Genomic DNA, 122336 nt, shown 5'->3' with positions numbered 1-122336 from the left:
AACGGAGCTCATTTCTAGTTCAGGCCCATCGTTTTAAAAAACTTTAGGTAGGGTTAACATACATCCATATTTGCCCGGACATGTCAGGCTTTTTGGTTCGTAAATCGCCGTCAGGGAGGAAATGCCAGCCCCGCACACACCCCTTCCCGCACCAGCCCTGCACCCCCTGCCCTGCCTGTAGCCAGCCCCGCACCCCCTGCCCTGTCTCCAGCCAACCCCTGCCGCACCCCCCTGCCTGAAGCCAGCCAGTTCCGCACTCCTCTGTCTCCAGCCAGACTCGCACCCCTTGCCCTGCCTGCAGCCAGACCCTACCTCCAGTCAGCCCTGCCCTGCCTCCAGCCAGCCCCATGTCCAGTGGTGCCCTGCAGTTCCCAGGGCATAACCCTGCACACCTGCTTCAATGAGGGGGGCAGCTAGGACCCACACATGTGCACACCCCCCCAGGGAGTGGTGGGGACCCACACCTGTGAAACGGAGCTCATTTCTAGTTCAGGCCCATCGTTTTAAAAAACTTTAGGTAGGGTTAACATACATCCATATTTGCCCGGACATGTCAGGCTTTTTGGTTCGTAAATCGCCGTCAGGGAGGAAATACGGACGTATGGTAACCCTATTGGTACAAACAATACATACTGTGGCACAGCCCTTAAATCAGAACTTTTTATGGGGAACCGGTTGCTAAGTAATGAAAGGCTTTTTTGACATTTTTTTTATAAAAAAACCCGCTGAAAATGTTCGAATTTGGCCCCACATTTCCTAAAGCCGGCCCTGCTATTACCCCCCCCCCCCCGTCCTGATTGTTCACACTTGCAATCTGGTCACCCTAGGGCGGGAGGGGAGGCTGAGCACTGGGGAGTTGTCATTGTGATTTTCCTGACAGAAAATTAGGGGTTGGGTTGGGGGGGGGGTGGGAGGGGTGTTGGCAAAATTGCAGGTTTCCCATGGAAACCCATGTTACAAAAGGGGCGGTTTCCATCTGAACAACCACTGCCATGGCCTGCTCCCAGCCAGCTGCAGCGATGATCCATCCACCCCTGGTTTGTAACTCTCCCCCTGTTAAAATGTCACCCCCACACGCACCCCAAGTCTCTCACTCCTTTCACACCCCTGTCCAGCTGGTCTCTTATCACAGGGGCCGCAGAGCCGACTGCGCAGGCGCTAAACGCTGCAGCCGCAGGGACTACAGCTCCCAGGCTGCCTCACGGCTGCCCGGCGGCTCTCCTAGCGGGCAGCGCGGCGCAGTGGCTGCTGGGAGTTGTAGTCCCCCCGCGGCAGTGGCGACTGGAGAGTCATGGCTTCGGCGGGCAGCAGCCTCGGCGGGGGGGAGGCCGAGCGACCGCACCCCAGGCCCTTCCTGATCGGGGTGAGCGGCGGCACCGCCAGCGGCAAGGTAGGAGCCGCCCCCGGGGCTGCACCGGGCCGGGGCGGGGGGGGGGCATGGGTGAGACGAGTCTGGCCGGTCTCAGCTCAGCCCCGGTCCATACAGCGCTGCAGGGGGGCTCAGCCTCCAGCCCACAGAGCTCCTTGTGCCCCCGCCGGGGGGCGCCCTCCGGGGTGCTGCCGTCCCCACCCCCCGGCGCACTGTCCAGGTGCTGGGGACACCTGTGGAGGGGGAGGGGCCAGCGCCAGGTGTTTTGGGCTGTGGCTATCGGGAGCCCCACATCCGCTTTGCAGCCCGGTGGGTCCCTGCCTACGGAGCGGGTATCCCGCTGTGATGGTTTTGTGGGGGGAGGGTTTGGGTGCCATTCGTGTGTCTCATTCCGGTTCCCAGACTCCCAAGGGAAAGGAGTTTGTTCGGTCTCGTCTCTGCTTGCGTATAGATCAGCCTCTAGAAGCGGCAGCAGGGAACCAGGCCTCCTGGGGTCTATCCCCAGCACCCTCACGTCCCCAACGTGTGTGACTTTGGGCAAGTCACTTCACCCATCTCTGTTCCCCAGTCTGCCAGGTTAGCAGGATACTGACCTGCCTCGCTGGAAGACTGACCTGATATTTGTAAAGTACATTTGCTCCAAAGTATCATCAGTATTATTATTAGGGACCAGAACATCACCCCTACTTTCCTTCACCCGCTGAGAGATCCTGGCTAGCACAAACCGCTCAAGCTCCTGGGCTCAAACATATGTGGCAAAACGTGGGACAAAGACCCAAAATGAGACATGAGGAAAGGGCAGGTGCTCTAAAGGACACAGGCTTCCATAAGTCAGCAGCAGTTTTCTTCTCTCTTGCTGCAGTTGCATGAGGCAACATTTCTGACATCAGTGATTTACCATGATAAAAGTGAGCACACACCAAACCTGGAGGTAAACAGGGATCTAAAATGAAGTGCCGTTCTCATAGCAAGACCAGCAAACTCCCAAGGGGGTTGGAACCAGAAGCCTTAGAGAATGAGCCTCCCACACACCCACCAATCTCTCACTCTGATTGCTTGTCCATGCGTAATCTTTATTTTGCAATAACCTTGTCCTGGGAGAAGAGATGTTTGTTGGGGAGCCTGTGGGGAGGACGGTTTGTGTAAAAGGTAGAGGTTTGCCTAACAGGAGATGCGGAAGGAACCTGCACTTTGCTCTCAACACAAATATTGACCCAGCCCAACTCCAGAGCTGACCCCACTTTGATCTAGGGAGATGGATGGAGCTGAGGAAAAGCCAGTGGCTTTGTTTGGCCTCTGTGGGTATGTCTACACTGCAGCTGGGAGCAACCTCCCAGCCCGGCTGGACAGACGCATGGTGGCTTAGGCTAGCCGCCCGAGTCCAAGCCCCACCAATCAGCCCCCCCAACGAGGGGGTCTGAGCTCAGGTCACTAGCTTGAGCTGCCATGTCCACACCGCTCTTGTTAGCAACTAGCGTGAGCAGACGTAGCCTGAGTCTGTCGCCCCAGGCTGGGAAGCTTGCTCCCAGCTGCAGTTCAGCCCTACTCGGGGTGGTGCGTCCCACTCTCTGAGAAATGGTGTTTTAGTTAGGGCAAGATCCAGTGATAAATGTTATGTCTGGGAATCCTTTTCTCAGCTCTTTTCAATGTACACAACCTATTCAAGGCTCTTTTTTGATGGGCTGTCAGCAGAGACTAAGTTCTGCAGAGAAATTAAGTTGCCAAGGAGGGAATGTCGACTTTAATGGAGAGGCAGAATGATCTAGTGGTTGGCGTAAGGGCCTTGGAAGCTAGAAACAACCACCTCGCGGCTAGTTCTCTGAAAACATTGGCTCAATGTGCAGCGGCAGTCAAAAAAGCTAACAATGAGGAAAGGAAGATGGAAAATTGCCACTGTATAAATCCATGGTACGCCTACACCTTGAATACTGTATGCAGTTCTGGCTGCCGCATCTCAAAAAAGATATATTAGAATTGGAAAAAGCACCTGAAGGGCAACAAAAATTAAGGGTGTGGCACAGCTTCCATACCAGGATTGATTAAAAAAACTCGGCCTGTTCAGCTTGGAAAAGAGACGGTTAAGAGGGGATATGAGGTCTAATAAATCATGAATGGTGGAGAAAAAGTGAATAGGGAAGTGTTATTTACCACTTCACATAACAGAGGAACCAGGGGTTATCCAATTAAACTAATAGGCAGCAGGTTTAAAACAAATGTAAGGAAGTACTTCTTTACACAGTGCACAGTCAATCTGTGGCACTTGTTGCCAGGGGATGTTGTACAAGCCAAAAGTATAACTGGGTTCAAAAAAGAAAAGTTCATGGCAGGTAGATTCATCAACGGCTATTAGCCCAAATGGTGACGGACACAACCTCATGCTTTGGGTGTCCCTAAACCTCTGACTGCTAGAAGCTGGGATTGGACAATGGGATGGATCACTGCTCTGTCCACACTTCTATATAATTTATATATAGAGATATACCTATCTCATAGAGCTGGAAGGGACCCCGAAAGGTCATTGAGTCCAGCCCCCTGCCTTCACTAGCAGAACCAAGTACTGATTTTTGCCCCAGACCCCCTCAAGGATTGAACTCATAACCCTGGGTTTAGCAGGCCAATGCTCAAACCACTGAGCTATCCCTCCCCCCATCTAGCCCTTCTGAAACACCTGGCACTGACCACTGTCAGAAGACAGGCTACTGAGCTAGATGGACCATCGGTCTGTGGCCATTCTTACGTTTTTAAATTGAACCTTGGTTCTAGTCCATGTTCTGTTGCTGGTTTACTTGGTTGGTTACTTAATCTCTCTGTGCCTCAGGTTTGCCGTTTGTAAAATGGGAATATCTCACAAACCTTCCCCCAGCCCTCAGGTAGGCAGATGTGATGAACAAATGTTTGTACAGCATTTCTGGAGAGAAGGCGCTCTAGCATTAAAAAGTAGCCTTGTGTATCAGATACCTAGGGAACCTGGAATACTAATGATAGGAGACTTAGCCTCTAAGTCTGAACTTCTCTATCGCAAAACCTAAATTGAGCCTTCCCAGCACAGTGAGTGACAGGGTTGGAATTAGATTTGTGAACAGAACCTGCCTTGAGATAGCTGCCATGGCTCCACTCACCTAACACTGTATCTTAGGTCAGTTCCACTCGATAATCTCTGTGCCCCCATGAACCCATTCTTCTGCCCCATGTCCCCGACTGCTTCTTGTAGCCACATCTCCCCTCTTTAAAGCTCCGTACAGCCTCGTGGATGGGTTTTGAATTAGGCAGGAGAGGAGGTATAATGAAGTGCTTAAAGCACAGGAGTGGGTTCTGTCCCTGGCTCTGACATGTGTTGGGGGGCCACTTAACCTCTGCCTTGTTTTGTCCACTATAAAATAAGGATGGTTCTTACCCACCACCTCCCAAGACTGCTGTGAAGTTGAATGTTGGTGAAGCCCTGATGGACGGTGCTGCAGAGGGTGGTGGTTTGTGACTGGCTGCTTGTTGTTCCTCAGTCCACAGTATGTGAGAAAATCATGGAGCTCCTGGGACAAAATGAGGTGGACCATCACCAACGAAAGCTCATCATTCTGAGCCAGGATAGGTTCTACAAGGTCCTCACTGCGGACCAGAAAGCCAAGGCATTGAAGGGACAGTACAACTTTGATCACCCAGGTAAAGGTTTAAAGATCTCCCCGCCCCACTTCATGTTTGCCTTTGGGGAAGGAGGAAATGTGTATGGGGAAGGACATGGAGAGGAGACTGTCATGGAAGGGCAAAATAGCTACTGCTCTTAGCTACAGCTACTCACTGTGAGAACCGGAGGGGGTGTGCATGGTGCTTTCTATGTAAATAAAAAGACCGGTCCCTGCCTCTGCGTGCTTACAGTGCCATTAACCATCGCCTGCTGTTGAGCCACAGCTCTACTACGTGTGCTGATGTCAGAGTGCTGTTTGGTCTTTCCAAACTCTGGTAGTGCCAGGAATCAGAGCTTCCCGCAACCTATTGCGAGACATTTGCTGTGCTGGGAGGGAGCCAATTCTAAAGGACTACAAGGGAAGTGTTTCCTCTGGGCACGTTAGTTATAAGAGCCAGCAGAAACTGATGCTTCAGTTAAGCATAATGAGAAGACCCCTCCCACCTACTCCCGTGGGAAATCTCAGCGTTCCTAGGGGGCGGCCTTCCTGAGAGGGTTCAGTGCATAGAGCACAGCACTAGGACTCAAAAGAGCCTGCTCCTAGCTCTACCACTGCCTTTCTGGGTGACTTTGGGCAAGTTACTACTCTCCTCTTATTACTGTGGCACCTCTCAGCCCGTCATGGACCAGGACCCTATTGTGCTAGGTGCTGTACAAATGTGGAATGGACCGTCCGTGCCCCGAAGAATTTACGTGCTTCAGTCATCTGAAAAGGGGCATAAGCCTGACTTGGTGCATGGTTTAATTATTGTTTGTAAAGGGCTTTGAACAGGCAGAATGGAAAGTATTGAACACTCCCAAATCTGGGTATTTGGGTTCCTGTACCTCAACCCTGCCCAAGTGAAAGGCAGGGAGAACTGCAGTGGCAGTTAATAGGGAAGAAAGAACAAAATTAATTCATTTCTGACTGAGTTCTTAGAAAAACTGTACAGTAGCCTCATGTTGTGATTGGTGCCTGTATTGTTGCTGGAGCTAGATGCCATCGTACTGTTGCTCTGCAGTGGGAGTTAGTCTAATGCTGTAGGGCTGCGGAACATTAACGCTCACATGATGCTCGATCACCTCCTAGTTTCCAGCTGCTAAAATGCATTAAAAGAAACTAAAAACACATCAGATACTTTCCTAATATACTTCTTTTCTGTGTAAGCAACAGCTGTCCTTGCCCCAGGAATGTTACATGATTGCAAACGGGAGCCATTCCCTGCAGTCCATCCTGGACAAAAGTGGAAGAACACCTGCTGTAGGTTAAGCAGCACTGCTCACTCTTTTCAAAGGCAGGACAAATGGATAAGGCTTTCCACACGGTAATTCTGTTTTGGTTTATGTTAACTTAACATTTTTTGCATTTTATTTCTAGCTAATGCAAAAAATGTTAAGATTTGGCTTTTCTTGGTCCTTTCCCTTGCTGAGCTGTGGTTGCCATGTCCATCTGTAAGCTACCAGGCCGTCTAGATGGCAGTTTTCATGTCTGTTTGGATTAGTCTTCATTTCTGGGTCAAAGACACTTTGTACCTGGATGCAGTGATTACATTCTCTTTGGGGTTATGCTACAGTTTTCCTTTAACATGACTTAGGGATTGGATTGCTGTAGCTAGAAAGGAATAAGCCAGGAATACCCCCCCCTTCCTGGGTCTGTTAATGTCAGACAGAGGAATGTTAGTAGACTTAAATCCTGCAGTACCAGGAAAGACTGGCAATATTTTGGTCATAACAGCACCTGGGCCTTGTTTCTTTATTCCTTCATTTTGCAGGTGCTTTTGATAATGATTTGATGCACACAACCCTGAAAAATATTGTGGAGGGAAAAACTGTAGAGGTGCCGACCTATGATTTTGTAACCCATTCTAGGTAAGTCTCAGTTCTTAACAAACGTCTTCCATACACTGCTGGGCAGAGTCAGGGTGAGCTGCCCTGTCTCCCTGGCCCACCCTAGCTGAATGTGTGTGGTCTTGTTGTAGAGGGCTGGAGGGAGCAAGAAGAGCTGGGACTGGGTTAGCCACGTTTAATGGAATGGAACTGCATGTTAGCATTCAGTGTTGAAAGCCACTTAGTTTGAGACTTTGTCCATATACCCTTGGCAGGTTGGCAGAGACAACAGTGGTCTATCCTGCAGACGTGGTTCTTTTTGAGGGGATCCTGGTATTCTATAACCAAGACATTCGGGACATGTTCCATCTCCGACTCTTCGTTGACACAGACTCTGATGTCCGGCTGTCCCGCAGAGGTAATACCCTGGGCTTCTGCTCCATTATCGGCCACCTGCTTGCCTTGTGGCAATCGTCTCTACGAATACGATAAAACTCACTGCCCCTTGTTTTTCCCCCTGCCCCAGTTCTTCGAGATATGAAGCGCGGGAGGGACCTAGAGCAGATCCTGACTCAGTACACAACCTTCGTCAAACCTGCCTTTGAGGAGTTCTGCTTGCCGGTACCAAGCTTTTCACTTGTTTAAAATCAGACATGTTTTAAGGGACTGGAGAGGCAGTGGAGGCTGAGTGATGGTTATTTATACTGTAGCTGAAGAAGTGGGACTAGGGCCCTTTGATTGGTATAAACCACCCAAATCATAGCTGTTTGGAGCAAAAAGTAATGTTTAGTGAAGATCCTATTGTTCAGATTTAATCTTTGCATTGAATAAAATTCCCAGTAGTTTAACCCATGGCAGTTAGCCACTGTTAGTCCTAGATATTAAAGAAACTATTGAGCCATCCAGCCGGTCTCCCTTTCACTGCAACAACACAACAATTTGGTGTAGCTGAGTTTGGCTCAGATGTGAGGTCCTACTCAGCATGCCATGAATTGGAGTGTTGGAACCTTCCCAAAGCGTGGCCACTGTGGTGCTATCTTTGTAAAAAGGGGCTATGCTGAGCGACTCCATGGGAATGGTTTAGGAGATAAAAACATGTCTGTTGCACCTGGGATGTCCTCTTCGGCTGTGTGCCGTCTCTCCTCCCTGCTTCTCACCAGAGCTGCCATGTCATGAGTGTTTTCCAGGTGGCTTTACAAACAGTGGGTATTTATAGTGCTATATGACTGGTTTCTTTTCTCACTGATTGCTGACATGCCCCGCCTATGCCTAGCCTTTCACGTATGTAATAGAGTGTCAGTTGACTTGGAACACTGCAGTATGACCTGGGGACAATGCTCCCCTTCCCTCCTGCATGTAATTCTACAGGAGAGGAAGCGGCTGCCAGTTCGGTGACCATATAAATAAATTAACTTGTGAGTGCTTGAAGAATGCAAAACAACAATTTTTACTTTGCTCCAGCAGGAGGTCGGTGCTGGTTTTTAACTTAAACCCTATAAGTGCAGTAGCAAGATCAGCATCCCTGCTAGGAACTGCCTTTTTATAAAAAGCAGAGACAGGCAGCAATTCAGCACACAAACAGATTTACAAGCAGCATGTGGTGTTCTGCTTGGAACCAATTCTAACGGGATTGACCGGCTCTTGTTGCAGTGAGTCAGGCTATGCTGAACATCAGCTTCAGGTCACTGTAGTAGTAGGAGAGGAGAGGAATATCTTGAGCGCTTTTAGTATAGAGGCAACTGTTCCCCCCCTTTAAGCTGTCCCGTCACAGCTACACAATTCAGTAACATTCAGTTGACCACACAGACTTTTAGATACTGCTACCATCGCAGTGACCCACTTTTTCAGATCTGGGGCTGGTGGTAATCATCCCTGTGAAAAGCCAAACTATTGTTTCTGATTTGCAGACAAAGAAGTATGCTGATGTGATTATTCCTCGTGGAGTCGACAATATGGGTAAGGGATGTTTACTGCTTTAATTGAACTCTGCACATGAAGTCAGAGCCCCAAATTCTCCTACTGAACACTGTTGTAAAGTGAAGGGGGCAGTGCTTAGAAATGGACATGGATTATCCCTGACTTTGTTTGAATCAGGACTATAGGTTTTAGTATTATGGTGTTGGGCTCTGACCCCAAATGCAAGCAGCACCATCAAAATGAAGAGTAGCTGGTTCACACATTGACTCAGACTGGGCTGTTTGTTCCACTATTTTTTTGAGCGGGTGGCTGTGACATAGAGCTCGCCCAACCACATGCATGTGTCAGATACTTACTCTTCTTTTTGCAGTGGCTATAAACCTCATTGTGCAGCATATCCAGGACATTTTGAATGGCGACATCTGCAAGTGGCAGAGAGGGGCAATGAATGGGCATGGTCGGACATATAAGCGATCATTCCCTGAGCAAGCAGAGGGCAGCACCGTGCTGGCAGCTGGCAAACGATCTCATCTGGAGTCCAGCAGCCGTCCCCACTAATCAGGTGGGGGTCTGAAGAAGTTGCTTCTGTTCCAGACCAACTTTTTTAACAAACTGGTTTGTGACATGCCCATAGCAACTTAGGGGTTGTGTGTGTGTCTTCTCACGGAAGGAGCTGGATTACTGACCCAGGACCTGGTGTTAGATGGCATTGTGTGCTGAAATCCCCCTAGGAATTAAACCCAGTGGGATACAAGATTAATAATCTCCCCTCATGGTGCTTTTCCTTAGCAGCAAGGTTGGCTGCCAGGAAAACAGCTCTTTGCTCCAAGTGAGACACAGCAAAGAGCCTTGTTTTTAAACAAGCAGGTACAGGTCCCCAGCTGCCCCCTGAGATCTGGCACTGCCATGGACAGTTCACCCTTCTCTGTGGGGAAAAGGACTGACCTCTGCAGTTGTGCCAATAATGAGAAGTCTATTTTACTCAGGGCTGAGGAAAATTAGGCATCTCTTGGGCAACTGGCAACTTACAGTCAGACAAAGGAGCAGTGGGGCTCCGCCTTCTAGTTGAGGTGTTTTGTCACTAGTTGCTGAGCCTAACTACATGCTATGTAGCAGAGGCTTCAGTTTTTGTGCCCCATGTCAGGAAGACTGACCTTGGAGAACACTTCAGTACTAATTGGGTGCAGAGTCTGCTGGGCCGAATTCATTTGCAGACATGGTTTATAGTTCTCATTCCTTCCCCAAAGCAGTGTTAAAGCTCAGGCATTCAGCTCAGAGGGCTGTGGCACATCCTAAAATGAGCAGAAGAAAAGCCACAAACTTAATGTGAAATCCCAGGCTCTAGCTTAGTGCTCCCTCTCTCAGTCCACTAGTGACATTTTAAAACAAACACCAATTGGTACCTCCTGTCTCTCAGGTATAGTCTGTAAATGCAGGCTTAAGCCTAGCAGGAAGAATTGGTTATTGTTGAAGATAATCTCTTATAAAAGCAAAGCCTGGCTCGAGTGGTTGTGCTGCTTTGACTAATAAACCAAGGAAGAAACAACAGCCACATGGATGTAACCATTTTATATAAAAGTATTTTCACACCCCCAACCCCACCACCACAGACATTCCCAAAGGAACATTCTCACTAGGAGCTTCAAAGAAGAGCCCCAAATGGGTGTCTAAACAGCAAGGGGAGCAGGAATGAACAAACAAATCCCTGTGTAGTGCCTTCTCAACCCTCTGGCCTTGGGCACTAGTGAGCTCTACTGTGTTGAGGTTAAGTTAATTAAAGCTTCAGTGAAGTGTCACTAGGGTCTCCTCTGAATGCATCTAGTCAAATATGAGTCTCGTCTCTCCCAAAGGAGGCAGCCTTGAACAACAGGCTGGTGATTAGACCATGAGGAAGCACTACAGTAAACACTCTAGGCATCTGTTCTACACTAAATATCAAGGGTAGTTTGAGACATAATACTGTAGATTTGCAATGAGACTAACTCAGGCTATAGAGCAGAACAGAAACTGAGTCTTCCCATTACATCATCTGCCCCATGGGGATGCATTTCTTACCAACGTAAATTACAAGGCTTTTTACCCTGAGCCCCTATTAAGAAATGAGAGCAGAGTTACTTGTAAGCATGATCAGTTCTATCTTGACTGGCTCCACTAGTGTTTGCGGATCAAGATGTCCCAGCTGTCCTTCCAGCGCAGGGCCCTGAGTTCAGCTGCTGAGAGGGTAGGCTCCCCATATGTCAGTGGGCTGAAGGTGCGATAGACCAGGTAAATGGAGGAGAACCAGGCTACCATCAAGGCACTGAACGCGTTCTTAGGGAGTTGGGATCTGAGAGAGAGAGAGAGAAATGAAGTTAAAGCAAAGCTACCTCCATAGTCTAATAGCAAGAGTCTAGTGTAGCAATTTGGAACTTTGCACTCTGCTACCTGTTAGACATGGAGACCCCAGGAAACAGGTTGTGTCTTCTCGCCTCCAAAAAAATGAACTGCTAAACAGGGCTGCAATTTACCTTGCCTGGCTCTGTAGAAGCATTAACTGAGTAATTCTCCCCATGCCCCTCTGGGAGGCAGGGCAGCGTTACTACAGATGGGACATAATGCAACGTGCCTGAAGTCAGTGCTGCAGCTGGGACTATGAACCCCATCATTTCACTACCTCCATCCCCACTAATTAGAACTGCAGAACACCCTGTAGGGTGTCCTGGGTACCTGCAGAGGTGATCGGTCAGATGCTGCAGTACAACAGGAATCAGGAGAATTTGAAAAGTGAGAGCAGGCAGGTAGTGGTACAGGAAAAGTGTCTTCTCCATCATGAAAAAGGGGAGGTAATTCACAGCCCAGCCTCCCACACAGAATCCTCCAGCTGATACCCAGAGCCTCCATACATCTACAAGACAGAAAGGGCAACACACTAATCAGGACTCCTGAGAGGGTCTGCTACCAAACACCCTGGAAACTAGCAACTGCAAGAACAGGCAATTTTTCAAAAGTTCTTAATGTTGCACATGTGGGAATGGCTAGATAACATTTCCCTAGCCCCTTTGGCCAAAGGTTATGCTGTGTAAAACTGGGAATAGGATCTTTAGTGGTCATGCAGAGCAAACAGGACCTGTATGTATAAGGGCACCTCTAAAATACCCAGGGCAGGTCAGCGCTGATGGATTCCAAATCTGATCCTTTGAGCATTAAAGCATCCAGGAAATGCATTGATACTATATTCAGTGTAATCTCCCAAAGAAAGGATGGTGCCCTGCAATAAAAATTTCTATCAGGAGAGTGCACAGCTCGTCAAGCTAACCAGGGGAGATCTGTAGTTCTTTGTCCATAGACAAGAGTATCTGAACCCCAGTTAGAATTCTCACAGCTTCTGTGCAGCAAGGTGTCAAACTGCTCTGTACAAGGCTACTTCTGTGGCTAAGGGATCAGACCTTCAGGGATGTCACAAATCTTCCTCCGTCGTCGAAGCAAATACCACAGGAACAGACACACATATACGAGAGTTGCAACATTAGCTGAAGCCCAGGTGAGAACGTTCCCAATGAGGTGGATCTGAGCCTGTAGGATAAGAGGTGGAAAACAGCAGTGATTTTTTACTACAGAGAGAAGCCAAAAATTAAGTATTACATAGCTGTATACACCCCAATCCAAAAACTCAGAATTTACCTAACAAGCTGTAGCAATCCCCTGTCCATCTGGCTATTGACAGTGGGGTGGCCGTATTATTTCATCATTCATTTTTATATATGGCATTTGAAAGACGCTGTCAGTGGTGGACTGATGTTCTACACTGGATCAAGTGAATATTAAGTAAACAACTCTCTTCTGCTAACACTTTAAGGGAAAATTGCAATTTAAAGAACAAATCTGTCAAAAACTGTATCGACTGCCTGCAGAACTCTCCAGTTTACTTTTCTACTGTTGGGCAGTGGGTTATACCAACTGTCCTATCTGGCATTGTAAGGGAAAGGAAAGCTTCTATTAAATTAAAATGTGGAGTGTTTGTTTTACCAGAGGAGAAAATTATTTGCTTTGAAACTCACAACAGGTTCCTACCCACTCCATCTGTAAGAGACATCCTAGAAAGACACCAGGAGAATTGAGCCTGATCTCTTTCAAACATTCTCACCCCTTTCATATCTTCCATTTCAGACTTCACATAATCCAAATGAGCAAAACCAGACTGAATACATGACACAGATACTTACACCAGAGATAGGGTGGAACCAGTAAGCGATGTTTGTATCCATAGTGATCCAGTCTAGGGGGGAAGAGCTGTACTTATGTTCTGTGTCTTCATTTTTCAATGTTAGTATCTTCCACTAGAACAAAGCAATCAGGACTTTCAGATTTGGAACTGCAATGAAGACACCTGGCATGGATGAGCAATCCCACACCTACACTGGCCAGGCAAGTTTCTGAGCCAGAGGAGGTTGTCATTACTGTATTTGATTATAATTTTAAATGAATACTGGTTCCTTATTGAATTTTTGAAGGTTAGTAAGGGATATCAAGTGCAGTGCTAACACCCATTAAAAATCCATGTTAAGGCTGAGTCTTGGAGTGCCCTATTACTGAACAGTTGAGTTATACAGCTGGAGGTACTTTAAGCACATGCCATAGATCAGTGTGCTGGATAAACTAAAAACAACATTTTGCAACGTATGTTTTCAGAACTTCACAATCTTTCACGGCAACACATGTCCTACCTCCAGAAACGGCCCATAGAAAACACTGCAGTGCCCCCTACAGCTGTTTCAACAGGTAGTTTTGTTCACATGTGTCTTTTTTGATGGGGAAGGTGAGAAAACAACTCTCCCCCTAATGACGAAGCAACGGCTGTTATCAGTCCGAGGCACCCTTCACAGAAATGCTGCACAGAACCGCTGCCTAGCATACAGTGAGGAATCACATCCCACCCCCCTCCCTGTTCCCTTGGCCCAGTCACCTGCAGTTCTGTGAATCTGGCCATGAAACTGAGGTTTTTGCTGATGTCAGCCTGTGTGGGTGAGTGCAGCTCCACTTCCCGCTCCTTCTGCTCTTGGCCTGAAAGTGCATCACATGGCTCAGAAACGTCCAACATTCCATAACCCTCCCTCTCCTTTGCTCAGAGGGGCCCTTCTGCAATGAAACCGGTGTGATTCCATGTGCAAGGAAGGAGGGACACAGTCTGCTCAAAGGCTATGTGTTCCTAATGTTCATATAAACAGTCCCAGTCACTTGGGGACAAATCCTTCATCTCCATGTCCAGCCCAAGTAACTCAACCCTCGCGGCTGTGGGAGTGATGGCAGAACTGTCCTACAGCTGTTACTCCAACCTACAGGCTGGCGTAGGTTCTATGGCCCTAGCACCACCAATAAATGCCTTTCTGTACTATATCTAGCCCCTTTCCCCTGAAGAGGAAGCCCACACATTATAATCTATAGAACTCTACTGAGACTTACTTTTCCCGTATCTGTGCTCCTCCACATTCCACAGCATGCTCTGGTGATACCCTTTGGACAACTTCTCCCCAATGATCTCCAGCTGCCGGTAGCCCCACTCAGGTAGAGATGCACCACTGAGCTGAAAAATAAAAATGAAGGCTTAAAGAAAAGGCACAATCCTGCCAAGCTGTTCCTGAATTTCAGACCTATTGCTAGAGCTAAACAGACCCCACCTTAATAGGATAGCAATGGAGTGAGTGCTCAGTAGTGACAGTGATGAACGTGGTAAAAGAGCTTAGATCAACTAGTAAAGTGGATACTGTCTCAGACACCTGCCTTAATGTTACCTGTGAAGAGGAATTCTTAAGCAGGCCTGTCCACCCCCCGCTGTTAATGATGTAGCCTCTACTTCTGACCCAGCAACATCCAATGGAATTATGCAGTGTTCAGTCTAACAGATCATGCCATTACAGTGCTTCATTGCCATCAGAAACACAGTCCTTTCACCAGACTGATGTCAGACCAAGCTGATAAAAATACAGGGCTTTTTCACTGTAAGGAGGATTAGTTTTGGACACAGATTGCATGGACCCTCGGGATGATTTCAAGGGAACAGGAGAAGCCTGATGTACATAAACCCACTTACCTTCAGCACTGCTGAGGTATTCACATGGACAAACCTTACTTCAGATAAAATGGTCTTCCACACGTCTGTGTCCAATTCCCGATTTACAATTTCCTGCAAGAGAGGGATGGTCTTTTGATCTTTACTTTGTCTTAGATGTTTCCCAATAGGAGAAAAACCTCCCTGCCCCTCACCCAAGTTTCCACTCACCACTCTCCAGAGGTTCTGTGCTGGCATGGAGATGTTATAATCAATGTAACAGGAGATTTCCTGGGAGTGTGGGCTCAGAGGTGCAGCAACATCATGCCTGCAAGATCCATAAAGTAAGTGTTCTGGGCTAAATTCTCTGTTCATTTCACAGGGTTATTTAATAATCAAATCCCACAAAGTTACTCAGGGGGGTACAGAAATTCAGCAAGCAAAAAGCCAAACAACATATTGGCACAAATCAAGCGACATATTTGGGGGGGGGGGGGGGGAAAAAGAAAGGGAGGGGGCTCCTTGTTATAAAGGGCCATAAAACAGCATTGAAGAAAGCTGATTTTGCCAGCTACCATCCTTGGTAAAGTACAAACACCTCAATTGGGGCAAACAGAAGGGTAGCTGGAATAGTAACAGTCTTCAGTGGGGTTTCTGAGAATGGACCAACTGGCATTCCTGATCCGCTTGGGCCTGGAATGAGCACAAAGAGAACCAACATTCAGGGTTCAAATGCCCCGCCTCCTAATCTAGATGACTGAAGTCCATATGGACTCTTAAGAGACCATTTTTATAATAATGCAGCCTTACAAAACTGTCATAAACACACAACAGCCAGGCACATGGGGTGCACTTTTCAAGTGCCTACATGATTGGGAGCACCAAGTCAGCTGAAAGCCACATGCCATAAAATTCAATGGGACGTGCTGCTAAGTCAATTAGGCGCTTCTGAAAATCCCACCCAAAGTCTACTCACCCACCCTTACCATAATGGTGTGGGTGGTGCTGATGCAAAAACTAAGTCCTGCCTGTTGGGGGAGAAAAATTACCCAGACGAGTGAGCATGTAGAAATGTGCAATGCTGTCACAATGTATATTGGACTAGCTGGGACCTAAGAGGTCTCTAACACTTCTAAATACCCCATAAATGGTCTGTCATTTGCCTTTTGCAGTTGGTCTGGCAGTAGAAGAGCAATTTGTGATACTAACCAGAAACCGTTTAGTGACTGGACCAGTTGTATCCAGGCCTATGTCTGAGTATACTGTGAGAGCCTAGAAGTGTCTTAGGGAGAGCACCAGCACTCCCCAGTGTCCCCCCCATCCCTACACAGACACTTAGAGAAGCAACAAAACAGAATGAGCCAGCAGGCTGGGAGAGGCACATACGTGTTGAGGTAACGAGTTGTGATGCCGTGGACCAGTTGCACAATATGCCCATGTCGGACGGGACGTGGTGGGTTACTCACCACCAGCTGCTGCCTGCCAGGATGACAAACCAAAAGAAATGTTTCAATTCCCCATCACAGCTAGTGCCAACTAGTGACCATTAGCTTGAAAAGCCTGGAGACCAGGACAAAAGGAAGGAGGAGAAACATTTGGACGGTCAGATGAGAAATCTGAGCCCCTTTTGGATTACAGCTGGATGCAGAGAAAGTTATTGGACACTAAGCAGAGAGAGGGACAGGCTGACTCAGGGAATCAGTAATAGGAAACAGAGCTTTTAGCCTCTTGGTGGCTGATCTGAATCCAGGTCAGCCACTGGTCACCAAAATTTATTTCCATCTAACAGCTGACTGATGGCTTATATGAAATGAGTCAGGTCTGACACGTATCCTTATCACAACGGACGCCGTCACTGGGCAGTCTCCGAAGCCTGTGTGGGTCATGGAGACCCTAGACAGATACAATGCACACTGGCAGGGGTGGGGCACTAAAGCTTCCCCAGCCTTCCCTGTACTTAGCTGCTCTGTGGATAAAGAGAAAACTTCACTCCCCAGGGCTGTCGATCCAGCAGTTTTCTGTACAGGTCTACACTTCAGCGCCATTCCTGCACAGTGATATTGGCAAACCCTCCTAGTTTGGATGCAGTTTATACCAGCAAAACATCCTTTAGTTGGTATAGCTTATATCAGTTCCCCCAACAAAAGCAATCTTTTGCCAGTTTACCTGTCTACACTAGGGCTTTGGCTGGCATAACCCCTAACTGACAAAACTTAAGAGCAGGATACACACACACGGGATTCTCTCTAATTTGGGAGGATCTATCTCTCATTCCTAACTTCAAACACAAACAGTTACTTGCCCTCAAAGTGAATTCTATTATTTCCTGAGGCCTACTCAAGTACAGCCAGGGTCAGCCCTACTCACTGAGACCTGCACACAGACTTTAGAAGCAGTATTTTGTTGTTTTTTTTTCACATGCAAAACGGAATTCGAAGACTTTCCCATCAGTTTCATTTCTCTTTACAATTCCCTTTGTATCCCCAGGTCCCATGCCTCTTGCAGGAGCAACTCTTTTTTTTTTTGGAGCACCTCAGTGCTGCTCCTAAGTCAGCCAGCAGGGTGATCGGGACAGCCAGCATCTCCCTACAGCTGAGTGCCCCCTCCTGCCTGTGCAAAAGATTTAACTGAAGCCCAGTTCTAGTCACTATCTGGTGGTAGGAGATATTTTCTGGAATTAAACTTATGGTGACGTTTCTATTTCTCTCTTGCTGTATACAAATTATTCATCCTTGTATAATACTTTCCATCCCAGAATCTCAAAGCATTTGCAAATATTAATTAAATCCTTCCAGCACCCAGGAGATCCAATAAAACTATCATTTCCATTCGACAGATGGGGGAATGGAGATGAAGAAGTGCAGTGACTTACCCCAGGACATGCAACGAGTCAGCGGCAGTGTGGGGAACACAACTTGAGACTGGGACTCCTGACTCCCAGACCCATGCTCAATCCACTAGACCATAGTTACTTCTCTAAGCCTATGGAACCCAGTATTCCCAGCTGGTGTCCAGTCCCTGTACTAATCAGGCCTAGCCCTGCTTAGCTTTTGGGACCCGTTTTCATCAGCAGAGCTCATGGTATGGCATTTAAGCATGTTTCCTGTATACTCACATCCCAGGATCCTTAACAATCCACCAGTTATTGACATCCTTGAAGGGGTAACAAGTCACCTGCTGTTGGTGGGAGCTGCCTCGGCCATTCTCGTACCTATATGGGTAGGTAAGAGGACAGAACTGTGAGTACAGCTCTGTTCCCTGTGACTGTGTGGAACAGAGATCAGCCTCAGATTAAACCAGCAAGTCTCACTCAGTGACCTGAATCGGCACTACACCACTGGCTTTGTTCTTTTGAAGACAGCTGAAGAGACACAATATACAGAGCACAGCACAGGAGTCACAGCACATCAGGTGTAATGTAATACATGTGCTGAGGCCAAGGCTTCCGAGGAGCAGAGTGCACCCAGCGCTCACCGTGTTTTCTTGTTTTCCATTCCAAGGGGTGCCTGACAAGCCAATGCTCAGACCCTCTCTTCCATGCAGTGAACTGTGTTGTAATATCCATGAAGGGATGGAGTGGGTTGGGCTATCAATGGCTTTGGCCAGTGCTTGGGTAAATGAAGGTGGAAAGATTAAAGCATGAGACTTGAATAGGGAAAAGACCTACTAGCTTCTCTCTTCCAGTCCTCCAGGCTAATGGAGGATACATCCCTGCTGTATATTCCCCAGAGGTTTACCCTGTCTAATCTGAAACGCCAGAAACAACGGCGCTTCCACTGTTCCCCTTGAGACCACTATCCAACAATGCAGGAAATCAATGGAGGTAACTTTTCTTAATTTTCTTTACACATACCCCATCATGCACCATAAACCATTCCCCTCCTTCCTTGGTGTTTCGATGGTTCTCTCATCCCGACAGTCATTGTTTAGGGCAAGTCTACACTACAAACTTGCATTGGCATATCTGCACCACTTCTGATGAAGACGCTCTCCTGTCGGCTTAGTAACTCCAGCTCCGTGAGAGGGAGAAGCTATGTCAGTGGGAGACACAGCGCTGTCTGCACCAGAGGTTAGGTCGACGTAACTACAACACTCAGGGGTCTGTAGTGATGGTTATACCAAAGTAAGTGCGCCTTAGTCAATCTAGACTCATTTCACTCTGATCTTAGAATCCTCTCATGTTTGCCAGCATCAGTTTGGTATTGTGATGCCCAGTATCATATGCAGTATTATAGCTACCATGCCAAAGAAGCTGTATGAAAAGGGACTGTCACCTCCTTACTCTGGGGAAAAGTAACATTCTCTGTATAGGTAGCCAAAACATTGCATTGGTCTACTGGCTGCAGCAGCTGATGGGAAACACTCATTCATTCAGTTTTCTCTCCATTACCAACCAAGATTTCTTTTGTAAATTACAGCTTTCGAGATACCATTCCCCCATCCTGTGAGCTGAATATCTGCATTTCAGATTATTTCCCCCCATATATATTAGCTTCCATTTGACCAAGTCAACGTGATTTTATCTCCCTGCCCAGCTTTTAAACTCTGTTTTTTTTCCTCTGTACTCATTTGGCATTTCCAACATGTCCCAATTGCTAAGGAATATGGTAGTATCACTGATCTCAATTGCATCCCACTGGATGCCTTTTACATCTCAATACAATACCGGTTTTCCTGATCCTTTTAACCAATTTCCAGGCCATGTAACAGTGCTCAAATTCCTACCAATTTATATTTCCAAGGACAATTAGAATCACAGAATCATAGGGTTAGAAGGGACCAAAAGGGTCACCTAGTCGAGTGGTTCTCAACTAGGGGTTATTCAGAGGTCTTCCGGCTCATCTAGATATTTGCCTAGTTTTACAACAGGCTACATAAAAAACACCAGTGACATCAGTACAAACTAAAATTTCATACAATGACTTGTTTATACTGCTCTATACTATATACTGACATATAAATACAATATTTGTATTCCAATTGATTTATTTTATAATTATATGGTAAAAATGAGAAAGTCAGCAATTTTTCAGTAATAGTGTGGCTGTGACACTTTTGTATTTTTATGTCTGATTTTGTAAGCAAGTAGTTTTTAAGTGAGGTGAAACAAGACAAATCAGACTCTTGAAAGGGGTACAGAAGTCTGGAAAGGTTGAGAGCCACTGATCTCGTCAAACCTACCGCCAAGATGCAGGATTTGTTGTCTAAACCATCCAAGACAGATGGCTCCAGCCTCCTTCTGAAAACCTCCAGTGAAGGAGCTTCCCCAACCTCCCTAGGGAGTCTGTTCCATTGTCCTACTGTTCTTACAAAAATGAAGTTTTTCCTGAGATTTAATCTAAAATTTAATTTAGTCACATCAAATAACACTGAATACGCTACTGAAATCTAGAGCCCTTGCATCATTACCACATTCCATTCATCCTCTCATTTTGGAATTGGATTGTGAAAAGCAAGCCCTTTTCTTGCTCTGATCTGTTCTTTTTAAGCCCATGCAGTTTGGTGTTCTGTTACCCTGTAGGTACTTACAAATTCTCTCTTTCATAATCTGGTCTAATATTGTACTAGGGACTGAAGTGAGACTGAATCTAAGGTAAATACTAGGATTTTCCCTTCCCCGCCCTACGTTTTATTTCCCCTGCAAGTCTCTGGTACCTTCCCTCTTCTCAAGGACGTTGAAATTAATTGCCAGTGGTTTGGCAAGCTGATTACAAAATTCTTTTAAGGATGAATCACACATTATCCTAATCAGTATTATAACTACGAACTGCTCAATGGAAGTTTACCCCCCAACGCTTCAATAGGATTATTAATGGGCTCCAAAGCCCTTCGTGGAGTAATAACAAGGTTTTGTATGACATGCAGTAGTTAACATAGCCTCTCTTTCCATCAAGCTTTCAGGGTATGATGCTGCACAGACACAGACAGTGAGATCTGAACTGTCAGCTCAAGAACAGGAGCACAGTTAACCCCCGCCCCTTACACTCTGGTGTTACAGAACAAAACAGATTCCTCACCTGATGGGATAAGTGCTCTTGTGAGAATGGAGCCAGCATGGCATGGGTTTGCCTAAAACATTCCGCAGGGTAATCTGGGAGCCATAGGCTACCTCAAGGGGCTGGCCGTGTGTGATCCGAGCTAGCCCGCCCTAAAAAGCATAAGATAATAAACCAGAGGAAAAAAACTCAGAAGCTGTTTGACTCTGAAGAGAGTCAGTCACAGCTTTAACGTGTAATATAACATGTTAGTATAAGGCTTGCTGTCCTCGTTATAGCTATAAAATTCCAATCCTGCAACATTATGTTCAGAGGTAATCTGGTTACAGAATGAAGCCTGCAGAATTTCAGGGTCTCAGGGAACATCCCCACAGCAATCCTGCACCAACAGTAAACTAAGGGACTATTCTATATGGGCCCTGTTCTAGTCTATGTAGGTCCTTACACTGCTCTCAGTACCGCAGTCTGAGGATTAAGCAATGTGACTAACATCTGTCTCTACTGAATCTGTAGGTAGAGCCCCGTAAAATATTTTTTTATAATTTTGGGGTGTTTGGAGGGGAATTTCTTGTTATTTCATTTTATCAATTCTCCCATCCACAGTGGGGCTGGTCCTGCCCCCCACAGGTATTGGAGGATGGTTAAGTCATGCAGGGGGAGTGGGAGGCACAGGGGGAGGGCTGGGTCCTGCCTGAGGAGGGAGAGAAGCCTGGGGGAGACAGGTATTACTGAGCAAGCCTGCCCCACACTCACGCAGCAGCTCCTATCCCTTGGGGGTGGGCCTGGCTCCCCGCTCTGGGCACTGCAAACTGACGCATGGGGTCGCAGTTCCACTCATGTTTGACCCATCCATCCTGCCATCATGATGACAGGGGCCAAATCTGAGTGAGTGGCGGGACAGGAGCTGCCACTAGAGGGCGAGTTTTTCATTTTATTTCATGTTGGTTTGCATTTGCAAATAAAACAGGGCTCTATCTATAGATGACCCGCTGTGTTAGGGACATGTTACTGATCTTCTAGCCCTGACTAGATAGTTTCCCTCCAATTCTGGGTTTTGGTATTTTTAAAACCCCCTTGTGATTTCATTATATCATTTACTTGTGAGACTAATTCCATTGACTTCAGTAGTGTTCCACCGGCATAACCCAACCCGAGAATTTAGCTCTATCTGTGCTCTTATGTAGAAGAGTGGGCATATTGTGTGTGTGACACCAAACATTGCTTTGGTACAAAGGAAAGCCCCAGGATAGAGATGGGGACAGAGCTTTCACTTACTATTAGGATTCAGCACTTCCTCACTATTTCAGCTTAAAGCCATTTTATAGCACAATAGCAGCAAGATGAGGACAAAGGAGCAAGTATTTCATAGTGCTAATTTAGTTCATTTCCACAACCGAGGGTATGTGCACGACCCATTTCCAACATCTCCTTTCCTTCACTCCTGTTTTCCTTACCTCCAAGCTGGCCTGGAAAGCACTGGTCATAATCTGGTCATGAGGTCCTGAGCGGTAGAGCAAAGTCAAGTGAACGTAGAAGAAAAACAGGTACATTGCTACTGGGACGACTACTAGAGCTAGTCCCCTCGCCAGCAAATGGCACAACACAGAAACCTGGCAGAATACAAAGAACTCACTGTTACATCCTTTCTGGTAAGTCTCAGCTTTGTGCAGCTCTCCCTCACTGATAGGTAATAAGGCTAATACAGCTCAGGATCTCAAAGCACTTTACAGTGTTATTTAATCATGCTTCACAACATTTATGTGAAATATGGAAGGGTATTCCCATTTAACAGATGGGGAAACTGAGGCACAGACAGATGAAGCAACTTGCCCAAGGTCATGCAGCAGAGCTGGGAAAAAGTAAGCAGATCTGTTTATTTCCCTGCTCCCCCACCCCTTTCCCAGCTATTGATGATAACCAGGTACCTGGTTATTTTTAAAAAGGAAAAGGGAAAAAAAAAATCCCCAACTTCCCTGTGGACTTACCACTGCGGACACTTTAATCACTTCTCGTGCAAGGTCAGACTGGGGTGCACAGGATACACTGAAATTGGATAGGTTTTAACCTGCAGACCCTGTCAAACCATATTAAAGATGGGTAGCAGCAGGGGCAGGAGGGCAAGCCACTTCCCGTTCAGAAATACAGTTCGGCACCAGAAAAGCTACACACGTACACTTTCTCTCAAACTTAACCCTGCTTTTTTCCTATAACATAGCTGGGCCATAGCTCTGCAAGCAGAGGGCTTCCAGACCATAACAGTAGGCTTAATTGCAACACATGCCTAGGATTTCTTCAAGTGTTGAATTATTAGCTGATGGTTTAGAAGGCTTTTAGCTTGCGCCTCCTTCTCTGGGTGCATGCTGTGAATGTAATTACATGCTATTTATCGAGTACATTAGGCTACCTACATTTGACAAGGTCTGGTCTCCTATCAAGTGCCAGGAGTGGACTCCAGCGATGGCCAAGAGCAGCATGTAGGTGAAAAGCCCCATGTATTTTACCCTGAGAAGACAGCACACAAAGATCAAACGGAGTTAAACATACCCAGACTATAGACAATATTTAATGCAAGGTGTACGTATTCAAACTCTCTTGAGCAAGAAGTTCCCAAGCCCAGCAACATTGGTGCTCCAGTTCTGTATGCTTACTGAATGAGATGCTTTGTGGCTTGGTCTCTGAAGTGGCTATTTGCTTGCTAATGATAAAGGCAGAGAGGCTGTTGATAACAAGGTAGAGTATGGAGGGTCCCTGAACTCAGACAAACACAAAGTTGGGAGTAGGAGTTGAAATCCAGGTCTCAGTTTTTAGAAGGCCCATCTCTGATGGAGGCTTGTACCAATATATGTACACCTCTACCCCGATATAACGCTGTCCTCCGGAGCCAAAAAATCTTACCGCATTATAGGTGAAACCGCGTTATATCGAACTTGCTTTGATCCCTGAAGTGTGCAGCCCCCCCCCCCCCCCCCGGAGCACTGCTTTACCATGTTATATCCGAATTCGTGTTATATAGGGTCGCGTTATATCGGGGTAGAGGTGTATTTCATTCTTTTCAGTACAACCCCCATCAGTCTGTGTTTCACTGCTTTATGTGGATTGATGTCATCGGCTCATTGATTATTTCAGGGGTATTCAATGAAGAATAAAACCTGGAGAAGCGCTACAGACAGATGTGCCACAACTAGCTGCAGCATCAAGAGCGAGTCTGGAAAGCTGAGCTCTTGATAACACAGCAAAGCAAAGGCTGAGATAGTGAACACTAAAGCAATCCGGGAGTTTAGTAAAACAGCATGACAGGAGAAGTCAGTACTTACCCAACTGCACAGGAACAAGCAACTCCAGTCAATAAAAGCCAAAACCACCAGCCTGCAGTGAAGGGGCTTAGATAAAAGGACAAAAGGAGAGAAAACACAGTAAGATACAGGCACCCAACTAGAATTCTATTATGCTAATAGTAGTTTATATCAGGCCTCCCAGGACAGCGATTGTTATCCTTGGTCTAGGTGTGGATGTTAAACACTTCTCCTGACCCTGAAAAGTCATTCTGAGCACTGAGAGTCTGCACAGCTTCCAATATCGCAATAAAGCAACGGGCTAGGCCACAGGCTAGGGTAAGTTTAAAGGGTATTATTTTAAATGGGGCTCTGCAAGAATCAGAGAACACACAAAGCCACGCGAGAAGAGACAAAGATTTCTAAGTTGACTCTGCGCCCATAAGCAATAATAAATGACTAATAGGGATATTTGTCACCCTCTTTATTTCTATGCACAGGGAAATTTTCCAGACCAGGAATTGGCAATGAGGGAGAAACAGCCAAGGGATTTTTTTTTAAATTATAAGGAAGCCAAGACAACCCCACTATCATTTAAACAACTCTTTAGAACAGTGGTCCCCAACCTTTTCCATGGGGCGGGCACCGGACGACTAGCCGCCAAGGACCGTAGCCACCGGACGAGCAGCCACCAAAATGCCGCCGTGAAGCGGCAACATCAAGAGGCATCGCTGCCAAAATTCGTGAAGCAGCATCATCAAGAGGCGTCGCCGCCGAAATGCCGCAGTGCTTCTTGACATTGCCGCTTCTCGGCGGCATTTCAGTGGCTGCTTTTCCAACGGCCAGTAGGCGGGTGTACATGGATGCCCCGGTGGGTGCCAGGGCGCCCGCAGGCACCACATTGGGGACCCCTGCTTTAGAACATAAGAACGGCCATACTGGGTCAGACCAAAGGTCCATCTAACCCAGTATCCTGTCTTCCGACAGTGGACAATGACAAGGTGCCCCAGAGGGAATGAACAGAACAGGTAATCATCCAGTGATCCATCCCCTGTCGCTCATTCCCAGCTTCTGGCAAACAGAGGCTAGGGACACCATCCCTGCCCATCCCGGCTAATACCCATTGATGGACCTATCCTCCATTAATTTATCTAGTTCTTTTTTGAACCCTGTTATAGTCTTGGCCTTCACAATATCATTCTCTGGCAAAGAGTTCCACAGATTGACTGTGCGTTGTGTGAAGAAATATTTGCTTTTGTTTGTTTTAAACTTGCTGCCTATTAATTTCATTTGGTGACCCCCTAGTTCTTGTGTTATGAGGCGTTAATAACACTTCCGTATTTACTTTCTCCTTACCAGTCATGATTTTATAAACCTCAATCATATCCCCCTGTTAGTCGTCTCTTTTCCAAGCTGAAAAGTCCCAGTCTTATTAATCTCTCCTCATACGGAAGCCGTTCCATAGCCCTAATAATTTTTGTTGCCCTTTTCTGAACCTTTTCCAATTCCAATATAAATTTAAACTTTCAAATTGCTTGGAAGATAAAATCCTTCCAACATCACTATGAGTGGTCAAGTATCATTATCCCCATTTTACAGAGGGGATTCTGAGGCTCAGAGAAATGAAGTGACTTGCCCAAGGCACAACTACAATTAGATAAGGATTCTTGCCTCCCCAGCCTGAATTTGGACCATTAGCCCACACCCCAAATAAGGTTTGCAGTATACCACACACACGATTATTATAATTGGTGCCAGACAGCCTTTGATGTATTTATTTATATGGCAATTAAAAAAAAAAACCAAGAGGCACAAATGTTTTATACTTAAATGATGAATGGCTTATTACAACTAACTGGAAGGTTATCCAACGCCCAGGAATGAAAACCAGTTGTACCTGCACTTCTGTAAATTGTAGAACTTCAGGTAGGACAAAATTGCCAGCAGGATAAAAAAGATTAGTACTGATTCCAAGAGCATCAGCCTGGATTGAGTGATCAGAGAGTTCTCTGTTAGAAACAGAAGGAGAAGATATATACACACCAAATTAGGCACAAATTATTGGTAGGAAAACTATCAAGCAATACTCATGGCAGCAACAATACCATCAACCATAAGGACTTCTAAAGACCTGATCAACTGAGAATCAAAGAAATATTTCTAAAGAAAGCAAAACAAAAGTCTTTTCACAGTATTATAATAAGCCGGAGATGAGAGACAGAGCCATGCTCTGTGTTTGAGAAAACTTTCAAGCATGGGAAATGGCAGACGGGTGAGGGGAAGAAGAAAAGATTTGCTGAAATCTAAAGCTGAGGTATGGCCCTTCTGTCATGCACACCCATCCCCAGTATATTACAGAAATCTGAGGAAGAGCCTAAAGAGGCTCCTCAAAGGCAAAGAAATAAAGCTGCCCACATGGCTGTGAGGTTCCGTGTTGAACCTTCCTCTTTGTTCAATAATAGAGAGACCTAGTCACATCTAGGTAGGAGCAGGGCTGGAACCGCAGGCTGTGCTGCAGGTCAGAATTGAAGTGCATGGAAAGAGCTGTGTGTGGGCCTCAGGACTGAATAGCCGGATATGCTGATCAGAACTGGTGCACCGCAGCACTCACCTCCCTAACTCTCAGCACTGCTCTTACTAACTGCCACATGCACTAAAAATTCAACGTGGAAGAATTCAAAGGGGAAAGCGGATCATTCCCCCTCTGTATGGAGAGTAAGGCTGAAGACACAATCCTTACCGAAGAGAATCAGGAGGGCAGCTCCAAACGCAGCACAATGGGAGAAGTGCAGCTCTACCAAAATCTGGTACGCTAAAGGCACACACAGGGCACCAGTTAGTGCTGGCAGCAGTCGCAAGGACCAAATGGGCACGTTCATATTGTACTCTAGAACAGAAAACAGCGTGAGGACAAGAGCATTAGAAGCCGTTGCTTATTCTATCGGTGTTTGCAAGAAGAATAGGATTTGGTTTCATACAGCTCTTCTCAGACTCAAGGTATTTCCCCATGTTGTTTATAAACAAAGAGCTAAGATATCAGCAATGCGGGGCTGTAGCCCGATCCTGCAATTCCTTTTACTCACAGTTAGGGGACATTAGAATATAATTATCTGAAGTAACATAGGCTAATAATAATAATCCTTCACATTTATACAGTGCTTTCATCTTCAAAGGGCTTCAGAAAATGGGCAAGTATCATTGTTCCCCTTTTTCAAGATGGGTAAAGTGAAGTATGACGTTCAGAAAAACGGAGTATCCACAACTTGAAATGAAATCACTGGGAGCTGTGGATACTCGGCACCTCTGAAAACCAAGCAAATGGGTCTTGCACAAGGTGTCACAGCAAGTCCATCTGAGAGCTGGGAGGTGTCTTGATTCTCAGTCCCATTAACCTATCTTCTGGACTATGCTGCCTTTTATAATTACTCCCTACTCTCTTCTGTGCTATGGGATCTTTAGCATCTTCTGAAACATCCACTGCAGTCATACAGAAGACTTTGATTTAACATCTCTTCTGAAGAAACATCACCAAGATCAAGTAAACAAACTAAACAAAAACAAAAACCCCTCTGCTTCTATTAGTGACTAAAAAATCATGAATCAGCTCTGAAATGCAGCTCTATTCTGTTGGAAGAATGAGACACTGTTAAAATCAGCTCTTACCAGCCCCAATTCTGTTCCACAAGAAGTTTCCATCAAAGCCTCCTAAGTAACCTGAAAAAGAACAGCAGCAGATGTGGCTGGAGTGAGTGGCACATGGAAATGGGTGATAACATTTTGAAGGTTAATTACTCTCCATAGAGATTTGGTTTTTAATCAGAGTTAGCCTCCCACTACATCCCCATGAGTATCTCCTCAGTATTTTATACTCAGACCACTTTTTGAAGAGAGAGTCTTATGGACCATCTCTCCCGGACGCACATCTCCCTTGTAGCAATGCTTTATTACATGAAAAAGTTACCTTAGGATAGTATGCAGGAGACAATATGAAAATAAACCACACACTGACATGAAAAGGGCAACTGCTTAATTAATCCCCCCCATTTTATATTGTCCCTTTCCTCTCCCTTGACTTCACACTTTTGGGGCCTGAATTTTCTTTTGTTGCCTTCTATTCCCAATGCTCTAACCTCTCCAGGTCATTGTAGAGTTTGGTTCGGTCCTCCTGTTTGTCTGGGAGAAAAATAAAAGTGTGGGGGAAACCTCCATTGTAATAGGGAAATGGGTAGGGGTTATGGCAAATGGTAAACTTGCAGAGTTACACCCTTTCCCCCCTCCTGCACTCCAAGCCACTAGCCCAGGGGTGGGCAAACTTTTTGGCCTGAGGGCCACATTAGGGTTCTAAAACTGTATGGAGGGCTGGTGTAGTGTATTAAATTGCTCCCCATAGGAATCTGCTACTTAAGGCTGCCAGTCCTGGTGCTCTGAGTGGCATGGTAAGGGGGTGGGGAGGGGCAAAGAGTTTCAGGGGGCAGTCAGGGAGCAGTTGGATAGGTGTGGGAGTCCCAGGGAGCCTGTCAGGGCAGGGGTGTGGATGGGGTCAGGGCAGTCAGGGGACAGGGAGTGGTGGGGATTGGATAGGGGGTGGGTCCGGGGGGGGGGGGGGGGGGGGGGGGGGGGGGGCGCGGGGGGGGGGGCAGTGGGGGGGCAGGCTGTTTGGGGAGGAACAGCCTCCCCTACCCGGGTGTAGTGTATTAAATTGCTCCCCGTAGGAATATGCTACTTACAGAGCACCAGCACTGGCAGCAGTAAGTAGCACACCATAAGTAGCACATTCCTACGGGGAGCAATTTAATACACTACACCCCGGCCGCTCTCGCCGCCTCACTGCCTGGCAGGAGCTCGCAGCCCTGACACCCAGAGCGCTGGCAGCACAGCGAGCTGAGGCTGCGGGAGAAGGGCTGGGGGCTAGTCCGCACGGCCGGGAGCTCAAGGGCTAGGCAGGACAGTCCCACCACGGGCCAGTTTACCCACCTCTGCACTAGCCCAAAGCCCATGTGGTCATTCTAAAGCAAATGAAATCAGCAAAGTCTCCATGGAAGAAATTCTGCCCTATCCCTTCTCCACAAGGATAGAATTTGAGAACTGAAAGCATATCTGCAACCTGTTCCTCCTTCCCCAAAGCAAAGAGCAATAAATGCTTCCTAAATTAAAGTTCAATGGAGCCCCTACCTCCAAAAGCTAGCAGCATGTGGCCAAATGGCGGGCCACTGTCATCCACAAAAAAGATCCGCTTCATGTACAAAGACACAAACTGGCCATAGTAAACTTCATCAAAACTGAAACACCACAGAGAAAGAAAAGTGTCAAGTCTAACTGGAAACATCTCACAACGCGCCCATATCTTAGCGATGGGGACATTAACTGACTCTTCCTTTGGCAATCTCAGCAGAGGGACTGAATGGAGCACAGAGATTTAGCATCCCTTTCAGTCCTCTAGGTCAGGGTTGAGGCATGCTGGTGAGGATGCTTGCATTGCCACTGTGTGCGCTGAATCCACACTAGGATGTAAGTATCCTGAGCCAGCAATCCAGAACCTTTCATCACCATTACATTCTCACTCGCAAACTTTAAAAAAAAAATAAAAAATCCCAGGTATTTTAAATGGGAAGTGAAGCGCTCTGCTTACACCACAGCCCGTGGGTAGGAGAGTGCCCAGAGCCGGTTTACTAATCCCATCATAGTCAGAGCCACCAGATTCACATTGATCTCTGCAGTGACCACAACAGGCTGCTTCAGGAATCCCAACATCCTGCAGAATGGTTTGGTCCAGCCTCTGAAAGCAAAGCGGGATAAGAAAACAGCTGCAGTTACCATTCAGATCAGAAATGAGTCATGTATCTAAGGCACTACCAGCAGTTTAGGACAACAGCATTTCTAGTGTTCTCTTTTCCAGTCTGCAAGTGAAATATTTTCTATATGCAACCTGTGCAACAATAACCCTAAAATGCTGCTCTACTCTAATAAGTGTCTACCTAAAAATGGCAGATACAGTTTCAATCAGCTTCCACACATACCGTCCTTATGAGTGTCATACATTTTCCCCAGTTTTAAATTGTTAGCCCTGCAGAGCCAACACAACTCAGCTCAAGGAGAGACTTCTGGATACTTATCCTGTTCCATGCCTCATCAGCAGTTTAATTGTAAAATTAAATTTCATAGTCAGATGCTTTCTTGCTGATGAAGTGTGTGCCAGCCTCTCAGACCCCAGGTTGAGTTGGCAATTAGAATCACAGATTATCAGGGTTGGAAGGGACCTCGGGAGGTCATCTAGTCCAACCCCTTGCTCAAAGCAGGACCAATCCCCAGACAGATTGTTGCCCCAGATCCCTAAATGGCCCCCCCAAAGGATTGACCTCACAACCCTGGGTTGAGCCGACCAATGCTCAAACCACTGAGCTATCCCTCCCCCTAATAGTGTGGACACTTGCAAGTGTAGATTTGCTCTGGAGCTAGAGACCCAACGAACTATGAACCTTATGGTGCCATTCTTGGCGAGTCGGAGACACTGATGAAGGGACTTTATTGCAGGCGAGAGAGGAAAAACCCTAGTGCTTGTGCAGAACCCCCACGCCCCGATGCCGCAGCCCTGGCGGCCCGGGAATTGCTACGCGCTGGGGCCGTGCCTGGGACAAGAGAGACGGGGGGGGGGGGGGGGTAGAGTCTCACCTCAGCACTCTGAGAGCCTTGCGCGTCCCTTCAGTCTGGGGCAATGAACTAGGCCCGAGAACAACCGTGAGCCCCCCAGGCCGCGCCGCGCCGCCGGTCCTGTGTCCCCAGCCTGTGTCTGGGAGAGCCGAGGCCCATGCTAACGCCGGGCCGGGCCGGGCCGCTCCGAGACTCGCGGTGACACCCCACAGGCGGGAATCTAGGTCACGGGGCTGCCCCCCACCCCCACCGGTCCCGGCCGCGCGCGCTACGCTGAGGAGAGTTCCCCCCCCCCCGCTAAGACCCCGGCTCGGCTCGGAGCGCGCACCCACGTCACCCGCCACAGCGCAGCGCCCCGCCCCCCGGGCTCGGGTCCGCCTCATCCCACGCGGGGAGCGCGGCCGGGACTCCGGCTGCCGACCAATCACAGCCCCAGGCTGCCCGAACGGCTGGCGCCGGGCGGGGCTCCAGGCCAAGAGGGAGGGCGGGGCCGCCCGCCGTCAGTGGGCCACGTGATCCGGAAACTGCCGTGCGTAACTCCCGGCCGAACATCAGACGCACAGCGGAAACGCTCTGTTGCCATAGCAGCAACCTCCTGGCTGCTTGGGCCTGAGGAGGGGCGTGGCCTCACGGGGATAGGGAAGCAGCAGTCGCACATGCAAATTTGACCAGCTAAGCCATGGCTGGGAGGTTCCTTCGGACACGTATTAAAGCCGCACCGCGGGAAGCAGGAATGGAGTCTGTTTTACACAGGGAGAAACTGAGGCACAGAGGTGAAGCTACTTCCTGGAGTGAGATGGTTAGTTAGTGATAGGAAATTTTATCAGCATTTCCCCTCCCCCAGCATGGCTCATACTGCTGGAGGGATGTGGTGTTTACCTTACATCTTCCACTGATGGAGCTGTACTCTGCAGAAAAACAGTTGTCTGCCCCGTACAGGCCGAAGTAGTTCTGCAACAGGGCTTACAACTGACTGGCAGAACTCCCAATCTTCTAGTTAGTCTATAAACGCTAACAAGCGCTCTCTTCCTTGGTACTACTCTATACAACACCGAGCCCAAAGCGGCCCTAGGTATCACAATGATATAAATAAGCTATTATAAATAATAGGAATTGTGTGTATTGTAAGCCATTAGGAAAGGCAAAAACATCTGTTTAGTTATGGTAGAGAATGCTAAGTGTAGCATTAAGTGTTCAGAGAGCATGGTAATAGGCACAATATAAAAACCTAACTACATAAATCTCTTCCTAAAAATATAAACCAAACAAAATCACGCAGGGAATTTGAGAAAAGCATAATCTGCTTTATTTATTTTTTAACTTTTTTATTTAAATAAGGAGAATTCTTTCATATGGAAAGAGCTAATACAATCACATATTTGAAAGGAGAAACAATAGGTATGGAAAATAAGGAAAAAGGGCAATAAAGAGTGTGCCACCACTGGCCTGGTGATTTCGTGATTTGAGTTCTGGTCCAAGTTAAAGTTTCCAAAAAATATAAACAGGTTGCACATTACACATTTATCCATCGTCTGCCCTTTCAAATATCTGGTCTACGTGAAAAGACAAAGAGGAAAGGCCAAAAAAAACTTTACTGTACAGGTCATGAGGTTGTAAGCTTTATGGAGTACAATATCCCCTTTAGAAACAATGAATGCAATTTATACAGAACCAGAGAAAGGATTCCAACTAAGGACAATGCCTTGACATGCTAAAGAGTGAGTGCCTCCATTGCTGCTGCTGTGATTCCCAGGGCTACCGGTTAGCTATAGACTGCAGACATCTTGAGATGCTAGGGTCAAATCATTAAATCCAAGAGGTTGTCTATGCCACTTGGTGGCCTTTGGATTTAAAAACCAAAAAAGCCAAAAATACATAGTTGGACTGGTTCTGCCTCTTCACACAGCCAGTAGTTCCATTGCTTTAGTAATTGTTCATCTCTTATTGATGGGCCACAACTACATTACAAGGATTCTGCTTGTTATTGTAAATGTAATTCTTACTCTTAAGAGAAATCTTTCATACAAGGAAACTGGGGGCTGTCTGCCAAAAATAGTTGACATTCCAAGAAATTAATCTGTGTTTCACCAGTCAGGAGCAAAACAGAAGAAGGATAACATAATGCAACAGAACAGATCTTAGCATGGAGTGGTGCTCGTTTAAAAGTGAATATAGTAGCCTGCCAAAAAGTGAGACATAGCAGAAATGCTAAGCTCCATTTTTATATACCTATATAAATATACATGAACCACAAGGTAGCTTGTAGCTTTGCAGCATTCTCGCAAGGAACTCTGTTAAATGGCGCGCCTCTCTGCATGTACACAAACACATATGAGATTCAATGGGCTGAGAACACATTCAGAGTTACTGAATGCTGTACAGCTGTCAAATGGGAAAGCCAACAGTGAGTTATGAAAGATCAACACCACCACCTGCTTCACTGGTGACTGTGCTGATTTAACCTTTTATTTAAAATATACAGGGCATCTTTTTCAAAACTCACGTTAATTTTTTTTTAATTGAGAGCTAAAAGCAGACTGAACACAGAGGAAAGTAGGCAGCACTGAATGCAGCTGACAGGCCAGCAGTCACTGTGCATAATAGAATAGTATTTACACACATACATGCTTCAGGCCTTCCACTAAACAGTCTGGTTAAAATGCAGAACACAGTTAGCCTCTGAATACTTATGGATCCCACCTCTCCCTCCCACTGCATACTGTATCTGTTTGGCAGCCAGTTTGCAGATAAAGCAAATTTCAGTAGCAAAGAAGTCATTACGGAGCCCAACCTTTCAGCAGTGGAGTGGAGATGGCAAGTAGAAGTAACCACCTATAAATCCATCAACATTCCATGCATCTTCAACCTCTCCCTCCCAAAAATGAATTGGTATAGGGCCCAGAGACCTTTACATTTCTGCACCTTGAGGACTGGAGACAGTTCCATTTATTTGACTCAAGAGCATCACAGGCTGCACTAACCTTGTACTAGCGCTAACAAACAACATGGCAGAGAAGTTAAAACTTTGGGCTCTAAAACTGCTTTCCATCAGACAAAAATCCGTTAAGTGAAAGAGTCTTGTAAACCACAGCTGACAGTCACGCAAAGGTGATGAATGGAATGAAGCTCTCATGCATTTCTTGGCCTTTCCTGCACAGAATAATTCAGACATAATATATAAATAGAGCAGTGAAACATTTACTTTTTCACCTAGACCTACAACATCAAATACATATAAATAAATTTTAGTGTTTTATTCTGTTTGGGGATGAAGGGGGTAAAGGAGAAAGAGTGATGACCTTTTTCAACAGGAAGAACTATAGTTCTGATGGCATTTACACCAGAGGGACTGAAACATCTCATATCTAGCAATAACCTGATTTCTCCAACACACAGGACCATTCAAGAGTCGTATATGATGAAGGAAAAAGATCTTTGTCTTTGAAAAGACTAAATAGTGTGTCTAGGGGTGGAAGGAAAGAGAAGAGAGGCTTGGATAAGTCTTTAGCCATTAGACTCCGGTCTGATATTATCTTGGGCCAGCTGGGCAAAGAATGGAGGAGTGGGGGGGCATCAAGAGGGCGCACAATGTAATAAAGAAATTTTAGCCAATTCAATTGATCACAATATTTCAAGGTGAAGATGGAGGGAGACAGGGATAGAAGGGGGCTGGGTGACTCACTGGTGGAGTCGTCTTCGGAAAATGTTGGGAGCAGGAATGACGACTAGCAGATGAGAAAACAAGTTTGGGAGATTTCTGAAGGCTGTGTGTGTCATTAACTCTCAAGGTCCGTACTTTGTAGAGTGCTAGAGACATGCTGACACACTGCTGTAAAATTAAAAATCCACAAAATTAAAAAGAAAGTTCTGTTTTTGTTTTTTTTAAAAGTACCAACCTATCCCAATCCCTTCAGGATTCTTTACCATGATCTGAGGGGACATTACTATGTCTAAGTTAGTTCAGGTGTCTAAGATCTTTCTAATGTTATTGTATAAACCTGATTTATACCTAGCTTAAAACTTCAAATGCATCTCTAGAAAATCCTGGAGAACCTGCTCTTCTAAAAAAACACTTTCAGACCACTTCCCAATTACATTCTTTGTTCAAAATGTCTTCTTTGGAACCACCAGCAATTTACCTGCTGCCATCTAGCATAGGTAGATGGTACAGTCAGTAGGCTATCATCTACCAGAGAAGTGACATTCTCCTTCCCTAATTTCAGAGTAACAGAGTCCATTCTTTGTTTTTTAAGAGCTAAATAGTACAAACAAGTTAGCTGGAGGTGGTTCAGTTCACTTAAGACCAATATCAGCTTTAGGACCCAAGCACCTTCAGGAACTGGCAAGTCATTCCTGCAAGATAGATATATGTATGTATATACATACATACATACATACATACATACATACACACACACACACACACACACACACACAAAATCAAAGACACCCTTCCCATTGGAACCTTTTTTAATATGCCCCCAAATTCTTTTGAGGAAGTGCATACCCACTGTATGCAACTGCACCAAAAGGAGAGAACCACTTGTTAGTCTGGGGAAGGAGGAAACACAGGGATGAATCCAAACTGCCGCTATGTAGCCATATGCTTGTGATGCCAAAAAACAAAACAAAACTGAATTTGTGTACTATGACTGGTATGCAGAGGGGGGGAGGGGGAGTTCTCACTGGTTTGTGTCCATGGGAGTTGTGCAAAAAGCTATGAAGACGAGAAAGAAGCAGAGAGCAAGACCTGAAAAGAAGGGAGAGTGAAGCTCAGAGAGCAGCCCCATGGGAAACAGAGCAGCCCATGAGGCAAGGAGGCATAAAGAATTAGAGTGGCCAAGGGTGGAGCATAGCGAGAGCATCACAACTACAAAAAGTAGTCCAAATAGACCTGTTGGCTCTAGCCAACTCTTCTGACCTATGCAAGGTGTGGAGATTCATTAACAGATTTTACATGTTGTAAATCCATGATTTACCTTTCGCTGTGCATTTGGCAGTCTCCAAAACAAAACCCAACCGACAAAAACAACTAGATCCAGATGAGCTTGCAACATAAATTCAGTGCCTTTCCTTAAAACAAAAACGCCACATTTTGTTGTGCACAGGGCACCCCAAAGCTACAGTTAAGTGGTGCGAGTTTCAAGATTAATGCATTGATTTACTATATACCTTTGTTACACGTTTACTTCTAAAGCAAGCACTGCTTCTAGCTTAAAACCAAAATACTGAAAAATTATTGAATGCCTTAACTGTCCTGTATTTCTCTTAATCAAATAATGTGAAAGGTTAAACCTCCTCGGGGGAGAACACCCAAGCAATTCAATTTAAGAGAGTCACAACTGTCAATGTAGCACAGAACTGTATATAAAATTAAGCAGGTTCTATCTCAGAACATGATATTGGTTTGAGGAGTTATCTTCTGGGAGGAATGAGGGGGCAGAGAGAAGGGGGAATGAGAGAACATATAAAAGTTTTGCAATAAACAAAGATATAGCTTTTTTTTTTTTTTTTTTTTTTTTGTAAAAACCTCAGCTGCCTTTAAAATGAAAAACCTCCAACTAACCCTCTTCCCCCTGTTGCCATTCTGCTGACAGAAGTAGGGAAGGAGAAGGATGGGCTTTGCCAAATGAGCTATCCTGGCTACCTGTGGGTGGGGGTATGAAAATAAAAATGGCTAGAGCCACTCAACAGTCACATGGGAGCAGGTGGTTGGTTTGGTTTTTGAGCAAGCAGGTCAATGTCATATCCATTGTTTCAAACTGCTTTGTTGGAGAGGGGCTTGGATTATGTTGCTTTAGTCAGTGTTGGGTTGGGGATGGATCTGGCCAGATTTTCAGAACTTCCAGTGGGGTACAAGCTGAGCTGCAATGCCTCCCTCAGCCAGTAGAGACAGCGGGTGATCACGGGCTCTCCTAGGCCTTGCTTTCCTCCACTTTTACTGCTTGAGGTTTGATCGCTCCCGTGCGCACCGGCTTCATCTGGTTTGCAGAGGATGGTTCTTGCAATTTCACAGCTCCCAGGTTGGTTTTATTTTCATCCACTCGCTGCTTTGCCTTTTGACATAGAGAAACAAAGAATTAGCTATCAAGGGGACCTAGGAATGAACAAAGACAAAAGGTGTATAGCATAACTGTCCGTGCAGCTCCAATGTAAAGGCTTCTTACTGGTAAGTATTTGGCACACTGCTAGTCAGTTCCCTCCCAAACTATACCCAAAGCAATAAAAGCAGGCAGCAACTTTAACACCAGCTTCCCTAAAGTGAGGTCTAGCAACCTGCAGAAGGTTACTTGGGCTACTGCTTTGCCAGAGATTGCTCAATTACTTTTCCCTCTCGTTTCGGATTACCCCTTCATGGATATACAGTGATACTTGTGTGGCCCATCACCATAGGTTCCGAGCACCTCACACCCAGCAATATAGCTAAAATCCGTCAAGCATGTGAATTTGTTGGCTGTGCACTGAAGCTGGTATCTCCCCCTACTAAGATAGTCACTCAAATTTGCTCCAAAATTCTAGTACTCCCCATTTTTGAGGCACTTTGCTCTTCTAAAGCACTTCACATGTAAGTATCCCAAAATGCTTTGCAATCATGAGCTATTTTAGCTTCAACATCATCTCCCCACCCCAATCTTTACAGACAGGGAAAACAAAAAGACACTGACTTCCCCAAGGTCACACAGCAAGTCTGTGGCAGGCCTGGGAACAGTATCCACATCTCCCCGTTATTTGCCATCCTCAACTTTTAGTGAGAAACCTCCCGGCTAAACCAAGGTAACTTCTCATCTGCTTTCCCGGAGGAGTTTTCAGTCATTTGGTCTCATGTGTGGGTAGATAAAGACCAAGAAATAGATGGGGAGATATATTTGGTTTCTGATATGTCCTTATCTTCCACTAGAATGCTCAATAATAATACAATAAATGTATAATAAATAAAACCAAGTCAGGAGGACGGTAACAATTAAGGAGCCAACATTACCATAACGGTACACACTTATGAGAAACCTGAAACATAGAGAAGAAGTGGGGACAGGCTGGCGTGGGGCAGATTACTTAGAACTGCAAGGTCACCTAGCAAATGGGGTCCTGGTCAATAACTTAGGGTTCTTAGGTGCTATGGTTATTCAAATCAAAATACCAAACAGCATAAACACAGGGAAAGCCCTTTAAGAGACTCAAGTTAAGGAAAAAGGTCAGTGTTGCTAATGGGCTCACCACAGATCGAACACACACACACACACACACACACACCCACACACACGTCAAGGGGAAGCGAAGTCCACATCCTAGCACTGCCAACAGCACAGGCATGGTTGCCTGTCAGCTCAAAACACAATGATAGGATCTCTATGAATCTGGCAGCATGCAAGAGCAGATACCCTCAGGACAAGACTCAAAAGATATTAACATACTCTACCTGTTGTACATAGTGTCCCTGCACGGAACCCATATTGACTGCTGGTCCAGATGGCTTCCCACTGGGGCTGGCAGAGCTAGGCCTAGAAATCAAAGGGATGAGAGCATACATGGACCATTACCAATGGAACAGGAACATGGTCAGTGTGAAAGCAAGGTCCCTTTAGAGTACGCAAGTAGCAGGGCCAGTTGTGCATTAGAACATCCTTATATGGCCAGTTGAGCTCTTAAAAATGCCAACCCAAGTGAAAGCACATTCACTAGACGGGGGAGAAAATGCAACTAAGAATCAAGGAGGCTCAGAGTCTGAGGTTTTAGAGTTTCTGGACATTAGTCCCTCAGCTACTTGGGCTTGTGAGGACAAAACTAGAATTCTGACATTTATTCCACATCCCAGCATTTCCACTTCGGCAAAGAACACCAATTTAATTCCCTTAGAATCGCAAGGCTCTGATGCAACCCAGTAACTTTCTGCATTTCGCCAAAGTGCCACGGAGCTAATTAGGGTGGTTTGTGGGGATTTTTTCCCCCAAACAACAAAGCTGTCCCAATGACACTTTTACATCAGTATCTGGAATAACGTAGATTCTACGTTTGAAGACATCAGTAGATCCTGCAGAAGAAAGCATGATACAAACACCATTTCTCTGCAAGTGCTAAGTACTATACCCTTTCCCATTCAACACTTTTCAACCAAGACCTCATTCGAGAGCTATGGGGCTAAGCTCCGGATCCTTTACCTGTAAGTATGTGGTGATGGTACAGATCCTCCGGAGGACATGTTCTGTTTACCATCTGTGAAGTGAAACCCTTTCATTTCCATTTGGGAGGACTAAGAAGGGAAATGAGTTAGAAAATATCTTCTGTATATCCAAAGATCTCAAAGCACTTCACAAACACTTCAATCAATCTTTAGCCTCGCCCCCACCCCCTATGAAGCAGGTATCATTATTCCCACAGATGGGGAAATTGAGGTACTTGGGCAGGATGACTTGCCCCAATTTGAGGGACAATCAGGAAGAGAACACAAAGGCCTGACTTCTAGCCACCCATGTGCTCTCCACGAGAAAACATTCCTTATAAGAATACATCTAACCAGACACAACATTGACACGTCCACTCAGATGGAGACATTTTACAACTGTGTTGCACTTTATGAGCAGTGCTCCAGGTGTGCCTGTGGTTAATCACCCATCTGATTTTTAAGAAAACTTGGAATTTACATTTAATTTAAATGGAAATTCCAAACTGGATCCAGAGAAGGTTCTGATTCCTGGAAGTGGAATCATGAACAGCAGAAGAACTGGAGAGACTGTGGCTTGGGCTTTGCTTCCACTCCTATCACTGGTTTGGAAGATAAGGCCCCAGTAAGCAAGCATGATTCCCCATTAATGACGAACTGTACCCCACAAGAGGCTTCTCCCTGCCCCTTTTTTTTTTAAATTACAGAGGGACCAAACCCAAATGCAAGACTCCTTAAAGAATGCCAAGGTGTTCATGCAGTACATAGCCCTTACCTCCCTGCTGGTAGTGAGGACAGAAGGCTGAGATCCAGGTGGAAGAATCCTGCGGGGAGCTCCTACAGACAGATTCTGCCCCTGAGGAAGCTGGATGGACTGTGGTAAAATCAGTTGCTGCTGGCCAGAACCATACCGGGGGAGAGGAAGCTGGGACCCAGGCATAGGCATTGTTAGCTGCATGATAATTTACATGTGATTACTTAATGGAAATAACAATGGTCCGTCTCAACATGTTCCCTACTAATACCTTAAAAGCACAGCATTTTATGCTTCAAAGCATACCTAAAAGAAGCATCTTAAACCTGACACACCGCTATAGAACAAATGCAGATGTGAACATTAAAGAGGGACTTTCATACTGAAAAACATTTTAAGATAAGAGTTGCCAGACCCTGTAACCACACCATCTGTTCTTTTAATAAAGTGCTGTTCTAGCATGACTGTGCTCAGACACAGGGCTTTCCTGATCGCCTGGAGCCTTCATTGGTTCTTCTTCAGTCTTCCTCGTGGTCACTGCATGGCAAGCCCTCTGAGTGGTGATGGCAGCCACAATGGCGTCAGACAGCTCACCTTTTGTTTTCAGCTCGATGTCCACATCTAAAAATCTGCTATACTCCTCTGCTGGTGTGATTTCAGGGACTGGAACATCAGGAAGGTTCACACTGGCCTCAGCTTTACGTTCCATGACAGGCTTCAATCCCTTCTTGAAACAATTGATGATGGTGGTGGTTAAAAGTGATTAAAAAAATTAACTCAGGACTCAATGGCTATTAAAAAAGACCAAATTTTCAAAAGGGCTCGTAAAACATGGAGGGAGGACAAGAGGCAAGAAGAGGCTACCATTTACAAACTCGGGCACAGTTCATAGACACTGCCATGATCCTTAGCAAGCCGTGCTGCCCTTCTTTTTTTTTTTTAAATGAAGTGGATGCCCATACTTATCACGCTGTCCAAGAAACCTATTCACTTTGCATGTGGCTTTTCCTTGTGTTCCTTGCCACTTTTGCTAGTTATCAGAGATCTTTAAAACAAGAGTTCTCTCCCTCGCAGCCTCTCATTCCCTCTTACTCGATCTGGCAGTTCGCATAATTGCTGGATTTGGGACTTCCCATGACACCACATTGTAATGACAGAGGATTAAGGCTTCATTACATGATCCAGGAAGGAAAGACCAGGTTACAAGGGATAAAGCACTTCTTCAAATACTTAGTTGGCCAGTAACCTCTTCATTTTCCCCAGCTAAGTTACTTTCTGTAATTAACAATCCTTGTTCTTGAGTCTCCCTCAGCATGAAAGTCCCTCTTTAAGATAAAAAGATTAGGAATATTCTGGTTTTTATTGTATTTTTTAAACATTTACTGTATTGTGCAATATAAGCGAAGTTTACAGCCAACTACAATACTTCTCCACGGAAGCAACTCAATAGTTGTGCTCAATATCCATATAAACACAGCTGCCCTGACAGAAGGATTTATTGTGCCTTTCTGAACTATGTTTAATAAAGAAAAAAGCAAGAGGATGACATGAAAACACAGTGAAACTTCTATTAAGATACCACCCAACAGACTAGCAGAAATTGTTAATTAGGCCAAAACACTCAACGAGTTGAAATAAAAAGAGATGGGTCTTTAATTAAAGGTCAAACAAAATTACCCTGAAAACACTGATGATTTTTAAATGGTTACTACTAAAGATACGGGGAGGTGTGGGCCTATTGAAGCTGGGGCTTTTAGGGCAGCAATCACTGCAATGTCATGGCCTCAGATCCCAAAAGCACAGTAAGAGCTTTAAGAAAATGCAAAGTAGCAGTCACATCAGTAGTGGACACTCAAATCACAGGCCTTTGCCATCAGCCGAAGGAGGATACTTAATTTCACTAAGTTAACCATTGTGTGTTTTAAACAGAGGTACACGTAACAAGTAAAGCACCTCAAAGTCTGGTGTGCTGTACTTCTAACATCACTATTGTCTCGTTATGAAGGCCTTATTGATGAAAGTATATGGTGCACCACAAACAACAACTAAGACCCAGTCTCAGAAACTGCACTTCTGTGAACACATGCAAAAAAACAGGGGGGGGCATGCTAGTTTTGTTCCTAACCTGTGTAAGTTGGGAGTCCATCATCTGTGAGGCTCCCAAACTGGCTGCCTGGTTTATCTGGCCTTCATATACCAGTGTCTGGCTTCCACTCATTGGCTGATAAGGGGACCCAGACTGTGTTTTTACCATCTCCAAGGGCTGCATGCCTGGGAAGGCAGAATATGGGGGCTTCAGAGCAGCACCTCCTGTCAGGACCATGGTACTGGGCTGGGACAGACTGGGGTGCATGTACACTGGAGACCTAAAGAAGAGAAACAGGTTAATGCACAGTGATAAAGCCTATTAGAGACTGCATACAACTTCCTAAACTGCATTTGGCTGGTGGGCTGCAAACAGCATTCTAAACAGTAATCTCTACTACAAAGATCAACTAGGGAATAAAAACCTGTAGTTTCACTTTTTTTTTTTTCTTTTTTTTCAGCACTAGAATTTAATTTTGGACAGCTCCTTTCACACTAATCCTAAAGCTTTTAGGGCTAAGTCCCCATCTCACTGAAGTCAATAGGAGTTTTGTCACTGACTTCAATGGAATCAATATTTCTCTCTTTACGAAGTTCAGTCATATAGTGGCAGTGAAGTGACTGTATTGGTAAGTAGCTCAAACCACCTTGGATGGTAAAAACTGTTTCACTGAATGTTTCCTAGGGCACTTGATTGATCTCCGTCAGCAGGAGAGAACCCAGGCTTCTACCTTTCAGCAGATCAGTTTCTTTTATCTAAAGTCAGGCCAAGGGCACCGCATGAAGACCAGTATGCAGCCACCATCCCTGCATCCCTCTGCCAAATGCACCTTCTTGTAACATGCCTGTTTTCCCAAACCTGGGACTTTTTTAGCATAGGTTGGCAATCAAATGCACTGGGCAAGTGTTCTGTGGGATATGGACAAACATCCATGGGAACTGCAGGAATCCTGCATTGTCTCAGTCACCCACACTGAGAAGTTCCTTCAAAATTATGAGCGAGCACCATGGTGCTTGTCCCTCACCAGGAGCAGTGTGAAATCAACTAGAATTGACCAATTCTAGTTAATTTATCCACAGATGATGGACGTCTTGGAAAGGCCACTGTGCTCTAGTGCGGCAGAAAGTAAAGAGAGAGCTGCACGTGACTAGTAGACAGAAAACCCCCGAAAGTTCTGAAGTCTTCATCCCCACATTTGTATGAGTATTTGGGGGGGGAAGAGGTGTGCGATTTCCCACCCAAACAGTGTAAATCAAAGCACTGTGTTAGGGGCCCAGAACTGTAGAAATGCTTGTGGAAAGGGAGGATCCAGGTCACCAGGGATACATCTACACTGCATTTTAAAACCCATGGCAGTGAGCCTCGGAGACTGCGTCTACAGACTCAGGCTCACGCTCCGGTGCTAAAAACAGCTAAGTAGATATTCAGGCTCAGGCCAGAGCTCAGGATCTGAAACCCAACCCCCTCTTCAGGCTTCAGAGCCTGAGCCCAAATGTCTACACAGCTGTTTATAATACTGTAGTGTGAGCTCCAGTCTGTAAACTCGGGCTCTGAGACTGGCTGCCAGGAGTTTTAAAACACCGTGTGGACATACCGCACAAGTCCACAGTAGTTTGGCAAGAGTGAAAGTTGGCAAGAGTGAAAGTGATTCACACAGGATTTGACTGGCTTTGACATTACCACAGAAAGCCACTTATATCAAGATTAATATATCTTGAGGCTGAAAGGGACCATTACAATCATCTAGTCTCCTGCAAAATACAGCCCACATAATGTCACATAGTAACTCCTGTGAGCCCAATAGCTTGTGGCTGAACTACAGCATATCTTTCAGAAAGACCCAGTCCTGATTTAAAAACACACCAAATGATGGTGACTTTACCACAGCCCTAGGTAACGGGTTCCAGTGGTTAGTTACTTATGCTTTTAAATTTGCATCTTATTTCCAGTTTGAATTTTTCTCACTTCAGCTTCTAACCACCAGGTTTTGTTCTGTCTTCTAGATTAAAGAGCCCTCTTATCAGAGATCAACTCCCTGTGTAGGTACTGATGGGCCGTGATCAAGCTGCCTCAATCTTCTCAGTAAGCCAAATAAATCGAGCTCTTTTAGTCTCTCATGCGAAGGTGTATTTTCCAGCCCATGAATCATTCTTGTATCTCTTTTTTGAACCCTTTCCAGTATTTCAACACCCTTTCTGAAGTGTGGACATCGTAACTTGGACAAAGCATTCCAACAACGGTCTCACCAATGTCATATGTAGAAAGAATATAACTTCCCTGCTTTCCTATTTGGCATTCTCCTATTTACACAAGAACTCTCTCTCCTCTATATCTGTTAGGAGGGGAAGGGAGAGTACTGTGCAAACACTTGTGGGTGTGGGCAGGAAAGGGGATGGAAAGTTGCAAAGGAAGGACATTAGCAGAAATGGAAAAGGAGGGGAAAAGAACACCCCTGCAGATCAAAACATGAAAGCTCTGGCCATGGGGAAACAAACCCAGAAACTGTTACCTGAAGGGCTGTATGGAGCTGTAGATCTCTTGGGACTGGGAGACAGGCAGGCCTCCCCTCAGCCCAAGCTGAGCTTGGGCCTGTAAAGATGTGTGAAGGGAAATCGGAATCTGCTGAGCAGCAGCAGCCTGCAGAGGAAATTAAAGTGATTGAAAGACACCAAGTCAGTCAGAAACTCTCCTGTGGTGTTAAAAGACCATCTGGTACTTCACCTCGTTCCTCCACCCCAAAGTTATCCAAGCTGCAACTCCACCCAAATGCCCCCAGTGTCATTTCTCAGGCCAGCACATGACTGAATAGGAAGTGAATGATGGCTCAGAGAGAATAGGAATTTAATGCTCAAAAAAGGATCCGACTGACTCCCTTAGGGGACTGAAGCTCTCTGTATATAGAATGGGCCCATCACGTCAGTGACTATGCTAGTTCTCATGGGGCGCTGTCACTGTGCCTCAACTCTGATCTGGAGGGATTCTCCACGGCTCAGCCAACACCCTGTTTGCTGAAACTGTCTGAGCTCCCAGTTAGTACTGACTAGTTGGTGTTTTTTGGGCCAGACATTCATCCACAGGGAACTGGTCTGAGGTTCAAACTGGTTTTCATGTTCTGCTAAGAATAGTGCTGGGAAATTTACTAAGAGACACTCTGTCACTCAAAGGCAAGTTTTACAGAGCCCACCCAGTCAAAAAATACTGGTGCAAAAACTGGTATTTCCCCTCTTCAATCAGCCTGTTCCCCTGTAGTATCCACTGGGGAGCAGCTTTCACAGACTCTGAATGGAGCCACAATCTAGCTCCCTTTGGCTGGAAGTAGGTTGGCCCACTACTAGAGGAAAGAATAAATGGGAAATTCCGAGGACCTCCTCATCCAGAAAAGAATTAACTGCCTTGATCTTTTACCTGCTGGTAGCTCTGCTGCTGAGGTATCGTCTGAGGGACCAAGCGTGGCTGACTCGCAAACACATGGCCATCCAGATACAGGGGTGGGATGTGGTTACCTAGAATTTGAAATAAAAGGGAAGGAAGAATGTGACAAGCTAACCTTGTTCACTCCAGCAAAAGCAGATCCCAGGGATACAGAGGGGTACAGGCACAGTACAATAGATAGAAATCTACGGACCTACCAAGCTAATTCATCAGTATCTTAGCAAGCAATTGGCTCAGCAATGCTACACAGATTTATTATGCCGCATTGCAAAATAGGCAAGTTACCAGACTATACACAAAATCTACTTGCCTGTCCTTCACCTTAGTGACGAGCTTTTACTCATCAGCCACTTACCCTAGGTGAGTATTACTTTTCCAAGGTAGGTATTATGGGCTGTTAAATGATCACCCATCCTTTTGCAGTATATGTTAATACCACCTGCAGAAAGGTTGGCAGTTCAGGAATAGGTGAGCTAAGCTACAAACTATTGTTAAGTGCCAAGGCAGTTATCTTAACTTGCCCTGCTGCCATCAGATCTTTGGAGCTAGAACAAGAACATAAGAACGGCCAGACTGGGTCAGACCAAAGGTCCATCTAAGCCAGGGGTTCTCAAACTGGGGGTCGGGACCCCTCAGGGGGTCACAAGGTTATTACATGGGGGGTCATGAGCTGTCAGCCTCCACCCCAAACCCCGCTTTTCCTCCAGCATTTATAATTGTGTTAAATATATAAAAAGGTGTTTTTAATATATATGGGGGGGTCGCCCTCAGAGGCTTGCTTTATGAAAGGGGTCACCAGTACAAAAGTCTGAGAACCCCTGACCTAAGCTCAGTATCCGGTTTCCCAGCACTGGCCCAGAGGGAATGAACAGAACAGGGAATCATCAAGTGATCCATCCCCAGTCGCCCATTCCCAGCTTTGGCAAACAGAGGCAGGTACCTGGAATAGATGCAGAAGGTGCTACGGACGCCACAGGCATAGGAGGCATAGAAACACCGCCAAAAGAGCTGTAGCTGACACCACTGGAAGCGCCGACACTGGAAGGAGGCTGGATGCCTGAGCCAGCACCTCCTGGAGAGTTCTGTTCTGGTAAACTAGGGGAATTCTCCCAAGCCTTGCGTGCAGACTCCATCTAGAGAAGTGAGGAGAGAAAGAAACTACTACAGGCAATTTAAACAGAAGCAAACGATAATGGGATAGGGAGCCACTCACTTGTAGATTATTGGTTCAAATCCAGCCCAGGCTGGTAGTCACTAAAAACTATCATCACCTAATGGCTGTTGGATAAGTGCCCAATCACAAAAAACCCACTGCAGTTGGCACTAGTTGACCCGTTTGCTGGCAGGCACAGCAGACTGCGCAGGATCAAACAGGCCAGGAATACTGAATTGTTCTCTTGCACTGGGTAGGGTTGAGGTGGATAAGCTTGCTCTACTCATTCTATGGCTGGAGAAGATGTCAGTATCAAGGGCCTCAAAATGGCATCCTCTCCCCTCTGCTGAATTCAGGTATATATACACATTGTTTTTAAAGGGGCCAATTACAGACTTTGCAACTGACCAGTGAAACGTCTGGACTGTTGTGAAGATTCTCTCCCCCTTTACTACTGTGGCCAAAGAGGGTTGTACTTCCAAAGCGAACACAGGCAGAGCTAATGCCTTGATTACCTTAAGAGTGAGGTCTGCAGTGGGGAAAGACATTGGGTTCAGACCGATGCATCGCTGGAGATGGTGATCTCTTCGCAGAATGGGAATGGACTGCGTTAACCCTGCCTGAAAGGAGATTTATAAAATGCCGAACACTAAGAATGTCTGTAACAACACAGGAATTTAGGAAGGCAACAAGTCAAATGGAACCTCAGCAAGAAGATCTAAGTAACAGCAGCACAAACTGTTCTGTCGTTTCTCAGCTTGTTAAATGGACTATGGAGTTGCCTCAACATTGTAAAAATGTACAGCTGGCTTAACAGTCAACACAACAGATATGCTGGACCAAATGCAGCCTGGGTGTAAGCAGGCAATAACTCCCCTGATCTCCATGGAGCTGCACTTGTACTTACACCAGAACTGAATTTGGTACACAATAGCTCCAGCTGTCAAGAGTGTTTTCCCTTCCACAGTGGGTGAACCTATGTAAATGGCAGAATAACTCTGTTTATATAAAACACTTGTAAGGAAAAAACAATGACAAAACCTCCAAGAAATACAAGGGGCTACCAAATTAATATGTTTCAGAGGAAGTTTTTGTTTAAATCACTGAACACAACTGAACCACAAGCAGATACTGGGCTCTGAATCCATTTTCTTTTAACAGTCTGTTCTCCAGTCATCTACACATTTTATTATGAGCTCTAAAAGCGCATGGGACCTACTTGGCTGATAGTGAGCCATAGGGAGCAGAAGCCAGTGGCAAAGACAACACCCTGAGCACTCTGGCAGCCAGTGGCTAGAACTCCACTTTCCAGGTCCAGCAACAGGACTCTCTAAGCTCCTTTGCCTGTCTTCCTCTCCGCCGTGGGTGCCCCAAAGAAGGGAATTTGGTGACCTCTGACATATGCAAGCCTTCTTACTTTACACAGGCTGATGAATGGTGTTTGAGTCACTGTTTAAAGGCTTGGGTGTGTCTGAGCTAACCAGGCACTGATTTTATCAAAAATTTTATCAACATTTTTTGAGAAACAACGCCTGTATTTTCATTGCTGTTTTTAAACCATGTAAGTGGGTACTACAGCATTAAACATCAAATCAATTGCAAATACATATTTTTTTTCCATTTCAATAATTAAGATTTACTTACATTACCGGCCAAGGCATCCTGCAGTTTGGTGACAGGGCTAGCTGCAGTACCAGAGGCAGAGCCAGGGGGCAGACTGAAGTCAGAGTCCTGAAAAAAGGCAACAAGCACCATTCAAATCCAGGCCCAACAGCCCCCTGTAAGTTGCTCATGATTAGTGAACATTTACCTGGATCATGATGATAGAAACTAAAGATTTTCTTTCAGCAAAATTTACTGACAGACAAGAACGAAATAGCTCTCCATACTCAGCGACAGGCATCCCTGATGGCATACACAGGACGACAGGCCTTAATTTCTCCCTTACTGTCCCCACCCCATTCAGGATAATAAATATCTACCAAGACAGCTTGAGAACCTGGTTTGTGTCAGTAATGAAATCTATAAGGCAAATCTACAGTGCACGTGCTAGAAGCTTGCCCTAGATAATCCTTCTGGCTAAACCACCTTTTGCATCTCTACAAGCTCACAAGAGGGATTTCAAACCACCAAGAAGATAAAATTAAATTCAATCCTCACTTTAGGATTTACTCCAAATTCAATGGGTGGCACAGGAAGAACTGAGTCCACGTGAATTTCCACCCCATTAACAGGGGGGATATTCCCTTCCAGCCGTTCCGTTCCCTCCGAACCCTTTCTGTTTTTCAGGGAGCGTTCATTGCCGATTGGTCCGGGCTTGTGTTCCTTGTTCTGTCCTGAGCCTTGATCTGAATCCTTGATGGGAAAGCAGAGAGGCTGAGACACAAAGACTGAATAACCCGATCTCTACCTTAAAAATGCTACGAAAAAACAAAAACCCAATTTCACAAGGTCTCTGGTACCAGTCATGATGTGCTCTGGCTTGGCTGCAAATCCAGATTACCTTTTTATCAGATTGCTTCTGAACTTGCTCCTTCTGGCAGTCAGGCTTTGGGTCCACCAGGCCAGCCCCATTCATCTCCTCTGGTTTGAGGGTGCCATATGGAGAACTGCGCTGAGAGGAGGTAGCAGAAGATTCCCGAGACTCCGCACTCAAGTCAATGCCACTATCCCCCTGGCTGCCTTTAAAACCCTGCTATGCAAAGCACGAAATGTGTTAAAGCCCCAGATTCAAACCCAACTCCACAGGGAGAAAAACAACAGCGAGAACATGTTCCCCTTTACCAAGCACAACTATCAAGGAGCAAGTCCTGACCTGCAGTGCCCCTTGCTATTCCAGCTCTAGGCTACACTGAAGCAGAAACCATCCAGGTCACCAATCCCACTGCAGCTTTAGAACAATGAAAAATGCCCCACATGGCTTCTACGCTGAGACTGCCGAACTCATTTCACTTATGACCCAAACCAGATTTGAACTCCGGTCTCTGCAGGTGAAAGGTCACTCCAGCATTCAGTGACATCCACTCTACATTACAGCTACACACTTCTCACAGGTGTGAGGCACACAAAGATGATTCCACATACTGGGCCATGCTCTGCTCCCAGTTAGGAGTGCAATTCTGAGCAAGTTTTACAATGCAGTTACTCTGGATTTACACCGAAGTGTAACAGAGCAGAATTTGTCCCACCATTTTAGAACAGCACCATGCTTAATCAGAATTGTGGATAGTCAATTTAAAACTGCACAAGGAGAGCTGACAGACCTGCTAAACGCAATAGCAGCAATGAGAAGCATGAGCCACCTAACATGAATATTTTTATATATATATAAATACACACACACACACACACACACACACACCACCTGAACAGTAGATTAGGTGCCCCTTACCTCAGTGGAGCTGGATTCGGTGCCATTAAAGGCATTTACAGGCCTACTCCAGGAATCGCTGCCAGGTGACTGAACGGAGAGGGCTGGAAAAGCAGACAAGATTCAGATGCGTGAAATGGAGCATCAAGCACATCATTTATATAGTGCTGTAAATTCACATTCTGCTTACAAAAATAGGGCAAGACATATTCACCTCCCCAAAATGTTTACACTCCAGGACAGACCGGCTGAGCCATGGCACTCCAATGCAGGTAGGACAGAGTATGAAGGGAGAGAGGAGGTGGAAAGATTTTCTGGGAGAAGTGAAAGTTGGAAGGATGAAAGGGGGAGGCTTCGCAGAGACGCACAGTGGGAGAAGGGTACAAAGAAAACAGTTTGGATGAAGGCTCAGGGCCACAGGGAGCAAGAGGATAAGAAGATGGAAGAAATTAGAACCAGGCTGTAGATCAGCTAGAATTGTGCAGAGCCTAGAAGATAAGGTCAAGAAGCTAGAACTTGATATGGTACAAGAAGAAACCAGGGAAGGGATCTGAATCGGAGGGTGACACGGCCAGAGCTGTGGGAGGATGATGATCTTAACAGCAATGTTTTGTACACATGAGCCCAGAAGATCTGCTACCTCCCTTTCCCCTTTGGATTCAGGGTGGAATGTAGATGAAGCCCCTCTTCTTCAGGCACATATGCACACACCCACTCTCCTCCCTCAACATAAAAGGATTCCCAGTTCCATAACTGTCCCAGTGCTGGCAAATAATGGAGACCCTCTCTTACCTGGACTATTGCTTTCCCAAATCTCTGTGCCCAGGCTGCTTCCGGACACAGTTACATCACCTTGCTCCAGGCACATACTGTTCTGCTTCTTAGCAAATCGAGGCGGGATACGAGACTGAAGGACACGTCCTTTGGTTGGTCCCTGAGAGAGAGGTTCAGGCTATAAGACCTGCTATTGATTCGGGTTAACCTGCTGCTGGCAGGCTTCTTTTCCCGGCTTTTAGTTGGCTCTTGAAGCAGATGTGCCCCCGGAGTTATCCAAGCTTGGGACTGCCTTTACCAAGACTATCCCAGCAAGGGCCACCATAAGAGGAGACCGCCACAGTGTTTATTTCCTGTATCCAGCTGCTGCTGGGAGGCTGTAACAGCCCGCAGTGGTGGCACAGCAGGAATGCTGAAGCAGAGCTCTTCAGTATTTATTAAGAACGGCTGGCTCCAGCAGCAGGGAGAGGGACAGGCAAAAAAAGATTAAAACTCCAACTCAGATTTTTCCTTAATCCTTCCCCAGTCCTGTTGACACAGCAGGATCAATTCACTAGTTCACCGTAAAAAAGAGACTAATAATTCACTGACTCAGACACCAGAGAGGGAACCAGCTGTTAGTTTACCTAGCACATCTCCTTGCCACTGCAGGATTGTTCCCTATTGCACAATCACTCAGACTCTTTCTAGCCTAATTTTAAATGCGCCAAGGATCTAGGCTTCTATCACATCTCTTGATAACCCACCACACAATAGATCTGACTGTCACAAAGCATTTCCCAATAACATTTTATTGCTGAATGTAATCCTTCCCCATTTATGCTAAAATAAATTCTCCCCCTCAGCAGAATTTGCAGTCTTCAAATACTTGTAGATTCTAGTCTCCATCACACCTTTAGTCATCACTTAGCCAAGCTATACAACATTTACTCCTAAATCTTTCCTCATAAATCAATTCCTCTAGCCACCTAAAAAAACCAACAAGTTGTTAGAACTCTCTTCAGTTTGTTAATATCTTTCTGGTCAATATGGTGCCCAGAACTGCACACAATATTCCAGGTACAGCTGCACCCCAGGGAAGCCATTACCTCTCCATCCTAGGACATGGTACTTAGGCATACAGAGCCCATAACCGCACTTGTCTTTTCTGCTGCCATATCCCATTGCAGAACTCCAGGATTGGGTTGTTCACTTTTAGCATTATTGCTTCCCAGGATTCTTCCTTCTACTGAATAGTTGTGGTTTGGATTAGTCCCCTCTCCCATCACATGTATTAGCCTGCTGTTTTCCAAGCTGAATTTCATTTTGGTGCTTAATACCCACTTTTCTACTCCTTTTAAGGGACTGGAGAGTAGTATTCAAAGGTGGTAAAATATTGTAATACAAGCAAATCACAGGACACAATGTTGGCCCGAGTTGATAGTCCAGTATAGACCAGAGCAAATTGTGTTCAGCACAGCATCACCCTGGAGTTTAATCACAATTAGCTAACACAATAACGAACCCAATTTATCCTGGCCCACATGGACCATTGAGTTGTGGTTAGCATCATGTCATTATTCTTCACAATCATGGTCACACACAATAACGTTTTAGAACATAGACAAACTCCAGGCCCCTTTGTATTTCTGTCCTCACTAGTGTTTGCAACGCCTCCTAATTTAGAGTCACCAAGGAGTTTCATTGGGTGCTTGTTTCCTGTTCTAGATGTACTAACACTCCACAATGGGAGACTGGAGAGATGGTGATGGGAGCAATCAGAGCCTTTCTTCAGCGTATCAGTTTAGATTTGTCTCCTCATATTCCACTCCTCGAGAACAGAGTAGTAGAAGGGTCAGAAGGATCCATTGGAACATCATTTACACTGACAGAAGACCCTGACTAACAATTCAGCCACAGCAATCCAGTCTCAGAACACTGTTTAAGGGTCAATGAGGAGTTAGGAAAGGGACATTTAAGTCCCTAAAAATGGTCTGGCTACAAATTATTATTTTAATCCTGGAACCACCCTTCTGTATGGGTATTTCTGCTGCCTCCTAGCCAGATAAAATCTTACTGTTCAGGAGAAAAGTACAAAACCTTAATCTGGGAAAGTGAACTTTTGTTAATTGATGCCTGCTGAGAAGCTCTGATCTGGACTTAAGAACTCTACCTTTAATGAAAGGCTGTTCAACTGGCAGCCTAAGATGAAAACTGGCCTACTCCCACAATTCCCTTGTAAGCATTTCCAAAGGGCAGAAGAAATGCTCAATTTACCCACCCAGACGCAAGAACAGCCACACTGAATCAGACCCATGGTCCATCTAGCCCAATATCCTGTCTTCTGACAGTGGCCAATGCCAAGAGCTTTGGAGGGAATGAATGGAACAGGCAATCATTGAATGATCCATCCCTTGTGGTCCACTCCTAGTTTCTGGCAATCAGAGGCTGGGATTGCATACCTGACCATCTTAGCTAACTGCCCATCGATACACCTATCTCCTCCATGAAACTTAACTAATTCTTTTTTAAATGCTGCTATAGTTTTGGCCCTCACAACATCTCCTGGCAATGAGTTCCACCGGTTGACTGTGCATTGTGTGAAGTTTTACAAAATCCCTTCTTTGGGTCTGCTCACTCATTTGCATGCCAAGCTGTGCATCAGTAACAAAAGAAACAGCCAGCAAAAGCTTTGGGAGCCAAAGTAAACATAGCAACAGTCAGAAAGCTACAGGATGTTGCTTACAGACCAACTTCCCCTGCCCAGCTACAAATCACATTTTCTATGCCTAATACTGTGAGGGTTAGTCGAACCACACGTGCTGCCACTTTCTCAAAAATTTTCTGTGTGTGTTTGTGCACCTCTCCTTCTCAGACCACTGCAGGCTTTACGTGGGATCAGGCTGTGCTCCATACTCCCAACTCCCACTCCTCACCTGGGCAGCTTGTTCTTTCTTCCTACGTTCCTCTTCCAGCAAGCGGCGTTGCTTCTTAGTGAGGACCTCAATGAAGCCTTCTCCTGCCATAGAGCCCACTTCATTCTCCTCTGCTGTGCTTGAAACCCGACTGTCAATGATGGCATCTGAACAAGATTTACGGTTTAAAAAGGTTGTTCAAAAATGTATTCCAAAAGGGACCCAAGCTAAGGAGTGAAACCGCTTAGCCAACAGCAACTTAAATTTACTTTGGAAACTAGGCAACAGCAGCCTGTTGATATCTACCAGCAGGGTTACTCTGAAGTGCCTTGCATCACTACTCTCCAACAGAATCTGAGCACACTATCCCTGGCCTTGAGAATCACAGCGTGGGACTGGCAGCCGAAATCTGGGCTTTCCATATGACACCAAGGGCATTAACTCTAGAGAATAACCCAGAAACTCCTCCTAATGCTGAATTACATAGCACTGGGTAACATTTTCAAAAGAACCCAAGAGTTAGGAGCCTAAGTTCCATTTTCAAAAGTGACTTAAGTGCTTTTGAAAATTTAACCCACAGTCTTTAAAGTGCTGTACAAGGATTAACTGATTAACCTTTACAACCCACCCCTGAAGGATTATTAACCCTGAGGTGAAGTGACTTGCCTAAGGCCACAGAGAGCCAGTATCAGAACCAGGGTTGGAACTCAGTTGACTTTCAGTCCTGAGCTCAGATCACACTCCTCTGCTTTAGATGGCTATGGTTTCTCAACTTCTCTCCAACCAACCAGACTATTTTTTACTCTTGACTTGAGATAGACCGTAACGCTGTGTAGAGAGAGACATTTCTATAAGCACTCCCCTAACTCTTCCCACAGAAGAAATGTTAAAGGCACACCAACATCGAGTTTGGCTCAAAACTGGGTCTTAACGAAAAAATTAAAAGCTTTTGCATATATTAAGAGGAATAGAAATGTTTCCATAATATTTTTTGGTCAATTCCACTGGAAATTTGTTGTTATAAATAAATGGAGAGAAAAGAATAAACCTGACATTTAAAATGACTTCAGTTTGAATCATGCTGGGTGTTACCAGTAACAGAAAGGAAGACATTCTAATGTGATGTTTAACTGGATAGCGTCCCTTTAAGGAGACAAACTAAATTAGACACTTACTTCCATAATTCAACTCGAACTGTGACATGGTCTCCCCCTTTTCACTTGGTCTCTGGGCTGTGGATTTAGGCTCTTTTTCCTGCTTTTTACCTGGCCCCTCTGCACTGTCTGAGCTGGTGCGCGATGATCTCTCTAGGCTGTAAACAGAGTGGCTGCTCCCACTTTTGGTATTACCCAGACCCCCACCTTCTTCTGGAGATCTGAGAGAAAAAGAGAGAAGGGGGTTAGGTTCAATAAGGACACGGAGGGTGGGGAGAAACACAAATGGGTTAGCTTCTCCTAGCCACGTTTTTAAACTAAGCTGGGCACAACCTGCACTTTTCCCTTCCCCACGCCCCCCACTCTCAATTGATGTATATGCTGCTTCAGAGCAAAAGCCTGATTATGAGGATATTGTTGTGGGAAATGGGATGGAAACAAAACAACAGCATTTGCAGTGATGAACTGCACATGGTTTGTACTCTTAGCTGGTCTCACAGGGAGATTTACAGGCCTCTCTCTGTGCTGGTGCTACCAATGTAGCTGGTGCTACTACCCTTGTACAAAAGCTTTAAAGTTGCCCTGAATCCTCTTTACAATAAATGCATATTTTCCAGCAGGATCAGCTCGGGGGCTGAGAGGGAAAGGGAGGCAAGAAAGAGACAAACACTTAACCAAAAAATGCCTCTTCCAGATTATTTTTCTTGGCAATTCTTTGCACCTCTGACCATCAGCTACGTGTCATTCCCTACAGCTTAACTGACAAGGGAGCACTGGGAAGCTGAAGAGAAGAGGTGCAGAGGATTAGCAGCACGATAGGAAAAAAAAATCTGGTTTAAAAAGAAGCAATATTGAGCAGCACATCTGTCTCCTCCTCCCCCTTTCCCTCACTTCTCTCTTCACCTGAGTACAGTTCCCACCACACACCCAGTTACTGGTATCTCAGCATACACCATTATTCTGTTATTATGGAGCAACTTGCTAATAATTAGCCGGGGGAGACAACAATCAAGTAGTGTCATCAAAGCAAGAATTATCTACTTCAGGGGTTCTCAAACTGGGTTGCAACCTCATTTTAATGGGGTCGCCAGGGCTAGATTTGGTGGGGCCCAGGGCCGAAGCTGAAGCCCAAGGGTTAAAGCCCTGGGTGGCAGGGCTCAGGTTTCGGCTTTGGCCCTTCCGCCCAGGGTGGCCAGGTGGGCTCAAGCTTCCGTCCCCCCCCTCCTAGGGTCATGTAGTAACTTTAGTTGTCAGAAGGGGGTTGCGGTGCCATGAAGTTTGAGAACGGCTGGTCTACTTCAAAGCTTTAATTCCAATACAAAACATCTGTTCAATCTGCAGGAGGCCTGTGTCTCCAACAGCTATTGCTAAGAATAAGGAATCACATAGGAGTTGCCAGTCTGGAGGTCTACCTTGTCCAGTATCCGATCTCCAACAATGGCCACCACCAGATGTTTCAGAGGAAGGTGCAAGGAACCTCCTAATCCCCAGTAGAGTTTGGTTTAAACTCAAGGAAGTATTCACAGGAGTATTCTTACCAGCAGGTCCGTAACATGCAGCACGTTTCTATGAAAGGAGTGCTGCCTTCCATTCATCGCCAAGCAGCAATGGTTTTGAAAAAGTCTATTCAAGCATGGCTAGACCCGGGACCTCCCCACACTGTGCACAAGCCACAGCTACTGCTGTGGATCTAGAAAAGCTTTGAAGTAGAGAAATCTACTTAAATAAATGACATTTCACCTCTGCATTCCCATCAGGTCATTACCGAGGAAACGAGCCTTCCAAACTTTCCACCACTGCCAGGGCCAAACCCCAGCTGGGATTCACTGGAGGAGGGTTGGAGAGTTTGGAGTCGGTGACCAAGATGTCTCTGTTAACTCTCTAGCACTTGAATTGATAGGATGCACAAGCGTGATCTGCCGTTGCATTATAGGATTTAAAGAGGTTAAAGAAGGGTGGCAGCTCAGGCAGCACCAGCCATTACCAACCACTCTTCTGAAACAAAGACAAGCTGGAACTCCCACCACAAGTAGTGTTCCAGAGAAGGCATCAGAGGTACAGCAGGCTCAAATGAATATACATGTTTGTGAAGCCAGTGAACAACACACAGATGGATAACTGGTGCTAAAAGTCATCTGTGTGTGATAAAAGGAAGTACAGCCAACATCTCTGCATGAGTCAACCCCTCCTCGCCTGCAAGTCCAGTTTGCCACAGGGATATCTGCACATGTGGTGACACGCATACACAGAGCACGTGTTGTACGTCAGACTTTGAGTTTACCTTTTGCTTTTCATTGGCATCCCATTCTGCTGGCTCTCGAACCGGGAAGCAGCTCCTCCACCGGCCCTTATCAATTGCTCCCCAAACCCTGCTGGTTCAGCCTTACGGCTCTGTCTGTCCACTAGGGGCCTCTGGCTTGAGAAACTCCTCTTTGCCAACTCTCTCTTCTCTCCCAAGCTGCTACCGGCAAGGCCGCCATCCAGCTGCGCTTCACTCTCCAAAACACCATCGCGTCTCTCCCGTCTCTCACTGAAGTCGCTGCTTTCAGACGCTGTCTCCCACTCCTCATTGGCATGATCTGACGAGTTCTGATAGGACAGCTCAGGAGACCTCCTGCCAGAGACACCATTCTTCTCCACCATGGTCAGCTTGGGTCTCCCGGGCCATTGGCTGGGCAACAGGCTGGTTCCACCTTCCTCGGGGTTCCACTGGCCGACAGATTCTCTCTCTTGTCTCAGGCGCCTGAATCGGGGGGGCTTGTCTTGACGAGGGGGACGCCGCCTCCTGAATGGCCTGTTTTCTATGTTCTCTTGATCTGCAGTGTAATCCTCCTGGAACATGGGCCTTCTGTTGTCAATGTGATTCTCCTCAAAACCCCTGCCAGTGAAGGAGTCCGCGTGCTTGTAAGAATCTTGGATATAGTCCCTGTCAGACTGTCGCCTAATCCCAAAAGTGTCTGATGGAGGGCAGTGGCTGTACTCCTGCCATGTGGTTCCCCCGCTTCTGCCCTGCCACTGGGAAGGCTCCTTCGCCATGAAGCCTCTTCGCCCGTACCCAGAGTTGCTCAGTCGTGGGGGCAGAGACCTCCCAAAAGCTCTCGGGGCCCTCACCTTGGCATCAAGGCTGCTGTGATCGTCAGAGTAGATTTTATTGGACCTCCAAGAATCTTTGAAGTCTCCCTTCTTCAGGTCGCTCTCCTCCCTCTCTAGGAGGGAGCTTTCATTGCTGTTTTCAGAACCTCTCTGCCGGCGCCGCTTGGGGAGCTCCTCGTACTCAGACCCTTCGCTATGTGTCTCACTAGCAATCCTGCGCCTGGGCTTGCCCCTCGGGAAGTCTTCCGGCTGATTGAACTCCCGTAGACCCCGCCCTCTGCTGCTTCTTTGGTTGTTATAGACACCCCTGCCACTAACAGCAGTGCCACGGCCTCTGAAAGTGAATTCTCTAAAGCCTCTGCCTCTCCCTCGGCCTCTCCCACCAAAGGCTTGTTCCTCATCGATAAAGATCCAGTTGTTTCTTTTTGTGGGAGGGAGGTCATTAGACTCTCTGGAAAGCTTATTCTCCCATGCCCTTTCAGTCTTCTCCTCCTCTTCCTCCTCTTCCTCTTCCTCCTGAGATTTCTCAGCATCTTGGGTGAAACTGGCTTGGGAAGAACCCTTTTCGTCCAGCAGGTAATGAGTGGAGTTTAGCAAGGTTGATGAATCTTCTGAATCATTCTCCACCTTATAGACAGGTGCTTTCTCTTTTGCTGGGTGTGAAACCTCTTCTCCTTCTAGTTTAATCTTCTCCTGTTCTTTCTCCTTCTCCTCAACCTTGAGGGCTTTCAGGACTGGTTTTTTAATTGGGCCAGATCTCCGGGTCCTCCCCATCTGCTCCTGGTGCTGACTGGTGGTGTTTCTGTTCTCAGGAGCCCAATCCGTCTCTTCAGCAGGTTGCTTGCTGACAGCACCTTCTTTCTTCCATGGGTCAGCACTAAATGACTGCTCATCCCTGGGCACTTCTTCATCTGCCTCTGCTGCAGCTTCCGAGGATTTCTGATGGTGGTTGATGTCCCAACCATTATACTCAGGTTTTTTATCAACTTGTATAAAGTCAGACTCCAGGGGAGAACACCGTAAGCTTGCATGGCGGGCACCAGAAACGCATGCATCTTGCACGGTCTCCTGGTGCTGAAACAAAAGATCTTGGCCTATTCTTTGAGAAGATATACTGCTGTCAAAGTCAGCTTGGGCCTTCTTGTCAAAAGTGTTTAAGTACTCATCCCCTCTCTCCTCAAAGAGATCTCGCTGGGCATTTATGCCCTCTGACCTTCCAGATGAGGCAGAGTAAGAGCTGTCACTCCTGAAAAGGAACCAGAACAAAGTCAGTCAGTCAGTCAATCAGTCAATGTGATTGAAGCACAGCTCCAGGTCTCCAGGCTGAACACAGTACAAATAAAGAAATAAATGCCGTTTAGTTATCTACTTTAAATCATGACAGATCAAGCTATAAAATACTTGACTGCTGGATTTATTGATCTGCCATGGCCCCAGTCTGTAATACCAGGTCAGGCAGAGCTGATGAACAAAAGTCAGTGGTTTCTGCACAGAAAATAAGAACAAGGGAGGTATACTCAGGAACTGAATGTGGAGTCAGCCTCCAATCTATGTAGTGATTTCAAAATTAGCAGCTTGATTCAGAGTCATCAGAGTGGTAAGGACCACTGATTAAAAAATGAAATAAAATAGAAGTAAGAGACACCCATGAGTTAGCCAGAATTTTTGACGGCTGTCTACATAAGCAAAAACTGCCTCTCCCCATTGAGGGAGCTCCTGCAAAGCCCCAGGGCAGAAAGGCAAGGTACAATGAGAATCAGTTAGTCTCTCTCTAGTTTTTAAAGTTATAAAGCTTTGATTACACATACTGGATTTAATCTTCTTATATGCAAGAACTCAATGGTGTTTTAGCCTATCACTACACAACACTCAAGGGAACACAGGTGACCAAAAATACCTTCTCCTGCTCTTTGAAGAAGTCTTATGGGTAGACCCCAAACCCAAGGGAAGAGGCGCTCCCAGTACAGTGTGCATGGCAGAATGGTATGGTTTTGCCCTCACCTGGTGTGCAGTCCCTCCATGCTCATGTTCTCCGTCTGTTTTTGATGTGGTAATGGGTATCCTTTGTTCTGCAGGGATGTGTAGCTTTCCTGGCCCCACACTGGGGCAGGGTCCATGGAGGCAGCTTTCCTTTCCTGCTGCAACGATGGCTGACAGTTTTGCTCTTCAGACCTGCAGCCGCTCCCATTGACGGAGTCCTGCTGAATCATGGGCTTCATAATTCCTGAACAGAAGAAAGAATTCAAGCTGTAACATTAGAGGCGCATAGCCAAGCAGCATTTTACAGCCTTAGGGCAGGTCATCTCCCTCTCCCTCCTGGGTGGTAGATGAATGCACCCATGGAAACCTTCTTTTAAAAAGGAAAACTGAGATCAAGAGATATATAAAGAGGAAAGCAACTGCCTCAGAATGAAAGGGAAGCAAGGATCCTTAGGGCCGCTATTTAGAGCGACTTTCATAGCCAAGCCTAAGCATAGCAATACAGAACTTCACTGGCCTGGGAGCAAGGAGCGGAGGGAGGGGGTAAGAAGTACAAAATAACCACAAACATAAGGCACTGGTTTACTCATCCTACTGTTTACATGCCCATCTCTGGCATATTAAATACAGGATTAATAAATGCTAGGAGCATATAACCTGAGGCAGGACTTTTTGGCTTGTCCTACCTTTCCTTAGGGGATCTAATAAGGTTTTGACAGTAAAACCATCTCCAGCCCACTCCTTTCTTTCCTTCTCTACCACACCAGACCCCTTCCCTCCATTCCTGCGGGGGGTCTCTCCCTGCTAGGAAATGACAGCCCCCAGGCAGCACATGACTAGGTGTGGGGGTACTCTTAGGCATTCCCAATGCCACCCCAAACTCCCAAGTACACATCCTAGTGCTGCCTATTCATCAGTCCCCACCTCCCTTTTGACTCTTCCCAATCCCTGGAGAGGGTCGACAACAGAAAGCAAGGATGAGAACTCTGGGCCAAGGTAAGCTTGGTAAGACAGACGACGGGATTTCAGGAAGGCAAATCCGACTGGGATAGCTCCTCCCTCGAAGGGTCCTAACCTGCATCTCAACAGCCAAAAACCCACCCTCTTGTCTGGCACAGCACTCCTCGTGGCCTGAAGCCTTAGGAAAGTGATCAGTCCTCAAGGCATTATACACCTCGGGACTAGTCAGAACCCAAAAGAATGTCGCTTGCTCTTTGCAATTAATTCTTTACAAGTTACTGAATGTAAGGGTCCCATCAACTCTCAGTCTCATGAATCTAAGTTCTAGGGAAAAGGCCACAGATATGATCCAGAAACGGAGTCAGGATAGCATCGGAGAGTAAGAAAGCCCAGGAAAAAAAAAAAAAAAAAATTTTTACCTGAAGGATGAAGGGCCGAAGGGTAAAAATCCACAGGGGTACGGCCCTGAGCCATACGAGGGTCCATGTAAGACGGCATCATCATCCAGCGAGGATCAAAGCCGAGCATCTGCGGGTGTGGTGGGTAGAACGTACGCTGAGGATGGGAATGGGATGGCGGAGGATAGACCTGCTGTTGCTGCCAATGCTGCATCTTATACAGCTGCTCCTGGGTAGGCAGAACAATGAGACAGGTTAGCACAGACCTCAATCATTTGTAGATAGCAGGACCTGAGTCAGGAGCGCATTTTCTTTGGCGTAGGCCAGCTTGCACACAAGCTTGCATTATAAACTCAAAAGAATCAAAGAATGTAGCATCCTTCCGCCTTGGGTAGGAATGACAACCGATGTGGGCAGTTCACTACCAGGTTTGATAGGGAGCAGCCTGTGCTTCTTTAGATGCATACGTCAGCTCACGCTGAATTGCTGTCTTCTTCTCCCAAGTATTCCTGGTGCTGCTAGATCACAGCATTACATTTCACAGCAACACATCAGAGACACAGGAGATATTTAACAGCACTTTCCTGTCAAACACAATTTACTAATCTGGTTCAAATAATGTAGATGCTGCTTCTCACTGGAGGGAATTTGATCACTTGATATTTAGTGCATATAGATACTACTACTAAAACTTATTAACCAGAGAGGTTACATTAAAAAGGAAATAAGTTCAGTTAAGAGAACATTAAAATTTTATAGTATTTCCTATGTATTATTCTGAAAGATGAAGCAACCATGAGGTCATCCCATTCCATTACCCTGAGAGGGCAGGATACAATCCCCTAATAAAGGAACAGAACAGATATTTATCTGATTTGACATATGATCTTAGCCAAAAGTCCAGGTAGAAACTACACACAGAAGGAATTTTATATTCTGTGAAGTATCAGAGGGGTAGCCGTGTTAGTCGGAATCTGTAAAAAGCAACAGAGGGTCCTGTGTCAACTTTGAGACTAACAGAAGTACTGGGAGCATAAGCTTTCGTGGGTAAGAACCTTCAGATGCAAGTAATGTGTGAACACCAAGGGAGGAGAAACTGCTTCTGTAGTTGGATAGCCATTCACAGTCTTTGTTTAATCCTGATCTGATGGTGTCAAATTTGCAAATGAACTGGAGCTCAGCAGTTTCTCTCTGGAGTCTGGTCCTGAAGTTTTTTTTGCTGTAAGATGGCTACCTTTACATCTACAGTACAAGAGCTTCCACTACAGCTCAATATCCCAGAGCAAGATTACAGCTTCCCTCAGGATCCAGCATTAGGAGAGAAGCTGGGAGAGACGATAACAAAAGCAACATGTATTTAAAAAGACAAATCTCTTTAATAATAAGCATCAGGAATACGGATACTAGCTAAGTAAGTTGTTTTTTCTACAATGTGCTCTCAATTCCAGGTATGCTTAGGTGTGAAAGGCCTTTAAAAGATACCAAACACGACAATCTTGGGAATCTTTGCTTCTTGCTACTCAAATCATCAACAAGGATAACATCAAAGGGAGTCTAACATTTCACTTAAACAGACTCCCTGATAACAAAGGCACTGAAGACTTCAGTTCTTTCGTTCTAAACTAAATGAGCAATACCAGGCAACTCTTGAGTCAGGATAATAGATTGAAGTAACCCATCCAACAGCTGCAATAAAATCAGGCTGCATGAAACCGTTACCTTTGAAAAGAGAGAATCTATTACCCCTAAAAGCTAAGCCACTCCACCAACCTTACATGTAGGCCATTTCAGCAGCAGTATTTAGCCATTCTGTGGGATTACTAGCCACAACTAATACCATATGTGCTATGCATATGACTGAATTATCCACTAGAAAGACAAAAGGACTTTGGAAATTTTGCCTATATGACAGAGATGCAACCTTCCAGGCTAGCCAGAGCATTTTACTTCCTCCATGGAGACAACCAGATGAGAAAGGAACAAGTCACAAAGCCCTAAAGTTCTGACCCTGACACAACACCATGGCAATAAGGCAGGGGTCGGCAACCTTTCAGAAGTGGGGTGCCGAGGCTTCATTTATTCACTCTAATTTAAGGTTTCACGTGCCAGTAATACATTTTAACATTTTTAGAAGGCCTCTTTCTATAAGTCTATAATATATAACTAAACTATTGTTGTGTGTAAAGTAAATAAGGTTTTTAAAATATGTAAGAATCTTCATTTAAAATTAAATTAAAATGCAGAGCCCCCCGAACCGGTGGCCAAGACCCGGGCAGTGTGAGTGCCACTGAAAACCAGCTCATGTGCCGCCTCTGGCACGCGGGCCATAGGTTGCCTACCCCTGCAATAGGGAATCCCTTGTCCACCATTCAAATCCGTCACACTGCAAGAGAGAGATAAGGTGGGTGAGGTAATATCTTTCATCGGACCAACCTCTGTTAGTGAAAGAGAGAAGATTTTGAGTTACACAGAGCTCGTCTTCAGATCTGGGAAAGGTACTTAGTGTCACTGCAATGGAGTCAGCTTCTAGTTATGAGGTAAATCACAGTTCCAGCTCACAGCATGAGCTGTGTATTGGGAGACTGCAGAAGGAATGAATCCTCTTCTTCCAGCCCATGAAGCAAAGCAGGACTGCAGTAACCGCTGTGACTTCCATATAGCGAGGGAATGGAATGGTCTGGGAACCTACGTAGTCATGGCCCTGCTTTTAACATGACTGCACCTAAATACCCTTTGAACTCTGGTCTAATTCTTCATATTGTTTTTATAATTCAAAAAGGAGGGCAGACAAATAGTTTACGCCCAGGAGTTAGGCCCCGATTAAGGTTGTACTGAACCAAACAGAAGAGAGGATATTTTAAACATCAACATAAAATAGGTGTTGGCATTTTAACAGTTATATATAAGTAAATTTGAGCAGTTACTGTGCTGATTTTCCATATGAATATTACCCCCCCTAAGGGCTTGATCTTGAAAATATTTCCATCCATCTTTAGTCTTGTCTTCACTAACACGTTAGCTTCAAGTGTTGCTCCTAATCTGACTCCCATCCGCAAACAAGAATCTCTAGCTAGAGTTAAGTGATGCTTTACACTCGAGCGAGCTAGCTTGCCTGTCAGGAGGTACAGGTGGAAGCTTGAGTGCTCGAGCTAGGGACACAGAAGGGATGTGGCAGATCTGATCACTCTGTGTTGCTGTTTTGCAGTGTGGTTATGCTCCCTTGAGTTAGGCTAGCCCAAGTGTAGATAACCTGAGCCAAACCTGCAGTGAAGACAAGCCTGTAGGGCTTTATACTGCTGTCCATCACCACTGTACTGTATCCATCTGTTGTCTCTTGTCTTATATTTAGTCTGTAAGCCCCCGGGGGCAGGGACCGTCTTTGTGTTCTGTGGTTTGTACAGAACCTAGTACAATGGGGTCCAGTAATACAAATAATAAATAGTAGTAGTATTTGAGCACCTTCCATGTAAGATCAATAGCAACAGTGAAGTGCCCAGTGAACTTCAAGGAACCACTGGCACTTCTCCTTTTTCACAGAATAAAAATCCCTTCTTGGGGTAGGAATTTTAAGATTTGTTATTGCTGTTGGTAGGGGTTAGGGGTTGAAAAGTGTGTCACTGCTGTGAATGATTCCTACCAGGAATAATGCCGATATCTGACTTCTATGGGGACCACCTACTGGAGGTAAGTGAAGTACTACACCCAGCATGAAGCGTTTGCAGGAGAAGCCAGGTGAGATTTAAAAGCTGCTTTCTCCCTGCCATAGTGCAGAAGTAACCAAACAGGAAAGATGACTCTATTCTTAGCTTTACTTTTATCTACTGCCCTGGAATCTTGGGGGAGAAAAAATTAACAAAATAAAGTTTATGACAGCAGGTTGTATCATCATTTTTGTCTGCAACATCCCTAATGGAATAGCAAGCAGTACAAGGAGATGAGAACCACAAGTGAAACTAACCTATCTGTACTAGCCACACAAAAGATGAAAAATAAAGCAAGATTTTTTAAAAAATATTCTTCCTGTGGTAATAATTCAAGATGTTATTAGTATGACAGGGAGGCCATTTAGAAATATTGGATTTTGAGCTTGACAGCCTCCATTTTATATAAAGTAACTGTAGCAACCGTTAGTGCTGTATCTTTGAGTCACCAAAATACTTATCAACCACAATAATAATTATGGAGTAACATGACACTGAAGAGTAATTATTAAAACCCCAAGCTAAACATCAGGGCTATATTAATTTAGCGATATAATTAGGCTTGGCAGAATTCAATTTTTATTTTTTAATAATTTTGATGGGAAAACATCCATGTTTATATTAAGCATTTGTTCAATTTTTAATCAAATTAAATTTGCATAGTTGCAGGAAATTATGAGGGCATCAGACAATTATTGAATGACAGCAGACAATGAGATTCAAAAAGTTAAAAAGCTTTATAACGATCAAAACACAAACTGTCAACATCACATGTTAAAATATCCTTAAGCTGGTTCTCAGTCATTTTTCTTACCTTTCCTATCTGTAAATTTCACGTATTGTATATTTTCTTGCCAGTTTTTGTGTGCGCGCGCACGGTGAAATCAATTTTTACCATTTACCAATAAAAAAAATCTAATCCTTCCAAGCCTAGATATAATTACCCTTTTTGTAACCATAGATGCTCCCCGTGAGACTGATGCACAAATGGCTACTCTGTGAAAGATTACAATGAACATCTAATCATTCCAAGCCTGGATGCACTCTTGTAGTGCTGCTCACACAGAAGTGGCCAGTGGCAGCTATAAAGGAGAGGTGGGGAAATCATAGTTATAGAGCAATCCAGGCTGGGCATGGCACTGAAGAACATTCTGTAATGAAATAAAAACTTAAAACCAACTACACACTTAAAATTCAAACAAATAAGCTGAACTGAAGGAGCCAATACAGGACAAAAGAGATGGGGGGCAGAGTAATAGAAGGCAAGTAGCAGGCAAACTGCAAACACCATCTTTACACAGAACAGGGAGGAGGTGGACTGCGACACATTCCAGTTCCACACCCGAGACCCATTTGAGGCAGGACATAATCACCTGCCAACCGAAGATGCAACAGTGGGCTCTTCTAGTAGGCAGACAGCTGACCACATTCCAGAACATGGGTACAGAGCAAGGAACTCTCAGTAGATGTATTTCATATTAGAGTCCAAGGGTACATCTACACTACAGGGGGGAGTCGATTTAAGATACGCAAATTCAGCTACGTGAATAGCGTAGCTGAATTCGACGTATCGCAGCCGACTTACCCCGCTGTGAGGACGGCGGCAAAATCGACTTCTGCGGCTTTCTGTCGGCGGCGCTTACTCCCACCTCCGCTGGTGGAGTAAGAGCGCCGATTCGGGGATCGATTGTCGCGTCCCCACGGGACACGATAAATCGATCCCCGAGAGGTCGATTTCTACCCGCCGATTCAGGCGGGTAGTGTAGACCTAGCCCAAGTCTACTAAGAAAATAGACCTATTGCACAAGGGTTTGACTGCCCCCTGCAGCTTCCTTTATTTCCCCTTCCATGCATGCCTGGGCCTGTTAGCACCCACCCACTCCCTGGGGAGCGGAGAGATTTCTGACATACGTCTTGGTCAGTGGAAGTTAGGGGACATGTTCACAAGGGGCCTGATCCAGCAAAGTGCTAAGCACACTTTGCTCCCACTGAAGGCCATGGGAGCCAAGGGTGCAAAGCACCATGTTGGATCAGGCCCACAGTGGCAGTGCTGCATTGGTAGGAGAAAACCTCACTGCTGCACCTTTAATTTTGGCCACGGGAAGAGGAACCCACCCCTCTGTGTGTACTTGATTCCGATGATCCTGGCAACAACCTTACAACCCAGAGCTCTGTTTTAAAAACTACATAACCCTAAAATGATACTGCCAGGAGGCAACAAGACAAGTTTAGCATAGAAGCCAACACTTCACACATCATTGTCTAATACAGTGGCTCCCAAACTTGGTTCGCGGCTTGTTCAGGGTAAGCCCCTGGTAGGCCGCAACACACTTTGTTTACCTGATCGTCCCCAGGTAAGGCTGCTCGCTGTTCCCGGCCAATGGGAGCTGCGGGAAGCGGTGTGGGCCAGGCAACCGCTTCCTGCAGCTCCCATTGGCTGGGAACGGCGAACCGCAGCCACTGGGAGCTGCGAGCGGCCATACCTGCGGACACTCAGGTAAACAAAGCGTCTCACGGCCCGCCAGGGGCTTACCCTGAACAAGCCGCAAACCATGGTCTAATACTATTCTTTAAAGTGAATGGCAGAGACAAAGGGGCAAATCCTGCTCTCCCACCCATTGCTTCCCCAACCACAGAAGCCTCTAGATGTAGGACTGGAAAACACGTCTTACAACGAAAGGCTCCAGGAGCTCATTTTATTTAATTTAACAAAGAGGTGGTTACGGGGTGATTTGATCACAGACTGTAAGTACCTACACAAGGAGAAGAAATTTGATAATAATGGGCTCTTCAATCTAACAAACAAAGGTCTAAAAAAATCCAATGGCTGGAAGTTGAAGCTAGACTCATTCAACTATCAATAAGGCTCAATTTATTTATTTTTAAACAGTGAGGGTAATTAACAACAGGAACAATTTTCCAAGGGTTGTGATGGACTCTCCATCACTGGAAATTTTACATCAAGACTGATCAGAAAAAGTCCCACGGACTACAGGATGTTAGAGTAGAACTAGATAATCACGATGGTCTCGTCCAGCCTCATAATCTCAGAAGCTATGAACAAGGGCATGTAAGATGTGTGCAGCCTACACAGAAAATCTATATCCCCAAGTACAGCTCCGTAGGGGATTCTTGTGTCCAAGCATGCTGAAAGAGGAGCTAGGAGGAAGATTCCTGTTTCCCACCCCCTGGACCTCCCTAGCACAAAGCCTGGTTACTTGGTGCTGAGCATAAGATTTGGCCCCAAATAAACAACAACATTTGATGAGGGTGTGCAGTGAAGAGAGAGAAGGTGTGAGTGTGTTGGTGGGGGGGAAGGCGGAGCTGTCAGACCTCTTACCTGCTGCTGTTGCTGCTGCTGCTGCCTCTGGAATCTTGGAGGAAGTGATTTCTGGTATTTATTGAACTCTTGTGCTGGGGACGTGGCTTCTCTAATCTCCTCCTCAGTGCTGTTTTGGGCAGCTACTGTTGTGGCTGTGGTTTCCTCTTCTAGATAACCAACAGAGACATCCTGTGCATGAAATTCAGAAGTAGCTGGGGGGGGATGAAAACAAGATTGGATTAAGTTCTGCTGCCCACAAGAATAGCCCACATTATAAAGCTGCTAGCTTAGGCTACCTGTGAGAACACTGCACATACGACCTGTGAGCACATTGTGATTGTATTACACAGGTGAACTCGCCATTCCACTCTATTATACTCTACCATATGTACAGTATTTCAGCTGCTATCTTCCTTCGACCGCCCTAAAGATCATTCCATTTTCCTTGCTCTGCTCACACAACCCTCCAATGCTACACCATCCTTCTGACCAAGGAAAAATGAAAAATAATCCATTTTGAGCCCAATGCCACTCCTCACATTGACCACAAGAGTCATTTTAATGACAAGGCGCTTGCCCCTGCCCTTATGAGTCAAACACACTTTTTAGAATTTTTTAACCCTTGGTGGAGCAAGAGGCAGAGTTCTAGAGCACAGATCTCCTGCAGGACGCACAGAACACGGCCACTAATCAGCCAGTTGGCCTTTCCACATTAACTAAATGAGTAGTCAATGCTGATGCTGGTCGGGGAGCGCCCTCTGTCGGCCTTCTTTCTTTTATGAGGCACTGGGGAGTGAGACCCGTGCCTGACCAATGCCTTGGACCTGTGCGTGGAGCCGTGGGGGTGTCCAGGGTCCTTAGAGGAGTCCTTCCTCGGCACCGGCTCATACGTCGATGGTGCCAGAGCGCTGCACACCGAGGAGGCGGCGCTTGGGGCTGGGTCTGCCGCACCAGGGTCTGACTGAGGCCGAAATGCTGCCTCCATAAGCAAAACTCGGAGGTGCTGTTCTCTGTTCTTGAGGGTCCTGGGGCAAAACCCTCTACAGATTTTACAACGGTCCCTAAGGTGACCCTCCCCAAGACACTTCAAGCACAAGTGTGCGGGTCACTTCTCGGCATAAACCTGCCGCAGTCTGAGCACGGCTTAAAGCCCGAGGCATACCTGGAGCCGGGGAAAATGTATGCGAGGGGGGAACCCCCAAAGGAAACTTATGAGAGAAAACTATCTATACTAACTAAACTACTACTGAATCCAACTATATACATGATACTGCGAAGCACAAGCTTACATTCGTGCTGCCTTGTAGCGTGTAAGGCTACATTAATAACGAGTTAACCCTTGAGGGCTCAGCCAATTGCTAGTCATCATTTAGCAGTAAGGCATTCCCTGGGAAATATCCCACCCTCTGACTTCACTACCTCAACCAAGCTTCACAATCATCACTGCTATGTACCAGTATCAAATTGTTTGTTTAAAACTTACAGTGTGTGCGCGCGGGGGGTGGGGGGGTGGGGGTGTTAGAGTCTTTTGTCTGGTGAAAAAAATTTCCCTGGAACCTAACCCTCCCTCCCCCTTTACATTAATTCTTATGGGGAAATTGGATTCGCTTAAAGTTGTGTTTTTCAGGAACATAACTACAATGTTAAGTGAGGAGTTACTGTACATACACACCATTCTTTTGTTGAGAGCCAACTGCTGCTCTTCATGTGTATTTAAGGACCTACTTAAGTGTCACTGGTTGCATCAAATCTCATCTTAAATTAGTTCGTTTCAAATTAAGCTCTGAAAAAGACTACCATCCAAATTGAAAGTTTTTCTAAACATTTTCTACAGTATTTGCACCCTAAATATTGCAATGTTGTATTAAAGCATGAAAACCTGAAAGCGAAATTGACTATATAAATAACAATGGAATTTGAGGCTTTGTTCTCATCTAAATTGAGAGACAAGTAAAGAGAGGGCATAATAAGTAAATCAGACTGTAAAAATTCTGTCTAATCAGGTAAGGTGTTGTTTGTAACTTGGATAAGGAAATTGGGGTGGTAGGATTTTTTTTTCTTTTTAATACAGTTTTTAATCAATTGTGTTCCTTTAAAGGAGGCCCTACGTTATTGACCCAAAATAAATGTTCTTTAGAAAACTAGAAAAAATGGATCCCTTGTGATGTGACTCAAAGCAGCCTGCGACTGCTTTCTTTGCCCCCGCAGTGCGCGGTTACATCCTTGCTCAGCTAAAAGGCGATAATATAAACGCAAGGTGAGTAACATCTCCCTACCTCTACGGAACGTATGACCATTCTCCTGAGCCACCTTCTTTTCCACACTCGGGGGTTTCAGATCTTCATTCTCCACATGTTTCTGGGTCTCTCCTGTTTTCTGAGCCAGTTTGCATTTCTGATCCAGCTGCTTGAGTTTGGCAGCACAGGCAGCCAGGCGCTCCTCTCTGGCTCGTCGCTCTTCCTCCTCACGTCGCCTCCTGGCTCGCTCAACAGCTTCCGAGATCTCAGAGTGGACAAACTTCTGTCTCAGGGGCACCTTTTCTTCTTTATCCTCCAAGGACTGCTGTCTGAGAATACATCCCAGTGGGGGCTTCTGCCAAAGGAAGGAATACCCCACTGAGCATCATCTGAAAAAACTAGCCTCATGCAACTTAACCTTTTTAATCCTACACAAGGTACAACCCCTCCCCTCCACCTATAGAGAGCTTCTTAGCTGAGAATATGTCCACTACCCCATTTGGTTCAGTCTTAAATTGCTAAACACTTAAAAAGTTTTTGGAAAAAAAAAACAAAAAAAACTGACCCCTGCTTTTTGATGGAAACTGATTGCCACCATGCACAAATTCCAAAGACAGCATTACTACATTGACACACACAAAACAAATCTTGGGGCAACCCAAGCATTCTGGCCCAGCTTAAATTTCCACTCTCCTCTCTCTACTGGGGGTGTTGCACGGGAAAATCTCTACAGCTGGGAGTAAAGGAAGTGCTTTGTATCATTCAGCAGTGCACCCACCCTCCAAATGATTAGGAGCAGAGTTGGTAGGCTCAAAAGAATATCCTCTCCCAGTCTTCCTGCCTGTTATGATTAGCTGTCACGCTTTACTCAGATTTCATTTTGTCACAATGGGTGCTTCGAACTAGACCGCCATTTGTATAATTCAACATGGATTCTGAAGCAGAGTAATTTGTTATATTAAGCATCCCGTCAGCACAAGCCAATCTATGCAACTTCAACATACCTGATATTCTGATGCAGGGGTCCAGCCATTCAGCTTCCTTGAAGGCTGCTGGGGGCCTTGCACCTTGACAACTGACCGAGACAAACCAACTGGGTCACCCCAGTTCTTTCCTTCCTCCAGGGTGTGTTTAATATCTGCACTGTCTGCAGAGCTCAGGGACAGCTGTCGCTGCCTTCTGGGGTCCCAGCTGTTCCTGTTGTACAAATGCCATTGATATTACCATTTCCAAATAATCTCAAAACACATTTTCAACTCATTCATCAAGTCATAAGAAGGCTTGTTATACGAGCTACAATATAATGGAAAGAGGGACTAGAGAATCCAACAAACAAAAATACTTGACACGTATATTGGGCTTTTCATCCGTAGATCTCAAAACTCTTTGTAAAGATGTGTAAGTATTAACGCCACCATTTTTACAGATGGAAGAAATGAGGTACACAAAGATGAAGTAACTTGCCCAAGGTCACAAGGCTCGTCAGTGGCATAACAAGGAACAGAACACAGGTCTCCTGGCGCCCAGTCACGTATCCTATCTATGCCACAAAGCTGTCTCAACATAGATTTTGAAAAGTGGAATCCATGAGGTTATACCATAAAGTTGAGGGGGGGGGGGGGTTACGCCTTTCCTCTTGATGATTAGAACAAATTTTAAATAGCCTATGATAATTTTTACACTTGTTGAAAGAGAAACCAAAGGTATGAACACAGCACCAATGGAATGTCAGACAGACACCTCTTACCATTTCTGTCTTCCGTCTTTAAGAGCTTCTTCCTCTTCCTCATCTTCGCTAAACTTCAGTTTCTCGGAGTAATCCACTTCGTCATGTATGCCTATGGTGGCGGGAGTGAAGAAAGGATACATCAAAGGAAAGAAAGAGGGCCCTATAACAAACTGAAAAGCATCTTGATCTGCACCACTCTATAGGCATAAACCAGACACAACTTAGAAAAACTGAGTGTCCAAGCACAGCACTATTATTAGGACTATCGAAAACAAGCAGCGTAGGTCTTGACCATACATCTCAATCGCAGGCAGATTTCAGAAGACTGGTAGCATGCATTACAGACAGGGAGGACGAAAACGGAGATGAAGCATCCTGTGCCCGAGATCGTACATAGCTAGACTTCAGCTGCATGCACTGAGACGATGGGACGCTCAGGATTTGCAGCTAACTTTGACTCAATCTCTTCCCAGAAGGGAAGATCAGCTCCAGCGGTTCCCTTTCTGCCACATGGTGTTATCAAGCTTGTGAATCCTCAGATCCAGTTCCTTGAGTACAGCATGATGGGAGGACCTGAACGATCTATTGTACCATCATTTACATCACCACCAGCTGCATAGAACACCCTCCTCTTTTGTGTGGAGGGCAGGGGAGCATGGGAATGAATAGGGTCTTTCTTTGGGATGGCGGGGTTAGCAGTTCATTCTCTTCACTCCCTGGGTAGTTACCGCTTGCTTGAAGCAAGAAGATAATGGCACTTTACCTGCCCAACCATCATCTGCATCAATGTCGAGTTCATCCAGCTCCTTCAGGTTTTCTGCGTTGATAATGGTGGGCCGGGGAGCCCGCTCTCCTTGCTGCCGAACTGGACGCGTTGGGCGAGATACCCCAGGTCTATTCTCTTTTCTATATGGTGAGACAAAAAGATATTGCTGCAAACACCAGTTAAGAGAGAAGGATGGAAAGCGCAGGGAATCTATATGCCTGCAATTTATAACAATGCACCAGTTTAAGCTACATTGTGTCTCTCATGCTTACGCAGCAAACCTACAAACAACTGTTACTGCCCTTTAAATCCTCCCTCCTCTCCCCCTCATTGTTTATTATAGAGCCTCCAATAGCCCCTCCTGGATGCCTATAGGTCACAGACACCATCCTTATGACCTAGGACTGGACAGGATTTCTTTTGAGGTTCTTCTGTTCCTTGAACAATGTGCAGGACTCGCTCATCTTCTGGAAGCTCAGCTCCCTGCCTCTGTAACACTCCCTGACCCTGCTGCAGAGGAAGCAAAACACCAAGGCTTTAAATGAAGCCAGGCATACAGCTTTATCCACCAGGCTGGCTCATTTCATAAGATTCTTGCATAAGATAAGGAACTTATCCTATATTAATTTTCCTCTGCAAGTGAGTCAGTTCTGGAGGCCTTACCCATCTTGGTCATTCATCTGGTATTGTCTGAAAGGGACACGGGGCTCAAGCCGAAGCTGAGGAAGGGGGAAAGACCCACGGTCCAGTGATCCAGGGACCTCAGATGACTGCTGGGGACACATCTGAAACAGAACAAGGATAAACATACTGGTTTTTCTTTGCCAAAAAAAATATATTTATTAATATTACAAGGGCATTTTAGTGCTGGGGTTCGGAAGGGAGGGAGAACATTTCAGATGTATCTGATTGGCAGGCATGGTGTCATCTTGGACACCATCCTTTACCGTGCCAGTTGAGAGGTAATGAGGCTTTTCAGCGGGCGCAGGCATTTCTTTCTGAATGGAGGGGATCAGTGTTGCACTTATGTTGGCTATTGAGGACAAATGTCAGAGAAATCTACAAGATGGGAATGGCAAGACAAATAAGGGAAGAGATCTCAGCCGGCCCAGAGCAATACCTGGGAGGGGAGGATCTGGAAATTTGGTGCCTCTGCTAGCAGAATCAGACATAACATTTTTCCCCCTCACACACTATTAATTTCTTTGAGTGGGAACGGTGACACCCTACAATCAGGGAGAAACGGACGCGCGCACCCAGCTCGTGGGAGCAGAGGGACTTACAAAAGCAGGTAGCATGTCATGGTACGTAGGCGGATGGTACGCATTTCCCATGAACTGCGAAGCCCCTTTACGGATAGGCTGAGCCGGGCGGAGAGAGGGCTCCTTAGGATCGCTGGCACTCGCTGAGGAGGGGGCTCCATCTCCTGTGCTAGAGGTCTTGCTGCCCGGCTCAGGAGGGGAGGCGGTCAGAGATGTGGCAGAGGTAATGTTCCTCCCACCGCCCTCCCTCCAACTGGTGACATCTGAAAATGAAATAATACATGTGTGAGTGTGTGTGTGTGGGGGGGGGGGGGGGGGGCGGCACATGTCGAAGGTCATCAAGCAAAGACTTTCCAGGCTCAGAATAACTTGGTGGCTTTGTAATTAAAGTCAAAGGAGAGAAAGACCAAATCAAGGAACAATGGAAAATTTACAGACATTTCACAGAAGAGACTAATAGCATCAACTGTTACTAAGGAATTGCTGCAGCAGTGAGTGTGCAAGCTTACGCATGCAGCTAGCCGTCAGTGAGCCCAAATACTGACCTACACCATCTCTGCTATCCCAAGAGTGGGTATTTCCTATCAAAAGTACTGCTACAGTTAAGTGATAGTTTGCGCTACAGACAAATGTTCATTAGGGAACAGAACTGATACAATATTTCATTTGCGTCCCACTGCCCAACATAACCTTCTTCCCTCACACAAAGGGCAATTTTTAAGTAATTATTAGGCAGATGACAGTAAATATTTAGCTGCCTGTCCTGCAGAACTCAAGTGCCCAATTTCAGCCCCAAGATTCTGTCGTTATTTGCGGAGACAAGCAGACCATGGAGGCCTGTAGGAGTGACAGACAACACGGGAGAGGAAGCATTCGAAACTACTGCAGACTCGCCTGAGGGCCATTTCTCCACTTTTTTTAAAAAATGATCTGAAGGGTTGTGGCTGGCTGGCTGGCAGGAAAGCAATATGCTGCCATTTACTTACTCTGGGGGCGGAGGCTTGGTCCTGGCCCATACGACAGATCTAAGGCGCCCTTTTCTTTGCCAACCTTGTCCTGCTCGCCAGCTGCTTTCAGCGTCGGAAATTCCTCGGGAGAGAAGGATAACAGTCGGCTTGAGGCCCTTGAACCTGTTGAAGAAATAAGAGCACAGCTCAGATAAGACAAGGCTGCTCCGTCCTGCAACAGCCCTGCCTTGTTTGTGATCATCCAGGAACCATAGCACAAAAATTTTTCTCGAGAAAAATCTCAGTTTCTAGCACAAACACAAATTATTGCCTGCCTCAGCATTTGCTAACTAGTTAGTGACATGCCTGGCTGTGGCTAACATGACAACACACGTCCATACTGAAGTACCTAGCCACTACTAATGCATGGGTTTCATTTAAATCCCTGTGTTCAACAAAACTAATTAGAGTTCTGCAGCTCCCTGATTGTTTTTGTACAATATGTTCATTCACACTGAACTGGAAATGAAAATTCAGGAAGCTCACTTCAGAAATGCTACGAAGCACTAAACATTTATATTCAGATTCCTCCAACTTTTATTTGTCCACTGCAGAATTATGTTGTTATGCTCCCTGCAATGTTCTCTGTGAGAAGTTATAAATAAGCATCAAGTGTTACACTGTGGTACATATACTGCCTTCCTTTATAGCATTAAGATACAGATCACTGACCAAATCTGCCCAGGTTCAGTTATTCTTACTGGAGAGTTACCCTGCTGAGTCTCTAGCGATCATAAAATGCAACTCGAAGGTGGCTTTTTGTTAGTTATAAAGATCCAATGATGAGTAGAAAGCAGTGAACCGCAATTCATCCTAAACCCATTCGCAAGATGACACGGAGTAGAAGAAAACTGCCAGCATTACAACCGTACACAATATTAAAGAACACTTCATCAGAAAGTCGTTTTGTAACTAACGCACAGAAATCCTGAGCCTGTTGAGTAGTGTGTGCTTTGTTTCGATAACAGTTTCCTTGCACTAAAGGGGCATTGTCCAAATAAAAAGTCCATTTCAAAATTGTATGTTACACACCCCACCTGTGTTTATTAAACACACCTGAAGATCTTTGCCATTTCTGCTCTGAAAAGTGAAGCAAAATTGGCCTGTTTAGTCAGTTTCACTTTCTGGAACTCATACATTAAGTCAGTGCTGTTGTGTTCAGGTTTCCAATAAGGGAGAGGATTAGTCAATTAAAAAAAAAAACCCAAAATCAAAAACAAAAAAACAACCAATAAAAAAAAGCCAAAACAAAATCTACCCTACCATTTTCTTTACAATTGCTTTAAAAATTAGTTTAAATTAAAATATTTCTATCGCTTTAGGTAAAAGCATAAAAAACATTTACAGACTAGCAAAATTTAGAGCATAACCTATTTTAACAGTGTCCCTTTAAATTCTGGAGAGACGGTTTTAAAAAATGTTACTTTGTAACATGTTCATAGATGCTGTTTCACAGCATAGGATCTTGCATGGTCAAAATCATGGTTCTTCATCCCATAGTTGAAAATTGTTTCCAGTTAAAAAAGTTCGTACTATACGTAGCATTTCCAAACAAACATTTGGCAAAAGTTATCAGTCTTAAAATGTAAGAACTCCTTGCCTGAGGAGGTTGTGAAGGCTAGGACTATAACAGGGTTTAAAAGAGAACTAGATAAATTCATGGAGGTTAAGTCCATTAATGGCTATTAGCCAGGATGGGTAAGGAATGGTGTCCCATGCCTCTGTTTGTCAGAGGTGGAGATGGATGAATGGCAGGAGAGAGATCACTTGATCATTACCTGTTAGGTTCACTCCCTCTGGGGCACCTGGCCTTGGCCACTGTCGGCAGACAGGATACTGGGCTGGATGGACCTTTGGTCTGACCCAGTATGGCCGTTCTTATGTTCTTAAAATGTATGAGATGGGTCACATCTCAAACATTTATAGTACCAAAGTTCCCAACTGTACTGCATTATTGCACTGATCTGTTTGAATAGTGAGAATTCTAATAGCATGAACAGCTAAGGTGAACTAGCATCTTTCAAGACAGATTTACATTATGACTCGGCAAAAGGGGGCGGGGGGGAGAGCAAACTTTTCCCAAACAGATAATGCTGCACAACAGAAGGATTGTGTGTGTGCTGGTATCAAAGGCATGGAGCCTAATTCCCCAGCATGCACTGCACTGGGGTAAGTGCAATGCAGTGTAAACATCCTTCCCTGAAGATTCCTTTGGACAGGAAATACATACAGTTTCAGCATTCACACCCCGATTCATAACTCAAATACTGTATTACGGCACAAAATTCTTCCCTTCCCCCAACGCTTCAACAAAAATGACATCTTTAAGGAAGACACAATAACTAAAATCAATGAGCAAATGGGCAAAGATCTCAATCCTTGCTGTTAATACTGGAAACTGTTGCTTTAACTAGACTGTAAATGCAATTGCTCAAAGCAGTTGCAGAACAGGTGCAGAGGACAAGATGACCTAATAAGTCTTTGCAGCCTGATTTCTGTGACTCTATGATTCAATTATCCTCTAATTAAGCTCTTCTTAGCCCTGCACGTAGCTCTTTCCTCAGGTTTAAGTACCGTATCTTAACAATGGCCTGATCTATACTGAGTTCTCAAAGCACATTAGCACTTTCTTAGAGGGCAATGTTTGACCACAGTTCTCTAGGAGATGCTAATTTGGCCCACAGATTTAAAACCTACCCTAGATGGGGTCCATATGGCAACAATCTCAGAGAAAGCGGCAATTTAATTAAAAAAAAATACAAAGGTTAAATATGTATTTGTGCTGGTAGTCACCTCAGGCAAGTGTAAGCTTCTGCTTTGATGACTGAGCTTTGAGACAGCTTTCATAAGCTTGTTACATCTCGTTTTGCATTCTAAATCTATTTCATTCTTTAGACACTCTGCAATTTTATTTGAAGAGCTAGTGGCTCCTGGTCTGTTAAAAGCTCAGTGCCACAGGCCTACTGATATTCTTTCTGAGCCTTAAATACCAATATTCATGGCAACTAGAACCTACATCTCGTATAAAAACAGCCATATTCCCAATCAGCCAGATCCCAATTTACGGAGTTAATTTTTCTGCTCAAAATGTTACCTTGGTTTCAGGATCCTCAGTCAAGCCGAAGCCATTAACAGCATAGACAGTAATGACCTCATTGTAGTTATACTAGTGCAAGTTTACCTATGTCTAGACAAGCCTTTAGACTGGGTGTGCATCATGGAAAAGAGCTCATCATGTGTGTTTATAAAGCAGTGTGCACGTACGCTGCTCCATTATTCGTAATCATACTCACCACCTTCTTGTCCTGCTGGCTTTCCATTCAGCTGTGCCCATGACTTTGGCCCACCTGGCACTGAATTTGTACTCTGCAAAAAGAAAAAGACCCTCGTGAAAGTTCCTCACCTTCTGGGTGAAAGTAAAACAAGACAATGCCATCGTGGTCACAGATGTTACTAGATCCTGCTAGTGCCCCAATCCTCCAACTGAGATCGCCACCTCCTCGCTCTGCACCTCCCCCATTCCAATCTATCCAAAATGCTGCAGTTAAAATCCTCTTCCTCGCTCGGACCCTGACTTCTCCTGCTTTGGATACTTTCACTGGCTTCCCCGTCTATTTCCTCTGCCTGTTCTCAGTCTGTTCCTCTGCCAAAGTCTCCCTTCTCTGCCACTTTTCCCACACGTTCTTCCACTCAATTTTCAGCCTTCTTCTACGCCACATCTTATGCTTGGAAGACTTTCACTCTCTGTCATACACCCAACAACCTCCCTTCTTCTGCCCTGACTTTCCAAAAATCTTTGGAATTTTCAGCTACAGTAGAAGCTTAAATTCTGCAGCTTATAGAGGGGTTAGGTCTGAACGTTCACTGGTGGGGGAAATGTCTCACTTGTTAGGGGATTTTTCAGGCCCTGACACTCGCTGTTTGTCACGCGCAACCAAATCACTTCTTATCAAGTGAAACCTTTGGCTAGAAGTAGCAACTGGATCTGATGTCACCTAACTACCTTTAAATGAGAACCAAAATAAAGTGCCTTAACAAAGGCAAATCAAGTTCCTTATATGTCAGCCATTTTCCCTAGGTTTCAGCTGAACTCTTCCTATAGATTTGATAATTTAACAGCATCAGAACATTCCAGAGGTCAACGATCGGTCAATCTTTAGGCTGCATGGGCCCGGGGAAAACTGAGTAGCAGTCGTCAGTGCCACTTGCACCTACCTCTTGACTGATTGGCTGTGTCGGCTTCTGTAAATTGGAGACAGATTTCTGCAAACCCTGCTGCGGCAGCGACTCCTGCGGCTGTGCAGCCGTCGCACTGGAACTGGGAAAGGACAACAGGGCAACTGAGATTAGGTGGGATAAAGGAGACAATCAACTCTAGCAATACAGTGACCCCTCATATGAAGCTTGTGCACTGGCTCAGTACTGATTCAGAGTGCTTCCTGCTGAGAGGAATGAAAAGAGAGGTTGGATCTTTAGAGCCATCGATATCTGCTTTCTATCCGCAGACTATGTTTGCAGATCGCAGATCGGACTCAGATACAAATTTTGTTTACACGCAGGGTTCTATGGATCTAGTAATCCAACAGTATTCTTAAATCTACATGGTAACCAATCCCACCTGGGGAGAAGTCACTAGTAAAGCCCAAAGAGAATGCTCAGCATGACTGAGTATAATTTCTGTTTCTTGTTTGAGAGGGTTTACATAAGAATTGCTCCACTTGCCTCTTTTGGTCTGGCTGATCCTGCTTGTTTGCCCATCCTGTACCGTCCTTGGGTACTATAATGATGTTGGGGTCGTTTCCTTTGTTCTCAGACTTCAAGCTTGGCAAGTTTGCAGGAGGTGGCATGCGCCGGGCAGCAGCAACTTTCCCAAGACTCTGTAAGCCATGTCTAGGAATAACTGGTGACAGGGACAGCAGGTCACTAATGGCTAGATTCTCCCACCCTCATTTACCTCAATTATATGCCTTACCCCTCAAATAGTCCCATTTGTTTCAATGGGACAAATAGGAGTAAGGTACTACTTAATGAAAGTAAGGGTGGCAAAATCTGACCCTAACCTGCAGAATCACACTGCAACAGCAATGCTAATATGCACTTCTATAACATTAGTACTTCATATTTATACAGACTCTCTCCTCCAAAAGAACCACTGCAATGCTGTCACCTCTGTGGTGGACTGACAATCAGCTGGCACATAACCCAAACGCAACAGTGACAAGACAGGAGATATTGGCCAAGGACAGAGGCAAAAACCTTCCTCTTATGGAAAGTGTCCTGGGATTGTTAGTAACTATGCAGATCAGACAAGGCCGTGGGTTTTTATTTAAAGCTCTAGCCCAAAGCCTCATCTAGAAAACCACATAAAACATCAAGTTTATCTTCTCCAGCAGGAAGAAGGGCTCAGTTAACTTTGCTGGGACTGAACCTGTCTCTCTGTTGGATCTCACAGTGCTTTCCAAACAGTGCATTACGACTCATCACCTATAATCGCGTAGGTAAATAGAATTATCATCTCCATTTCAGAGCTAAGTAAAGGCACAGAGGAGTTGAGTGGCTTGTCCAAGGCCACACATCTGTAGCCCTAGAAATAGAAGCCCGCAGTCCTGGATCCAAGTCCCCTCTGCTCTAACCACTAGACCTAGTTTACTAAATTGAGATAAAATCTTCCTTCTGTCCACTCTTCCATCCCACACTGAGTTCAGAATAAACCCAGCCTATTAGTTTCAGTTTTCTGACCTCAGTATCCCCACTTCTGGTATATTTTCACTGCAGAGTTCACCTGGGCTCCTAACCCAGCTCCAATCCACACACAAAAACCTCTGGCCAGAGTTTAGTTTGCTTTACATCCTGGCTAGCTGCCCTGGGGCGTAGACTAAAACCTGAGTGAGGCTTTTAATCGAACCGGTAACCAGTTCACTTTGCTGTGAGGACACAGGTTAAACCGCTTGAGTGCCGATAGTCCTCCAATGCCTTCCCACAATTCCCCCATGTGCCCAAAGAACCGACAAGTTCTCCCACAACTAATTGGGAAAGAACCATAAAAATATAGGACTGGATGAGACCCTGAGAGGTCATCTAGTCCAGTCCCCTGTGCTCAGGCAGGATTAAGAATACCCAGACCATCCTTGACAGGTGTTTGTCTAACCTGTTCTTAAAAACCTCCAATGACAGGGATTCCACAACTTCCCTGGGTAAACTATTCCAGTATTTAACCATCCTTAGGAGTTTGAAAGTTTTTCCTAATATCCAATTTAAATCTCCCTTGCTGCATATTAAGCCAATTATTTCTTGTCCTACCTTCAGGGGACATGAAGAGCAATTTATCACCATCCTCTTTATAACAGCCCTTAACACATGTGAAGATCATCATCAGGTCCCCCTTCAGTCTTCTTTACTCAAGACTCAACAGGCCCAGATTTTTTTTAAAGCTTTCCTCATAGGTCAGGTTTTCTATATCTTTTATCATTTTTGTTGCTCTCCTCTGGACTCCTCCTCTTTGTTCACATCTTTTTTAAAGTGTGGACAAAACTGGACAAAATACACCACCTGAGGCCTGACCAGCGCAGAGTAGAGCGGGACAATTGCCTCCTGTATCTTACATGCAACCATCAGAGTGCAGCTTATTGTAGCAAAGCGCCATGGGATATATCCTCAGAAGTCCTAGCGACATACACAGGTAAGTGTAGCGCCAGTGGGGACATATTAACTCAAGTTTGGTTTTGTAGTGTGGCTGCTCACACGCAGGTGTCAATCAACTGAGTTAACACTGCAGTAAAGACATATCCTGCAAGAGAAACCTTAACTAGCTTGTCTCTGGCATTACTTACCTGTAGTTCTGATAGCTTCTATTGACTTTCCTTTATACTTATCAAACAGGCTGAGAGTCGAGTACTTGCTTTTCCCATCCTTTCCCTTGGTTATTTGCCCCAAACGATCGGACATTGCGATGAAATGTCATCTAGTAAGGAAATTTCTGTGCGCCGCTTCTGATCTGCCTTTTAATGAGAGAGAGTCGGGGAAATAGCATCACACCAATTATTTATCCTTTGATAAGTGAAAGTACAAAATATCCTACATGACAGTAGCTAGGACTCAGTGGGGAAACAAGATAAACTCTGACACTTTAACCTCTCACTTTACAGTTACTCCTGGGGGAATTCTGCGCCAGTGCGCAATGCAGAATTTTGAAGAAATGAACGTTGTAAGCGCAGAATTTCCTTTTTCCCACAGAAATGGGCTGCTGGGGGGGAGGGAGGGGGAGCTAGAGGGTTCCTGGCAGCTGCAGTTCCCAGCATGCCCTGGGGGAAGGAGAGGGCGGCGCACAGGAAACTCTGTGCAGGCCTGGGACTGAGCATCAGGCTGTTTCTCCTTCTGGATCCCTGGGCTGGGGGGGGGGGAAGGGTTTGTCTCGGGAAGGGTGGGGCCCCGTGGTTGGGCTCTGGGGAGGAGGGGGTTTGGGTGTATTGGCTGGGGGGGGACCCTGTAGGTGGCTAGAGGGGGGGAGGGGTTGTGGGTGTCTGTCCCCGTTCCCCCCCCCGCAGCTGGGCTCGGGGGGGGAGGAGGGGGATGGTGGCAGAGAAACAGGAACTGGGTTGTCATAGGGGGTTCTTTAACTCCCTGCTCCTGGGGGAATTTGTGTGTGTGTCTGTATTGTTACAGACATACTTGCGGACACATATTTTGAACTAAATTACCAAAATAATTGAAACTGGCATGATTATGTAGTGTTATTTTGACAACTAAAATTTGCAGAATTTTAAAATATTGTGCACAGCATTTTAAACTTTTTGGCGGAGAATGCCCCCAGGAGTATACAGTGCAAGCTTCTGGGATTCAAGAGAATTTATTACAAAAAGATATCAGTTGAACATCACTGAAAGGACATGAGGAATAAGCAACATAACTGGAAGTTCAAATAATTGACAGCCTTTATGGAAGATTTAAAAAACTCTATAAGCAACACTAAGTACATTCAAGTTCATGAAATTTTTTGAAATAGGGGATTTTTACATCAAAATAAACACACTAGTAATTATTAAGATAAAGATACACAACTCCAGGAACACACTTTTCCTACAATGCACATGTGACCAATGACCACTCCTTGACAATGTACCTTCATTTATTTAAACAGTCACATTCTGAAAGAGATTAACTACGATTGGTAGGAGAACATGGGAGGACACAATCAGGAGTGAAGCCCTCCCTTAAAAACGAAATCTACTACTTCAGAAGTGTCCTATGTATCAGAACTAGTAAAGAAAACCAACCAAAAAGTAAGACAAGGTGGGTGAGGTAATATCTTTTATTGGACCAACTTCTATTGGTGAGAGAGAGGAGCTTTCAACAGAAGTTGGTCCAATAAAAGATATTTCTCTCTGCATTTGAAATATCGTTTTAGCTGAGTCAGAATCAAAATGTAAGAGAGGGAAAAGGTTCGTTAAATCAAGTCTATCGTTTGCCAGGGAAAGATGTCGTACCCAGAAAGCCAGCCTAATGGATGTTAGTGATGTTGTCAGACTAATTTTAGGCCGCAAATTGAGGTTTTGCAAAAAGAAACAGATTTTGAAAAGTTAGACTAGACACTTAGGTTTAATAAAATGTAAGATCAATGAAGTAACCTTTAAACCCGACACTAAAACTAAGTCAAATATCTAGTGAAAACAGGCTTGGTTTCTTTTCTGTTGGATTTAAATGTTCCTCTACAGTGTCTGGAACCTTAATGTTGCAGCTTTGTTATAGTGCATGAGAGACAAAAAGTGAAAATTATTAGAGACTGCTGATTTGACAGAAATATATTAGGTTACATTGTCCAGGCTGAGTTCAGAGTGCAAATTAAACCAATAGCATCGATTATGGAAAGTAAATATATATTTTTAATATTTTGTTCTAATAATCTAAAGTGTCAACAGAGAAAATGCAATTTTTATAATGTGCTTTCAGAGCTGACAGAATAATTGATAAGCTGTCATTTTACATGCATTTTAAAGAGTCAAAACCCATTTCTAGTGAGACATTTTTATATCAGTCCCAGGTGTCTGAGTATCTCCTTCCCTGCCAGCAGATGGAGACAGGGGAATTTGAAGAGGTGCCAATCTATGGTCATCTTAAATTGATTCTTCCAAAGTAATAATTGCCACTAAAACTAGTTAATTACAATTTGGAACCAAAACACAAAACATAACAAATCTGGCAAACAACAACTCAGGTGGAAGACTGGGCTAGTATGGAAAAGCTGATGATAAGCACAGCTATTGGATAAAAATGTTAACTTTCTCATTATTGTAGCTGGGTTGGTCCCAGGATATTAAAGAGACAAGGCGGGGGAAATAATCTCTAGTTCTGAAAGAGACTAGCCTCCGACCACAAGCAACAACTTCCACTAGTAATCCCTTATCAAACATGATTTCCAGGTAAGAGGATAAATTCACCACATATTATATACAAAATAAGCATAGGCCACACATGTTGGACACAACCAGTTTGATACTGTGCTGCCATCTGCATCCAGGCTAGCAAAGCATATCTAATAGCAGCAGTCAGGAAGAAAATTTGTGACCAATAAAACGCATTCGGGGCTGAATGACCGCGCTGCCAGGTTTAAATCCTGGACTGGAGCTTTGGATTCAGCATGCTTAGTCTCAAGAAGGCGAGAAGAATTTGGTACCACTCAAAACAACAGCTTCCACTGGCTGATCAAGGAATAATGACATGCTCTGACAGGAGTCCCATGCAGTCCTCACAGACAGACTGATGGGGCTGCAATGTGGGGCCTTGCAGAGACAATGCGGCTTAAAGACAATCTTGGGACACATTCTCCTTTGGCATAACAGGCACATCTTTGGCACCTTCTCCGTCTCAATATTTTCTCAGACGTTCATCTTTTGCCAAAGAAAACAATGGTCCCTCCCTTATTTGCACAGTATTTTATTAGTAGGACGGGCATGAAAGAGGAAAGGAGAATTATGTCCTGATTACTGTGGAGGGCAATATGGTGCTGGACTGAGGACAATTTTTCTGTTTGCTCTGGCAAAGCTGTAGGGAGCCCTATGACTAGAGTAGAATAAGAGGTGATGCTGTAAATCAGGACTGTGATGCACTGGCAATCCTTTGTGGGACCCCGGGACTGTTTTAGCAGGTGTGTTGGAGATCAGGATTGAGGTGTATTAAACCAGAACCCTTTGAGGTGGAAGTCTGCTAAACACCTGTCCACTCTGCTGTTTAGGTATCAATCCTTCACTTCAACAAGAGTAATAACTTTTCTCAAACCCATTTAGAATTTTAAAATAGTGGTGGTGGTGGGGGGGGGAGAATGTTAGCTGGTATGGGAGTTGGCTGCTTAACAGAAAAACCCTGCGTTTCTGAAAGTCAGCAGGCAAACAGATATCAGGGTAGAGCTGCCAAAGAGAAACCCTAGCAACAAGTTATGTAACTGAGTCTTAGCTGCCTCTTGATCACATCTCGTATCATTAAAAAGGATGAAGGAGGAATAAACAACCACTTCAAAGCAGAGAACTTAGGGGCACGTTAGGAAAAGCCTGTTGTCAAGCCTTATGGAGCAACCACAGTCAGAATCTGGACAAGTGACATTTACAGAATACTTTGTACTTACTGTAACGACTTTCAGCTGAGATCTCAAACTAACCTTTGCAAAGTGCTAAGTATCATTAACCCTGTTTTCCAGAAAAGAAAATAGGGGCCCAGAGAGGTGAAGGGTCTTAACCAAGATAACACAGTGCGCTAATAGCAGAACTGGAATCAGAATCCCATTCTCCTGACATCCAGACCTTTGCTGTAACCACTAACCACACTGCCTCCCCTCTTACTGTAATTGACCCTGCTACAGGACAGCTGCTGATCTGAACAAAACTGACGGGCATTCCAGCTAAGACTGAAGATAAAACACCGACCCTCAGACCTCAAAGTCTGTGCAAAGGCCATCAAAAGTCAGTATTTTCCCACCTACCCTGCTAAATTCTTCTCCTGGCTTCTCCAGCCAGCTGGGTCCTCTGCTGTACTTTGGAAAGAGCGCACCTGCCTGGAACTCCAAAAGCTACCTTGAGACAACTGTATTTTCCCGTCAGACAGCCAGACCTGGGATCCAGACGGGCATCTTAAAAGATTTCCCAGCCTGGTGACTCCCATATAAAATCCAAACACATGAAGAAATGAATTACCCTCCTGTATGGTTATTAAAACACATACTGCAGCCAGCTGCAACACCTGAAAGCTGGCGGCCTGACTGTAGCCCTTTTCTTTGGCCTCTGCTTGGGGCCATTAACGCAGGATACAGCAATTACAATGAACTCAAGATCTCAAAACACCCAAATTTCTCTACTCTAATATTTAATCGGGGGGGGGGGGGAGAAGCCATTTTATTGGATGGTCTTGCTCAAAAAGACTATGGAAGCCAATTAAATAACTATATCTGTGTTATATCCCTTTCCTTTATCCTATCCTGTCTGTTCTGTCTATTTAAATCACAAGATCTTTGGGGCAGGGGCTGTCTATTAGTGTATTTGTACAATGGCTAGCACAGTGGGACCCTGTTTTTGCTTGGATCCTATGCACTTCTGTAATACAAATAAGAAGTGATAATAATAGACTACAAAATCCCAGTGTCACAGCAGAAACAGAATACTCTGCTAGATGTCTGTCTAAATCAGGTTTCAGAGAGGTAGCCGTGTTAGTCTGTATCAGCAAAAAAAACGAGTAGTCCTTGTGGCACTTTAGAGACAAACAAATTTATTTGGGCATAAGCTTTCATGGGCTAGAACCCACTTCATCAGATGCATGGAGTGGAAAATAGAGGAGCAGGTATAAATACATGAAAAGATGTGAGTTGCCTTACTAAGTGTGAGGTCAGTCTAACACAGGAATCTCAAACTCAAATGACCACAAGGGCCACATCACTGACACACACACCTCGCTGCCCCCGGCCCCGCCCCCACTCCATCCCTTCCATGAGGCCCCACCCCGTCCTCTCTCTTCCAACCCTTCCCCAAAGTCCCCACCCCAACTCCGCCCCCTCCTTGCCCCTATTCCAACCCCCACCTCAAATCCCCGGCCCTGCCCCGCCTCTTCTCCACCTCCTCCCCTGAGTATGTAGCTCCCTGCTCCTCCCTCCTCGAAAGCACCACCAAACAGCTGTTTGCAGCGGGAAGTGCCTGGAGGTAGGCAGAGGAGCAGGAACGCGGCACACTCGGGGGGGGGGGGGGGAGGGGGGGGGAGGGAAATGGGGGGGTGGCAGGTATGGGGATGTTATGATTCCTGATGTCAGATGTGTGTCCATTTATTCTTTTGCGTAGAGATTGTCCGGTTTGGCCAATGTACATGGCAGAGGGGCATTGCTGGCACAGGATGGCATATATCACATTGGTATGTGCACATTTGGAGCCACAAATGCCAGAGGAGCAGGCTTAAGTTCCCCACCTTCCAAGGGGTGGTGGGGCTCAAGCTTCCGGCATCAGCCCTGGGGTGGTGGGCGTCAGGCTCCGCGCAGGGAATCAGGCTTCAGGCTCCAGTCCCGGGGTCTTCCCACCCACCCCATCACCCCTGACCCCCACTGCCTCCCTACCCACCTCTCCATGCACAGCTTAATTTGTCCCCTGGCTTCCCGGGGCTGCGTAAGTCTGCTGTGAAAAGTGATATTTGTATGTTTGTTAATATCACTTTTCACTGCCTCCCAGCTAACTAGTAAGTCTGCTATGAAAAGTGATACATACAAATATCAGTTTTCAAAGCAGCAGCCTTACTAGCTAGCAAGTCTAAAAAAAAAGGGGGGGGGGGGGTAAAAAAAAAAGCAAAAGAAACAACAAAAAGACAAGAATGTGTAAAGCACCTTATTTTGTTTCTATTGTTTAGGTCCAGTAAAGAATAGAAACAACTGTACATTATTTTTATTATTGTGTCTGCAAAAAACCCTACATAAATAAATTACCATGACTTGGATGTGCATATGTATTTGTTTTTCCTGAAGTTAAATAAATATTTTAGGACAAATTGTCAAAGTGGGCACCAACAAGAGTTGGTGGTCGCACTCTGAGGCCACCAAAAAATTTCTTGTGGGAACCCCTGTTCTAAACTATGTATAATCACACAGGAAAAGGACCTGGACATCAGGACACTTCAACGAAGACTCTGGTTGGTTTACAGCACTGGTCATAAAACCTAACAAAATGTTAGGATGCATAAGGAATGGGATAGAGAATAATACTGCAAACATTACAATGCCATTATATATCTCAACTGTACGACCTGACCTGCAATACTGCCTGCAATACTGGTCACCATAGCTCAAAAAGGATATTGCAGAAATTGAGGCGGTTTAAAAATGACCAGTAAAAATGACTAAGGCCTGGTCTACACTGGGGGGGAGGGAGGGGAGAGAGAGAGAAATCGATCTAAGTTATGCAACTTCAGCTACGTGAATAGCGTAGCTGAAGTCGATGTACTTAGATCGACTTACCGTGGTGTCTTCACCGTGGAGTGCAGTGGTGGAGTACAGGAGTCGACGGGAGAACGCTCAGGGGTCAATTTATCATGTCTAGACTAGACATGATAAATCGATCCCCGCTGGCTCGATCACTGCCCACCAATCCAGCTGGTAGTGTAGATATACCCTTAGAGGCATGGAGGGAATTCTGTATGATGAGTGATTGAAAAGACTGGGACTGTTCAATTCAGAGAGGAGATAGGATAGAGGTATACAAAATAAACAGTACAGAAAAGGTAAATAAGGTGTTCCTAATTACCCTCTCTCATAACATCAGCGCCTTGGGACAACCAACGAAACTCAAAAGCAACTAACTGAAAACCGATAAAAGGAAATACCTTTATACACAATGCATACTTAACTTTGGAATTCATTGCCATGAAATAATAAAGCTAATAGATTAGTGGGATTAAAAAAGGATAAACACTGATATTGTTAATGAGGACATTCATAACAACATCTGTTTTGTTTGGGGGGGTTTTGTTTGTACAAAAGCAGCATGTAAATCCTCATGTTTGATGACAACTGAGGGCATCAGGAACAAAACTCCCTTATGATCAAATGACTCCATAGTTGGTCACCATGGGATTTCTTGCATCTTCCTCTGAAGCATCCATTACTGGCCACTGTCTCAAACCTGTGACTGAGAAGAGAAGTCTGGGTGCATGGCTTCACAGCCCACCTTCCACCTGAGTAATAAAGGGTCACTTGTGCAGACTGAAGAGTCTGGCAGTGGAGCATGCCTGTATCTATGCAAAAAAGCACAGCAGGTCCATTAGTAACCTCTGTGGCTCCTGCTTCTCCACAAGGAGTAGATAAACAGTGTTATACACGGGAAGGCCCTGGCCTCCAGGAATTGAGGGCTAAGATGAAGAGGAAAAGCTAGATAAATCCAGCCTGTGAATTGGTGTGCAGCTCATGCAGAGAAAGAGATCCATACGAGAGATATTTCAAGGTCCATCCTTCCTTCCCTGAGAGCAATCCATCAGTCAGGAACTCAGGTTATGGTACACTATTGAGCATATGCCAGCATAATGTTGTAGTGTAGATGGAGCGTACACCAAGAGAAGGAGTTCTCCAAGTATAAGAACATCGCTTCCCCATACAATGTTAACTACACCAACAGAAGCCCTCTTAGGCACTGGGAGCTTTGTCTACATAGCTAGGTTTCTAAGGGGTGTGTTTTTTCCCCCACACACCCTGACCAACAAAGCTATGCCGGTACAAAAGTGCAGACCTTCAGTTTTGTGGGGGAAAAAAACTAGTCTCCTGCACTAAGAATTTCATGCTTTAAGGAATGAACTAGTTATCCGAGTGTCAGGAAAGGGGGACGCCTGCCCTCTAATTTCAGTTAGGCAGATGCATTACAGGGGTTTCACATTACTCTGAAGCATCAGGAATTGGCTACTGCTGGAGGCGGGATGTCTGATAAGATGGACCAATTTAGCAGCATCTGCAAATGTCAGTAGCTTCTGACAAATCTTATTCACATAACAAACATTACTAGGCTAGAAGCTGTGACTTCCTGAAACCACTTGATCAGTGCAAGTTACCCAGGCCCAGAAACAAATGCAACAAGCACACATTTCACATTTCATACTTCAGAAGCCAAACCTCAAAAGGTCAGAGCAGCTCAGTCAAGTGAGAACCACCTGTGACTTCCACAAGTCTCTCTCTTTCTTTTGTACCTGGGGAAGTGACCTAGGGTTTTGCAAGCTGTCTTTAAAGCACAAAGAAGAGGAGTGTTATTTAAGTGCAAATGTTTACACTTAAAATTGTATATTGCTCTCCCAAAGCGAACACCTGGAGGATTCAGCACATGTACTACTATATTTTCTAAAAGTCATTTGCCTTCCACCTTGCCCTGCTGAAATTCCTGTGAGAGCTGAACACCCAGGGAAGAGCTCATGGAGATGCAACATCCTCACTCCCTCAGCACCAAAAGAACAGGACTTCTCATGATTAAACAAATTAAAACCAAACTGAGCACCTCCTGTATTTATATGCTTCTCCCACACAACCTATTAGGATGGACTCACCATACTTTAACCCCAGACTTCACATGGGCTATAGAATATTTTTAATTAAGTATTTAGGTATTTGAACATTTCAATAACAAACAATATTTAGCTCTTATTGGGATCTCAAGTGATGTACAGAGGAGGGTTAGTATCATTATCCCTATTTTACAGTTAGGGAAACTCAGGCACAGAGGGAAGCGTTGTGTGATCTTGAGCAAGTCACTTCAGAGGCCGAAGGAAGAGTTCAGGTCTCCTGATTCTCACTCCAGGGCCCCTTTCAAAGACTTATAGTTTTATAAATAATAACACACTAACTGTTCACTACTGAAGCCTCAGAAGCATGGGGACTACTGGGTAGGAAAGAAAAGTAGAAAAATCCATGAAGGAGCAATGGTTGTAAAGAAAAACTGAAGAGGAGAGAAAAACTGACATGAAGTTCTGTTGTGTATCTGACAATAATGTCCTTCAGAAGAGAATTACACTGTATGAAAATCTAAAATAGAGACAATGGGCCAAAGCCTGCTACTCTTCCCCATGCAAGTAGCTCACTGAAGGCAGCAGGAGTGCTCCCATAACTACAAGTGAGCATGAACTGATCTCAAGTTATAACAGGTGCACAACTGCTCAGGTTGTTACACCTATCAGCAACTCAGAGTCAGTGATTTCCACGACTGACCAGTCAACTTTAAAAATTCAATAATTTAAGCTAATAAATTCTTCCAATGTGCCACATGGAGCCCACGTATTTCCTTATACTTGAAAATCATTATAGAGAGAGTCTATCCAGCCAAGTAACCCAGGTGCTTTACGATAAAACTGATCTACTTAAGTAACTAAAAACACAAAACAACATCTCCAGCATCAAAATACAAATAAATACCATGCACTAGCTAAAGCCCTATGGAGGCCTTGAATGTAGCGTCCATGATATTCATTTGTATGTGCACTGTGTCATCTTGGTGATCTTGATACACGCTGAAGACCAGAGGTACGAGGTATAGTCTGTAAGTACTGAAATATATTGAGGTGGATGAGAAAAGAGGAAGCATTCATTTAACCTAGGGAAGGGCATGTTTTGAAGACAGACAAGCCACACTCCGATAATTGCACTTACAGCATAAAGAGAGAAATAAAACCGATATAATGAGATTCCAGAACTGTCACTCTGAGGCCTAGAATGTCTTAAGTCAATGTGAAGCGATGGAAACAGCTACAAGCAAGGTTGACAGCTCTTTTTGTTCAGAATAGTTTAAGTCCAAATTTTAAGTTCTCAGCTCCCCCCACCCAACTTTATGAATTACTACACCCATGGGACAGTGCAACTTTTAGCTAGTAGTAAGCTAATAAAACACAACTCTTGATGAGTCTTTCAGTAGATGACAAGCCTGGAAATTTATTGCGTATGACACTAGCACACATAGGGATTAGGACAAATGGGAAAGGGATCATTAGAGGCCACACAAAATCAATTTGTTTCCTCTGCACACAACTGAGGTAGGATTTTGGAAGTCCATGTCAAGAATATGACCCACCACACCTATAGACCAAAGAGCTCAGCTTCACAAGATTTGGATATTAGGTAGCCTATACCTCTCCACCCCCTCAGGATGTCTCCTGACTACACTGAATTAGCTTACACTCTGGTTATCTTCACAACCATAATGACTAAAGACAAAAAAATAGTTTCAAATCCACAGAGATTAAAGGCCAAGTCCTCACCACAATATATACAAGGGAAAGTTTCTTACTTGCCATTGCTGAGTGGATTTGTCAAGCCCTGTTGATTTGAATATAAAATCTTCTCCACAGGAAATGGTGAGAGTCCCATTGCCTGCCACCTTTAGAACTAGACAGGACAAAGTACTAGTACGTGTACTGTAAGGAACAATACTGCACTGGCAAGGAGATAAATAAATCATTCTCTATTTCAACTTTTTCTGGTTTCCCACATTCATCAAATCTGTTGAAACAGTTGGGTCAAACTACAAATAAAATTCACAGCAATTCAGGCAAGTCTGTAGTTCAAATACTACAGTGTCTGAGATGTAAGTTCCTAAAAAAGTATTTCCAATCCTTTCCCTTTAAAAAAAAATACCATTATAATACCGTATTTCACCCCACCGTTGGTTTACATGTAGCCAGTTATTCAAAACACTTGGTTGCACTGGATATGCACATTGAGGTCCATGGGAAATTAGAGCAGGGCAGATTGATTTAAATTAGCGAGATTTAAATCGTCAAGTAAGAAACCTCAATTTCAATCACTGGTTTTGTGTTTTGAATTTGTACTTTTCAGTTATTTTCCTGAAAAAAGGTGGATTCTCATTGGCTGGTAACCATTAAAACATATTGATTTGCAATTATAGCCTTCATGCTAAATTTGGTGCTGCTTTTTGCTAACCAACAGGACATGTTATATTTATATACATTTATGTAAGCAACCATATAGCTTAACTTACATTTATTCAGATTCTTAATTTTTATATATTTTATATAGTTAGAAAATGGTGAATGATGCATTTCTTATTTACTAAATGATTATTAACAACATATATTTTAAAAGCATTTATTTATTTGTTTTTATTAACTAAAAGTACATTAAATGGGATGGATATAACAAAAAATAGTTCATCAAAAGTTTACCAAAATATGTTTTGTATTTAAAACTAATTTATTAAACAAAGGAAGTATTATTGGTAATTAGCGAACTAAACTGATTATCTCTGGTCACCATGTGACCAGGGGTCACCCAATGAAATTAATAGCAGGTTTAAAACACACAAAAGGAAGTACACAATGCACAGCCAACCTGTGGAACTTTTTGTCAGGGGATGTTGTGAAGGCCAAAACTGTAATGAGGTTCGAAAAGAATTATGTAAGTTCATGGAGGACAGGTCCATCAATGGCTATTGGCCAAGTTGGTCAGGGATGCAACCCCATGCTCTGGGTGTCCCCAATCTTTGACTGTCTGAAGTTTGGAGTGGATGACAAGAGATGGATCACTTAATGATCGCCTGTTATATTCATTCCCTCTGAAGCACCTCGCACTGGCCATTGTTGGAAGACAGGACACTGGGCTACCTGGACCACTGGTCTGACCCAGTATGGCCATTTTTATGTTCACGTCCTTCAAGATTTTAGAACTAGTAGATCTCATCCTTTCATGCCTAGTTTTTATTCGTAGTTGGAAGAGAAAACAAACTTACTTTCTTTTTCAGCTCCCAGTTTCTCAACTTTGAATGAATTAGACATTGAGCTGAACTAGTTACATAAACTGAAATTAATCAATTATTCTCTCTGCACCTCCAGAAGATGCTACTGCTGTCAAAGGCTGGTTTAGCACTTCAACAAACTCTCTGTTCCGGGTACTTAACCAGTGACTTCTTCCACCAGTTCAGTGGTTTGACTTTCTTTAAAATTTGGCAGCAAACATGTACTACTTAATACTTTTGTTTAATTTAAATTATGTTAGTAGATTATAATAAAGTAAAGCCTTAACAAAAGTTGTCCATTTCAAATTTAATTTTAAATTTCAACTTTATTTTTTAAACTTGAAAAATATATTTAAAATAAACTAATTAAAAAAACAAATTAAAAATTAATCACTGATTTTTTTTAATCAACCATGAATTAGAAAAAGTGCTTAATAGGGAAAGGGCAACAGATACAAGGAAGTGAGGTTTTTACCCACGAAAACTGATGCCCAAATAAATCTGTTAGTCTTTAAGGTGCCACCAGACTCCTTGTTGTTTTCATATTATAGTGTGAGTAGCACTTTTAACATGCTTGGAATAATTAAAAGCTCTGCTTAGGTCTTCTGAAAAGCAGCTGTGTTCTGTATGCAGGACATTTGGACTGAGCACTGCGGGATAGGAAGTGAGAAACATCTCACCCATATATTCATACTTCTCATTTACATAGCCTTTTCATGTGTGGATTTACAAAACACTTTACAAAGGCGGGTAAGCATCCTATCAACTTTACAGATAGGAAAACAGAGGATCTAAGTGACTTGCAGACTGTGGATTAGTGGCAAAGCCAGGAACAAAACCCATGTCTCTTGACTCCTGGTGTACCTCTCTCTACTGTCTTACACTGCCTTCCTGAATGTTGTAGGACGGCCTGCACATGATTCAATTATAGTCTACAGCAAGTATCCTGGTCTGCAGAATACTGAAAACATTCTAGATGGCTCACCCTGTACACTGCCTTAAGTATTTGGTATAATCTTGTGGCATGATAAAATGCTATATTCCTCTTGATTGCAGAACAATGACTCAATTAGCACAATATCAAGGGTGCACTCATCAATGACCGGCAAGAAACTGCCCCTGGTTAATTGGGGGCTTGATATTCAGTTTTTCCAAAAATTAAGCTTCTCGCCCTTATGGCTATGAAGAAAACTCTCCAGGATGTGACTTGATGGGGCATTGCTTTTCTGTAAATTCAGAAAAACATAATAAACCAGAGACATATGAACTGCCTAAGCTCAAATGCTGGCACAGCAGGAGAGAAATTCTTTATCCCTGCCCTTCAGCCCACTCCAGGACTGCTACTCCAGCCTCAAGACTAGAGTAGCCTATTGCATATTTGCACCTGCCCTTGCACCACATGTAGGTGGAGATACCTGACAAAGCTACATAGCAGCAGCCCTGACACTAAATCCCCATTGTAGAAAGGCACGCAGGACCCTCATGAACTGTATGTGACACACACATATCCAATGCAGGCTTCCTAAAACCTGTTCCCAACTACTCCTTGCAGTAGATCTATCCCAGCTCCACTGCAAGAAAGTCCTGTGCAGCTACATAGGAGGAGAATTCCCTTAAATCCCTCCACCACTGTTTGTTTCAATGGGGTGTTAATTCTGCAGTCCGTTAGCTTTACTGCTATATATCAGAAACTCCCGGGAAGCTTCAAACATTCCATTCCAGCCAACCACAAGCCCTGTGCTCATGTCAAGCATCGGTATACAATAGAGTAAGTCTTCCTGCTAGTGACAATGGATGATTTGTCAAGAGCTGCCAGCTCATCTCACTATCAGAAAGATTTCCTAGATTCCCCCACCTTAATTTCATCCCATAACTCCAAGTTATTTCCTTATGTACCACCCAAAAGAACTCCTTTTTCTCTTTGATTTTTACATCCTCCTGATAACTCTAATCACCTTTTCTCACACTCAGTCAAGGTGTGGCCCTTTTAATCTTTCCTCCTAAATCAATGCCTGCTGCCTTCTAGGAGTTTTTGTTGCTCCCCTTAATTGGTCAACACTTTCCTGGTAATACAGGTGCTCAAAACTGGACAATATAGTCTAGATGCAGTTGCACCAGAGTCACAGGGGATGATGATCACCTCCACAGGCCTCTGCATTTGCAGCTCCAAAATTGCACTAGTTTCCTTGCTGTCTTGTACCTACAGATCTTTTAGCACAGCAACTCAAGAGATGCCAATCCCCTCCAGTTCCACAGTCAAATACAAAAGCGCTGTTGCTAGTGGAAAAGGCTCAGGCCTACTATAGATGTGGTCTTACGGCTTCCTGACAAATTCAAGTTTTACACATACAAACCTTCTAACAATTTTGCTCCAAAACATACAGCTCCCTCATCTCTGCACCAACATGACCAAAACCTATTTCCTACTTTAAACCTACATGTATACACACCCACACACAGAGCTCTTGAATGCTACATAAGAAGTTTCTGACAATCTCTCATAATGAAACCAAGTCATGTTTCAGTGAGTTATAACATTATATTATAGCCCTCTGCTTTATCCACATTTATTCTTCTCTGGAAAAAGTTTTTATCCAAACAAACTTGTGTTGCAGTCACAAATCTGCACACATCTTCCCCTGGAAGAAACTTTTGGGAGTGGATTATGTTTGTTTTAGTAATGAAAAGTCAGTTTATTTCAATAGCTATCCAAAAAGTTGTGCTTAGGAAGAAGAGATTTACAGTTCACCAGCTTTTACCTGTTCAGAATGTTTCTATGGGGCCATGTGACAAATATCTGAAAGACCCACATTTATGTGTTTTCTGTTCCCAATGACAAGCTAGTCAAACTAGGGAGCTGTGAGATTACTAGCCTATTCATCCTTCCCCTATTTCAAATTAACATTTACTATCCTAGAAATTCTCCCCCCACACACTTCAATTTGGGCAGTCACAAAAGGAAGTCTTGCTACAGTGAGATCTCTTTGTACCGCGAAAAAATAAATAATAAGGTTGTCATGATTTAAGTACTACTGCAACATGAGTCCTAACCCTACTGGTCCTAAAGTACATTAAATTACCTGGATAAGTACAATGGAAATCTTGGGCAACTGATAAATGTGAACCCCAAACAGCTGATTATTTGTGAAAGGAACAATAGAATACACACTGTATTTCAAAGGTTAGGTGCACAAGAGGTCCTACTGCGACACCCAAAACTATGGCCCTGATCTGGCAAGCTGTACTTCATCTGGGACAACTTGCAGGATCAGGACCTAATATGCTGTTGGTGGCTATGCAAAAATACCAGCACTCTATAGAGAGCTTAGAGATTTTTATATTACACGAGCACTCAAAATACTCCAACCAGAGATCAGGCCCCATGGTAGCAGGCACAATGCAAACGTGGATTCTAATACTATCCCAGTCTGACAAGTCATAATGTTTTGATAAGTATTATTTATTTTAGCACACTGTTCAAGTTAGTTCCTAAATTTACGTGCTGGAAAAAGCTTTAATAAAATCGAATACTAAAAGGGTCGTAAAAAGTCTTTTTTTTTTTTTTTTTTTTTTTTTTTAATTCCTTACCTGAATTATTCAGGTTAAAAACTAAGATTTTTTTAAAAAACCTCCATTTACTTTTCCCTGGTTTTGCAGGGTTTTTTTTTTTTTTTTTTTTTACTTTTTGTGCTTCAACTAGCTTGGACAAAATAATTTCACTTTCTGGGTTTCAGGCACTAGCAAAAAGGTACGATGTTTCATTTGCAAATGTTGCAAGGTTGGATTTAACACCAAACAAAATATTCAGTGAATTAAGAAAAATTTAATGTAGCCATTTCTACTCAAAATAGATTCTGTGAAACGGTAAATAAATAAAACCACAAGTTCCAGACTAAACTCCTGACTGGAGTTATAAAATGAACTCTGCATCCAGCTGCATCTCAGGACAATGCTTTAAGTGAAAACAAAATTATGTAATCATATTTTTATATATTTCAACAGTTTTGTTTCCATTTAAAATTTGCCCTGAAACCTGTGCAGCATCCACTGGACTAGGGTAAAGAACCAAACAGTGAAAGTGACTAAAAAGTGAGACAGACCAGCTTATCTTCAATGTCCAAGCCAAATCAAGTCCAAAAAGAAAAATTCAGAAGCAATGGTGAAAGATACATTTGGTTTTAATTCCTCAAGTTTTCCCAATCCTCTATGGATTTTTTAATGTAATTTTTAACCTGACGTCTTCATTTGCCTTAAAGAAAAAGCACATTTCAGACTGGTCATCATGAAAATAGAGAATAACACTGAAGATCGGTTATTAATCCTTCACACCTCAAAAATATAAAAACAAATGGGAAAAAAATCTCAGTCCTGTGAGGAGCAACATGACCGTTCCACCCACCCAGAACACCACTGACTTCAATGGGGCTCTGCATAGGCCCAGGGTTTGATCCACTTGTAGTTCCTTACAGAATCAGGGCCAATTCATCTATAGCAAAACTGCAGTTAAAAGTTTTAGCTACTCAGGAACTTGGCCTAACAGAGAACAATGAGAGCAGCACCACCCACCACTTTCAATCTCTCTGCCCCAGGGCATTTTGACTCTAAATTTATATTTGGCAAATCCACCTGTCAGATCCCAACACTCCAATGCAAGCTCTTTGGGGACAGGGACTGTCATTTTCTATGTTTGTACAGTGCCTAGCACAATGGGGCCTGATCTAGTTGAGGCATCTAGGCACCACTGCAATGAAAGTTTTAAACTAACTTACAAATCCTTAATCAGGACTCAATTCTGCAAGATGAGGGGCATCCTCTGCTAGTACTGAAAAGGGAGTATCGAAGCTTTCAGTATCAATGCCCATCCCACCCCCCAGTCTCTAGAAAGAGACACAGGGCCTTGAATATTTACATAGCCTGTTTATATTATGCCAAACACTCGTACCATTAAAATAAAAATGCTTCATTATATGAAAGTATTAATCCATCAAATACAATCACTGCCTCCAAAATTTCTGCTCCTCTATCACCTTTTCTACATACAGAGCCTTTTCTACACAAAGCTATGAAGAAAACATTTCATAACAAAACCCAAAACTCAGGATCAAAGAATGTTTGCAACCACTCAAACCAAAGCCCACACAGTTCTGCTAATCAAAACATCCACAAACTCTAATAAGACGCATGGAAAAAACATTACATATCGAGCCAAGACCTGTTTCAGGACTTTCATCTCCTCCCAGAAACCAGAAAAAGAAAAGTAAATTCTTTGCTAACAATCAAAAAATATATTTTTAAAAACCACATCTTCCAAGATCCAGCATCAAAACACAAGAAACATCCCCACTACATTTCACAGCCTTAGAAGCTGCATTGTAAACACTCCTCCACAAACTCCATTTCAGCTCTTAGTCTGGTCTTTGCACAGCTACAATAAATACAACAATAAAACAATCGGGGCTGCAAAACTGAGATGTCTTGTTGAAATGTCGTGGTGAAACAGACATTGCAACAAGAATCTCTTCACTGTAAAATCAAGAGTGTTTAATTTAACAGCGTGGGTTTGTTATTACCTAGTCGATTTTTGTTTTCTTTTCTGCAAAGGCGGTTGAAAATAGAAATAACTATTTCATACACCATCGCCTGTGCTGTAGCAGAGCAACGGGGGGGGGGGGGGGGCAGGATACTGTGTAGCGTGTATAGTTTTATAATCCCAGATGGGGGAGGGTTTAGCAGTTTTAATAGCAGCAGCAAAACACACACACACACACACACACACACCAGGCCTCCCATGACCGGAGCGCAGAACCAAAACAATGGGGCTAAACACGGGTTTTTAAACCCCCCCACAAAATCCAAGCGGGCAAAGCCCCCCCCGTTGATGAGAGATCGGACATTTGAACCCGACCCCCACACCTCTACGCCCCTCTCCCCCTGGCTAGGCGTGGGGGTGGCCTAACAGGCCCCACATCTGCTATTAACGGAGGGAGGCTCCATCCCCGACTGGTTTTTGCAGACGCCGAACCACCGTCACAGGGGCTAGTGCCAGAATCCAACAGCCCCCTCGGCCGGGGCAGACGAGAGGCAAATCGCCCGGCCCCCACCCCCCTGACCTGCCCCCCAGCCCCAGGGGGCTCAGCCCCATTCTTTGTTCCGGGGCTGGAGCGGGCTGGGCCAACAGCGGGCACTGACCGCCTCGGCCAAGCGGCATTTGGGGTGCGGGGCTCGGGGCAGGGGGGCCCCGCTCCGGGCTGGGGGGAGACGGAACAGTGTTCAGGAGCCGGGGGGGGGGGGTTGCCTCCGGGCAGCCTCTGGCTCAGGCTCCATTTTAGGGCAGCCTTGTCCCATCCCCCCGCCGCACCAACCCCCCCGAATAAACCCCCCCAGCCCCGCTAGCCGGCCCCAATACCCACCGGTTGTGGTTGTGGGGAGCCGGGTCTGCCTGGGGAGCCGAGTCAGGAGGGGAGATGGGGGCTCGGGGAGCCGGATGGCTGCGGATTGAAAAGGCAGAGGCGGCGCTGGCCGGATTGCGGGTTCTCTCGCGCTGGCTGCCTCTCTGTGTCTGGCGGCCCCTCCTCCTCCAGTCCTGCCCGCCCGGCCTGTCAATCCCCGGCCTGGAGTGAGCAACTCAGCCCGCAGCCAGCGGCCTACAAACCGGACAGCGACACCTGCAGGGACCCCGGGGGAAAGCCAGGCGCTCCGCTGCACAGAGGGGTTCATGGCAGAGGGAGTCAAGTGTCAGGGGGTAGCCGTGTTAGTCTGTATCTACAAAAACAACAAGGAGTCTGGTGGCACTTTAAAGACTAACAGATTTATTTGGGCATAAGCTTTCGTGAGTAAAAACCTCACTTCTTCGGATGCATAGAGACACTCACGAAAGCTTATGCCCAAATAAATCTGTTAGTCTTTAAGGTGCCACCAGACTCCTTGTTGTTTATGACAGAGGGAGAAAGCAAAAGGAGAGGAGAGAAAGAGGGAAAGAAAGGAGGGAGCGTGCCAGGGAGGAGAAGAAAGAAGGAGATTGAGAGAGAAAGAGAGAATTAAAGAGTCAAAGACAAGAAAAAAGGGGAAAGAATAATTGAGAAAGAGGAGAGATGGGGAGGGGCCCACTAGGGTGACCAGACAGCAAATGTGAAAAATCAGGATGGGGGTGGGGGGTAATAGGAACCTATATAAGAAAAAGACCCCAAAATCGGGACTGTCCCTGTAAAATCAGGACAGCTGGTCACCCTAGGGCCCACCCAACTGTCTAACCCCAGGATCTGCTCTGGGGAGCTCTCTATAGTTGGATTCCAAAACCTCAGGGATTTGGGGAAGGACAGAACAGTCCGTGCCACCATGGTTACAGGCCATGAAACGGGACATGAAAGTGATTGCAGGAGGAAAGTGTGAGCTTGGTCCTGCCAAGACAGGCTCCAGCAGCGACAGCTGTGGGATCTTTGAGCCTTGGCATTGTCAGGATTACTTTATGGTCAGGCAGCAATTATTCTCCTGCTTTCAATAAAAATAAACCCAAGCTGATTAGATGTACATGCAAACGGGAGAGAGAGAAACCTGAGCTGAACAGGAGGAGGTTTGGTCAAGGAGCAGTCAAGAGGGAAATATCACACTTTCCCATTTCTCAGTTTAGGCAGGTATGGGATGAAAGTTGAGGAGGAGTCTTCCCATTGCCTTCAAGGGCTTTAGATCAGGCCCAGAGTGTGCAAAGGATGAAGCAGTTTCTCAGTAAGGTGAGAAGCCAGGGAATTTCTCTTTCACCCCTCTCTCTAAACATTAAATCAGTTCCCAATCTAGCAATGATACAACCCCCCTAAATGCCTCATCTATGTGTCTGTGGGAGTCATATCCTTGTCTGTAGCTCCCTGACCTTGATGTGGCTTCAGACCCTCCCAAGAATGCCACAAATCGCTGGAGCCACCATCTCTCAACAGCTTTATTTTCTATAGCAACCTGTATCTGCCCAAAAGTGACACCATTTGGGCCGTGCCCTGGGGCTTCCACCGTGTTATTGCGAGTTCTGTATTCAGAGGGCTTGCAGGATCAGGCCCTGGAACAACAACAAAAGGGAGAAGCAAATCAAGAGACAGATATGGCCAGGGAGGAAAGAGAGATTATCAGCGGAGATTTTGTCACACACAAGATATGGCACAAGTAGCATCAATTAAAGTTTCACCTACCTATACAGACTGCCTGACATGTGTTGCAGCCCTGCCAAGGAGTGACCACCTTTAACACTGAGATGGGAGATCATTTTCCATAGCCCATTTAGTTCACCTCTTTATTAAGGTTGCCAAAAAGAGGCCCAGTTAATGACAGATGTGGTAGCACAGGGGTTCTCAAACTGGGGGTTATGACTCCTCAGGGGGTCACAAAGTTATTACATGGGGGGTAATGAGCAGGGCCGGCTCCAGCATTTCTGCTGCCCCAAGAAAAAAAACAAAAAAAAACAAAAGCCGCGATCAGCGGCAGCAGTTCAGTGGCAGGTCCTTCGCTCCTAGAGGGAGTGAAGCACCTGCCGCCCCCGAATTGCCGCAGGTGCCACCCCCTCCGTTGGCCGCCCCAAGCACCTGCTTGTTAAGCTGGTGCCTGGAGCCGGCCCTGGTCATGAGCTGTCAGCCTCCACCCTAAACCTTGCTTTGCCTCCAGCATTTACAACGGTGTTAAATATATAAAAAGTGTTTTTCATTTATAAGGGGGGAGGGTCACACTCAGAGGCTTGCTGTGTGAAGGGGGTCAGTAGTACAAAAGTTTAAGAACCACTGAAGTAGCAGTTTTGTGGCATGGATACCTGTCTGAGACCATTTCACAGTGGCTCTCAGCTACCGGTCAAATGCTAAGCCTTTTTTCTTCATATCTCAATTGTATTTAAAGTCTCACTTATGATTCTTCTTTGATTTTACAATCAGGGAATCCCTACAGCCAGCAGAGAATTCCCTCTGCCTAGCATACTCCTGTTTCCATTGGGATACATGATATGATGGCAATAGAAAATTTATTTAATTCTCCTTTATTATGACATTCATATTTGGTGCCCATCACTGTGCCATGCACTGCTGTTGTAGGAGGTTTCAGTATAGATCTTCATCACCTCCTCCTCCAGCATCAAAACCTTCTCCCTTGAGGAGCACATCTCTTTCAGCTCCTATAAGGACTCTGCTATCGGAAAGTGTCGACTGCTAGCGTGGGCAGAGACCTCCATCTCATCTCATCAGCCATGGAAACTCCTTCCCTTAGATCTCTCCCCTCCAGCCTTAGGGCAGCCTCGTAGAAAGCTTTTGGGGTTGCAGCCTTCCCAGCTATACCGGTCTTTGGGTCCAATCCCTCCTTATATAGCTGGGCCAAGATAAAACCAGTGGGTAGTAAGGTCCTGCAGCTGCTGGGCCACTACATTCTGGTGTGCTCCCCATGAAATGGTTGGACCCAGAACCAGTGGCAATATGCCTCCAGCGTCCATCTCTGTCTGTTTAAAATGGCAGCTTTTACCTCTGGATATGAGCCAGACTGCTCAACACTCAAGGTTCTGTACCCTGCCTGACCCTCTCCCATTAGAAATGGTGCCAATCACATCAACTCTTTCCAGCTGACAGCACTGGCCACTCAAAGGCCTTAAAAGTCATCTTCCAGCCACAGCTTTGCAAACCCAGGGCCAGGCCTGCCTCAACTGCCCTCTCCTGATCCAGCAAGACTCCCTGCAGTTCTCCAGGCATTTCAACATTTGCCCTTGGTGCTGGGGTTGGGCCTCATGCCACTGAATGGCAAACTGAAATGTTTGCCACTTCTGTTAACTGCAGAAGGAGTGGCTGGGTCTGTGGCTGTTCTGCCAGCGGACAGACAATATCCTCCATCCTTCCTCTCCATAGCTGCCAAAAACGAAAGACAAAAAAAACAAAGGGTGTGAGGTCTGGCAGCCTGGTTCTACCACCAGTTATCCCAGGGGCAGTCTGACTGTAGCAACCTCTGTACTTACCAGGACCCTTAGTCAAGGAGAACTTTGTTGCACCATGAGGGGAAAGAGGACCAAGGCTCCAGTAAGGTAGAAATCTCTGCATACACTCAGAAGTTGTGTTTCAATTGCTTAAAATTTTATTATAATTGATTCTTTATTTTTTAGACTTGGCAAAACTCAATTTCCTTACTAAAGGCTCCACTGTGAAGTTTCTAAATTCTACCAGTTCTTAATAATCTGATTGGAAAAAAATAGGACTCAATTTGTTTCCTTTATAAAAAAGGAGCGATCTTACTATTCTGTAGCAGAAAGAAGAACAGCCCCTTGTTGCAGGCTGATCAGCAGAGTTTACAAGGTATCAGAGCACTCAATGCCCGTCCCTCCCTCCCAGTGGAAGGTGCTGTTATTGCCATTGGGCTTTTCCCATAGAAAAGTGTTCCTCAGAGAGTGATCAATGCCTGAGAAGTGGTAGTAGCCCCTAGGCTACGAGAAAACAGCTAGGCCCAATCACCTGGATTTCTGCAGATTGGAGGTGTTTACTCTAAGATCCAGTCACCAGGAGTATGCCGCGGGAGGGAAGGCCTGAGCAGATGCTCGGTCCATGTGCCATGTTCCTAAGTGGTGCTGCGAGCCTATTATCCAGACATCAAGCCATCCAGAGAGTCAGCAGTACTGCAAAAAACGAACAAACCCATAATCATTCTGTATGTCAGCATCTGTCCATTACTGGAGTCAAAATATTCCACTTGTCTCTCTCTCTTGTCTCATTCTCACTGGATCTCATCTCTTCTCTCTGGAGAATGTTGGCCATTCCCTCTGTTCCTCATCTTACAGCCGCTCAGGTGGAACACTCATCCTCCTCTAGACGTCAGCACACTCTCACTCACACAGTCTCATTCAGAGAATCTGGGCATCAGTCTGGTACATTTGCTTTTCTTTCTGTCTGTCTCTATCCATTTTCCTCCTCCTGGGCAGGCAAAGTAAACTCTCTCTCACTTGCACATGAATATATTTTCTATCTTGTTTCCCCAAAGAGCTTGATCCTTCTGAGCACTGGTATAGAATATTGTACAGGTCCAAGCAGGGCAGAGAGCATATATGGGCATGTTGCCCCCTGGTTGCTCCAGCCTTGTTAGCAGCACAAGGCTAAATACTAGGGCTGTAAAGTGATTTTAAAAAATGAATCACGATTAATCCCATGATTTAAAAAAATAATCATGATTAATTGCACTGTTAACACAGAACGTAAAGTGTACTGTGATCACTTTACATTTATTTTTATTGCAAATACTTGCACTGTAAAAAACAAAAGAAATAGTATTTTTCAATTCACCTAATACAAGTACTGTAGTGCAATCTCTTTGTCATGAAAGTTGAACTTACAAATGTAGAATTCTGTACAAAAAATAACTGCATTAAAAAATACACCATTCCAGAGAACATGCATCCATGCTTCTTGATAATGATCCAAAGCAGAGTGGACTGACATGTTCATTTTCATCATCTGAGTCAGGTGCCACCAGCAGAAGGCTGATTTTCTTTTTTGGTGGTTTGGGTTCTGTAGTTTCTGCATCTGAATGTTGCTCTTTTAAGACTTTTGAAAGTATGCTCCATACCTTGTTCCTCTCAGATTTTGGACGGCACTTCAGATTCTTAAATCTTGGGTCGAGTGCTATAGCTATTTTTAGAAATCTCCCATTGGTACCTTCTTTGCATTTTGTCAAATCTGCTGTGAAAGTGTTCTTAAAACGAACATGTGCTGGGCCATCAACAGAGACTGCTATAACATGAAATATATATATTGCAGAATGCATGTAAAACAGAACAGGAGACATACAATTCTCCCCAAAGGAGTTCAATCACAAATGTAATTAAGATATTATATTTTAATGAGCGTCATCAACATGGAAGCATGTCCTCTGGAATGGTGGCTGAAGCATGAAGGGGCATACGGATGTTTAGCATATCTGGCACATAAATACCTTGCAATGCGGGCTACAAAAGTGTCATGTGAACACCTGTTCTCACTTTCAGGTGACATAAATAAGAAGCAGGCAGCATCATCTCCCATAAATGTAAATAAACTTATTTTTCTTAGCAATTGGCTGAACAAGAAGTAGGACTTACAGGCTCTAAAGTTTTACATTGTTTTGGTTTTGAGTGCAGTTATGTAATAAAAAAATCTACATTTGTAAGTTACACTTTCAAGATAAAGAGATTGCACTACAGTACTTGTATGAGGTGAATTGAAAATGCTATTTCATTTATCATTATTACAGTGCAAATATTTGTAATAAAAAATAATAATATAAAGTGAGCACTGTACACTTTGTATTCCGTGTTGTAATAGAAATCAATATATTTGAAAATGCAGAAAAACATCCAAAAACATTTAATACATTTCAATTGGTATTCTATTAACAGTGTGATTAATTGTGATTAATTGTTTTTAGTTAATCACGTGAGTTAACTGTGATTAATCAACAGCTCTACTAAATACCTCTTTAATATGATGAGGATTGTTCTTAAATCCATATCTGTTCCCTACCCTCTCCCTGCCCTTTTTACCCTGAACTCTTATGAATAAGAGAGTGGAAGGGTCAGGTCTTGAGATTCATGACTGCTCAGTACAGAGTGCTTAGCCTTAGTGTGGGCACATGTAGCATCTGCTCACATTTGCACGCCCTGCTGTGCACAGAGCAAGGGCTTTTGCAGAATCAAGGCCAACATCAGCTGATTGATGAGGAAGAGGGGAATGAAACATCTCATGTTATTAAATGTCATAACATATCGATGTCACATTATAAAAAATAAGCAAAGCCCACAACTCTGCACTTTGAAACATCATATGCTGCAGTGTTCCTCTTAGATCCATCACTCTGTGATCTCTAGTGTAGTCACCAGCACCCAAACTTTAGGAGAGTGACTTACTTGGGCTGCACTAGAATGCACTCAGTTTCATGCACACTTGGTGCTATAATAAGCAGTTCTCCAAAGGTCTACTGTTCATCTCCAAGGAAACATTTAAAGGCCAGGGAATATAAGTGCCAATTAATAAACCCCAGCGTAGAGTTCAAGAAGATGAAATAAACAAGCAAAAGATAATAATACATTCATTTATATAGTGTCCCCCGCTCTGCCACAGCACTTAAACTCATTGCTCATCCATTAATTCTTATCATGTAGTGGTCAGAGACAGTGTGGTATTGGTGAGATGAGAGCTGGGTGTGAAGTGAGGACTGGAAGAACCACTCGAAAGAGTGCAACAGTCATGACTTTCAGAGGTACTACCTCTGCTTCTACACCCCATACATCAATTCCACAAAGACTTGACTGGTCAAGTACTCTCAGATGGTACCATCTCTAAACCAACTCCCATATTTAATAGGGTGAAACAAGGCTGCGGGCTGGCACTGATCCTCTTTGGTCTCTTCTTCACACCCATTCTGAATAATGTAACTGACTACCTTCAAAGGGGCAGCTACACGAGGTATAGAACTGATGAAAAACTCTTCAGTCCCAGAGGCTTACTGCAAAGACAAAAGTCTTTGAGGAATTCATACATGAAACTGTTTTTGCAGATGACTGTGCTCTGTTTACTCAGTAAAAGTGAGCTTACCCTTCATGGGTTCTCAGAGGCAAGTGAGTGAGAGTGTGTTTACTTTGCCATCCCAGGGAGAGGAAGATGGATGGAGGCAAAAAGAAAGAAATGGACTCACCATCAGCCTGGGGCGGGTGGGAAATGAAGTCCTCCTCCAACCAGCCCCATCAACTATTACCACTGAGCCAACATCACCATCAATGATATAAACTAAAGATCAACAATTACTTAACATATCATGACAGTACCATCTCAAGTGACGGTTTCCTGGATCAAAAAATATCAAACAGATTATGAAAGGCAACCCAGGCTTTTGGTGATTTCACCATACGATACTCAACCTGCATACCATCAAACCGCCAACGAAACTGATGATACACAATGCAGCAGTGATACCATCTCTTTTATATGGGTGTGGGTCAGTTTATTGCAGACACATCAAGCAACTTGAAAATTTTCGCATGCCGCTGTCCTGTGGGCCAGCTCCAGCTCATTGGCCACTAGGTAGACCACATTTTTGAATTCTGGGGCATGCAGTGCATGTATTACATACATAGTCGGCATGCTGCTGCTCTTGGTAACCAGTGTCGGGTTGAAGGTCTCCCCTGCAGTAGGCTCTGGCTCCTTTCTTCCCTAGCTGGGAAATGACTCATCAAGCAAGGTCTCCTCTTCTCGTGAAGGGGAATTCTGCATGCCTGGGTGAGGCCCGGCTGTCTGTGCCTCTCCTGCTCTTTCTTTAGCCAGACTGGTTGTTTCCCACCTTCTCTCTTTCTGTGCAGGAGGCCTTCTGATCCCATGTCTGTAGAGAGACCTGGGAGGAGTCCAACCAGCTGGCACTCCTCTGGGGCTGACTCCCAGGGTGTTCTGATGTGCCAGGGGATGGGAAGAGAAAAGAGCCAAAGTTCTATGTGCTCTTTTCACATGGGGGAGGGGGAGGCTAGGCATCATGGAGTACAGAATTCTTTGGTTTCAGAGGGGTAGCCGTGTTCGTCTGTATCAGCAAAAAGAACGAGGAGAACTTGTGGCACCTTAGAGACTAACACATTTATTTGGGCATAAGCTTTCGTGGGCTAAAACCCACTTCATCCGATGCATGCAGTGGAAAATACAGTAGGTATATATATACAGAGAACATGAAAAAATGGGGGTTGCCATACCAACTGTAACGAGACTAGTCAATTAAGATGGGCTATTATCAGCAGGAGAAAAAAAATTTGTAGTGATAATCAGGATGGCCCATTTCAAACAGTTGACAAGAAGGTGTGAGTAACAGTAGGGAAAAATTATCATGGGAAAATAGTTTTTAGTTTGTGTAATGACCCATCCACTCCCAGTCTTTATTCAAGCCTAATTTAATGGTGTCCAGTTTGCAAATTAATTCCAGTTCTGCAGTTTCTCATTGGAGTCTATTTTTGAATTTTTTTTGTTGAAGAATTGCGACTTTTAGGTCTGTAATTGAGTGTCCAGGGAGGTTGAAGTGTTCTCCAACTGGTTTTTGAATGTTATAATTCTTGATGTCTGATTTGTGTCCATTTATTCTTTTGCGTAAAGACTGTCCAGTTTGGCCATTGTACATGGCAGAGGGGCATTGCTGGCACATGATGGCATATATCACATTGGTAGATGTGCAGGTGAACGAGCCCCTGATGGCGTGGCTGATGTGGTTAGATCTTATGATGGTATCCCCTGAATAGATATGTGGACAGAGTTGGCAACGGGCTTTGTTGCAAGGATAGGTTCCTGGGTTAGTGTTTTTGTTGTGTGGTTGCTGGTGAGTATTTGCTTCAGGTTGGGGAGCTGTCTGTAAGCGAGGACTGGACTGTCTCCCAAGATCTGTGAGAGTGAGGGATCGTCCTTCAGGATAGGTTGTAGATCCTGGATGACAATGCGCTGGAGAGGTTTTAGTTTTAGTTGGGGGCTGAAGGTGACAGCTAGTGGCGTTCTTTGGCTGTCCTTTGGCAAACTCTGACCCCAATCCCATCATGTCTGGGAGTCAAAGGACCTCCAGCTGACACCTTATTAGTAATCTTCTCTTTGCTGAAGTCACTGGGTGAGAGGTGAACTGGGGGGGGGGTCACTGTGACCTGAAGAGCATCCCTATGCCAGAAGGCAAGGGGCTCCCTCATATGTAGCAGTGAGTTTCAGCTGGCCTGACCAGCTCAGTGTACCCCAACTCCCTGTTGTTATAATTTATATCTGAAAGGTGTCATGTAACACATCACTGGAAAACCAGCACCACACTGGTCATTAATATCCTTGTGAAATGTTTGTAACAACATTGTAGGTGAAATTATTAATACTCACTGATATTATGTTTTGGAGACTGTAAACAGACAAAGGAGGCATATCATTTTTTTTCAAGACAAAGGGGAAGGCAAACGTCTCTGGCTTGGAGGCTAACTGAGCCAGAGGTGACCAGAGACATGGACAATGAACTATTCATTTGTATTGGCGGTTGTAGGAAGGACATGCGCACTGTAATATCACAGGAGATACAAAATTGACATGGGATCAGCTCGCTGGGGGCACAGCACACAGAGCCAACCTGAGCACCCAAGAGGGCTTCCTGACTTGTAAGACAAAGACACTCCCTTTGGGGATATCAGGAACAGAGAGAGACTCCATCTTGATGCTTCATCTTAGGAAACAAAGGAACCAAGTGATCTGATCTTTGATGGATCCTGGACAGGCTGGAAAGGAGACTGGGAGAAAGGAGAGAAACCATCTTAACCAAAGATTGCATCTTGTGAGGTTGTTTTAGTCTGTGAGATGTGTGTTTTCACTTTTATTTGTTTGTAACTATTTCTACCTTTACTCCTGCTACTTGGTATCCCTTAGCCCAGTGGTTCTCAAGTACACAGACCACTGGGAGGTTCACAGATTACGTCTAAGATTTGCAAAGGGATCTGCACCTCCATTCAAAAATGTTTAGGGGTCTGCAAATGAAAAAAGGGTGAGAACCACTGCCTTAGCCTATGTCCTTTTGTTAATAAACTTGTTTTAGTTTTTACTATAAACGAACTCAGTGCTGTGCTTGAAGAGAAGCATGTATTTGCCCCAGTTAAGTTAATGAGCTGCAACGTACTGACTCTTTAAAAGAGCAGCAAACTCCATACCGCCTGTGAATGACCAGTGACAGGGGCCGTGCATTGCAGAGAAATGTCTCTGAGGAGCTCAGGGCTGGAGTTCACAACTGTTATCTGCTAGGCAAGGTTTGGGCTGTGAGAGGCTTGAGGAGTCTGGGGTTTTTTTGATTTTTACAAAAGGTTTTATTCATCCTGATCATCCATTTGTCGCCTTTAAAACTTCTGGAACTGCTTCTTGGTGCCAGCAGCCTTTGTGACCTTGAGGACGTTGAATTGGACTGTCTTGCTGAGGGGACGGCATTCCTCCACAGTCACAATATCCCCAATCTGGACATCCCTGAAGCAGGGGGAGAGATGTACGGACATATTCTTGTGGTGTTTCTCAAAACGGTTGTACTTGCAGATATAGTGCAAGTAATCTCTGCGGATGATGATGGTACGCTGCATCTTCATCTTGGTAACCACACCTGACAGACTACGGCCACGAATAGAGACATTACCAGTGAACGGGCATTTCTTGTCAATGTAAGTGACCTCAATGGCCTCTTTGGGGATCTTGAGGCCCAGGCCAATGTTCTTGTAGTAACGGGGGAGTTTCTCCTTGCCTCCCTCTCTCAGAAGCACACGCTTCTTGTTCTGGAAGATGGTAGGCTGTTTCTGATAAGCCCTCTCAGTCTGCTTGTCCGCCATCTTGCACTGCGGGAAGGCAACAAGACAGACAGATTGGCATGGCAGGGAGCTAACACCCAATCTAATCTCCAGCAAAGCACATGCTTGCTAAGGTAGAAGAGTAACACAGTAGTTCCCAACACTGCGTATCCCCTGCAGCATGTTACAGTTACAAAAGCAAGACACAAAAGCAATTATTTCCCAGTGTAATCCACAGATCAAGTGTTGGCTGTTCCCTTTCTTCACTCTACCACATTCTAGACTGCCCTACAAAGAAAGTAGTGACTGTATAAAACCAAGAAGTCAGCTCAATGTTTGAGGTTGACAGAGTATGTTTTTGAATTCTGAAACCCCACATCATTCTTCCTAAGCGAGCAGTGACTGAGCGAAGCACAAAACCCAAGTGTCCATTTTCAAGATGTTAACATTAAATCACTTGGAACATGGCTGATTAAATAAGAGGAAGCTACTAGGCTTCCAACAATTGGATTTACTCCTGGAGTTATAGCACTGACCTCTCTCTGTCGTCCCCTCAACAAAAACCAAATGCCAGTTACCTGATACTGTCGGTACTTCTGAGACACCTCGTCAACCACTTCATGACGTAAGTCTTTCCTCCAATGTTGCTTTAGAAAAAAGGGCTGTTCTTCCTGCTCATTCTGGTTGATGACTATCAATGGCTCCATTATTTTGAAGTTAGTGACAGAGCACTTTGTTGCTTCTGTTGTACAGCCTTTTAGATGCAAAATACTTTTGACTAAGTGCACAGGTGAAACTTTCACGGAGTCTGAATTCCCTAATTGGAAAAAGGCTCGAGACAAATTTGAGAGGCACCAAGCTTCTTCGTGTCACCACAAAGCAGCTGAAATGCTTCAAATGACCACAAAGAAAGCTGGTGACCTGCTAAGTTTTCAGTTCTCTCAGAAGGGCACAGGAAGATCCTAATGAAAATTCTAGTAGTACATGTCTTGCCAGCCAAGGTCTTGCACTGAGAGGCCATTATACTAAACAAGCTGAAAATATACCCGTAAGTGGAGAGGTTGACTGCAACTTTATTCATCTGCTTTGTTTGCTGCAGAATACGATCAATACTTCAAAGTGGTTGAAAAAGAGTGAAGACAAATTCACAAGTCCAGTTATTCAAAATGAAACAATGGAAATTGTGTCTCAATGGCATTGAGGGGGAGTTTCTGGGAAGTGGTATACAATGATCAAGGCTATACAATTATGGTAAATTAAATAACATTTTTCTCCAACAAAAAGCAATTGCAATTGCCTGTGTTATGTGGGTGATGACATGAATGGCTTGTACAATCAACTCTTCGCAAACAATATGGCCTGTACATCCACTGAGGTAATCATACCAGTAATTAGCTATACATCAGCGGTGGCCAACCTGAGCCTGAGAAGGAGCTAGAATTTACCAATGTACATTTCCAAAGAGCCACAGTAATACGTCAGCAGCCACCCCATCAGCACCCCTGCTCCATTCCCAGAGCCTCCCACCCACCAGCAGCCCCGCCAATCAGTGCCTCCCCCTTCCTCCCCACACTTCCCGATCAGCTGTTTCATGGCATGCAGGAGGCTGGGGGGTGGGGGGGAGAAGCAAGAGCGTGGCAGGCTCAGGGGAGGGGACAGGGCAGGGGTTGAGCAGGGAGCACCCCCCGGCACATTGGAAAGTTGGCGCCTGTAGCTCCAGCCCCGGAGTCGGTGCCTATACAGGGAGCCGCATATTAACTTCTGAAGAGCCGCATGTGGTTCCGGAGCCACAGGTTGGCCACCCCTGCTATATATCATTGTGTCTAACTCTGGGGAACACCAACTGTCACAGGCAATGCTATGATGCGAAGCTTAGCTGAGTATCGAGGGTAGCAAGCAGAGTGCTACAAGCTACATATCTCATTGCTATGGACACGCTTTGAATTTGGCATGCCAGGACACTATTCAAAATGCTATTCTGAGAGAGAGTCTTGGAACTGCTGACAAAAAATATAAAATCATCCAAACAGTTGGAATAGTTCAGGACAAAATATGAAGTGTTAAATACACCATAGGCGCCGACTTTCCCGCTTTTCCCTGGGTGCTTGACCCACCCTTTGCCCCCGTCCCTGCCCCCACTCCACCCCTTTCATGAGGCCCCACCCCTGCCCCACCTCTTCCAAACCCTGCCCCGCCTTCATTCCAACCCCTTCCCCAAAGTCCCCTCCCTGCCCCTATTCCAACTCCTTCCCCAAATCCCCGCCTCCTCTCCTGAGTGCACCACGTTCGCCCTCCCTCCCAGAGCTTGCTACACCGCCAAACAGCTGTGGCGGTGGCTGGGAGGTAGGCGAAGGAGCAGGGACGTGGTGTGCTCAAGGGGGGAGGAGGAGGTGGGGTGGGGGATGAGGGGAGCTTGGCTGCCGGTAGGTGCAGACCACCCACTAATTTTTCCCCATGGGTGCTCCAGCCCCGGCCCCCAGAGCACCCACGGAATTGGCGCCCTGAAATACACCACTAGGTATCTGTGTCCTCTATCCAAGAAGATGGGCTCTCCATGAAGAAGCATTGGCTTCAATTTCTGAGACATACCTTGATTGTGTGCAACTTGGGAAGTTGTGAAGGATGCAACGAAAAAGATACTTTAATAAGATCTCAAATCATTGACATAGCAGCTCAAATGGAAAAAAGTTTAGCTACCTGTTTGGTATTTGAACTAGGTCAGAAAGTCCTAAACATGATAGACAAGCTGTCTAAAACTCTGCAAAGGTCAGACATTTAATCACCAGAAGGCCAATCTAGTATGAAAACAACACTTAGTTGAGTTCAATCCATCCAATCAGATAAAAGTGATGACTTATTCTGGGAGCAAATCCACCAGTAAAGTTGGAGATAGATGGAATGCCTGAGCTTCCAGGGAAAAGTTCCCAAGAAAATGTAAATAAGGACACATGAACCCAGTTTCCCAAATTCAGCAAAGGAATTTTATAAGTAATTGATTTTACAATGTCCAGTATTCAATCAAGATATGAACAAAAAGGCTACAAAATTATTCAAAATCTTGAAACTCTCATAACTCCAAATGCAACAGAAACAAAAGTTCAAGACTTCCTTCACGTGTAGGCTTTCGAGTTCAACCATGATCAACTGATTACTCAGCCTCATCTCTTGCGAGCCAGTTGTCAGCTTACAGAAAGATCACTGAAGTCCATTCAGAAATATCTCAGTTCACTCAGCCAGCGTGAACTCTGGCTGCTTTCCAAAGAGGTGAAGCTGAGCATCATTTCAGTGTTTTACATCATAGTAAATCATGGCCTCATGGAGGCAATCACAGCTCAGACAGCATGTGATTTTCCATGTACACAAGGACAAGACTGATGTACAGAAGAACTCACTTCAGGAAACCCAAGGCAAAGATCTTTGTTTGGAACTTTCAGATTTGTAAGTCATTCTTTGTACCCATGTTTTAAAAAGGAATGCTTGAAGGAGTAGTTTTGTACCATGACACACAACCTGTTGACTTTTAATAAAGTGAGAAGTAAGCTTCTGTTCCAAACTCAGTGTTTCCTTAATTAATGCAATCCCTAAAGATCGTGCCTGCTGATAACTCCCAGTTGTATATGGCCACAAAGACAGTCTCTGCCCCAAGGAGCTTACAATCTAAGGGTCCGATTCACTATTGCCCTGCAGCCCCTTTGGCACTGGCCTAGGACCAACAAGGAATAATTTTGGCACAAAAGGGCTTCTCTGGGAGCTGCAGAGCCAACTCTACCCCCTCTTCTGCCATAAGGGCCCTAGGTGGAATAGCCAGAGCATTCTTATGCCCTAGCTATTCTGCACTCTGCAGCCGGAGTGCAATTTAGGGTAACGTTCAGGGCTGCCTTAAATTGAGCCTGAGGCTGACCTAGCCCCTGCCAGCCTTGGAAGTGGAGAGATGCAATGGCTCTCTGCTGGCCACGTTCTGACAACAATGCAGGGATGAATCCCCCCTCTATGAGGACAAGTGATGTCTGAAAGATGGGGGTTGAGGATGCAGTCAAATACATATAATTTATGTGTGTATATAAGAGACAATATGATGTACACATTTTTATTAAAGTAATCAATAAATACACCTTAATTTGGCCTCACCGTTTCCAAGAGATGTCACATCAATGGATGTGGGATTTGGCTACCGTAGTGTCTATTTATATGACATGTGCACACTTTCCCCACCAGAGGGTACTGTGTGACAAAAACCATCCATAAAGCGGTGGATGGGATCACATCCTAAGAGCACACCAAAAAACCCAGGAAGTTAGCAGTTCAGCGTGCATCATTAGCCATCAGGGCTGGATCTAGCACAGTGGTTTTTTCAACCTGTGGTCATCCGCGGACTACGTCTAGGGAATCTGTGAAAGGTTGTCGTTACCACAGAACAGTCGTTTTCAACCCGGGGTCTGCAGACTATGTCTAAGAATATGTTAGGGGTCCGCAAATTAAAAAAGCTTGAGAACTATTGGTCTGGGGCATTGATTTTCCAGAGGGTGGCTGTGAAGGGAAGGCTTTTATGTCCAGCTCCACAGTTAAAAACTACCCAGTAGCACAGCCAATGAAGACCGTGTTTCCCAAAGTGCCACTGGGTTTGGGAGATGCCTTGCACCTGATTTTACAGAAGTCTAGCTAAATTCAAAGGGAGGGGCAGGTGCTCGGGACTGTAACCCCCTCCCCCGCTGCTTCATTCTCTGTAGACCATTCTGGGGGTTGCATTATCATCTAAATGTAGCCAACATGCTATTTTCCTTGGTCTGCAGCTACTAGCCCCTTATGGGGCTTGCCTGCCTTGGGGGTTTTTACGTTCACATCATGGTGCCGCACAGCCTCCTGCCCTCCCTTTCTGAGGAGGAAGCTTCCCTATAACAACATCAGCATGGGGGCATTTGTGGGAGTCCTGCACGGAAGCAGCAGACACTGCTGAAAAGCACCTACCTCAGCTAGCCTCAAGTACCTGGCCACAGCTTCAAATACCAGAGTGCCTGAGGGGATACCCCATGAGTCAGTGAAGTTGTATCTCCAGGGATTTCTGGCTTGGAGGAGGGAGCTGTTGAAGTGTGAGTGCACCAAAGACCCTTTGTTCACCTTAGGACTGAGTCAGCATTCTGGGAAATCCTGTCCTGGAGAGGCCCAGGAGAAGGAGAGAGGCCCAGGAGAAGGAGAGAAAAGCAGAACAGCGAGGCAGAGAGCGGGGGCAGTGCCCAAGGGGTAGGGAGGAGGAGGAGGAGGAAAGGGAAACTGGGAGCAGACAGATGCGAGAGGGAAGAGGAAGGGAAGCTGAGAGAGACTGGAGAAGATGTGGCAGGAATGGCAAGACAGGGAGGCAGAAGAGAAGCAGGGGAGGAGAAGGGAAGGACTAAGCTATCGGGTCTGATTCTCTGTTATTGTAAGGCCCCCTTACACCACTCTGCTACTGTAAAGAGGCCCTATAGGGGAAGAAATGACCTCAGTACAGGCAATGTAAAGCTGGTGTAAGCCCTGCTCCAGCCATGTCAGGGGTGAGGCCAGAACACACTGTGTTTGGGATCTGCTCTGCTCACAAGCCTATGGGGCAGAGGCAGGAGATAAGTTGGAGCAGCCTTGGAGCTGCTCTAACTTCACTGGGGGCTGGTCAGGCCACAGAATACAGAGAGCACAAAGGGGACTTAAAACCACTTTTGCCTGCTTCCCCTGCACCTGCCCCAACCACAGGGAAGTGTGTGTATGGGGGGGGACAGACTGAGAATCAGGCCCAATGTTCAAGAAATTAAAGGAAAGGAACAGGGGAGGGTCAGGAAACAGAAGGGGGCATGAGGCTCACCGAGAGTCTGAACAATCCCCATGAGCAATGGCTGCTGGGAACGTCTGCTGTGGCCAAGAGGTCCCCTTGCAAACGGCCGGAACATTGCAGGGTGGTACAGCAGCCTGCATGGGCTCGCTGGGCTGGAAAGGACATTGTGTCTGTGAGGGGAGAGCGTGAAGAGATTTGGGCTCTATTCTTAGCCGTGTGTGATTAATAATGCCCTCCGTCAGGTACTGGAGATGGCGCAGACCTCATCTCCATTGCATAAGGGCTTAGTGGAGGTTACTGTTCCTTTCCTGTTTGTGGTTTGCAGCCTAAGCTCCTGGCCCCCCTCTCCTGCCCTCATGTTGTAAAATACTTAGAGGGAGAGCGGAAAAGAGGAACCCAGAGGGGGGGAGGGCAAAACAGAAAAGGGGAAGAAAAGAAATCAGAGCTCTAGCTGCTGGGATGGTTGTGTAACCAGCAAGCCAGGCTTCCTCTTTGCTATTCAAATCCAATGGGTCGAGGGAGCTGGGGACCGACAGGATGGGCACTCCTGCGGCCTGGACCAGCCTGACCCACGGTATCAAATCATGCTGTAGTCCTTCAAAGCCGAAGGCCTTAACACAGGGCTGGGGCCTGATCACAATGTGCTCTTCACTGCCAGGCTGAACGGTGCTGTCCGCCCATGAATGCGATGATGGGGTAACTGGGTCTCTATGCCCTGTAGATTCATAGATTCTAGGACTGGAAGGGACCTCAAGAGGTCATCAAGTCCAGTCCCCTGCCCGCATGGCAGGACCAAATACTGTCTAGACCATCCCTGATAGACATTTATCTAACCTACTCTTAAATATCTTCAGAGATGGAGATTCCACAACCTTCCTAGGCAATTTATTCCAGTGTTTAACCACCCTGACAGTTAAGAACTTTTTCCTAATGTCCAACCTAAATCTCCCTTGCTGCAGTTTAAGCCCATTGCTTCTTGTTCTAGCCTTAGAGGCTAAGATGAACGAGTTTTCTCCCTCCTCCTTATGCCACCCTTTTAGATACATGAAAACTGCTATCATGTCCCCTCTCACTTCTCTTTTCCAAACTAAACAAACCCAATTCTTTCAGCCTTCCTTCATAGGTCATGTTCTCAAGACCTTTAATCATTCTCGTTGCTCTTCTCTGGACCCTCTCCAATTTCTCCACATCTTTCTTGAAATGCGGTGCCCAGAACTGGACACAATACTCCAGTTGAGGCCTAACCAGCACAGAGTGGAGCGGAAGAATGACTTCTCGTGTCTTGCTCACAACAACCTGTTAATACATCCCAGAATCATGTTTGCTTTTTTTGCAACAGCATCACACTGTTGACTCATATTTAGCTTGTGGTCCACTATAACCCCTAGATCCCTTTCTGACGTACTCCTTCCTAGGCAGTCTCTTCCCATTCTGTATGTGGGACCTGATTCACTGGAGTCCACGTCACCTGGCAATGGGCAAAGTGTGGGTGCAAATTGGAGGCACAGGCTGGCAATGGGCTTCCCTAGGATATAGCCATATTGTCTATAAGCCAAGACATTGGTGAGGCTGTTTGTGACAACCCCCAGTACAATGCTTACCTGGGGAATACAGGTGCCTCAGTAGACTGTGTTCACCTGGGGCTTAGAGCCAGACTATCCCAAGCCCAGGTTACGTCCTCTCCCCACAGCCCGGGGGAGGCAGAGGCAGGGCTTTTCGGTCTTTGTTGCGTTGGTCTTGTTAAGAACATCCCCTCCTGTCAGGTTCACACGGGTAACAGCAGGATCACGTCTGCACCAGGGCCTAAGGTTTGCCTGTCTTGTTCTCCTGGTTGCAGGTATGAAGGAAGGGCGTGAGGGGCACGAACACAGCAAGGCCCTGCAAGAGGATGAACAGAGACAGAGGAGGGGAGACCCAGGTGCCTAAGAACCCTGTTCTACTCCTGTGACCTCACTAGCCAAAACCCCTTGGGTCCCAACGCAGTGGGCTGGGCTGCACAGTGTTCTCACAAGCACAGATCCTGGTGCTACGAATTTCAAGAGTGACTCATCATTAGGGCTCCTGGACACAGATGGCCCCTCAAATCTTCTTGGAGCCCTGACTAGCAAAGCCTCCAATAACTAGTGCCACCACACGGATCCCCTAGGGCTCGGCCAGTGCAGCGCTGGAAAGCCAGCAGCCTGCTGGCTACACTACAATGCTCCAGGGTCCTGGAGGTGGGCAGGAACCTCTAACCTTGCCTGGCGTATGCATTGCCTTGTCCCAGAGGAGAGGAAGGAGAAGCTGGGTCTGGCAGTCACTGCCCTGGGAAGACAGCCAGGGGGTTATTAATAACCTGCTGAGTCAGGGGGCTCTTGGGTTTCAGGATCACAAGATGCAGATGCCGAGTGGATTGGTTGGATTTTTTTTTTTTTTTAAACACTCTTTCACATTTTTTTTTCTTAAAACACTGACAGGGAGAACTGTGATGCCGTGCCAGAGCTCTGGCCAGAGCCGGGCGGCACGGTGCCCTTCCCCAGCCAGCCAGGCGCAGAGGTTGCTCTGTCCTGATCCAGGGAGCGACGTCTGCTTAAGGGAACACAAGTGTTGGAAACAGCACAAGGGTTTATCCCAATCGCCAGTGGGCTGGAAGGCCTCCAAAAACAATAGCCAATAAAGGAACAAAACTGCTAAGCAAATATAGCTACAGCTGGGCCAGGGACAGGCAAGCTGGCTTGCCGAATTGATTACAGTAACGCATTGCTTTCCCTTCCAACTCTTAAGTGAATATAGAGCTGGCAAATGCAGCAGGATGGACAGCCCTGCAGACTGTAGCCTTCTCTTTATCCACAGGTATCGATGTATGGCACACTGCCCTGCCAATGTGCTTCTATCTTCTATCTTTCCAGGGGAAAGAGGAATTCAGCCTCCATGGCCCATTCAATCATTAGACTCCACTGAGGCTGTCAACAAGATCGAGATCATTGGTGGCAGCTAGCCCTTACTCAACACCTTCACCCCCCAACCCCATCCCAGGAGTGATCAGATTACAGCGGCGGGCAGAAATAAGTGCTGCTGGCTTTAGGTGTTTGTGTTAGCAGCTGTCAGGCCTGGTCCATATGACCATAATCCCCCTGTGGTGACACACACAACATCAGAAGTGGTCAGGGGTCTAGTACTCATGTAATTAGACTGTGGAACTCATTGCCACAAGATGTCACTAAGGCCAAGAATTTAGCATGATTCAGAGATGGTTTAGATGTTCATAGAGATAGCAGGAATATCCACGGTTTTAATTGTTAATGCAAAACAAGAGTGTTGGAAAAGATAAAAAGCCTCAAGCTTCAGTGTTTAAAACAGTCCCTGTTAGGCAGTTGGATGAGACCTTCATGTGCGGTAGATTATCCCCTATCAGTTTACTGCAAGGTTTCTTGCACCTCCCTCTGAAGCTGCTGGTGCTGGCCACTGTCAGAGACACGTTACTGAACTATATGAGCCGGAGTCGATCTGGTTTGGCAATTCCTATGTACTGTCAATGCCGTGGAACAGATTATTTTGCAGAGCCAGTCATCGGTAGTAGCAGTGTCTTTTCAAGGTATCGTTACTCTGGCAACAACAGTGAGAGTGCAAGTATAGGCAGAAGAGCAGTTCTAGTCACAGATCCAGATCCTCAAAGGTATTTAAGCTCCCAGTGAAAGTTAAGAGCCTAAAGACCTTTGAAGATCTGGGCCTTAGTCTAGAGTCAGTATGGTGGAAGTCTCAAGTGCGGATATATTGCAAATGTAGGCAGGGTGACTTACTAGTACAGGTAGGGACGCAGTAGCAGGTACAGTCAGACAGCACCGTTACAGTCAATGTCCAGGTCCCCTTACTAGTTGGTCCAGGTACGGTCAGAGACAATGCAGTCCTAACAGCTGCAGCTGGGCAGCTCAACTGAATGACGGCCCTAGAAAATGACCTGGGCAAAAGGGCTTCTTGCTCCCTCGACCATTGGGAATTACCCTGCCTGGCATCCAGGCTCACCCAGCTACGTCTCTGCACCTGCCCCAGCTCCCTAAATTGCAGGCAAGTGGAAGTGCTGATTATTTATCAGGCTCCTCCTCAAGGCTGGCCCCAAGAGCCGACATTTCACAAGTGCCTGGTCTATTTTCCCCAACCAGAACTGGCCCAAAATAGACACCCACACCCCCGCCCCTCTCCAGCAGCTGTTACCCTCATTCCCCTGCCAAGCTGGCTTGTTCTGTTCCCTCCTCTTTCATCACCACCAAGACAGGGTTACTGCGATTGCTACACGCATGTCTGTAACTTACCGAGAGGGAAATGAGTGAAGTGCCGCAGCACTGCTTGACTCCCGTCACTCATCAGTTCTGGTTCAGCGCTCTCAGCTTGTCTTCACTGCTGAGTCCATTCATTGCAATTAGTCTATTACTTGCAAATCCTATTTACTCTCATTGTTGTGTTTGCCTATTACCTGGTTCTAAATCCAAGCCCAGACTAAAAAGTAAGGACTCTGGACATTTTGTGGCAACCCCCCACGCAAACAAACTGATTCATCCTCCTAACATCCTTTGCAAGGCAGGTATGTAGGGTGAGCCCTTTTCCGCAGATGGGGAAACCCAGGCCCAAAGGGGTCATGACTTGGCTAACAACCCAGCAAGGCCGTGGCAGAGCTGGGAGTAGAACCCACGACTCCCAACCCCTAATCAGCGGCTGAGCCCGAGCCATTGCTTTTCTGACTCACATTTTAAATGTAAAAAGAGGGGTTTTTTTTGCAGGCACAAGCCCGGTGCCTATAGCCTGGTTCCTGTCTAGCAGGTGCTGTCTCTCTCAAAGGAGTAGCCTCATGTCCATATATATCACTTGTATTTATACAGTCAATTACCATTGCAACACATTCCAACTCCTAAACATGCTCCTTGAAGGTAGAGATAAGGTATCAGGTTTCCGGTGACTCTTGCCAGTCTGTCTGTAGCAGATAATAAGCATGCTGGGTAACAGGAAGAAGGTTATCTAGAAAGGAAGCTGAGCGGCTGCCGTTGTTGTTGCAGGAGACTGAAAAAATCCAAACAAACACCGGAAATCTTGGGAACCGTACAAATCTTTCCCCTCCGAATTACTCTTCTGATCTAGACACTTCTGGGTCAGGCTCCAGCCGTGCCTTCCCAAAGCGGTAGAGAAGCACCACCCCAGGTGACAGCTGCTGAGCTCTCTGAATGGCAGACATATTGTAGTGACTTGTTGTAGCGGGAGGGCGGAAATAGGAGGTAGAAAGATTGGGTCACCAGTATCCAAAATATAAAGCTTCCCTGCCCGCTCTCTAGCTTGTACCTCCCATTCTGCCCCCACCCACCAACCAAACTCAGGGAAGTTGCAAATGGAAGAGTTCATATTTTTTCTCTTTTTTGAAGTACGCCTCTACCCCGATAGAACGCTGTCCTCGGGAGCCAAAAAAATCTTACCGCATTATGGGTGAAACCGCGTTATAGCGAACTTGCTTTGATCTGCCAGAGCGCGCAGCCCTGCCCCCCCGGAGCGCTGCTTTACCGCGTTATATCCAAATTCGTGTTCTAACGGATTGCGTTATATCGGGGTAGAGGTGTATATAA

At 45.3% G+C, this 122336-nt stretch overlaps 4 protein-coding genes across 13 annotated transcripts; 1 reads left to right on the top strand and 3 right to left on the bottom strand.

Annotated features, from left to right (window-relative positions):
- Positions 1–1263: 1263 nt before the first annotated feature.
- Positions 1264–9412, top strand: UCK1 (uridine-cytidine kinase 1). Its single transcript, XM_034793431.1, has 7 exons — positions 1264–1390; positions 4867–5026; positions 6800–6896; positions 7130–7272; positions 7381–7475; positions 8762–8810; positions 9142–9412. Exons 1-7 carry the CDS (start codon positions 1292–1294, stop codon positions 9327–9329), a joined length of 831 nt encoding a protein of 276 aa, XP_034649322.1. The 5' UTR covers positions 1264–1291; the 3' UTR covers positions 9330–9412.
- Positions 9413–10491: 1079 nt separating this feature from the next.
- POMT1 (protein O-mannosyltransferase 1) lies at positions 10492–31059 on the bottom strand. Of its 4 annotated transcripts, none has more exons than XM_034793427.1 (19): positions 29694–29856; positions 29237–29343; positions 27728–27778; positions 26805–26951; positions 25962–26073; positions 24107–24172; positions 23201–23294; positions 22247–22402; positions 20814–20944; positions 17912–18007; positions 16183–16275; positions 15028–15124; positions 14839–14931; positions 14211–14331; positions 13714–13811; positions 12974–13087; positions 12197–12323; positions 11478–11655; positions 10492–11097 (listed from the first exon to the last, which is right to left on the bottom strand). In XM_034793427.1, the coding sequence occupies exons 1-19, from the start codon at positions 29813–29815 to the stop codon at positions 10923–10925; spliced, it is 2178 nt and encodes a 725-aa protein (XP_034649318.1). In that variant the 5' UTR covers positions 29816–29856; the 3' UTR covers positions 10492–10922. The 4 variants fall into 4 exon arrangements, with proteins under 4 accessions (XP_034649318.1, XP_034649321.1, XP_034649320.1 ...); XM_034793430.1 differs by lacking the exon at positions 11478–11655 and adding an exon at positions 30734–30981 and having other exon boundaries at positions 10923–11097; positions 14839–14949; positions 29694–29840; XM_034793429.1 differs by adding an exon at positions 31041–31059 and having other exon boundaries at positions 10954–11655; positions 14839–14949; positions 29694–29840.
- A 936-nt stretch (positions 31060–31995) lies between these two features.
- PRRC2B (proline rich coiled-coil 2B) lies at positions 31996–100256 on the bottom strand. Of its 7 annotated transcripts, XR_004648505.1 has the most exons (33): positions 100084–100256; positions 81773–81940; positions 79665–79842; positions 79158–79260; positions 78236–78308; positions 74922–75065; positions 73957–74198; positions 73337–73458; positions 72671–72813; positions 71926–72016; positions 71183–71375; positions 70218–70533; positions 67960–68153; positions 60940–61147; positions 59582–59804; positions 56769–58826; positions 54509–54708; positions 53355–53500; positions 50458–50599; positions 49687–49769; positions 48799–48990; positions 48456–48650; positions 47940–48026; positions 46811–46915; positions 46083–46275; positions 45116–45213; positions 44220–44347; positions 41750–41990; positions 40219–40348; positions 39646–39822; positions 38869–38960; positions 38130–38211; positions 36709–36768 (listed from the first exon to the last, which is right to left on the bottom strand). XR_004648505.1 is itself a non-coding variant. In XM_034793906.1 (32 exons), the coding sequence occupies exons 2-32, from the start codon at positions 81885–81887 to the stop codon at positions 36723–36725; spliced, it is 6648 nt and encodes a 2215-aa protein (XP_034649797.1). In that variant the 5' UTR covers positions 81888–81940; positions 100084–100256; the 3' UTR covers positions 31996–36722. The 7 variants fall into 7 exon arrangements, 5 of the variants coding, with proteins under 5 accessions (XP_034649797.1, XP_034649794.1, XP_034649796.1 ...); XM_034793906.1 differs by lacking the exon at positions 38869–38960 and having other exon boundaries at positions 31996–36768; XM_034793903.1 differs by lacking the exon at positions 40219–40348 and having other exon boundaries at positions 31996–36768; positions 100084–100255.
- A 10206-nt stretch (positions 100257–110462) lies between these two features.
- Positions 110463–111012, bottom strand: LOC117867268 (40S ribosomal protein S11-like). Its single transcript, XM_034752159.1, has one exon. The coding sequence runs from the start codon at positions 110991–110993 to the stop codon at positions 110517–110519; it is 477 nt and encodes a 158-aa protein (XP_034608050.1). The 5' UTR covers positions 110994–111012; the 3' UTR covers positions 110463–110516.
- Between the last annotated feature and the right edge of the window lie 11324 nt (positions 111013–122336).

Source organism: Trachemys scripta, chromosome 17 (assembly GCF_013100865.1).
Source record: "Trachemys scripta elegans isolate TJP31775 chromosome 17, CAS_Tse_1.0, whole genome shotgun sequence".
Taxonomy (NCBI): domain Eukaryota; kingdom Metazoa; phylum Chordata; order Testudines; family Emydidae; genus Trachemys; species Trachemys scripta.
The sequence above is the reverse complement of the archived record's forward strand: the minus strand, read 5'-3'. Positions and strand labels throughout refer to the sequence as shown.

Bases quoted from the DNA above. Each gene is read 5' to 3' on its own strand.
- PRRC2B (XM_034793903.1), bottom strand. From the start codon at position 81,887: ATGTCCGATCGTTTGGGGCAAATAACCAAGGGAAAGGATGGGAAAAGC. The intron at 73,459-73,956 runs GTAAGTCCCTCT...GTTCTGTTTCAG, and splicing joins ATGACATGCTACCTGCTTTT to ATGTGTCCCCAGCAGTCATC. The intron at 38,961-39,645 runs GTAAGGGCTATG...TTCCCTTCTTAG, and splicing joins TCCTCACTACCAGCAGGGAG to TCCTCCCAAATGGAAATGAA.
- UCK1 (XM_034793431.1), top strand. From the start codon at position 1,292: ATGGCTTCGGCGGGCAGCAGCCTCGGCGGGGGGGAGGCCGAGCGACCG. The intron at 1,391-4,866 runs GTAGGAGCCGCC...GTTGTTCCTCAG, and splicing joins GCGGCACCGCCAGCGGCAAG to TCCACAGTATGTGAGAAAAT. The intron at 7,476-8,761 runs GTACCAAGCTTT...TCTGATTTGCAG, and splicing joins TTGAGGAGTTCTGCTTGCCG to ACAAAGAAGTATGCTGATGT.
- LOC117867268 (XM_034752159.1), bottom strand. From the start codon at position 110,993: ATGGCGGACAAGCAGACTGAGAGGGCTTATCAGAAACAGCCTACCATC.
- POMT1 (XM_034793429.1), bottom strand. From the start codon at position 29,815: ATGTTGGGATTCCTGAAGCAGCCTGTTGTGGTCACTGCAGAGATCAAT. The intron at 20,945-22,246 runs GTAAGGAAAACA...TATGCTTTTTAG, and splicing joins CTTTCCAGGCCAGCTTGGAG to GGCGGGCTAGCTCGGATCAC. The intron at 13,088-13,713 runs GTGACTGGGCCA...GCTTTGTTCTAG, and splicing joins CCAGATTCACAGAACTGCAG to TGGAAGATACTAACATTGAA.